Raw genomic sequence first — 140,597 nt, forward strand, 5'->3', positions numbered from 1 at the left:
GACTTTAATAGACAAGAGCTGGGTGCACAAAATTGAATTTATTTTGAATTTGCTCTAATCCACAGTGTCAGAAGTATCCATGCACAGTAAATTTCACTGAGTACATCTGACTCAAATTGAATAAAATTTTACTCTAAAAAAGACAGCATTTGATCCCAGTCTAAATGGAGTAAAATTTACTCTTCCTTAAAATTTACTCCTTGATAATTTACTTGGTTTAGTTTAAAATAAAATAAAAACTAATTTTATTCTAAATAGAACAGAATTGTACTCTGAATGGTATTATAAATAGAAGAAAAAATCACTTTATTTCACTATGTAACTGCATTATAATCATTCACTGCAAGGTTTTAAAGGTGCAATAAATAAATCAGAAAAAATATTTTTATTTTAACAGCCACCTTTATTATTCGGAGGAAACAGTATGGTACAATACAAAAACTGTAACTGCTTGTTGTAAATCAAATGCTTTACAGCAGAAAAGCTCTTTGACATAAATTACATGAGGTCCGTCTCTTGTGCACAGAATTTGAAAACCATTCGAATGCTCATTGAGACACACAGCTTCTTGTATGGAAACAAACGTTTGAATAACCTGTGCTGTTCGGCGATCAGGTGTTTCAAGAAAATACTGATGCCTTTTGATAACACTGGTGAAAATACAATATTCACTATTTGAAGCAACAGCAGTAGCAAATACCAGTGCTGACCATTTGGACAAACTATGTCTCTAAAGATTAGTGGTAGATTCCGAAGTAAACACCAGGACTGGATGGCGTTTAACCCCAAGTCGATTGAGTCCTCTCCCAACTTCACTGTAGGTGGTTTGTTGTTTTGTTCCATGTAGCCATAGTTAAAGCTCTTAATTCTCCTGCCCACTTCCTTTGATGTTGTATACTGATCATGTAACGTAATCAGTTTCATTTCATATTGTGCCACTCCCTCCAAGACATCATGCATAATATCAACAGAGAAATTTTCACATGTATTGAAGTACTGCAATGAGCTTAGAATGCAAGACTGTTTAACATCCATCACATAAGGAAGTCTCTACAAAACCAAACAGGCAGTGAAGACCAAGTTCCATGTACTGGGTCATACGGGGGAACCTTAACTCCATCCCTCTCCGGGATTTTCATATCCTTCACAGTTGGATCAAGTATCTTAGAGAAGCCATATGTTTGGGATGTTGAACTCCTTGGCAACTGTGAACATAATACAATTGCATTACACATTTGAAATAAACACCAGAACAAGCAAAAAAAAAGTGAAATTAAATAAACTGAACAAAATAAACCTAAACATTTGGTATAGCAGCTATTATAACATCATCATCAAAGCTTGACTGATTCACACTACGAAACACGCTGAAAACCTTAATGTTTTTTTACTCACCGCAATCCAAAAACGATCAGTAGGTCAGTTGGCCTTCAAAACATATGTACTTCTGTTGTTCTCTGCACTTCATATGCACAGCTGGCATCCTTAATGATATGAAAAGGATATTTTTCAGTACAAATTCTTACAAAATTGAACAAAAAACACAAATATATTCCATGTGTGTCTTACAATCTCGTGTTATATTCTGATAATGTGAATGAATATAAAAAATAAATAATAATAGTAAGGGCAAACTCAACGTTGCAGCAGTCGGAAGTTTGTATAATACCAATCTAATACACTAGGGGCTTAAGAAACGTCTAAAACTGCAACCATGTATACTTTACAATTCAGAGTAAAGCAGGCATGCTTTCTAGCTCAACAGGTGAAACATCCACAAACGTCAATCCACGATAAAACACACATTTATAACAGAACACATTAGGTTAAAAAAAAAGTGGATTTGCATGCCTCAATTTGGTGTAAAACACATGTGTTCACAGACCTTTTTGGATAAAAAACTGGTGCACCGGATTTGTTAAAAACACACTAGCCTGGTCAATTATACTACCTAAAAGCAGCTATTGAGCAATGCTAAATTTAGTTTAGTGACATATATACCTTAATGCTGTCTGCTAATTACTCATAATGTTGACCTTTGCTTAACCTATGGAACTCCAAAGTGTTCAAAATTAAATAAATAAATAGGTCAAGATGAAATAAATAACTATGTGAATAAATAAGACACAGATATGTAATGTGAGAATGATATTGTGAAATAATGGAACACATTTTGAAAAAAATGCTCATTATTGTGAAATATATTGCATTCTGCTATATAAATTTACTTATTATTGTGAAATATTATTTCATGGTCATTATTTTTCACAATAACAGAGATTATTCCTGAGGCATTTTATTTATTTCCAGCCGTTTTTAGTCCAAAATGACCTTTTTTCAAAGTCAGTCTTTATTTCAAAATCCCGTTTTTCCCGATGGTCTATTTATTTCATAATGCGACTTTTCAGCAGAATGACTTTGTCTGTCAATCAATGTAAGTGGGCTGGACCTTTGCACCTATTGGCTTATCGTTTACCATCGACTAGTTTTCCTGGATACCGGCTCCGCGGACGGCTACTGCAGCTAGCAACAGCGTGCTAGGTCAAAAGTCACGGAGGATGGCGGACTGGTGTGAACTTCAGCCAGTTCTGCTCATTTAAGCAAATCAGATAGAGAGGGATCATTTACCTGTAGATACTGTTTTGAGTCGTTTAGATGTTTCTGAAATGCTTGGGATGATAATTGCTCTTCAAGATGTTCGCATCGATGACAGCATTGTCAAAGGTTTAAGATCAATTCAGCACCGTGTTCGTTTGGAATACGCCGAGGAAGAACAGTCTTCAAATGTTGGCCGTCCACGTCTAGAAATCCCGGTGCAGCACTCAGGACTTTAGTGCTGTCCGGGATAACCGTCGGGGTAATTGCCGATACATTTTCTGTGTCTCCGAGCACAATTAGGAGGAAAATGACGGAGGAAGGTCTAAGGTAAGTTTATGCTGTAATTGAGCACCTGTGTGATTCTGTACACAGCATTGTTTAGGTGTTGACCTTAATTATGACGTTTGACAATGAATTATTATCGCTTACTTTTTTTTTGTTACTGTCTAAACTAAGTGGGGCAGCTACGGCTAAAGCTGTGTGTTAACTCGGAGACTGGGGTCAGTGGAGCCTGTAGGAACCTTTTACACAGAGAGTAGACCCACCAGCTTTCCACAGTCTACTTACTTATCACATCTTGTTAGACAACAGGGTCATTAGTGCTTTAAATAGTACATAGTTGAATGTTTCATTGCTGTTTGCAGTTGATTGTTCTCTGATAACGCATAACAAGGTTGATGTTAAATAGCGAGTTTATTGAAATGGTTTTGTCTATTTCAGCAGCATTATAGATATCATACTTTCTCTGGTGTCTTCGGCAAAGCTAAAACAAGAATACATTTACATCCTTGGTTCTTTCAGCATTAATTGGAAAACTTTGAGATTTGCTGTGCGCCTCCCAAGCCATTCTCTTTTATCCCACCTGTCAGGTATAGATGGCAATACTTTAAACAAAGTTAAATTTGTTATACCTGAAGAGAACCAATCCTGACCTAGAATGGGTGAATGAATAATTAGTTGGTAGCCAATGCCTAAGCAACTCACATAGGCCCTGGCAGACTCAATAAGTCCATCTAGGAACAGCTGCAGGAAACACCTCTTCAGTTTAGATTTAAAACATGTGCATGCTCTTTCAGGTTGATGAGGATTATGGTGTGGACTGGACAGGACAACATAATCGCTGCCCATCAAATGAGATCACCATTCCTGAGATTCAGCTCCCAGATGCACTGAATGAACAAGACCCTGCTGTGCTACCAATACTTCAAAATCACTTGTAGAAAGACATTATTACATTTAATCAGTTTCTATGTCAGGAGGATTTTTTTTTTTTTTTTAAATTTCTACAGCTTTGTAGCTAATACTGACTCAAAACAGCATAACCAATTTCATTTTCAACAAAACAGTGAGTGGCTATAAAACAGGATTTGTTTTATACAGCTGTCACTTTAATGATATTCATTTCTTGGTTGGATATACAGTACATGTCAACTCTGAGCAGATTTAATACAATGAACACAGTAGAGTAGTGTAACATCTTAATTCAAATAATTTTTTCTAGAAATTTTTTTTGTATCAGTAGCGAGTATAAACAAAACATATTGTGTAATTTATAATGTACAGTGAACAACTGATTTTGATATCTGAACTCTTCATCAGTTTATATTAAAAAAGCCATAAATGCACACCTGTACTCTGTATTTTTCACTGTCAAGTGTATTAAAAAGAACTAGAACTCACTAGATTGTCTGTTTCTTTGAACACCGAGTACAGTAATGTGATGCAAGAAAGAAGAAATGGTCTAATTTTACCATGTGGTTATGGAATCAATCGTAAACCAGACCAAAACCTGAGTCAGTAGAGTTGAGACACACCTGAATGTCCATTAGAAATGACTCATAGGTACAGTAGTGTGCAGGAAGACGTAGTACTTCAAAACCGGTGGAAGACTTTGGAAGATTGCTGTTGACCACTTCCACAGTCATTTCTCGGCAAGACTTCCCATCCTGTCCAAAACTTGATGAGGGCTTTTTGTTGTGCACAAGATGCTGCAACAGAAGATTGTTTTAAACTATAATGACATCCTATATTCATTATTTTGAATCTTTTATGGAGAAATACCATAAAAGATGACCACTTACATACAGGGCACCAGACATTTTTGCCCCACTCAAATTGCTGTTGTAGCTTTTATAGATATTTTTATGTTAACAAAGCTAAAAGTAGTCTACATACAATTCTAGTGCAACTGATAATGCCACCACTCTTATGTATTGCATGGAGCAAATAACAAAACAAAATTATACTATAGCGTAGAGCTGGGCGATATAACGATAACGATATGTATTGCGAAATAACTTTTTCTCAATAGAAAAATTAAACTATTGCGATAGACCTCACCGCTCTTGTCCTTTTTATAAAAAAATAAATAAAAATAAATATCGTGATATGAAAAAATCTCATATCGCCCAGCTCTACTATAGTGTACTTTGTTAATGACCCAAGATCACTGGACTGTATGTAATTTACCAAAGTATAATCAGAGAAAACCAATGGCAAAATACCTATCGCAGCAGACTTACCATTTTCAATGAAGGACCGAAGGTAACCTGCCACTCTGCATTTATCCTCGAGAGCATTCCTCTTCTTCCTCATCTTCATCTTCTGTGGCAGGCCACAGTCATTTTATAGCTTTACTTATCTTGTAGTCTTAAGAGCATCAGCAACATTAGGTGTATTTTTATTAAATGTAACCCAGCTGTTCAACTAACCCACGCATACAAAACAGTATATTGGTGTTTTGTGTCAACAATTAATGTTCATCCTTCATAAATTAACCAAATAGCTTTACTATTCAGATGTTAAAAGATGTGACCTGACCTTACCTCACAACAGGGAGCAGTCTCTGATTCCCTTGGTAAGAAAAGAGGAATGATGTCTGATCTTTCTGTCAGAAGCGGCCATACCATGGTTTCCTTAAGCCCTTTCCTCAGCTGCTTGACTTGACGACTTGTTTGTGTTATGACCTACAACGGTGAGACCAAACCAAAACTGAAGTTGGAGTCTGTAAAGTGACACACACTTTAAATGTTAAATATTTAAAGAACATCCACTGTACTAGTAAAAGCATTTTCAAATTATACCCACTTACAAAATCACTACGTTGAACTAAAATTGCTTTCTTTTCTTTCACATAGATTACTTGTCTTCCATATTAGCACAGAAGATAAGCCACTTTAAAACAGTCATGAATAACTATTACCTACAACAATGTAAATAGTAATACAGACATTAACCCAGAAGACAATTATTTTCTCTTACCTAATTTATAGAATTCTTTGCTATGATAAAAAACAGTATTAAAAAAAAATCTGTGACTAAACTGATTAAAAAGCTCATTTTTGCCAGACAGACAGACTAACCAAGCAATAATAACATATCGTTACTTACCCTGAACAGCGTTTCGTGGAGTGGAGCTAGCTGTGATAGCGTTAGCATTTGCTAACGTTAACACTGTGCGGTTGTGATGAGAACTTGGACCAGGGACCACTTCATCTCCAGTACACTGCTGCAATACGCAGACTGAGGTGAAGACGTTCAATCTAAGCGGTTAGCAAGTTCTCTGAGTAACTCAGAAACGGACTTGTTTCCTGCAGCCATGCCCTTCACAAGAATTGATACACCTGTAACGTTATTCGCGCCCAGTGTTTTGCATTTGTCGGTGCCTTAAGTTTATTTTGAGCTGCATACTGCCGCCAGCTGCATAGGAGATGCATTGCACCATTAAACCTAAATCGACAATTCATGTGCTATTACTTACGTCTGAGTAAAGGAGCAACCAATCACACAACTGGCTCCGCCCTGTCTTTCTTGATTGACAGACAAAGTCATTCTGCTGAAAAGTCGCATTATGAAATAAATAGACCATCGGGAAAAACGGGATTTTGAAATAAAGACTGACTTTGAAAAAAGGTCATTTTGGAATAAAAACGGCTGGAAATAAATAAAATGCCTCAGGAATAATCTCTGTTATTGTGAAAAATAATGACCATGAAATAATATTTCACAATAATAAGAAAATATATATAGCAGAATGTAATATGTTTCACAATAATGAGCATTGTTTTCAAAATGTGTTCCATTATTTCACAATATCATTCTCACATTACATATCTGTGTCTTATTTATTCACATAGTTATTTATTTCATCTTGACCTATTTATTTATTTAATTTTGAACACTTTGGAGTTCCATACTTAACAGGCGAAAGGACACTTTCTCAGGCTGAACTCAGGACACACACCCCGACACGCACGCACACATGCACACTGATACCACACTCCCTTCCCCGGATCCAGCGCCTTCTCCCATGCTTGCTCCCCCCTAACCAACCTTGTCACAAACTCGCAAGCTTTAATGTTACTTACAGGCGTTACCTTTCAGATAAACAAAAAAATCCCCATTTTATCCTAAATGAAATCATTATTAAGCACTTTACTCACTTACCTGGCTCACCGCTGACAGTTGTCTCTGTTCCACTGCGGGACAGCAGCAGAAAGGAAACTTAGGAAACTTAGGAATCTCCTCCGTTTTTTTTTTTCTCTGTTCAACTCCAGTGGCCAATCGAAATGATTACAATCCAAAATGAGTAAAAATTATTCTTAGATGAAAATGTTAACTCTGGAAAAATCATTCTCGCCATTTTCCTGTGTACATAATCCCCACTAATGCTTAGTTAAGTGAGCCTTTTCAAATTGCACAGTGCTTTTGGTAGCAATCAGCAAACTTCTGGCATAATTCTAGCTCGATATTTGCTCATGCTTCTTGGCAGAATTGGTAGTTCATTTAAACTGGTAAGTTTCCTGGTACCGACCCAGCTTTAAATTGTAGCCCACAGATTTTCAGCAGGCTTGAGGTTGGGCTTTCCAGAAGGTTAGCCTGCTTTATCCATTCAAATCCAGTTTTGATGTGCGTGGAATCATTGTCCTGTTGGAACACGCAACTGTGTACAAGTTAAAAACATCTAGGACTTGGTTTGAAGTAATACGCCTTCTTCATTTTTCTATACACTTTGTGCAGTGTACCAGTACCACTGCTAGCAAAACAGCCACACAGCATGATGCTACCACCACCATGCTTGACAGCTGGTGCTGTTGTTAGGTGTGAAATCCTCACCTTTACTCAATTTTTGTCTCCTCTGATCATAAAACCTTCATCCAGGAGGAGTTTGGTTTATCCATGTGGGCAGCTGTAAATTTCATTCAAGCTTAAAGGACCCTCTCAGTGTATGTCTTCACTAGGCACAGTGACACTGTCATTCCAGCAGTTTCCAGTTCCTCCAGCTGTCCTGGGTACACCCCCCGGACCTCCTCCCATGCCCCCACAACAGCTCACCTAGGAGCAATAGTTTCAACAATTCTTCTATAAGATTTCTGAGCACACAGATGCTCCGGGAGGAATAAAACTATACTTTGAAAGCAACATCTGATCTGTGTCCCTTTTAGAGCCACAAGTCTGTTATTTGATGCTGTGTTTTGTTGTCAGAGTAAATAAAAACAGTAAAGAATTGTACTAAAATTTTTATTTGTTGTTCATCTGTACAATGACCAAAAAAAACCCAAAATACAAACAGGTGGTTAAATTACTCTCACGCTTACAAACTAAGCCTAAGGATGCGTTTTTTTAAAAAAGCAAAATGACAGACAGTTATCTAACAGGAATTACGATGGCATCGGTGCTCTCAGAGGAGCCCGTGGGGGGACACCTGGGGGCCTCGGTGGCATCGGAGGTCCTCTCTGGAAGCCAAAGGGAGGTGGTCGAGGAGGACCGGCACCATAGCCAGGTGGAGGCATGGGAGGAGGAGGCCCTCTCATGCCTGGAGGGACAGGAGGGCCTGAGAGAGAGAGAACAAGTGGTCACAGTCTGATAAAACCGCTGTAAAACGCTACCAGGAGCCGGGGTTCACACCAGAAACCTTCTTGCCATGACACAACAGTGCTAACTGCTGTCTTGCCATGCCGCCCAACATGATGTTACATCTTATTCAGCTTCCTTCCCATATCCTTTCTTCTGGGTATCAGAGCCCAGATTTTGTGCCACAGCTGGCTGGTGTAACAGCAATAATACATTTTTTAAGGCTTGGCTCACAAATTTTAGTAGGGTACCTTCACAGGCATCAGCATGAGTCAATGAACATTTGACTGCTTTCCAAATCATCTCACAGCTCAAATGTTTATTTTATATGCTAAATTATCAATGTGTTTCATCAACAACAGCGCAACCTGAGCGCAAGACAGCAAAACCATTTTCAATGCATAATATCAGTTGTGTTACGGAGAGAACCCTTCAGTGATTCTTTTTACAGGGAAATGTTTCTTTGAAGGACTTTTCCTCTTATTTTGGTGCTCAGAGAAACTTTTATTAGACAACAAAGACTGAAGGAGATGCCACAGCGCTTACCTGTGGGAGGCCCATATGGCGCTCTGGGAGGCATGCCCATAGGTGGGGGTGGAGGCATGCTGGGGGGCGGCGGTGCCCGGGGGTTTGATCCTGGTGGAGCAGGAGGCGGAGGCACCATGCCAGGAGGAGCAGGAGGAGGCATGGGCATCTGAGGCATACCTGCATGGCAGCAACAAAGCAAGCTCAAGCTTAACATTTGTCCACATGGACCAAACTGGTAAGAGTGAAACTCCAGGTATATTTAAATACGCCAAACACAGGTAATCTATAACTGATAACGTCATGCAGGCTCATATGTACAAGAACTACATAAAAAGCATGTAAATATACATATCTAAACTTTTATAACGTACTACTGCATTACTTTCCACAAGGAATGAATATGGAAACACATTGAAAGCATAAATGTAGCTTTACCTGGATGCATGCTGCCAGGAGGGAACGGTGGTGGTCCGGGTGGAGGTCCGCCACCACCCTGCGGGCCTGGTGTCACAGCTACTGGTGGTATAGCCATAGCAGGGGGCATTGATGGAGGTATCGATCCAGGTGGAGGAACAGGAGGGAAAGCACCAGGAGGTGGCATGCCTGCACGCAAACAGGTTGCATTTGCAAAGTGAGTCTCATATTTCACATTTGAGCAGAGCAATGTGATTTATAATGATCTACCCATGGTAGCTAATGTAATATCTATGAAGAACTTCATTAAAGGACCAATCTGTCAGCTGTCATGTTCACTTTACTCCACACACTGATCAAGATTAGTTAGATTAAAAATAATCTCTTTATCACCTACTGATAAAAGAGGCATCATCCAGAGCAGCACAGACACACTTCCTACATCATCTTAATGCTCATGATGGAAACTCATCTACTCCCATGACAGCCTGTAATCTATAACAATTAATCACATACTGCTGCTGTTTAGAGATTATCCCGAGAAGAACAAAAGGAAGCACAACAACATGACCGCATATCACCGGCATATCACCTGCTAATTACTCAGAATTTATTACTTCTTAGAATAAAATGATCACAATAACTGAGCGTACAGGAAGCATGAGCAGCAGGTATAACGTCCTGTCTATTTCCAAACAGGATCTGGTCAACAATTGGATTGTGTGTGTGCAAAAGAAGGCAAACTCACGCTTTCGTAAATTAAGTTTAACTGACGCCGTTTGTACTTTAATCGATAGTTTAACAGAGTAATATAATTAACTGCCATGAATAACGAGCCCAAGATGGGGCTGGCTGTTGAACAGCAATTCTAAGATAATCATTCAAGTACTGCATCGTTCTCTTAGACAGACAAAACTATTTAAAATATATCATCACAGCCCACTGGACAAACTCTGTGTAATAGATACTGCTCTTTTTATTTAATGTCCAACCATTCAGATGTAAAGTAAACTACAGGAAGTTCCATGTGAGCATAATGTAAAAAGAGATTAAAACGTATGAGGAACAACTTTTATTCTTAGACCACTCCAGTTTGATTACTTCTTTTTCCTGGAAGTAGGTCAAGTTGTACCAGAAACCCAAATTCATCTTGTAAGCTAATCACTTAAAATCGACACCTATTAACTTCTTATTAACGGAAACAAGATTTTTCCACATTACCTGATGAACGGTGCCTGAAATGTTGTGTAACACCCCACAGCAATGTTCAAATGCCCAAAATGCAATAAAACAACTTCCATTTGCTTACCTGGAATGGCCATCGCAGCTCCCAGCGTGGTCAGGACTGGCGTTGGAGCCGTTGGCGGTGGAGGAGCATCTGCAAACAGCTGGTGAGGCCTGTCTGCCTGGGAGAGAGGATTCTGAGCGGCCAGGAGTCGCTCTGCGGCCGAGCCGTGACGCTCTCCTTTGGAATCTTTCTTGAAGGCATACGACACTGTGATGGGCCTGTTGCAGAGGTACTGGCCGTTCATGGCCTCAATGGCGGCATCGGATGCATCGAAGCTGGCAAAATTGATGAAAGCATAACCCTTAGAGTTGCCGGTGTCTGGGTCTCTCATGATCTTTGGCGTCTGGAGGATCACACCAAAGGCACTGAACGTGTCGTAGAGCAGTTTCTCATCAATCTCTGGGTCCAGGTTACCGATGAAGATGTTAGCACCGACATCCAGGTTTTTGTTGTGTGCAGAAGCTTTATTAACCCTGATCGGTTTGCCATAGAGCTTTATCATATTCATGATTTTGATGGCATAGTCGGCATCCTCTTCACTGAGGAACTCCACAAAGCCATAGCCTGAGAAAGTAGCAAAAACTGTTAGATGAGCTTGTTTTTAGTGATCCTTCAAAACACGTACCAAAAAGGTGATCTGATTACTTACCTTGATGTTGGCCTGTGACTCTGTCTTTGGGCATGTGTGTGTTGACCACAGGACCAGCCTGCAGGAAAAGCTCCCATAGTAACGGCTCAGACACTTTCTCATCCAAACCACCAACATATACAGTAGCGTCTAAAACATGAAGAGAAAATAAACCTCATAATGATCAGTGCGTCATCACAGGTCGTCAATCTCTTTTTCAGTGGACACACGTGACATTAAAGTAAAAGTCGATGGAGAAACTTCAAGAATAGAAAAATAGCTAATATTTGGAAATAAATTAGTTAATCAGTGAGATCCAGTCGCTTGTGTCCTTTGGAAGGCCTGTTAATATAATTCAGCCAGAAGATGTGTACAGATAACTATGCGTTGTGACCGGATAAAAGATTTATAAATTATTTACTTGCTTCTTCTTAAAGTTCCTTTATTGCCTCTCACACTCTCCTCACATTTATTATACGTGTACAATATTTAATCAGGAAACTCACGTTTAGTGTTTACATCTAAAATACCTATATCTGTATACCCACATCAAGAAATAAAATAGCCCCGTATAAAATCAGCACGATACGAAACAAAGACGTTTAATATGTTTAACATGACCGCCGAGTCAAGCTATAAGCTATGTTGTTAGCTTCTTCGGCTACTTGTAGTTGTTGGACAACTAGACGTTAAGTCTGCTGCTAATTTGTTTGGAAGAGTCGCACTTTAAAACAACCAAAAACCATCGCTGAACTGGCTTCTATATAAGTAACAAGTAAAAGGATTAAAAAGTCTGTTTGCAAAGGAAAATCAGCGACATGCTAAGCTAGCGACAACTCAATGTTTCCATGTGATCTGCCATTTGTTTATCACAAACTGCTGTCTAAAGGAGGCAGTCGGTACGTAAAAATGAGCCGGTTCCGGTGAAATGTACCAGCACTTTTATGAATGAGAAGTGCAAAGAAACAAAACAGAGTTTAATGATGAGTTTACCTTGGTTTCTTTCTGAAATTGGTCCCGCTGCCATGTTGAATGACCAACGCAGGGGGAGCGCAGCACAATAAAACCCCGCCTCTTCCGATGTTGTGTACCGGAAGTATAAAACAAAAAAAATAATTTAATTTAATTTAATTTAATTTAATTTAATTTTTTCTGGTATGATATTAAATGTCGGATTTTAAAGAACATTATGTGAAAAACGAGTTCATTTCAGCTAGAATTGAATTTAATTATTTTTTAATACTTCTGGACACAATTTTCCAAAAAAAAAAAAAAAAGAAAAATTCCAAACAACTTATTATTAATTTATTTTAATTTAATAATAACAAACATAATTAATTAGTTTCACAAACACAGTCCAGGTACTGAGTAGCTTAGTTGTGGTTAGGTAGTCAGTGGGGTTGTAGTCTCATTTAGGATTCTAAAGGATTCAGGTTAAAAGCTCTCCCTCTTTCTTTCTGTCCTGCACACGGTAGGGTAGCATTTCGTTGATGGCAGTATGGACAACAGTCTGGATCCCATGCGATCATCTTGGCTGCATCATTTGACTTATATGTCACCCAGATTTAGGAGATTGAACTTAATGGTCCTAAAACGACCCCCATGAGAACCAAGTGATCCCAGTCAGGCGCAGCTCCCTATCCAGTTGGTGATGCTGCCATTCAAGATCCTGAGCGACCTGGACAGGGGTATCAAGTCCTTTGATCATCTGAGGTAATAGAGGCAATTAGTCTATTAAAGTTGTTTTTACTTTGATAACTCTTGTGGGCTCTGAAAGAGGAAAGATAAATGCACCAGTATTGCTCTGTAATGTTAATCGTGTTTGGTTTTGATGCCTACGATGCCTAACTAAGATTGTGGGTGGAAGGCTGTTATGCCTTCTGGTGGCATTTGCAAGTTATTGCATAATTTAAAAAAAATAAAGTGAATGAAATCAGTGCTTTTATACTCTAAAAATCTGGAATATGCATTTTTATTAATTTGGAATATTAAATTATTACCACTGTGTGTGTGTGTGTGGCCTTGATTTTCAGTCACTGAAAACAAGTGGCTCGACACAGTGCCATTTGTAACAGCAAATTTATTACATATACATATAAATCTACTAAAAGTATAAACATGGAATACAAAATGTTCATAGAAAATACAAACAGTAAGGACCTCGAGAAACACTCTTATAAAACAATACTGTATAGAATATGAAACATATAAAACCAGAACTTAATCAACACATCATGCATCAAAGCAAAAAAAACAAAAAAACAAAAACATGTAGAGCCAAAACTGTTTTTTAGCAAACAAATGGCAAAAAACAAACATACGGTTCAAAAAAACTTCAATTATATTGATAACAAAGAAAGATCAAAGGCATTTTTACAGAAGGAGCCTTGAGATTAATGGCTTGTGGCTATAAAAACAAACAAACTAAAAACCCAAACAAACCAGAAGTTGAGCATCTAAATTGAAACAAACAGCCTCAGCCTCCTTCCCGTTAAGCAGTTCATTAAAACACTGCTTGAGATTTCCTCATTAATCACATTTACTTTTCTTAATTGAGTCAAAGAAGGATAAAATCCCTGAAAGTGTTTCTGCATATGAAATCCTGGCAATCTGTTTAGTACCAAGTTTAAAATTTACTGATTTGAAATTTACACATTTGAAAAAGTTGAAGATATTAACCAGGATATATAAAGATGACTTTTTCTGTCAATTATAAATTTGCATTATTAATTAAAGAGAACTGCAAAGTCAACATTTTTATATTTGCACCACACACATATGCTGCAAAGTGGGCACAAAAAAAGAAAACAGAAACAGAATCAGTATATAATGTTTATAAATTTATACCAAAGGTAATAATATTAAATACATCCTTCACAATCGCCATGTAGCATATTAAGGAAATTATTTGAATAAAACACTCTGCAGGTACTGGAAGTATTACCCAGCACAGATGCCACTTCAGACTGTAATTAAAAGACGGACGTAGCCACCATGTCATCACCCACTGGTTTGGAAGCCCTGCATTTGGCATTTTGGACTGTTTTGATGCCAGACATAACAAACAAGTGGTGAGAAACTGGGACTGTTGTGGACGGCTGGATCAATAAGCTTATGAAGAGATAAAAATGAATACTGAGCAGAAAGTAGTTCAGCTTATTGATCCGGCCCTCCACAACAGTCCTGGTCTAGCACACACCGTATTTTATCATAGTCAACACCAGCTCATAATTTACCAACAGACATCATGCTGTGTGTTAAAAGGGACCACAATGACATAAGGAAAGTAGTGACTGGGGTCAGTCATTCCAGAGGAGTTGACAATTATAAAGAATGCAGGTTGAAGGCACTTCTGCACTGGCTTCACTTTTCAGACTACAGGGGCTTGTTTGCTGGAAAAAAAATTTTAAAAATCGCCATTCCTAACTTGAAATTTCAAGTTAAGTTGAAATTTAGCTAGCTCTGCCAATCAGAAAGCTCTGTGAAGGCAGATCATTTCCTTGTCATCAGCTGTCTAACACTTTGACATGAACACACCTTTATCCATTTCTGCAAAGAGCCATTCAACGTTTGCTATACATTGGTAGCTCACAAGCTTCTATATTAGCAGAGAAGCTATGTCCATCTTTTTTATACAGTCTGTGATTCAGACCAATGAAGTAACATTGGTCAGATTTTGTTACCTTTGGGGCCGAGTGTGGGAACTTGTTTACATCCGTTTTCAGTCTTTATGCTAATCTATGGCGAAGCGGCTTTATTTAGCTTCATATTAACCAGACCGCCCTTCGTGTAACGTCAATCAAATTCTTAGAGTAAATTTCCCCCAAATGTTTGAACTATTCTTTTAAAATTCTGTAACAGTAAGAAATTAACCGCATGTGTAAAGAGGACTGTTCAAACATTGCTAGCTACCATTTTCATAAAGGCACAAAGACTCCAGAGATGAGTTATAGAAACTTCCTGCACTTTTTCTTTGTTTGTTCTTTCTTTATATTTCGTATAATCGGGTTCTGCTCCTGCTAATAATCCAGCATTCAGCAGCAAGAACGAGCCCTCCTGTTGTCTGACTTTCATTACATCCAAAAGAACCATATCACATCAATTAAAACTTGTGTGGGGTCTTTTTAATGCTGCTTGTTAAAACGCCTTTATCCCTACAACATATAAAAATGCATTTTATAAAGACGAACAAATATAAAGTTATGACATTTACGGGGAAAAAATGGTAATAAATGCCTGTTATATTACATTTTTTTGGCATGCAGACATTATAACACTGCCAAAACCCAATTCCTTCTTCCAGTATCTCAAAAAAAACTTAGACCACAGAAGCTGGCACTGTTCTGACTACAATGACTCAAAACTGATGGTTCAGCTTTTAAAAAAAAAAAAAGAGAAAAAAAGCCCAACTCATTCTCTGGCCTCCATTTTTTAACTGCTGAGACCCTGACCTACATTTAAGTCCTAACAAACACTCACTTTGTTTGAACTCCACTAGCTGACCAACACAATCTGCATCACAAGAGCAGATTTTGCAGTTTTTGTAAGTCGTGTTGCTTTGCAGGTCCTTTTTGCTGATAACGCATTAAAAATGATACATTCGGCTAGTGTCATCGTCGCCAAGCAAGAGACAAAGCTTTAAAAAATGCCTTTGCAAGAAAAGCTGAAGTACAACGGCATAGTGGTGGTTTAATATTTGATCTTTTTTTTTAACCTGAGCTGCTGTCAGAGCATCAATTACCTGCTGACATGTTTCTTCTTTTGCAAATTACCCACAAATTATTATTACATGAGTCAATAAGCGTATTTCTGTGCTTACTGGAAGTCTAGTATTATTAGAGGCTGCTTCCCATAAAAAACCTGTAGGAGCAGGTTGCACATCCATTACAGAAAACCGGTGATATTAGCTGGGATCTTTTATCCCCTTCATTCATATCTTGCTGAGTGGGTGACCTCTGTTCCTGTGCTTTATTCATGAACAAACACAGGCTTCTTGCATCATCAATCTTGGCATCTTCCCATCCCAAATACTACAACCAACCAAAACAAACCAAAGCCGAGAAGAAACACAGGAGCTATACCTCATTAGGTTTTGGTCTGATGGGTCATTTTATGCCCCGTACATTCACTGATCCATAAAGGTTTTGTCTCCATAGGTCTACTTTGAGTAAGTACAGTATGAAATAATGAAAACAAAACATGTAAATCCCAGTCACATTGAATGCCGAGCACTTTTACAGGCATCTAGAAAAAAAGCACTGTCATCCTGTAATTACTAGGCACAAAGAGGTAACGGGCTATAGCGGCTAGTATTTGTTTTATGGACAAGATGTGCATACTGTAAGTCAAGGCTTGATTACCTGGTACACGAAACAAAACAAAACCTAAAACGTTCTGAGAAGTCACCTATGAAGTGATCAGTACTGTTACCAGGAATCCTACGGAGTGTGAAGGCATGTTTCCATACGGTTGGTTTAGTGTGATGGCAGAGTGGCGGTGTTGGCTGCACTGAGCTGACCCACAGCTAACATGAGGATGTCCTTCTTCTCTTTGTAAAAACGCAGTTCTCTGCCCGCCAGCCTGGCGTCCTCTAGTTCCCGCTCTGTCGTGGCCAGCTCCTGCGCGATGGTGCCCGCTACGCTCTGCTCTCGGTTCACCCAGTCGGCGGCCATCTGAGTGCGCATGTCATCATCCAGAGCCCGATGGGAGTAGTGAGCCAGCACCTCCTGCAAGTTCAGCCAGAAAGTCATTTAGAGTCAGAAGATGTGATAGTGGGAAACAGCATTCCCAATTAGATATTCCTCGAGTTATTCAGATTCTGATGCTGAACCTAATAAAACTTCATTTTAAATTTCATAAGACATGAAATTTCTTTATAATTTTTGGTGAAAATGTGAAATAAGCACAGTAAACATGCACAGAAATACAGTATATATAAGACAGAAACAGAGTTGTACAATCCTAACAAGGTTGAAAGTCAACATTTGGACCACCTTTATTCTTATTTGTCCTCTAGACTTCTTGAAAAACATGAAAAGCTCTATTTTGGATGTTCGCTATCTTTAGATGATCCCACACTGCTGCAGTAATGCTGAAATCCAGCCTGTGGGGAGGCCAATCCATGGCCCTGATAGTGCTCCGCTGTGTGTTTTTCTATGCAGGTATGCTTTCACTGCACTGGCAGTGTGTTTGTGATCACTGTCACACTGTCATGCATTCATAATTCCATCATTTTTGACAAGACCTCCATCACCACTGGCTGAAATGCTGCCCCAAACCATGACAGAGCCTCCACCATATTTCACAGATGGCTGTAGGCACTCTCTGTTGTCTCTCAAGAGAGGTCAACGTATGTGCAGACAGTTTTTTCTACTCTTGGCTCTGTATGATGCCAAAAAAGAGTTTTAAATTAGAAGAAAAATGCAAAGAATTCATGCACAAAGCTTCGACTACACCGCACCTCCTTTTAAAGCGGTTTCATGTGGCTGCCTTAAAAGGAGGGAGATCCTAACTGGCGCTACAACAACTTTCAGAGGATGGGCTAAGGGGCTGTACAAAAGCCCAATTTGAGATAAATGGGGATTATTTTGAAACACACATATTTTAGGAGGCACATGCTTTGTTTTTGCTCTTTTTTCACTCACTGCTCATGGTGAGAAAGATAACTACAAATTTATCTAGAACAGTCCTGTCACAGAGAAAAAGCCCTGCTAAACGCTGATCGGCCACAACATTAAAACCACCAGTCAGATTTTGTGTTGGTCACCAAAACAGCTGTGGCCCATCTGGGCGTGGACACAGGACCTCTTTGGGAGTGTTTTGGTGTCTGCCACTGGGACGCTGGATGCGGATCGTTTTGGATATGTGGGTTGCTGGGTGGGGCCTCGATTGATTGAATCTGTCCCGACTCTTACAAAGGGAAAAGAATAGGAATTTGGGCTTTTCATTGTGGTCCTTGAGCTGTTCCTGAGCAAGTTTTGCATTTTGGTGAGGAGCTAAGAAACAGCAGGACATTGCACTGTGGAGATAATCTCTTTTTTTTTCACTTCACCTCTCAGTAGGTTTAATTTTGTGACTGATTACTGGGAAATTTGTTCATTAAAAAAATAAAATAAAAGTAGCTGAAAACTGTTACTATTTTTGTATAATAGAAGGCATTTGTTGGCTTTACCTGTCGGGAACATTGTCGTTCTCTCATGGCTTTGAGGCTTCCGTTCCAGTGCAGCAGCTGGAACACAGTCATCAGCTCCTGGAAGACAAACACAGCCGAGACCAAGAATAAGAGACCAGTAATTCAACACTGTGGGGCCAAACTAACTACATATTATCACTTTTGGGCGAACATTTACACATAAAACTGCTACTTTTATGCATACGTGTTCTGTATGTAGCTACTCTCATACAGGCTCTGGGCCTACATTTATCATAAGTTTTCTTTTTGTTTGTTTTTTTAAAAAGCTACTTAAAACACGCACCTGAAACTCCAGCATGGACTTTCCTTTATTGGACTCGAGCATGAAGCGAAACGCCCCGATCCCTGTGTTGGGGTTGTCGGCCTCTTCTCTGTTTCCCTGTGAGCATAGACAAGCACTTAAAGTCAAGTCAGCCACAGGTTGAGCTCACATAGTAAATGCTACTTACTCATATCTCCCTACAGATATTTGGCACATATTTGTGTTGAGTTTGGGAGTCAGTCCAATGCAGTGTAATTTTCCTTCATTTAATTTTGAGAAGCATCAGCTATTTGTATCCATAGTATACACTTTCATAATATTTACTATGTGTAAAAAAACAAAACAATCCATGCGTATGATGCCAGCAACTGAGCAAAATTAACCTAATACATCATGTTTTTGGAAGCGCGTTCAAATCGACCATCCTACTTGACTGACAGTCGTACAAAGACAACTTTGAGTTCTCTGCAGTTCTTTTTTTAAACTTACATTAAAGGAGGCCAACGCCTCATTCACGCTCTTCTCAATGAAGTCGTCTGTAATCCGACGCGAGGGATGTTCGTTAAAAACGGAGTTCATCAGGGCGATTTTGGCGGCGCTGCGTCTCGCCTCTGCCTTTGTGGGACAGAACTGTCAAACAGCAAAGAGAGCATGTATCAGTGGACAGATAAACAGTCAAAAGGCCAACGACAACCCGGCCGGTCTTTAAATGACTCTTTGTGGCTTTGAGCTTGCATCCATATTTGGTCTTGTGGTTTTAGGAATGCTTGCAACAGAATAACCAAACCACAACACATTCACTGACGTTCAACCAAAGACAATGGCGTGTTTTTACAGTAACGTGCAAAAAAAGTCTTGAGCCACTCCTCGTTTTTTTATATGTTGATGGGAAAGCGGGAAGGAAAATTAGAGTTAATGACCTCGAAAGTCAGTACTTGGTATGACTACCTTTATTCTTCAACACAGCCTGAGCTCGCTTTGGCAGCTTTCTTGTCATTTCTTTAAGTAGTTTCTTTGGATGTTGGCTGCCTTTTTGTTCGGTTTTATGTCAAGATGATCCCAATGATGTTGACGGCACCTGGGAGCCCAATCCATGACTGATAGTGGTCCATTGTGCGTGCTGAAAACTGAAGTTGTTGCGAATTGGATCCTTTTCAGAAGGTGTTGCATGTTGAATCAAAATCTAAGGGCACTTTTCTGCGTTCACAAGTCCGTCAGACTGAAATGGAACCTCAAACCATGACAGAGCCTCCACCTTGTTTTACACGTGACTGTAGACACTCATGTAATTTGGCATAACTCAGCCTTCCTTAAGAATGACTCCTTGACAGCCAGCCTTCCACAGGGACATTTATGATGAGGCTTCAATGAACATTAGATGGATCAGCTGAAGGTCCAGATGCATCTCTCAGGTCCTGTCAGGTCTTTTTTGGATTCCTTTCTATTTCTTACGTAAATAACTTTCCAATACCGTTCGTCTGATGTAGATAGTTTTTAGGCCACTTCTTTTGTCAAGGCATTATGCCAAGTTTTCAGCCAACAGATGTTTGGGAATCACCTCGTTAATATGAAAATATAACTTTATGCCTGTCAAACTATGTTATTGTTGGCATTTTTACAGACTCGGCTAAAGAAAATTGAACAAATGATGTGTTTTTGTGGCAGGATGAAAGCAACAAAGTAGTTAAAGATACACTTGGTTGGTTGGTTAACTGCCGAGTTGTCTGTTACGTGTAGGCACAGCACTGGTTCATCCCTCCTGTCAGGTCTTTGAGAGTTTTTTTTAAGGACGTGACCTTCAGATACTGTTCATATGCTCTAGATAGTTTTTTAGGCTTCCTGCTTCTTTTTTGTCCTCCACTGCGCACCATCGAGACGTATACCAAGTTTTCCAGTAATAGCTCTTTGGAAATCACAAATATATACAATTTTATGCCTAAGCTTTCACATTTTTCATGCTCGACTAAAGAAATGTGTTCTTGTGACAGGCAGCAGTTTAAAATTGTAAGATGTCTGTTATGTGCAGACATGCATAAAAAAACGTTCCTTTGAAACGGAGTAAAAAAGCAGCCAATGTCCAAACCCGCTTTAAAAATTCCAAGGAAGTCCGGCTCCTTTGGAAGCAAAGTATAAAGACTTTCATACAGTACTGCATATTTCATAATATTCACGCTAACAGAAAGCAGACACTGCACCTGGAAACTTCCAAAGCAGCTGCCGCCTGGAAGGCTAACATAGCAAACATAAGGAGGGCTGTTGGACGGGACCATTTCATAAACAACGAGGGCTCCGTTCCTCAGGTCGGCTCCTCTGGTCAGCTTCATCTGCCAAAATTCCTGCAAAGCCTCCACCACGTTCACTGCAGGACACACAGATAAAAGAAGAAGCCCTGTTACATCACACTAATACAAATCATTAGTGCAGTTTACATGTTTTGGTCTGTAGCCGTTAGGCGAGCTCTGCGACATCCTCTCTAAACAAAGATGGAAAGGTGCAGGGGAAGGTCGTCTCCAGGATGCCACAGGGTTTTCCGGAAAGATTTTAGGTGGCTGCCCAGAGGAAATTCTGCATCACCTCAGAGGAGAGGCTTGGAGAAAAACACTCGACTCTGGCCCTCACACGAGAGAACGGAGTTCATGTCATCCACAAGGAAACAAAAACAACAATGGAAAGCTGCAAACTCTGCAACTGAGTCATAAATGATTACTTGGGTTTGGGGTCTGTTGGGAAATATGTGTGCAGCCAACACGATTTGAACGAAGTTACCGCCTGAATCTTGCTCTGGAGGCCAGGCCACTTTGTCGAACATTAAAAACAAAAAATTAAAGCTTCTGTCAACAAACTACAAGCCATATTTTCCATACTATAGAGCCCTGAAGGACAATCCAAATCATTTTTTAAACACACACGGCTCTCTTGCTTTTACTCTGTGACACAGTTTTTATCAAAAGTTTTAAAATGTTTTAGATACTTTAAATATTTTGGTTGCTTTCCATCAGGGAGGCGCCTGATCTCTCCTAAGCTCGCTCTGCAGGATGACAGATAATGCGTCCAAAGACACAGCCAGAGTTGTAAAGAACCATCTTCAGTGTCAACACGAACAAGGAGAGGCGCAACAGATGGTCAGGCCCCCACGGAGCCCTGATCTCAAAGTCAAGTCAGTCTGGGATTACATAAAGAGAGAGCCTAAAGAAACGGAAACAGCCTAAATCTGCTCATTAATGTGGGCAAGAGTTGGTGCTACTTTAAAGACAGTTTTTTTGTGTGTTTAATGCTTTTTACATAAAGTTTAAAAAAACTTATTTTACAAATACTGTTTTTTGTACTTCCACTGCAGCTTTTGTCCAGAATCTACTCTATTTTAAAGTCTGGAGGTATGACGAGATATTGGATTTGCATTGCGGGTCTGCAGCCTGTAGTGCAGCAACTGGGGCTAACAAACCAATTCAGGCTTGTGACAGTGGTTTATTAAGGCCTCTTGGTCTGTTTTTATCCAATTCTGAGGATTTCCTCCATAACAAAAGTGCAAAGAGACAGGAAACTCTCGGAGATATCGAAGGATGTAATGTGAAGCTGATCCAAACTACAGTCAAAGAACATCCTGCAACTCCACTTGAAAGTCCAACGAAATCTTTTCCAAAGGTGTATTTGCACACATGCCCCCCCCCCCCTTTTTTTCTTATAGTACTCCTTTAAATACACTTAATAGGCCTTTTTGAAATTGCAACTTAATCGCTTGAAAGCAAAAGTATAGGAAAGCCTAATTACATCACCTCGTGTGTGTGTTTTACTGCCAAAAGTCTTCAAAAAAATGCTGCCAATAATTGTGTTAAGAAGCCTAACTGGCATGCAGGGGGAGAGGCTGTTAGTTAGGGACACATGGGGACCATCTTTTGGAAATAAATCCTATTAGCCTGGGACAGGCACACATGTTAACATTACTTAAGCTTTTGGTCTAATGATAGTTTTAGGAAAACTCTGATAGAAATCAGTCAAGTACTTTAAATTAAACTGGATTTTTCAAGTAATTATTACTAATGATGTGCATTTTGCACATCATGAAGTAATAATATAAAGTTTAATATAAAGTACATAAAGCCTTATAGGGGCACTGCTCTTTCATTTTTCAAGGTTATTATCGATTTCCACAGTGTCTATTCTTGTTATTTACCGTGTAACATGAGTGTAACGGCTAATTTACGAACAATAGTGTATTGTTCGTAAATGCAAACCCCTGCAGCCCCTGGATGTTAATCCTGTGATGGAGTGACTGGAGCGAATATCAAAGGAAACTTCACGGTAACATTGCATCAGGTGCAAATGACCACTGGTGTGTTTACACACCGGAGATAAAGGTGGAAATTACAGGAGTTTGTTCTAAGTGTGGTGGAGGTTTTTTGTGCCTTCCTTCCAAACAAATGGCGCAGCTGAAAGTGGTTTCCAGCTCTCCAAAAGTCCCCTCCCCAGCTACAGCCTGAAGCAGTATGACACGCGTTAACGCCGCTATTTCCAGGACAGTGTCAGCAGCGGACATTACCTCTGCCGTAACCCTGCGTGTGTTTGGCGAAGCTGCGAACCACAGCCTCCACCGCCTCCTTCAGCACGGCCGGGTTCCCCGGGTTACAGTGACCGCTAGCCCCCGGCCCCAGCCCCGCTCCCATTCCGCCGTACAGGCTGTGGAGCTGCAGCGGAGGCGGCGGGGGAGGAGGCCCGGAGGACGCCGCCAGAGAGGCCGGAGAGGACAGCAACGGTGCGATGGGGACCGTAACCCCGGGCCGGAGAGAGGAGCGGAGGGTCCCGGTCGCTCCCGAACTGAATCCGATGCCCGGCTGTAGCCGCTGATGGCGGACACTGTCCGGGATAACGTTGGATTCCATTGTCCCGACGTAACGTCTGCGGAGTCCCGGCTCTGGAGCAAATCTGTAGCGAGGAGCCCGACGGCTTGAGCTGAAAAAGTGAGCTTTAAGAGCTGAATGAGCGAAGTACGGCAGGGTTTTTCTCAGTCACAGCCTGTAAGCGCCGAGCCGACGTTGATTCGACACATAACGGAGCTGCTGAGTCCTCACTCCCTGGATTAGACTGCGGGACTGTCAGTCAAGTGCTGCCTTCAAGGACCCCTCGTATCCTGTTTCTTCTACACTGTGAAATGCATTTACAGTCAGGCTGTACACGTTTTCTAATGTGTGTTTGTAAGCTGGTATTCTTTTAATTTTATTGCACCTGTTCATTGTTACACGGACTGTGTTTTTAATGGGCTAATTTCCTCCCCCCCACCTGTGTTTGCTTGTTTTTGTGGAGTATTTCCTCATCCTAGCTGAGGATCCAAGGATGCAGGAAGCTTTACTTCCTGGGATAGTAATAACACACTGACCTTAAGTTGTTATAATATTATCTTTGCATTCAGATTGTAATACAAGCGCACAAAATATTCTACAGCTAGGAAACACCTTTTTTTTTAATTTTTGTTTAGCTCTGATTTAGCTTTATGATGAAATCCTACCAGAAATAATAAACCAGCTTCTAGGTTATTATAGCTAGTATGGTAAGCTAAACTAAAAAGTGAAGCTACATGTAAAAAAAAAAAAAAAAAAAAAAAAAGTTAAATAAAAGGAAAAAAACTGGACATTTAAAGAAAAAAAATTAAAGCTAACTAAAGCGGTTTTGTAAACTTGAAAAGCCAACTAAAGTTGAATAAAAATAGAGAAAATGTTAGTAGTTCTTCTTTTTGTTAATTTGATCAAATTAAATTAAAGTAAAACAAAAAACGTAATAGATGTGGCTCAGGTGATCGAGCAGGTCGTCTACGGGTTTGTGGATCGACAGTATCCTTGGGCAACTGTCATAAGAATTCCAATGTTTTCTGGAGGACGTGAAGGCAACAGTGGAAAATCAGAAAATATCAAGCCAAGAAATCTGAGCCTCCTCTGTTCTCCTCTGGCTCCAACAGAGAACAACTACAGTGCGGGTTTACAGCTCCAACTCTGCTGAAGCATGTGATTAAAACTTGGATCAGACTAACTCAGTTTACTCGATAAGAGGTGGAAAAAAATGATGATCTTACTTTGAAATACTGAAACATAATGCAACTTTGTACTACCTTAACTCTGAGCTGGAGTGAGGGTGAGACCACCAACCTAGAGCAGAACAAAGACTTGAAGAGGAAATGGGACCTCCTCTTGTGCCTCCTAAATATTTTTTAGGACTTTGTGGGTCTTGTGTCATTTTTCATTCTTTCTGCGGTCTGCGATGAAGCCAGAGAAGTCCAAAGGAGGAACTAGTCCTCCCTCACTTTTTTTGTTAAACTGAATCTGCATTAAGTCAAAGATTGAACCTCATCTGTTTCCACTAAAAAGCCCATTTTAAACAAATTAGAGCCCAGTGAGAAACTGGAAATCGCACAAAGGACAAGAAAAACCGTCAGAAATAGTGTTTACTGCAGAGTCTGCAAACAGCTGAAGGATTTCTGCAGATGCGCACTTTATAACTGTGAATGAGTGTGTGCCTGACTAGTGCATGCTTTTATTTCCCGACCCCAGTTCATAACTTCAAGGTCCATGGCTTATGTTCACTTCCTCTGACATTTGTCTGTTGATCCTGTTCTCCAGTTTTCTAATGGGATCTTGTGTCAGCATGGACTGAACTCCACGATGGATACAACTTTGATGATGGAGGTTTCAAGATTAGGTCCAAGCAAAGCTGCTACGGGTGATCCTCTGACCTAAATACTGAGCATTCTCACTCTTTTTTTTCCTTCTTAAATATTCAGTTTGTCTCATTGTTTGCTATATTACAATTATTATCATTTACAGACATCCTGAACATGTGCTGTTCCCTCTAAAGAGACCTGTGAAATTTCTGGTTTTAGAAACACCGCAGACATGCAGGAAATTTAAGTAACTTCTGAAACAAGCTGTTTTAGCATCTCTCGCTTTCTTCTGATTGGCTGCCACTCATAAACAAAGGGTTTGAGCAGCAGGTTGGTGGGGCTTCTGTGCTTACAACTGTGCATCTGATGATTATAGACATCACACAGAGACAAGAATAAAAAAAGAAACTGGCAGAAAATGAGTGTTTACAGCTGTCAGAGCCAATCCCTGTAATGGACTGGCAACTTGTCTATTTCAGTATCTATCTGCACTTACATTTCAAGCCATTACACATTTAAATTTTTGTGATTACAGCTTGTAGTAGCTCATGAAAATACAAAATCTGGTAGCGCAAACTAGTAGAATAATTATTAGAATGTATTTAATTTTGTTTTGGGGGATGCAGTGCATCTAGAAAGTATTCACAGCACTTTTCTTGTTCCACATTTTGTCATGTTACAACTTTATTCCAATGTGCATTAAATTCATTTGTACCTCAAAATTCCATGAAAAACTTTGTTTAAAATTCTTGAAACTTTATTGAATATAAAGAACAAAAGTTTAACATGTACCTAAGTATTCACAGCCTTTGTCATGACACTCAGACTTGAAGTGAGGTGTATCCTGTTTCAACTTACAATCCGTCATTGTTCCTATAGCTTAACTGGAGTCCTGTGATGATTTCAGTTAATTGGATGTGATTTGGAAAGGCACACACTTGTATATACGAGGTCCCATAGTTGACAGTACAGGTCAGCGCACAAACCAAGCCATGAAGTCCAACAAATTGTTTTTAGATCTCGGAGACAGGATTGTACAAAAAAGGGTACAAAAAAATTCTGCAGGATTGAAAGTCCCAATGAACACAGTGGCCTCCTCCATCACCCATAAATGGAAGAAATTTGGAGCCAACAGGTCTCTTCTTAGAGCTAGCCTTTAGTCAGGTGACCAAGAACTTGACGGTTACACTGACAGAGCTCCAGCTGCTCTCTGGTGAGATGCGAAGCATAGGGTCATCATTTCTCCAGCACTTCATTAATCAGGCCTGTATGGTAGAACAGCCAGGTGGAAGCCACTCCTCAGTAACAGGCCCATTACAGCCTCTCTGGAGTTTGTCATAAGACACCTGAAGGAATCTCAGACCACGAGAAATAAAACCCTCTGGTCTAATGAAACAAAGATTGAACTCTTTGGCCTGAATACCAAGGAAACCAGGCATCGCTCATCACCTGGCCAATACCATCCCTACAGTAAAGCATGGTGGTGGCACCATCATGCTGTGGGGACAGTTTTCAACAGGAGGGACTGGGAGACTAGTTAGGGTCAAGGGAAAGATGAATGCAGCTATGTAAATAGACATCCTTTATGATAAACTGCTGCACAGCACTCTGGACTTCAGACTGAGACGAAGGTTCATCTTCCAGCAGGACAATGACCCTAAGCACATAGCCAAGATAACAAAGGAGCGCCTTCAGGACCACTCTGCGAATGTCCTTGAGTATGCAAGCCAGATCCCACACTTGAACCCAATTGAACAGCTCAGTGCACAGATGTCTTCAGAAAAGGAGCTACAGCTGTTGTATTCCTAATATCAAGCTGCTCTTGAGCTAGAGACATAGTCAGAAGTGGGCAAAGAAGAAAAAGGAACTGGATTGTTGCTCATTGGTCCAAAGTTCTCTTCAGGTGAAAGTAAATTTTGCATTTCGTTTGGAAGTCAAAGTCCTGGAGTCTGGAAGGAGAGTGGAAAGCCACAGAATCCAATGTGTTTGAAGTCCAGGGTGAAGTTTCTGCAGGCTGTGATGAGTTGGCATGCCATGTCATCTGCTGCTGTTGGAGGTGGTTAGCCACTGTGTTTTATCAAGTCCAGAGTCAATGCAGCGTCCACTGAGAGATTTTAGAGCACTTCATGCTTCCATCTGTGGACAGGCTTTATGGAGGTGCAGGTTTCCTGTTCCAGGAGGAATAAGTACCAGGCATAACTTAACAGCATTAAGATGCTCTTGTATATAGCTCTTCCACAATCGGGTACAACATTTAAAAAGTTGATAGCTAGCAGCACATCAGTTTTGTCTATTTTAATATAAGAGGGCAGCTTAGTACATGATTCACTTTAGCAGCAGCTGCTTTACTGAATGTTATTACAGCTCTGAGTACGTTAGTGCTTCTTTCCCGTTGAGTTGAGCGCGTAATGCAATCAATCATTTTTATGGATGAGCGAGAGCCTCAGGGGGTCAAAGCTTAAAGGAAAGACAGAATCAGGACACTTTTTCTTTTTTCATGCTGACATCTTTTCGAGTAAATGCCCCCATTGTTCACGTCGTAGCTCTGCTGAACTACTTTATTCCTGCTGCACACACTTTAATGTCAAGTGATGCATCCTCACGTCGATTGCATACCACAAAGCAGATGGTTCTGTGTCTGGAGCACTTTTTAGAGACGCAAACAGCTTAAGCCAATAGGACAGTGCAGGCCTGGACACAGAGAATAAATGCTGGGTTGCAAACATGGTGCATGTTTCCACATCTGGTTTTGATCAAAGCTTTACGGTCATAATCTCATTTTTAAAACTCCACTGCAGACTTTTCCCACCAGATGAATAGAGGCTCACGATACATTTGTACAAGGTTTATTAAACAGCTCGTGTTGTTTATGCTCCCTGCTCACATATTTCTATCCAAACACATGTATGAGATTGTTTATTACTGGCTGGGGTGGGAAGCAGTCGGGAATTAATCATTTTACAGCAGCTATAAAGATAGATTGGAGGCAATAACACCCTGCTGGATGTAAGCCAAAGGTAGAAGGTTTACATTCACATGAATGAGTGTAATCCATGACAGTGCTTCCTAAAGAACAGCTGAATGAGGCAGCTTGAAATATTTTTTTTCCCACTTAATAAAAAAAATGTTCTGCTTAGTAATTAATTAGAGTAATTAAAGATGAACAAATTCAAAAAAGGTGATATTTTGTGTTATACAGCATGAAGTTAGCATGCTAACATTTGGTGTTATTTTATTTTGCAGGTACCGTTATGGTCAAAAGTTCTTACATCCACTCATCATGGTCATTTCAAATTTCATGGTAATTTTAGCTTTTAGTCATTTATTGAACTGTTCTTTATCCGGGGTGGAATGATTGTACAGCATAAATCTTTGATGACTTTAAAAGACAATGGCTGAGTGTTACTTAATTCACTTTGGATCTTCTCCAATCCACATGGGGTCGAAAGTATAAATACAGACTTATAAGTGTTTATAATCGGTTAGATGTCCCTCAGCACGATGCACGGCAGCCAGATAGTTTTGGTAGGCATGAGCAAGCCTCTGGTATAGTTCTGGCTGAATATTTGACCACTCTTCTTGGCAGAAAGTTAATTTCCTGGTATGAAACCAGCTCTGACGTGTAGTACACAAAGTTTCAATAGGGTTGAGGTTTATGCTTTGGGAAGACCATTCCTAAAGCTTAATGTTAGCCAGCTTTATCCATTCCCAAACCAATTTTGATGTGTTTGGGATCATTGCTCTGTTGTAAAAGCCAACCGTGTCCAGGTTTCAGGTGTTGATTTGAGGGGAAGTTGAAGAGTAGTCCTCCTCCATCGTTATTCTTTGCGCAATGTAACAGTACTGGTAACAAAACAACCCCAAAGCATGATGCTACCACCAAGCTGCTTGACAGCTTGTATAGTTTAGTGTTCTTAGGTTTCAAAGCTTTACATTTACTCTTCCAAACATACCTCTTGTCATTGTGGACAAATAGCACAATCTTTGTCTCATCTAACTATAAAGCTATCCTCCAGAAAGCATTTGGCTCGTCCATGTGGGCAGCAGCAAATTTTAGTTGAGGTTAAAGGTGTTGATTTTATGGCAACACTTCTTATTCGGTCAGCAATCTCTCAGTCCATGGAGACTTAAAACTGGCAGCAGTTCATGACAGGCTTGAGCCTTAGTAGTTCCTGGGTTGTTCCAGAACATCTTAACCAATTTCCTCTCATTTGAGGGTGACAGTATGAGTCTTCTCCAAACCTTGTAAGAGTGGTGCCACGTTCAAATAACTTGTATTTATGTTTAGAAATGGCTTGAAGAGACCTTCCCAACTAGTGTAAATCTACAATTCCCTTTCTTAGATCTTCACTGAGTTCCTGAAAACAGGAGCACAACACTGCCATCAAGCCTATGATAATCCATTGCCATATATGTTGATGTTAATGTCACCAAAAGTCTTCTCAGAGATGGCCTTGCTGTCGTAATGCTGACGCTGTTAGTTATGATCAAGTGTTTTCTTCAATCAGCGTGATAAGATGCACAGTCATGTGTTTACTGAGTTCCTTGGACTTTCCCATTGTTCTGAGTATAGGTTTATCTAAAGACCTTGCAATAATTAAACGTTTTTATGATGTCAAAAAGAAACTACCAGTTGTTCTCTAATGAAAGGTTAAATGTAAAGTTAAAAGCCCCAAATTACAATAACGTCCATGCCTCTGATCAGTGGATCAGTGGATGTGAAGCCAAAAAGTAACTCAGACCTCCATTCTTCGTACTGGCCACCAGGGGGCGATAGCTGTGATGGCAAAAAAACAAACAAAAAAAGCCAAAAACAAATTCCAGTCCTGAAGACGTCTGAGAGAAACTAGCTCTCAAACATGATCTCCGTTAACATGTTGCTGTTGACTTTGTGGTTTCTGGGACTCATTTTATTATTATAAAATATTAGGACATTTAAAAAACAGAAACGAAGCTTTTTTCAGAGAGCAGAATTATTCAGACACAGTGACCTGCCCCTTGATCATTACATCCAGTTTTGAAACACCAATGACAAAAAGACTCATCATAAGGCTTCAAACCGGGACTAAATTAACTAATGGATGACATCACGACAGCTGCGTCCATCTTTTATACCACCTATGCTTCTTAAAAGGCAAAGCTATATTATTTCACCCATTGTTCGCTGGTTTCATGTCACCAGGTCGTCTCTAGTTGCTTCCTGTAACTGTTTTACTTTTCAAAGATGAACATAAAATAACAAAACCCGGGACGGTAGAAACTTGTGCTTCAGTATGTGGCTTACATATTACTACACCATGGATTTTCAATAGTTCTTCATCTGCTTTAGTTTGGTGCCACCCCAGTCCAAAAATCATAGAAAGGCTCCTGGCTTAGGGAACTATAGAAACAGAATATACAAATGGCAAGATTTTTGATTTAACCTCTGTGAACCACACATGGATTTATTGAATTTATCCAATAAGATGATTTGATCTGGACCAAAGTGGTCTTTCTTTAGAGAACTCCATAGTTTACCAAAGAGTCCAGTGCTTTGTACACACACTGAAGAACACATCAATAAACTAATCAGTCATAAGAACTCAGTTTACTCAATATACTCCTGAGCTTTCACAATGTGTGCACATCTTACTGAGAAATGAACACAGAAGCACAACACTGACATCAACCCTGATTTTATAATCACACGTATCACATCTGTTAAAGATGATGTCACCAAAAGTTCCCCCAACCTCACTGGCCTCACTGTGGTAACCTTGATACTGTTCTTGATGATTAAATATTTTTGCCTAATCATCATGATAAGAGCCACACTCATGTTGGCTGTTGGACTTTGCTTGGGTTTGCCCAGCTGGCAGACAGAGCAGCAAGGTTCAGCATCCAGTAATGTTTTTTTTCTTTCTTTCTTTGTCTCATCCAATCAGATCTCCGTCTGACAGGAATGCATCATCACCCTGGGCTATAAGAAGTGTAAGAGTCCTGAGTAAAGCCACCATCTGGTCCACATTCTCCTGCAGCACAGGTGAGTCTGATTTATTTTCTAATAGGTTTGAATTAAAACCTTTTCTCTCCTTTCCCCCAAAAAGCCTTAAATTGTTTATATTTTCTGAGACTTGCTGTAAAAGTGCACCTCGTAGTATGTGAAATGTCAGCATTTAACAGTGACGTGAGGCAGAGCTCAGAGGCAGCAAAAGTTTATTTAAAGACAGGCATTAAATAAGCCAACTCCTACAAACATTTACTATGCTACTTAAATGCAATAATAGAGCAGAACGTAATATAAATGCTGGAAATGTAAAGAAAATGACTTTTAAAAGTACTCTCATGTGTAGGATTGATCCTTAAAGTTATATTTTTACATAAAAATTCTGGAAGAGGCACTTTTTATGTGCTTTAAGTAAATTATAGCATTTCTTTTGCTAGTTAACAACCAAAGAAGCAAGAAGCTCATTAAAAATAAACAAAAAAAACCTCATTCCAGTTTCTACCCAGGTTGAGCTTCAAGGCTTAATTTTCTCTGTGATAAATTATTTCAAAGGTTTAGAGTATATAAGCTATAATCACTGACTGCTGAAGTTTGAAAAAATACACAAAACATTGATTCTGTTTCCATGTGACAACAAGTCAAACCAGGATTCCTAGACAATAACTTTGTCATTGACTCACCTGATTAAACATGGTGTGGATTTTGTGGGTGACTTCAGGCAAATACTGCTTTTTAACATCTAACGCCTCAAGCGCACTGCTCACCAAACGTTATGTGTTGTGCAGGTGTAATCCAGTCAGCAGTCATGAAATTCTCCCTCATTGTCGCCGTTGTCGTGCTCGCCCTGGCACAAGGTATGACCAGATTTTGACATTTTTGTTAAATATCTATCGGGGAAGGTGGGAAGTTTAAAAACAAACAAAACACTTTATTTCATTTCTGTTTTTTTCCAACAGGAAGCTTTGCACAGGAAGCCTTAAATCTTGACAACCTCAGTCAGTACTTTGAGGACCTGAAGAACAAAATGCCTCAAGACCTGAGTGAGATCATCCGCAACCCAGATCTGGTCAACCAGGCTCGGTGAGTAACCAACTATCTGCAAAACGTCTTCACACGCATGTAGACGTGTTCAGAATGATTAAAACTGGACTTTGTCCACTGTTAAATAACCAGCCAACAGCTCCTCTGTGCCTCTCAGTGATAACGTAATCATGCAAGGCAGACCAGACCCACACAGTAACCCTGAGCACTGCGTGTGTGATAGAGATGTTCTTATCTCTGTGTTTTTACTAGCTGCGATAAGTGCAGGGAAGCTTATTGTAATAATAGACTAGTTACTGTATTTATTTACAATTACTTGGCATTTTTTTTGCATATATATAAATGAAATAGTCATTAATATGTGATCATATAAACCAAGCAGTTTGTAATTATGATTATCAAGCACTTTTTAAATAAAATAAGATTTATTTATATATCGCCAAGATGCTTTATACTATAAGGTAAGGACCCTACAATAATAAAGAGAAAACCTCAACAATCAGATGATCCCTCTATGAGCAAGCACTTGGCAACAGTGGGAAGGAAAAACTCCCTTTTAATAGGAAGTAATCCCCAACAGAACCAGGCTCAGAGGGTCAGCCATCCTCCGTGACTACTGTGATTAATATGCAGTACATGTAGCTGAAATATGAGTATTTCTACCACTCATACTTTACATGTATTTATACCTAGATTGTCAATAAATGAGAGGTGTGAGCATGTAAAGAAGCCTGCCAGTAAACATGGCCAGTGGTGCGTTTCTGATTTCTAAATGTAACAGTGAGTCATTTTCTACCCTAACAGGACTTTCTTGGAGGAGAGGAAAGCCCAGCTGGAGCCTCTGGCCATTCAGATCCAGGAACAACTGAGGGCCGCTTCCACCAACGTGGAGGAGCAGCTCAAACCTCTGGCCACCCAGTTGCAGCCCATGTTTGAGAACCTCCAGAAGCAGGTGGAGGCTATGGTCCAGACAATGAGAGATCAGGCCGCTGCCATCGGCAACTAAATGAAAACGATCAGCTTCTCTAGCAGACGTGCCACCACATCACCATCTTTTGTCGTGGACTGAATTCATACAGCTGCTCGTGTTGGATGGCTGACTTGACATCAGGGAGCCTAAAAATGTGTTTCAGTGCTTGTTAATGTTTGACTGTTCCTCCTGTCACAAAAGCACAAATAAAGAAAAAGACTTGAAACACAACTTCTGTGGTGGTTTCATAATGTGAACTAGTGATGCCTCAGATCGAGCATGTAACAGATGTGTTTTATTATTCGTTTTATTCAAGCAAGCAAAGGTCAGGGGAAAATTGACAACAACAGGTCCAAACATTCAAAAAAGAAATTGATAAAATGGCAGAAAGGAATGCTTTCAATCTTTTGTTCCACAGAATTCTCCTTTAAAACCCCTCAAAACTGAGCATTTTTTATTTGAACTTTTTCCCTTTTTCCCCCCCCCCCATCTTTCATTCAACAAACCAGACCTGATGTTTCTGTTCATTGTAGGCCGGGCTGGAGATTTGTTTTCATTGTTATTTTTTTTAATATATTATTTATTTTCTTTTTACTTTGTTTTGTGTGTTTTTCAACTTTTTCCACTGTGAAATTCTTTTGTCCATCGGTGAAGCTGGTCTCAAGGTTCCACACTCCTGCGGGAAAAAAAAAAAAAAAAAAAAAAAAAAAAAAAAAAAAAAAAAAAAAAAAAAAAAAAAGATGTGACGTTTTCTATTTACAAGAGGCTCTAAATGAAATGAAAGCACTAGCCTCTCCTTGTTACAGCAGCTCTGAAAAGTCATACCTAAACACTTGGGACACCAGCTGAATTGGTCACTGTCTTCTGGGCGGCTTCCTTGGCCTGATGAGCCTGCAGTACAGCCACAGCCTCATCCACCTAAACACAGCAGGTCACCTAATGTTAGCAACAGCGAGCACTCTGCTCTCCTTTTTAAGAGGAAGACTCTTAAAATAATTAACGGCCTGACATTGTTGATAATAACTTGCGTAAGTACTGACCTTTGAGCGGAGAGACTCTGGGGACTCCAGCATGTGGAGCAGCTCTGAGTTGTCGATCTCCAGCAGCATGCCTGTGATCTTGCCTGCCAGGCTGGGGTGCATGTTCTGGATCAGTGGAAACAGACGCTCACCTATTGGAGGGACACATAAGAGATTTAAAGACAGGATGAACAAAGAAAGGCCGTGCCTGTACTCAGTACTACTGCTATAGATAGGCTAAGGCTACATTTAGTCATGGAGAGCTGCTACTAAACCTTACCCAGCATCTGCTTCTGCTCCTGAGGAGGAGCAGCAGCCAGCATGGAGGCAGTCAGAGGCTCCTGTCCCTGGACGTGGACTGCAGGCTTTGGGAAGATTGGAAATTTAAAAAAAAAAAAAAAATTTATGTACATCCCAGTTTTTCCTCAGTTGTAGGGCAGAAAAAAAGCCATTAGTTCTAGATAATGAGCATTCCTACCTGCTGCATGTTAACTTGTGGCTGAGTGTTCATGTGCTGTTGGGTATTGCGAACTCCTGCTGCATACTTGTACTGAGGTACTCCACGCACGGGGGTAGCTGCTGCGGCAGCTGCAGTGGCTGGTCGGGGGCCCATGGTCTGAGTGGCTGAAGGGGGGAAAAAAGAAAAAGAAAAAAGAAAAAGGATGAGCATGAAATATAATAACTAACAAGCAGAAGAGTTACAGGACACAACTGTGTGTGGACAGTGTCAGTGGACTGACCGACTCGCTGGGTGGTCATCATGCGGGGCACCTGGGAGGAAGGCCGCACTGTGCTGAAGGTTTGAGGGCGAGGGCCTGAGGGACGTATTCCACCCGACATGTTCTGGAAGTCTATGGACAAATAAAATCAAACTGCTATTAATATCCCATTTATAGTTCATTAGTTAAATTCATTCAAGCCCAACACACACTCCAGAAGGTGCATTTGAATATTTTAGCAGTACAAACATCTCATTCTCATTTCAGCTCCTTTTCATACTTGTTCTGCTTTCTGACCAGATAAAGTGAAAAGTATGTAAATGAAAACAGCTTTATTGGGAATTTGACTATATTAAGAAACAGTGCTGTCTCTGAACATCTCTAAATGAGCCGTTCAACTGAAGTAGACTATGGACACAAAACGCAGGTGGTCTGCTGATTTTTGCATAATTGGTGAAAATAATAGACAATCTTTCAAGTCTCTTTTAAAACAAGAATAAATATCAACACAAATATTACAAAAGGACAACCTCTGAATACTCACGCTGTGGTCGAACATTTTGGGTGGTCCAGCGTGGGCTCGGGCGGAGCTGGGCCATCTGGCCAGCAGCTGGGTAGTAAGCGGCACGGTTCTGGGCCTGGGGGATGGCTGCCATGAAGTAGCCGGACGGCGGGGCGGCCTGGTACGGGTTAATGACTGGATTTGGCACTGCGCGCACACTGGCCATGCGCTGCATGTACTGGTTGGTCAGGTGGGCTTGACGCTCCTCTTTCCTCTGGGCCAGGGCCACGTACAGCGGCTTGGTGGCTACGATACGTCCGTTCATTTCTGTCACAGCTTTGGTGGCCTCCTCTGGGGACGAGAAGCAGACAAAGCCAAAGCCTTTACTGCGCCCTCCTTCCATCATCACCTGAGAGAGAAGAGAAAAGGCATTTATAAATACTACATAGTCACCAACTGCCAGTATCATAATAGAGAGCATTAAAAGATCATTAGTGCCAGCTCATAAAATTCTATTATCGGTCATACCTTGGCACTGGTTATGGTGCCGAATGGCGAAAACTCCTTCCTCAGACGTTCGTCGTCTATTCCATCGTCAAGGTTCTTCACATACAAATTAACACCCTGCAAATAACCAAAAGTAATCTTGTAACTTCTTATAAACACTACATATACAAAGTGATCTCCAGCAGATGTTTTTGTCTGCAGCACATTTTTATCCCCAGGATCCACGGTGAAGGAAAGTGGGGCCCATGAACTACAGTGTCACTGTTGCAGCCATTTTGGCCAGTGCAGCCCACCAAAGAGGGAGCACTGAATTTGACAAAGCTGCGGTCTCTGGGCAGACTTGTCAAGAAGAAACGAACCTGGTAGCGAGTCATGCGGTCTTGCTTCATCTGCTCAAATTTGCGCTTCAGCTCAGTCTGTCGCTCCACCTTCTTCTGGGCGCGGCCGACATACATAAGCTTGCCGTTCATCTCCTTCCCGTTCATCTCATCCACCGCCTGAAGAAAGCATGAAATCGGGTCAAGTTTGTGAACATTTTCTGGCGGATACGATGTTTACTTTTTTTGTTGAAAGAAATTAAACGTGGCTCACCTTTTGGGCATCCTCGTGTCTTTCAAAGCTAACGAACCCAAACCCTCGAGACTTTCCATTTTCGTCCGTCATGACCCGGATACTCATGGCATTACCTAAGAAACAAAAAAACCTTATTGCCTTCCTTTTTTTTTTTTTTTTTTTTTTAAATACCTCTTTATGCCAACACTGGAGCAGCTGAAACCATTTTAAAGTTGGGACACGCCGACTTACCATATTTACTGAAGAGCTCCCTCAGCTTCTCATCGTCCATCTCATCGCCAAAGTTTTTAATGTAGACATTTGTAAACTCCTTGGCTCGGGCACCCAACTCAGCCTCGCGCTCTTTGCGAGATTTGAAGCGGCCCACAAACCTGCATTAAAAGGATATTTTAAAACTTACAAGCGCATTCATTATGGGGGACAGTAAAAATTAGTACAGCTTAATTACTGCATAACTGTTATGACTTATTTGTATATTACAGCTATACACTTTTATCACAAACAAACTTCATCAACATTGCACTGAAACATCCAACACTGTTGGTTAACATGACTCAGCAGCTTTCAGAAATTATACATCCAAACACCTGGAAGCCAGTGAATACATTCACTTACACTTTCCGGTCATTGAGCAGCATGCCATTCATTTTCTCAATGGCTCGTTCAGCCGCCTCCTGAGTCTCAAAATGCACAAACCCGTAGCCTTTAGAGCCATTCTCGTCACAAACCACCTTACAGGAAGAGAACACATGCAGCTTTTAAAAACACACACAGACACAAACATGCAGCAACAAGTATACTTAACCTGAACAGTCTGTAGGATCACACTCACATTAAAACATTGTTATTATTATATGGTCATGTTACTGTATATGAATGTTTATATTGTTTATATTGTTATTGGTTGTGTATATTTGTGTGGAAATATTCTATGTACATATATTGTTTAAAATTCAGATCAGATGCCTAACTGCATTTTATTATTTTGAGTTGTGCATTTTTCCAGCGATGATACGTTGAATCTAACCTGTCTCACTGTTACCTTTTCTAATATTTCTGGCTTTGCAGCCAGTTTTATCACGAAAAGTATACCCTGAAAAATAACCTGGATATTATGATTTGTAATAAACCAATTAGAAAATCTAAACACGGTCTAATGAATGAATGTAAATCTTTCTCTGGATCCAGTGTGTCACTATACATCCAAACTGACTGGTTCAGGGATGCAAACCCTCTCCTCCTTATAATCTGTTTTTCTCTACATCTCCACATTACTATGTTGCAGCTACAGATCCAAATTGACGCGTTTTTCCATCTTTCGTGACGTGAGGAGTGAGTATTCCGGTGTCAGCAGAAAAGGTGAAAAAATGTGTTAATGGGAGAATGCTTTTCACAACTCTGTAGCACATAGTCTCTAGTAGAGCTCTTGCATGCGAATACAATCATACGACCTGCTGAGCCACCTCCACCTCTGCTTTCAGGTTACCTGTAACAAAAGGGAGAGAAAGGGGCAGAAAAGCTTTACCTTGCAGGACAGGATGTTGCCAAAAGCGGAGAAGGTGTCATAAAGAGCCTTGTTGTCAATGGACTTGTCAAGATTCTTGATGAAGATGTTTCCCACGCCGCTTTTTCTCAGTGATGGATCACGCTGCGACCACATGATGCGTACAGGCTGCCCCTTTATCACGTCAAAGTTCATGGTGTCCAGTGCACGCTCAGCTGAAGAGAGACGGAGAAGGGGGGGGGGGGGGGGTTAAAAGAAATGATTAGGTCTGAGTCATCCATTGTGTTTGGGTGTGATAGCAACCAGCTGATATGCAGGTTAGTCTTGAGAGGGGGGGGGGGGGTTGTGAAAAGCTGTTTAGCAAACCAATGTGAGAAATCTTGATTTACAAGATTTTTTTCCCCTGAGCCATTTCAAAGAAATGAAAGCAGCATTAATTCTGTAAAGGTGTTAAGGCACATTAGCATGTGTTAGTCCTCCTTTCAGGTATCATCCCCCAGGGCAACTTCACAGTAGGTGCTTTAATTGACTTCCTTCAGTTCAAACTGGTCCTTCTGGTCACAAGTACATCAGCATATGTACATTAGTAACCTCTTGCGTTCTCCCCACTGAGAGCAGCACAGCAAATATTACATCCTGTGCATTAATTGGGGCTAACCTTAGTTCATCTGCACCTTAATCTCAATATTAAACCCCTCTGGTGAATCTAGATGCTGTCAAGCATCCCCACTAGTTTCCCCAAACTTAGACAAATAAACCTGAAGGCATTGCTGTACATATGCATTTCAACTGGCAACAACTTTAAAATCAGAAAACATCCTACAAATAAAGTGTGTGTGTGTGTGTGTGGGGGGGGGGGGGGGGGGGGGGGAGAACACAAGTGGAGTCAAACCATTAGGTAAATATGAGATGATGGAACAACATCTGAACAAACTGAAACATGGTCAAAATTCTGGCCATCGCTGTTGAAGATTAGAAACATACTCAAGAGTCCCTTTTCTCTTTGCTCAAACAGTGTTAGGCAGAAAACGTTTATAGAGGTGGATGGAGGCAGATTTGTGGCCTCTAGACAGAAAAGCATTTTGCAAAAAAAAAAAAAAAAAAAAAAAACTTGTTTGAAAGTCAGCACTCTTATTTTTCCCTTCCTTTAAGCCTGAGATCTGTGGACTCATTGGTTTAATTTAGCACTTTGTGATTTTTGTCTTGAAAGGTTCTATACAAATAAAATTTTACTTACTTATTTTTCCCTGATGCTGATAAATGTTTACACCACCACTTCTAAACTGTTGTCTAATCGTTTTAAGGGTAAGAGTTGGGGTGTTGTCCGCACAGAAGGGAGATAAAAGTGGACCAAGTATTCGCTCGGCAGCCTGCAGCAATGCTACATTACTGGGGAGGGCTGGGCGGATTCGGTGCTGCTACGCCACTGCTGGGAGGTTCACATGAGGAGACCCTACCTACAACATGTCGGCCGCAGTCACGTGTAGTAGGAATAGGCTAGCTCTCACTTGTCACTGATTTCTTATAAAGCACATTTTCTCAAATGTTATATTTAAATAAATTACTTACCGTCCGCCGGTTGCTGGAAGTTTACATAGGCGTATCCCAAGGAACGCCGGGTGATCATGTCCCTACAGACCCGGATAGAGAGGATTGCTCCGGCTGGGCTGAATTTCTCGTACAGCATGGCCTCGGTCACATCTTGATGCAGATCTCCGACGTACAGGGAGGCCATGGGGTAACTGGGAGCACTGGGGTTCATTTTCCCGTGGCTGTGGAGGCTAGTAGAATAATCGTACGAAGCTATATGTTCTTAAAGAAAAAGTTTGCGACGATGAGCCAATACCTCGGTTGTCCAACGGTCGCTAGCGTCACGTCGGTTCGGGGCAGAACGTGATACAACCGTTGACTAGTCAAGTCAGTTGCAGTGTTTTCGGGTAAAATAATTTATAAGACGGAGATGCTAAAATGGCAAAACGTCGACTTCTTATTGGCTTAAAACTGTCATTCAAACCTGACATGCAGAAATAAAAGCAAATATAGCGGTACTTGGCCTCGCTACGGAATCAGTAACACGTCGACTAAAAAAATTCGATACGTTAGGCAGCCCCTGCTTGTACGTTACCGTCCAGTCCTCGAATGTCTCCTCCAGCTTCACCGACTTGTTACAAAAAGAAAAGTAAACGGAAAAAAAAAAAAGATTTTTTGGCGTTTTTTATGTTTTAAATTTTTTTTGTATTTTTATTTTTTTATAGAATGTGTGCCGAGCGAGCTCAGGAGCACACACGCACTCACACAGCACTGACAGCCGGGGTTGAGGGGGAGGAAGTCCTCGGGAAGTTGTCTGATATATACTACTGGGCGCGTCACCGAAATGGACCAATCATTGTTTGGCGAGAGAGAAAGAAAAAAAAAAGATAACAAAGGGGCGTTGACCACTACTCTAGGCGTGATGATGAAATCATGAAAAACGTTTTGTTAAATCCTCAAAATGCCTGATTGTGCCCACCAGAAAGCTCTCTTGTTAAGTGATGATGCAGAAGAACGAGCTAAATTCGCGCTCTTTAGTATCAACTGGCGGGAAAGGCAATGCCCATATTCATATACATACATGCAACATTCCCAACTGCTAATCAGTTTTAACACTGAAACTGCGATAGGCATGGCTGAGACACCCCTCCCTCATTTGGCAAGAGTCTGAGGTTATTTAGGACTATATGTAAGGGTTTTAAGGAAGGATGCACACCCCTTTAACTCTACATTATTAAGCTTTCATACATATTTAGTGACTTAAGTCATTAAATGATACCTTTACAGAAATGAAAGAGAGCTTCAGTGACTGTCACTGATCAAAGGTGAACAGACCCACTGATCTGAAGTGGCCCACTGATCAAAAAAAAAATACCCACAGATATAAAGTGAATAAGTGAGAATATTTTCTCCCACATTCCACCTAAATGCATCACATGTGCCCTTTAATACATCACTATCTGCAGAGGGCAGTGTTTTCAGTCCAGGAAGCATCCATCTCTCGTCAGACCAGAATGCAACTGTCTGATCTTTAGTGTTAATTTTGCACCTCAAACTGCTTTATAATTCTTCTACAGGCAGTGATATGATGAGAGTACAAGGTTTTATCCCATATAAAGGGTGAAATTTGACATGCCATTCAAATTTTATTCACTTCAGCCACCTAAAATCGCTTAAATCTTCCATAGGAATTAATTGGTCAAGTAGCAGCTATGGTGCAGATGATCAAATACACTCGAGTACGTGTGAGCGCTTCTATAAAAGCAGACATTTTGACATTCATGTGTGTGAACACAATGCCACAACCTTCCCAGTAGTGGACATCCCAGCCGGAACAAGGAACAAGTATGGCTTGTTTTAAAGTTTACTTAGGAGAAACCCTCTTCTCTCTCTCAAAAGAACACGAGTACAGTAGGTCTTTGTTTAATTGAGTCGAAACAAGGATGGATGAGTTCTTGGACAATGTTCTTTGGACAGATGATTAAGATTACGCATGGCAGTGGAGGAGTCCTAAAATGGGCAAATTGCACTCACTCATCCTACTATGAACTCCTCTATATGCCAAAATGATTTGTCTGATAACTAAAGTTTGACCAAAACTGCAGTCATTGTCTTGCTGCAGACGCAAGCACAGCAGGAAATCTATAACAGAATGGTTGAAAAACAAAGGAATCAAGGTGTTACAATGGCTCAGTTATGTCCACACCTCAACCTCATTCAAATGCTGTGGTGGGACTTTCAACAGAGGTGTGAATTCCTGCAAATCTCCATGAACTGAAGCAACACCCTAACATTGTAAATAAAAGTGGGCCAAAATTCCTCCATAACAATGTGAGAGAGTGATAAAGTTCAAATTAACGTAGCCGAGGTCTGTTCTACAAGCTATTGAGTCATAGGATGTGCTTGACTTTTCCCCACATGACTGCTTGAAGCCCTGTGGAAACTTTTCACATGACTGTATGGAACAGCCCTCATTTCTTTGCTTTAAACATTATTTCATGCTTGGGCCATTTGTGGGTTTGTCTCAGTGAAATCTGTGAACCAACAATTCACATCACACATAAAGAACAGAGAAACCGAGCACACCATCTTAATTTGAATGTTTTAATTCCACTTACATGAAAGCACATAACCAAATAACATACCCAAGAGCATTACTCGCCAAATCCTGCATCCCAACTTTTTTTAAAACCAAGATACTGTACTTAGAAGAAACTGGCACTACTTTGTGATCACTAAATGACCTTAATGCAATTTCCTATCAACTTACCTAAAATTCTCATTTTTATATTTGCCATGGTTTGAAATTTTGCCTTTTCAAAATGTACTTTCAAGGAAGATAAATGTAACTGTATTCCACCTAATCCTAAGCAGAGATTGCCAGTTTTAAAAGCGATGCCTAACCCTCACACCAGACTACTGAGAACCACATACATTCCAGGAGTCAAATCAATACTCAATAAGGGAATAAAATAAACAAAAGAAAATACAAAACACCTGAATAGAAAAAGAGTAGAAAGCCACATAAAAGCACATGGCAAAAAGTATCCTCTGCACTGCTGAAGAGATAAAATATCAAAAGTTACAGTATCGAGCCATTTTATCAAGTTGTTAACTTTATCTTAGGCTGTCTATATAGCTTGTCACGTGGTATGCAAAACTGCAGGACATTACAGTCTACTCGTTTCACTGATGAGTGAAAAGATGTCAGTAAAATGGAATGTAACCCTCTCAACAAACCAAAAGTAAATTACAGCTTTTGTAAGTGGTCATTCATATAGAAAACCTTTCCTATGCCTGAAAGCACTGTAAAAACCCATTGAGCCATGACACATGTACCATCCATTTAAAAAAAAAAAAAAAAAAAATCTCTACCTGCTACACTGGACACTGACAGGGCCGTATGGATACAAGCAATACCGTAATAGGTGAAACCTGCCAACAGTATGTGTGTACTGCTATTGTCAGATGAAGGAAAAAAAGTAATGAATTCAGACTACTGTGACCATTTTTTTCCCTTTTAACACGTGCCTCAAAGGAGTTTTGTGGACTAAAGTGTCACAAAGGTTGTAAATGTTCAGTTCAAGTAAAAACATACAAATTATTATCAAAGTTACACTTCGAGGTTGGTTGGTTTGCTTTCCTGCAACAGCAGCGGTTTGCTACAGTGAATAAGGTTCGAGAGAATGGGGCAGATTTGGATCCAAACGAGGGATTTCATTTGGACTAAAAGAGACAAAATTATTTAAAGGAAAAGAATTCTAAAGGAAATGAACATCCACTGGGTCACACAATGAGTTATGTTAAAAAAAAATAAAAACAACCAATCTATTCCATTCTTTTCCCTGTGGAGGTGTTGATACACTTAACACATACACTTCAATGCTTCAATGTATCTGCACACACATACTGTACTTTACACACAGAGTGGAGTGTAAACATACATATTTGTGCATGTATGTGGACACACAACCACACACACACAACTTAGGCTGGTGAGAGGTTTAAAAAAAAAAAAAAAAAAAAAAAAAAAAAAAAAAAGGGAAAGAAAACTGCGGGGTTTCTTTTCTCGTCTGAAGTTCAGTTCTTGTCTTCAGCTGGCTGCTCCCCCTCTTCTACCTCAATCCCGCCCTCACCGCTTGGGTCCGACATCCACAGCTGCATTTAAAAAGTGCAAGATAATAAATTTAGCGCTCATGTATAAGCATAAGGGAAAACCAAATTTTAATATAGTTTCATCAAGAGGAGACACTCACAGTCAGGTTGTCACGGAGCAGCTGCATGATCAAGGTGCTGTCTTTGTAAGATTCAGTGTTGAGTGAGTCCAGCTTGGCGATGGCATCATCAAAGGCCTGGAAGACACACAGTGAAACAATCAGGACTTCCAAAACCCAGAGTACAGTCTTGAAAGTGCCTACAGTGAGCTTGTATTAGCAGGGCCAAAAACAATAAGCTAAACAGAAAGCAACAACAAGCAGCCATTTATAGATCTCTAGGATAAAAGGGTACATCTGTGTTGTGCCTGATACTGTAAACTACTTTGATTATATGGGGTGGTCTTTTAGAAACAAGTACAAGTGTTTGCACAAAACTGTGCTCTGGCAGACCATTTATTCACAAATCCATAAACACACTCAATTATTTTAGCCTTTTCCTAACTGTATCGAATGACAAAAAAAAAAAAAAAAAAAAAAAAAAAGTGTCCCAAAGACGTCAACACAAGAAGTTATATAAAAATCTAGCGGCGAGCTGTTATGTGATGCCAGGAATGTCCAGACTACTGCGGTGTCCATCAAATTATTTATTTTTTCTTTCAATAGTATGTTCTCTCATAGTGTGATGAAAGGTATTGCAGTGAGGTTCAGCTTTACCTGTGGTTGCTAGGATATTTAAAAGTAGAACAGGAGGCAGAACCTTAAGCTTTCAGGCTCCTCTTCTGTGGAACCAGCTCCCAGTTTGGATTCGGGAGATAAACACCCTCTTTACTTTTATGATTAGGCTTAAAACTTCCCTTTTTGATAAAGCTTATAGTTAGGGCTGGATCAGGTGGTCACAAACGCTTCCATAGTTATGCTGCTGGGGAATTCCAATGGTGCACTGACTGTTGGTTGTTGGCTGCCCCTGCCAGAATTATCCATCTGTCCATTCGCTTCCGCTTATCATTTTCAGGGTCACGGGGGGAGCTGGAACCTATCCCAGCTGTCTTAGGGCGAGAGGCAGGGTACTCCCTGGACAGGTCGCCAGTCTGTCGCAGGGCTAACACTTAGACTGGAGACAAGCAATCGCATTCGCGCCCCCATTCACACCTATGGGCAATTTAGTGTTTCCAATTAACCTGTCCCCACTAACTGCATGTCTTTGGACTATATTCGCGTAGTTTCTCCCCGGGTACTCCCGCTGCCAGAATTATCTTCCTCTTGAATTCGTTTTTTTCCTTAAAGTGACCTTTGTTGTATTTATAAATAAATCTGAACTGAGCTGAAAATTGAATTCAAAATACGAGTCCGTTGCTTTATTGGAGGGTTTTAGTCTTCTTGCCTGGGCACAGTAAATTTGTGGGATCCTGACATGTGGTTGCCATAGGTTAACATGGAAATTACAAGAAATTTCTAAATGATAATCATTAGCAGCTTTATTTTACTTTATAGCAGTGACTTTGGTTTAATAGTGTGTGGCGATACTAACAGATTCCATCTAAACCTAAATCTCACTTTGATTTGATTGGTCACCGTGAAATAAAAGTCTGAATGAATTATATCACTATTTAAAAAAAAATTCAAAGCTTTATCCCACACCCGACAGTTACACTGTTACCCCTATCTTTAGTCTTTGAGTGACACGGACAACAGAAGACCCAACGGCCAACCAGTCACTCCTGTTATACCCGTTTTACTTCTCTGAAGTGTGCTGGCTGTAACACATTCATAGTTCGTACATTACAGTGCACTAACTAAGCATGGTCACAAAAAAAACAAGAATACAGGCAGGCACAAAGACACCCATTCGAGCACTTACTGTCCGATCATTTGGACACAAGTGGACCCTAACAGAGTCGTGGAAGTGGAAAGGCTTAATGTTGTCTTTGGTATCAATTACATTAATCAAGGGTCTGTACTATTATCAGCAATTCCTCAGAATGTTGTGAAAAAGAAACGCTGCCTTTACTCCCCCATTTTTCAAGGTCTCCTTTAACAAAATCCTAAAGTATAAAGAGTACTGTAAGCAGAAAATTTTAAAAGACTCATCATCCTTTCCGCTGACAAACTAACAGTGTAGTTTCAAGCATAACCTTATTTCCACCAAAGGGTTAGGGTCATACCAATCAGAGTCAAGTCAGAGACATGGAGATTAGCAGCAGTGCGAGGACCGGAGATAGCAGAATATCAATTTAATCTTCAGACTCATGGCAATGATAGGCACAGAAACCACTGAGTGACACTCAGCTACGAGAGAGTGCACGCGTGCTACTAAGTGTATTTATTATTTTTATGTATCCATAAGGTGATATGCATGACATTAATAATGGCCTCAAAATCAGTACCTGTACACCTCTGGTGGAAAAGTGGTACTAACATCATTTTCATGATGCTTCAGTGCTTTTTAAAGAGAGGGACAACAAACAGAGGACCCTTCTTACCGTCTTGGCCAGTTTGCAAGCCTCCTCAGGCAGGTTTGCAATCTCGTAGTAGAAGACGGAGAAGTTCAGCGCAAGGCCCAGGCGGATGGGATGTGTAGCCTCCATTTCCTTTAGGCTGATGTCATAGGCATCCTGGTAGCCACCTTGTGAGTTCTTAACAATTTCTGCACAAGCAAAAAAGCAGATATGGTTTCAAATGAGAAAAATTATTTCTTGGAAACCACACACTGAATTTTTAGAAGTTATACAACAACAAAAATACATTAAACAAAAAGTAAAATCATCTGATTAATATTTCTATTCAGCTCCACTGTCAAGTACAGGTCCTCAGAACCAAAAAGATGAAGTATCCAATCATTTGAAAGCGGATTTGATGGATATTTTATGGAATATGTAACAAAAGAACACAATCTTTTACAAAACCACCCAAAATTAACAAAAGAAAAGTAATCTAAAATGCCTTCTGGCAACTAGAAGCAGCCAACACCCTGCTGCTGCTGCAGTTGCCATGACAACCTCGCAGCAGCACTTGCCAGCATTTTGGCGGACAGTTGTAGGTCAAGGACGAGAAGCGCGTTAGCATTCTGGCTAAAAACAACACCTGAACCAGTCCTAGGGTCTCCTACCCTAAAAAGGATGTTCAGGACGCCCAGTCAGCACACGTTCATCCCACCGACCGGCAGCTGCGTGACACACCACCGCATGGTTTTCATAAACCCTGAACATAAGCACTCACTATCACTACCTTGAGTGACTGCACGACAGGATAAGAAGAAGGGGCGGTGTATGATGTCTGTTTTATTTACCGTTCCTCTCGTCTCCGGTAGCCACCTCAGCCAGGTAGCGGAAGTAGTCTCCCTTCATCTTCAGGTAGAAGACTTTGCCCTCTGCGCCTGATGCTTGGGGGATCAGATATTTGTCGAGCAGGTCCTGCGAAAAGAAATGTGGAAGTTTAACTCTAAAGAACACGTGCAACACACACAAACCCCAGCAGTTATAAGTGAGCCAGTGACATTTTTAACTCCTTTTCCCTAATGGCTGCCTCACTGGGCCAGGGTGCTGTTATGGAGGTGCTCAGTATCATTCAGTTACTTCATCCAGAGGGGATTTGCTCACATGGTTGAATGTATTCCAAATCCACCACCATACACTGGAAGTCGCAACAGCAGTTCTCATGCTTTTGAGATCAACAGCGATCACGTATCTGCAGCAGGTGGAGAAGTGCTCCACATGCTGCTATGTAGATCTCACCCAGGCTGCACTGCAGAACAAGACCTACTGTTTGCTGCAGTCCAACCGAGCTTTGCTATTTTTTCTTTACAAAGTATACTTGGTAAATAATTTAAATATCTTTTTATAAGTTTGTAAGAGTGAATGTGTCTCCCTTTATATGTGTATTTCCCCATTTCCACCACAATTAACATGAAATATGTAGAAATCACTCGACAGGTATGTTAAGAGTACACACCTGTCCAGTGAAACTATGAGCAGGGAATATTCCTCTTCCTTTAACGTAGCTGCCAATCATATTCTAGGCCTTAAAATTCTAGGCTACACCCATCTGATTCATCATGTGGACTTTGGCAGGAAGTGCTGAACTTTTTAGTCCTATTTCATGCGCTGCAATTTTAATGCGTACTGGACGCTTCCTGTGTATAAGTTAATATAAAACATCAAAGACAGTTTCATTTGAGTAAAATATACTAATCTACTATATCTACTTATAGTAGAGCTAGATATGCTTTACAACATGCAAACTTTCGTCTATGGAGTTGAATCAGTGTAGTGGGCCTATATGTTTAAGTTTCCTTTTAAAGGTCACAAGGTCACAGGGCTGTGAATCCGCAAATACAGGATGTATCCAAACTACCCAAATACTGAAGTTTATCTGTGTGATATTCAAACAACTGCTAGGAAGAGTGCCTTCATTTGCCTACTTGGTGCTTTGTGTTCATAGTTCCAACTGTGTAAGATGGGCCTAAATACTACAGCTAAGATATTCAGAGGTGAACAGCGACGTAAGTAAAGCCATATTAACCTAGACAAGTGCTTGTATGCTGAGAACTATGACTAATATTTAAATCCTGTTAGCTGCAGGTTTATATTGTCCCTCTTTAGATCCCTACCACATAAACACAAGCACCACAACATACCTGTAGGTGTCACTAATGTGTAAAAAGCATGGTTCTACTACTACTTTTTGTAAGGGATGTGTGTTTGCTTCCATTCATAAGGAAGCTGTTCTTTTTCTTTTTAAACTGCTGTCGATGTTGGCTTTTGCAGCTTGATTATTTAAATTAAATAAATAAATATATACACACACACACACACACACACACACACACACTAGACAGAGGTGACCAAGACCGGCCACTATCTGAATACAGGTTGGACTAATACAAAGAGGAGCAGCTGCTGTGCATTTATATTTTCTTGCAACAAGCATTTAGCTTCAACACCTCTGCTCCTCCTTACCCGAACTTCCTGGCAGATCTGTTTGAGCTCCCCCTCGATCTTCTCTCTGTACTCCTTGACCAGCGTGGCCTTCTTTTCGCTTTCAGGCGTCTTTTCGGCTTCAGCCTTCTTTTCGGCTTCAGCCTTCTGCTCGATGCTGGAGATCACCCTCCAGGAGGACCTTCGAGCTCCGACCACATTCTTGTAGGCAACAGAGAGCAGATTGCGCTCCTCGTTGTTGAGCTCCTGGTTCAGCTCTGTGACAGCCTTCATGGCTGCAGCCATGTCCTCGTAGCGCTCAGCCTGCTCGGCCAGTTTGGCCTTCTGTACCAGCTCCTCTCTGTCTGCCATGACTGTCATGTGGGGGTGGAGGAAGGAGAGAGGAAAGGGAGTCAGGAAGGACAAAACAAACAGGACAGGAGTTAAGGACGGTGTGTTAAGGGAGGCCAAGCAAAGAAATTGTAGAGAGAGAAAAAGTAGATTTCATTACTATATGTGAATAATGGAGGACTACTGTGCAAGTAAATGTGCTGTTATTCCAGCATAACCTCATTTCTCAGGTATGTGTTAAACATTTTGACTGTGAAGACATCCCCATTTTTAACAAAAAAAAAAAAATTATATATTACAGTTAGTTAACTGTGAGAAAATAGAACATTTATAACCTTGAAGCATATTACATAATCAAAAACTCTGACAGGACTGTAGCTAAAACAACAGTGTGTCGGCTGTTAAGAATTCATGGGAACACTGGGTGTGTCCACACCAGCAAAGCACCTTTTTTTTTTCTTAAATACAAATCAATCTGCTTGTCTCGTCTTCACTCGATCGGGCACAGACTTGATTTAAAGTGGTGACTAAATCATTTGGACTCTAAGTCTTTAGAAATACAAAGGGGGAAAGTGCCTATAATCACGACTTGTACAGCAGATACAGTTTTAGGCTTCTTCTGACTCACTATCCTGAAGACAAGAATAGGCAAAATGTCATAATAGATCACAGGAAAAGTGTAGTCGGCATGTAAAAAAAATTATAAGTGGTTATGAAATTCCAGAAAATTTACATTAGATGATGGACATTTCCCCAGAAATCAGTGTGGTTATTTTTTTATTAGTCTACAGACTATTTTATATCATTTAGTTCTTCCATCAAAATGTCCCACAGCATAAGTTGTCAACATTGTCCGTTTTCCTCTACAGCCAGTTAACACGCATGCCACAGTGCTGAGCTAATCTCAGACTAGTTGCATATTAACTTCTGTCAGTCAACGATCGGTTTTAGTTTTAACTTAAATGATTGTAAATCGGCTCATAGCACAGGACAGGAAGTCTAATTTACTGTAGTAGAATACAGACAGTAACCTATGCTGAGGAACTCGTTTCCTTTTTAAAAAAAATATGTAGACCCCTTCACAGGTAAAAGATGCTGCAGTATAAAAGGACTACGTGTGCGAATAAATGTGCAGCCTGTTTACAAAGCAAAATATATAAAAGAAAAAAAATCCCAAACCTATGAATTCATTTCAAAAGCCACAAAATGGGTGAGAAAATTTTCCCTGCACGCTGCCACCTGCACCCCTTAGAGGAATGTCGGCCACCCAGTTTCACGTCACACTCATTCACACACCTGCCCACCCAACGCGTACCATGTAAGGCACGAATGCAGACCGAACAAAAAAAATCATTTTCAAGAGCTTAATAAACGATATGGATTACACAGTCTCTGCGTTTAATTTGGGGAAAGCTTCCTAACGCTGCAGGCGGCTATAGGATAATAAGTGTGTCACTGAGTCGGTTAGAGGAATGAAAGGAGCCTCGCTTCGTTCAGTCCTCAGTGAACGCCCTTTTTCGCTTCCCGGAAAGCAAACCAGACCGCTTCTTCTAGCCACAGTTATTCTCACATTTTAGACTGCTTCATTCACAAAAAAATGCCGCTTAGCAGGGCCGAGAGGCGTCCTCTAAAAACAGCGAGCGAACAAAAATAGATGGGTTAACGTTGCCGTAAGTAACGCTTCCCTGTCAGGCGAGCACCGAACAATGACTGAGCAGCGCGGAGCATCAACGATTTCCACTTACAGCCGCTAGATGCGGCGATTAATGCAGGGTTTAAAAAGATACCTTACCAGAAGCACAAGCAGGGACTCTTTGGATAAAAACACCACCGAGCAAGAGCAGTAAATAGATGTAACTAACCTGCGAGTGTCGTTAGACGGTGTTGTTCCTGATTCCCGGCCGCACAGCTGATGATCTCTCCCGCTCATCCACGGGGTTTCCCTCCAATCAAAGACACGGCAGCAGGGTCGAGCCCGGATGGGTGACGTAAGAAGGGAGTTGCTATGGTAGCCAAATCTAAGGGCAATTTTTTTTAAGACTGCGCCGAATGAGCAAAAAACAAATAAACGAATCTCACAGAAAATTAACAAAAATATGATTATGATAATGTAAAACATTATGTAAAAAATCTTCTAAATATAGATTTAATTTTTTTTTTTATATTTACGTACAAACGGCATAAACGCTTGGTTTGTCCGGTACGCCCGCAAGGATGCTTGGGAGATGTAGTTTATAGTTATTATAAATCAAATGAAACTTTTCAGGAGAATTTATACTTATATCTACCATACTTATATCTATCAAGACACTGGAAGGAAAAACGTTTGTGTTTTAAAAAAAATAAATCCTTTGTGAGTGTGTGTGTGTTTGTGTGTGTGAAAGGTCATTATGCAAGAAGATAGAAGCCAGGAGGAGGAACCCGGAAGTGGGGCAGGATTGACATAAAGTGGTTTTGTCTACCTTATTATATTTTCAAACGAGCATATTATTGGCCCGTGGCTTAGATATTAATGTAATTTCAGTTTCACTCTCATAATTTGCCGTTTAATAGAATAGAATGCCTTTATTGTCACTATACAGTTGTACAATGAGATACAGAGCATCTCCTACTCAGTGTAAACATGCTGGGGGGGGGGTACAGTTCTGCAGCGCTATGTACTCTGCCTTTACGGCCGTTTGTGTTAGCTGTGCACACCTGCCCACAAAGAATACGCATTTTTACTGAGACTGAAAACGTGATAAAAACGATTATGATAACGTGTGCTCTCTATATATGTCATTACTTTTAGAAACAAACACTAAAATCGCAAAATGGCATTAAATTTTTTTTTAATCCAGAAAAAGCTGCAAATAGCGGTGTCTTTGTACACCTTTATCATGTAAAACTATACCCATCAGAGCTTTCTACAAGGAGTGGTCTAACATGTATAGAGAGGAACTGATAAAATGAGGAAATTATGCAAAATTATGTTGGTGTCAGGCTAATATTATGTATACTGAAACTGTTTTATCTAATGCCTATATAAATACTGAGGTACTGTGGCTCTTCTCAGTAGAAAGGCTTCTTCATTCAAATGCCTTGACCCATTGAGTAGTCCAGACATCAGTCATGTTTTTCTAGTTATTCTAGTTTTACAAATTTCAGGTTTAGGTCTATTGTGATGGATCACTTCCCCTGACCTTGTAAAACTGGTTGAAAGTAGCAGCGATCCAAGCAAGTCTGTTATCAGGGTTGGGGATGGACGAAGACACCAATCAGACCCTGCAGTACTTTCTTAGAGACATAAATCATGCACAGAAGTTTTAGAATTAGAGGTGTGCTAATCAGTGGCCAAGCAGAACTAGAGTAAGGTAGATAAGCAGTGTTTGACAAATACAAATAAATATTCCCAACCTCCTGCTGGACATGTTGATCACTAGCTATTATTACACCACACATAAACTAAATGAATGAAAATATTGTTCCACAGAAACACCGAAACAACACAGCAGGTGCCACAATGCCCAGACACTGGAGTTGAGCTGGTGCTTCAGTGTTTCTTTCTCACTAGTGCGATGAGAGCTGAAAATAGATGATCTATAGCCACAGGGAAATTCTTAACCTAATTAAGTTGTAACGAGTTTGTACGAGTGCTCTCATTTTTTTCCTGTGACTCTTGCATATTGAGATCAAAGACAGGCTGTAGAAAAAAAAATCTTACATATGTGTATGTGTTTATATGAATGAACATGTGTTGTGTTTTTGATTCACAAGTTTACAGATGGGAAGGCAGGATGTGGATTATGTGTGAGGAGGCTGGGGAACAATGTGGGTTGTGAGTCATTTGGCCGAGCTGCTCAAACAACTAAAACAACAGGCAGCGTCTCACTGACCGTGGTGTGTGTGTGTGTGTGTGTGTGTGTGTGTGTGTGTTTGTTACTTCTGAGTAGTCAGAATTAAAGGAAGTCAAGCCACATTTCCCCCTAAATGATTTAATTATGACAAAGAAGACAGATGGTGTGGTCTTTATGGTTTGAGTGACTTCACACATGAAGTGCAATGGTGTGGTTGTAGCCATGTCTGCATGGTTGGCTTACACACTATATTCTTGCAGTTATTGTGTTTCAGCTGAAGTGAAGCGTTTGTCATTACTGGACATGTTAAAGACCTCTTTATGCAGACCGAGTTGCATAATGGTTTAGAGGTTTTTGATTGTTAACTGCTGCACATTGAGCCATTTCAGCTGATCCAAGGTAACAGATGCACAATTTGAACTTGTTTTTGATATTTGGTACCGATTCTGTCACTTCCTGTACATGTTTGTGTTTAAGCCGGTGAGTAAAGCTCTGTGTAGCTGGGAGAGGAGATTAATTTATTCAGTTAAAAATGTCAGAACCTCCTGGGATGATGTTCATGTCAGCTGCCAGTTACTCTCTGTGAGTCATCCTGCCATCCCTACAGTTAAAGCTCTGTATCCAGATACATTCAGTTCTTGGTGGGTGAGAGCTGATGACACATAAATGACATTCATTTACATAAAAGTTTTATGATTTTCCTCATTTTCTGTCGCACAGTAAATACTATTAAAGTGGTGGATGCTTATAATAAACCGGGCCAGCCTACATGTGAGTAAGCCGTAAGCCAAAAACTCAGGCTTCACACATTTTATTCTACTCCCGGGGTGTGTCCGGTATTACTCACTCAGCCTATGCAGCACACCCAAAGCGTCCCACACTGCCTCACAAAAAGGAGTGTAAAACCAGTGGTCATTATCCAAGTACGGTATGCTGTCATGCAATGAACTGAAGTAAAAAAGACAGCCTTACAGTCACGAGACTAAAAATGTAATAACTGTGTAACTACCAGTATTTATTTATCCAGCCTGTTTTCATCTGTTTTGCTCGACAGTTACTATGTAACTAACAGCACAGAGAAAATGACGTGATCAGTGATCACTGTACACTCACTGGCTATTTTATTAGGTACACCTGATGGTTAAAGAGGTATCACAGAATTAAAAAAGGTGCTGGAAATATTCCTCAGAGATTAATGTCAATGCTGACATGATAGCATCACAGTTACTGCAGATTTGTCAATAGCGCATCCCAACAATGCTCTATTGGTTTGAAATCTGGTGACTATGGAAGCCATTTGAGTACACTGATCTTATTGTGATGTTCAACAAAAGTTTGACATTATTTGAGCTTTGTGATATGATATAATCACGTATCAGATGGGTACACTGGTTATAAAGGGAGCCATAATACTCAGGTAGGCTGTGGGGTTTAAACCATATGCAGCCTGAACTATTGATACAAGGCATGATAGGTCTATACCTTCACATTATTGACACCAAGTTCTGATTCTACCATCCTAATGTCACAAAGGAATTTGAGACCGAACGATTGCCCAGTCTTCTTCCAGTTTTGGTGAGCTTGTGTGAATTGTAGCCTCAGTTTCCTATTCCTACCTGACAGGAGCGGCGCCCTGTGTGGTCTTCTGCTGCTGTAGCTCATCTGCTTTTAGGCTCAATGTTTGCATTCAGAGATGCTCTTTTGCATGTCTTTATTATAGTGAATGGTTACTTGAGTTGCTGTTGCCTTCCTATTAGCTTGAAGCAGTCTGGCCATTCTCCTCTGAACTGTGACATCAAAAAGCAGATTTCACACAGAGACATTTCACTGGACATAGCCATCTGTCAAAAAGAGGAAATGTGGGAAAATCCCAGTAGATCAGCAGTTTCTGAAATACTCAAGAGTAGCCCGTCTAATACCAATCACCATAAACCGGTTAAATCACATTTTCTCCCCATTCTGATGCTCAGTTTGAACTTCAGCAAGTTATCTTAACCATGTCTAAATGACTAAGACATGAGAAGCAGCAAATCAGAGAAAGTCAGATTAAAGTTGAAGGAGCGCACAGAGCTTGTTTTACACAGGATGCACTGAGCTGTACAGAGGCTCAATATAAGATGCATAAGAAAGAATTTGAACTGAATCTAGCAGAGTGCAAAAAATAAAAACATGGCACTGGAAATGATCTCCAGAGATCCACTTTAAAGCCGTTTTCAGGAATGGAATCGAGGCTCAGGCCTGGACTTGTTCAAGGTTGTCCTTTCCTCACTTATAGCCCAAAACAGTAGATAATCCCATCTCACTATTGGGAATACTCAGTTTGGTTTAAGAAAAGGCGGTGCCTGGAAAGAGTGGAGCTGGACGCCCACTCGCTCGCTGTAAATCCACGGTAATTGCCCAAGCTAGTCTCACAATCGGACATCGCACAGACTTTGTTCTGCTCTGCCCAGATTCTGAGTCAAAGACCATTAATCCCGAAGGGCAAACAGGTTCTCACATGCAGCCTCGCTGAGTAATAAGAAAAGAAACAGTCAGGTTTAGAAGGCAGGAGAAAGTAAAAAAGAGACTTTGGAAGGAAGACAATAAATTACTCGGCACAAAATTAAACAACCGACACACAAGCAGAGTGAAGGAACACAGGGACTGTTTGTGATAACATTACCTGCTTAAACACATAATGTATCAGTGAAATTCATCCTTGCCAGAAAACATTATCACACAAAGCAGAGCTACAACAAAGTGAACCTTTAATAAAATGACTTAACAATTCATCATTGGAGCATACATTCATTGGTTTACAATTCATCCAGCAGCTTGGAAATGGCTATCAAAATGTCACTTTTTTTTTACTGAAACAATTACGAAATTATGATGAATTAAAATGAGAATATGCAGTAATAACCAGGCAGACACGACCGAGGACGATTTACGCTCTGAGCACTTATGGATAAAGATTCACAGTCCCAGTTTCCATTCAGCGCTCAAAGCACTAATTAAGAAGACGAGGTCAGTTTTGTCACCACTGTAACTTCAGCAAACACTGTGCATTTATCTCGAGCGATCAATCCACCAAAGCTAAAGCGTAAAGAGACAAGAGCGGGCAGCAAGAAATACTCCAATACGCCAGTTTGTTCAGGGAAGCTGAATAAGAAGCCATCTCCTTTTACAACTTTTCATCGTTCACAGGTCGTACAGGTCTGCTGTGACATGTATTCGAAGACGAGCACACCGGACTCGACCCGGCCTGTTAAAGAATTAATAGACAAGTGCTTCATGTTGGTCACGTGAAATCATCCGTTGCTGTCAGACTGAGACGAGAGCAGAGCCGGCACAGGGTTGAAGAGTTTAGTATCCATGTCGACGACCACCTACGCCTCCACTCCCTCTAACTCAGGGGGCAGAGGGGATTTTGGGTGTTTGCTCTCAAAGTGCTGCTTGAAGGTTTTGGGGTCCGGCATCTGAGACTGTGAGAAGAAATGAAACATCCAACAGTTGTTAAAGGAAAGGAGGATTTGGAGGAAAAGGCACTGCATTTGGTTTCAAATATGACTCCCACCCTCATTTGGGAGTTCTGAGGGGTCATACTTACTCTGCACACAGCGCAGGTGAATACGAGCGCTGCCTTGGCCGCCGTCTTTTGATCGTGACCTTTGGCCTTCTTCATCTCCGCCTGCTTCTTGGCGTTTTTCTGCTGGGACTGAATCTTCTGATGCCCTCGTGCCATGCTGGGAATGCAGAGAGAGGAAGATGTAAGGACAGAATACTTATGCATGAGCAATCAGTAAGTAAACAACTAATTACGGTTATTTTTGTGTGTAAGGAGCAGCTTAATAATACCATGTTTGCTCATAAACAATTAGAAAACAGTGATCAATCAAGGACAGTGCAAGGACTTCCTTAAATGCAGTTTAGGGTTTAATGCAGCAGTGTCAAACATAAGGCCTGGGGGTCAAAAGAGGCCTGGCACAGACTCAAACGAGCCCACTGAATGGCTTTGGAAAATGTGAAGTATGGCATAAATTTTGGACTTTTAACTGTATTTTAAGTTTCAGTTTTACAGCATTACCTTCACTGATAAACATCACCCTAATGGTCATATTACACCAAATTAAGTTATAGATAAACAATCACATGACATTTTTACGGTCTACTATAGATAGTAAGTAGTGACAGAAACACTGATTTCACTGCTTCGGCCCACTTAAGATCAACACGAGCTTTATGTGGCCCACAATGTAAAATAAGTTTGACAGTATTAGTGCACTAAACATTACAAACACTTACCATTGTGATTTTCTCATTTCAAAGAGAAAGTAACTTTCCCCCTTTTTGGGGGACCAGCACCAGGTTTGTCAGCTTTATGCTACAAGGTAATTACATTTTGGCATTTTTACAAGCTTTACAACCAAAGGAACAAGTTTTCTCATGCTCTTACAGGCTTTTAAATGTTGATCTTAGCTTTAATTGACTAGTTTAGCCTGTTCTCTGCAGATCAGATTGTCAGTGAGTGAGAACCTTGCTTGATAACGGTTTGGGTGGATACCAGTAAAGGTTTGGTTATGTAACCAAGATGTCTGTCGAGGCTCATAACTACAGGACAAACAGTCACTGAGTGTGTGTCACCTTTAACCCATAGACCAAAAATAAGGTTCTGCTGAACAACAACACAATGCTGGGCCACAAAAAAAAGCAACAGATTTTATCATTTAGATTGCTTTTAGGGGGCAGAAATACCCCCCCCACACACACACTGTGACTGACAGACTGCACCGTGGGGGTCCAGGGACTTGGTAATGTGGCCTTGCTCACTAGACGCTTCCATAAATAGCCCTCTGTTGGTCAGCAATGTTGTGAAGTGTTGTAAAACCACGTTAACGCCATTTTTTTTTAAACAAGCTGCTCTTTAAAAACTAAGTAGCTCCACTGGTTCCTGTTAGTTAGTCATTAAAAATGGCTAATGTCGGTGATATATTTACTCAGCTCTTACTGCTTTTTGAGGTTTCGTCGTTTGTCTGCTGCTCTCCTCTGTTTTACAACACAATTTGCAAGTTAACGTCACTTTGTCTTCACTAATCCAGCTGCTAGCTGACAGTTGGTAGCGTTTACACTGTACGTGCTATTCGTGTTAGCTTCGCCGACCGGTTTAACCATATGAAGATTTCACTGCTCGCCGGGAGTAGCATTCTTACAGACAAGCTATATACTCTTATATTATAGCGAATAAATGTTTACAGAGATAAGAGCCCTTACCTTTTAAAAATGGGAGTACGTGTCGTTTGCTAGGTGCCTGCACACTCAAATGTGACAGCTGCACAGTTCACACTAACAGGTGAACGTCACGCTCTGTTCATTGACCATGACAAGAGTCGGTAATTATATACTTTCACTGATTTTAGCGACTAAAAATGTTTACTTAAGAGACTGTATTTGGACAAAAATTATAAAAACAAAATACAAGATAAAACATTTTCTCATCGTATATAAAACTGCATTGCGAATTACAGGATAAGGTAATAATCAGTCATTAAAGATATCAGAAGTGCACCTGTGCTCGTTTGTTCATTAAGTATCATTGTAACATAATATACCATAAAAGTCCTCTTCGTGGTCAGCCAAAATTCTTTTTCTGAAATGCAGAAAGTAAAGGAACAGCATACGAGGTTAACCAAATCTAAATAAAAGGTGAGCTGATATGTACAAATATTGAAGGGATCCCTGAATGCACCGTTGTTCAAATCGACGTGCTGAAGACACAGAATGTTGCCACTGTCGCCCCCTAGTGTCTGAATTACAGAGGTACAAGTGTTTAGATCAGTCACTGTAGTTTCATGTACAGGATTCCACACCAACACTGACTGAGAAATCAAGTCAAGCTTTTTGATTTAAACATAATATGATGGGCCTTGAGTTAAAATTCATTGTGTACCCAGTTTTGTATCATTAATACTGATCTTTAGAGCACAAAAGTGCAAATATTACGCTTGGGTTTTCATCTTCATTCATTTATTTTGTGAAAATAAATTTTGTGAAAATGTAAAAGTAATCGTTTCACATAATTGGACTTATTTTATTACCATTAATTAAAATTGGACATTAGTCAAAATTGGACATTATTCCTCTGTACTGACACATGGTAATCTTACTATTGTATACACTGCTCAAAAAGAATAAAATCTTGATGAATGAAATATTCAAATAGAAAATCTTTATTTACAATATTTAATTTGTTGTGAGCAAATGAAGAATAATTATCAACGTCTGCATTTTCAACTCTAAATCATCAACCTTGAAAAGTTTTCCCTGTAAAGTTTTCCCTTAAGCTGTGAAAATTATGAAAATGGGAAGCAGGCGCAGCAATTTATTGAAACATCTGTAAACACATATGGAAATACAAGATAAAAGGCAGAAACAGTGTTTGTACAACTCCATCGAATTGAATGTCAGTAAGTTGAAGAACAAAGATGTTCATACCAAAGTATGAACATCTTTGTTCTTCAACACAGCCTGAACTCTCTTAGCCAAAATTTCTTGCAATTTCTTGAGGAGTAGTTCTCCAGCTTCTTGAAGGACTCTCATCCAGACCTCATCTATGTACAGTCACAATGATTTCAATCAAACATTTCAGCAGTCTGTAACTCTGTTACCACTGATTTTCAGCCATACTTCCTTCCCCTGAGACCATTTCTGATGAGCCTTCAGTAAACAGATGGATCAACTGAAGGTCCAGATCTATCTGCTGGATTTTCTTCCTGTTTTTTAAGAACACGACTTTCAGATACTGCTCATCTCCTGTAGATTTTTTAGGTCTGCCACTTCTCCACTTATCCGGGTTCCTCTAATTTGTTGAGGCCACACTCCACACCATACAGAGATATGCCAGGTTTTCAGCTGGTGGTGCTGATGGTGCTATTTTATATATGTCAGGTCAGGTAACACTTCATAATAAGGTCCATCACTAAGGGCGTAATTCACCTGTAATTAAATGGAATTTCAACGCACTTTATTTGAAATAACAATGTAATTATATTTACCTTAAATACTCAAAAAATAAAAACTCAAATACTTACACTAGAATAAAGGGGTAAGCTGTGATATTTTCATTTTGCTGTAATTATTATGAAGTGTTTCATCACTGGTGTTGTCTCTTCTCTGTGTCTTTCACTGGGATTACAGGTGGACGTTTGCTTGCTACACAAGCAAACAGTTGGTACAGAAAGAGTCCCAAAATCTCCACAGTAAAAGAAATGAGCTCCCTCAGAAAAACACTAGGGGGCCTCTTTGGAGGAGGAACCGGCCGTGCTCCACAGTGAACACTGGTATGATGTGTGGAGGAATTTGTTAGTGTGCCACCAGCGTCCACTAACACTGGAACGCACATGATACCAGGAGTAAAATTTAACATCCTGACGTGTCATCGTAACAATCTCACCTCAAAGGTTTGCTGCACTTTTACATTTATCATACATATTTTAACCACGCAGTGCTATGCAAACACTGCAGCAGCACGGCCTGTACGCACCATCATGTGGTTCACTGTGCTGCATTAGATGTTTATCTCTTCTGTCGTTGACACTGGTCACAGTGAAGCTGTTCACCGCCACTCGTTATTTGACTAAATTCAGCTAATATGTAAATGTTCTGCAACTGCAGTCATCACACGATGGATATGCAGACAAGTTGTCTCGATAACACCAAATTATTAATAAGAGTGTGAATAAAAAAACAGGAAAAAACCTGCTGTTTGTGTGTTTTTGTTCATTTCATCACATTAGAGTAATCCAGCCACTGTGTTTGGGTAGGAGAGAGAGAGGAGGATCTATTTTTATCCACTATCAGGCACTATGGTCCATATTCCTGTTGGAGATCATCTCAACAGGTGTCATGAATTTCTTGAGAGAAATATTATCATTGTGAGAAAAGCCTCCAGCAGGCCTGTTGCGCACCCCCTCCACCTCCCCATACCAAGAAAAGAGAGATAATCTTTTCAGTCTTTTGTGAAAAGAGGGAAATATCTCTCAAGAGAGAAGGATGTGATTATGCTCTGAGAAGGGGGGCAGACAGTAAAAGAAAGAAAAGCGTGTGTAGGGGGTGGGTTGACAAAAGCCACACATTGCTCAGATTCCCCCACCCTGGAGGATGTTGTGCAGGGACTTGCTAGCTTAGGTTTGGGGTGGGGTTCTCCAGCCTTAGGGGCTGTGTGAAAGCAAATCTTCCAGGTGTCAGCTTCAACAGTGGAGGAGAATATTATCTGGCTGTCCATTGTGAGTATGAATAAGCAGGGTTTGCCACAGACAGCAAGAGATGTGTTTTTTTTCTCCTCCATTTGGGTCTTCTCCTCCCACCATGAGGGCTTTCCTTCCTCACACCCAGATCATGGTGTAAATTACTTTTTTGCTATGTTGCTGTCAAATGTTTACTTTTTTTGGTTGTTTATACACTTTATACGAGGTTAAGCAGAATTAAGAAGAAAAATAAAAGAGGCTGGCAGCAAAACCGCACACAGAGGGAGAAACGTCCCCTGTCAGAGGTGAACAAGGCCTCCTTTTCTCCTCTGGAGGCTGTTTAGTGTAGAGGAAGTTGGATTTCATCTTCCCCATTAGCCACTTCCTCTCACTGCTCCCCCTTTCGCGCTTTCCCTTTTTTTCCGAACCAACAGGTTTAGCCGCAGTCCACACCACGGCTCGCATCACTGTGACATGCCACAATGTTGCCAGACCAGTCAGGCTGTACACAAGCGGTGACACAGTCACAACAAATCCACTAGCCGACAACTTTCACTGCTGCTTCAGCAACCCGGCTTTATTGATGTAAACAACACGGGAAGCGCTCGGAAGGTTATTTCACGGCAAGAAAAGAAAGAAGAAAAGAAGAAAGAGACATCAACCCGATTAAAGATTAAACCGCCGATATCAACCCAGTCTGAGGAAACGAGTGTTTCTGTTCATTGTTTCATTAAAACTGATTCCGAGAAATCACATCACAAGGGCATATCATGCCTTCGGGGAGAGGGAAGTTAATTTCTTACCTCCGCGCAGTCACACACGCCTACATCCTCGCAGAGTGCAGCTGAAGGAGAGGTGAGGTCTTGGGTCAGGCAGACATAAGCTGGTCAAACAGAGGCTGATTGTGAAGGTGGTGACAGCTCACCAGCAGCAGCTCTCTGATATTTCAACTGTGACCGTTGGTGAACGGAGTCAGCAGCACTGGAAGGCAGCTTTAGCACAAATTTAAAGGAATTTGTAGTTTATCAGACAAAGCAGATCTTTTTTACGGTCCTGGAAGTTACCAAAATCTGACAATGTGAAACTGAGGTTTGTACATTGCACACGGTTAGTTTAAAGTGCTCTGACAGACTAATTAAAGGGTAGAAAGAGGGTAAGTAAATAGGTTGGAGACTATGGCACACACACACACACGGACACACACAAAGAAATACTGAAGGATTAAAAAATGAAATATGTGAAGAGCAGTTTATAAGGACAACAAAATGTTTTTATGAAAGTTTTGGACAGTTTTATTAACTATAATCCTTTAGAGACCAGATACCAGTAGAGCGCTGGTTATTTACAGAGTTATCAGAAATTCAGCGAATCGATCCGTGGCTCACACACTGAAGTATCTTTTGGGCAGAAGTCCCAAATTTCCCCTAAAGCATCCATCAAGGAGTGAATGTTACCAGAAGTGCTCACACAAAGAGAAAAGTGGTGTATGAATGTTTGGGTGATTGGGTGAATGTGACTTGTAGCAGGAAGCACTTTGCGTGCTCGAATTGAGTAAAAAGGCACTGTGTCAGTACCACTGCAACGCTTTGTTTCATTACTGAGAAAAATTGGGCTTAAGGGTGGTTGGACTGCCTGCATGTGCTGCAGACCATCAGAGCTGCAATGCTGGAGAAATTGTGGTTTCTAAGTTACCTCAAGGATCTTTTCTGTTGTGGTTTTGCAGTGTAGTGGTTTGCACAGTCACACATTCACCTAATGAGTGAAAATGCCCCGATTTGGTCCTGCGAGGTGTCTGGTGCAAAAACCTGCCAAATCAAAAATGCAGACTTAACTGCTCTGGTGACTCTTGGTGAATATGGGAGCAACTTAAAGTAGTAGTTTGAATGTCATTAGGCAAGCTGCAGAGGTTGGGAGTCTATCACACAAAGACAAAGAAACACTTCAAATTAGAATCACCAGTTAACCAGAGAAGTCTCTCAGTGGATTGTATGAGGGAAACCCACGCGTCCAGAGCCTGCATCAATGACACCCACTGCATCAGCAGCACAGAGACACCTGGGACAGCTCGTTACACTGACAAAGTCAATCCATCCATTTTCTTAACTGCTTGTTCAATTGTGGGTGGCACCGTGTCCAGTGTGTACCCTTTAGGCCTATGATCCCCTCCAAACCTTGAACTGGATAACCAGAAGAAGCTTAATGGATGTCATCAGTATTAATTCTGACACCAAAGCTAATATTATTCGAGCACCCATGCTGCAGTCAACCTTATCCTCTATGTTTGGCTTCATTCATGTTCAAGCATGTGTTTGCAACCCCTCATGTCATTCATCCACCCCCTCCCTCCACCTCTTCTTGATCTAACCTCCATCTGAATGTCAACATCCCCCCTCCTACATGCACACATACCCACACCCCTGTCTCCTTCTCAGCTGTGGGCTTCTCAACTCAAACAGGTAGACTCAGACACAAAATCCCAGCCAAGTCCAGACAAGCTGCTGCTCCTGCGAAAAAACGCCTGGAATGCAGGATACACCTTTCACCTCACAGTTGGACACACACACACACACACACACACACACACACACACACACACACACACACACACACACACACACACACACACACAAACACAAACACACACGAAAAGTATGTGGTGGCTCGTGGCCCCTGACTTTCCAGTCTTGCTTTGGCCTGCTTGTGGCAGCTTGTACGTTAGCCCTTGCACGATTTCAGCTGTCATCTCGCCCCATGGCTGAGATTCCAGCAGGCGGGAGTCATGTAGGGGAAGGTAAAGATAAGAGAAAAGCTCATGTACAACCATTATTTTGATCTCACTCTGTTTTCTGTGCAGCGTTAATGAGTCGTGCATGGATTATGAGTCAACACAGACTTGGGTGCATTTAGGTAAAAGCCGCTCTTGTGTAATGTAACAGCCCTCGCTGTAATTTTGCACCTCTCTGGTGTTGTTGAATCTATTTCTTCTGTAATCACATGCATCTTAAAATGCAGCAATAAAGCTGGAAGGAGGTAGGCAACAGAGCTGAATAGAACATTTTTATTTCCTTCTTTTGTCTCTCTGTTGCTCTTTCACTCAGTCTGTGTGTTGTCAGAAGAAAGGGACCCCACCTGTATTTATCTAGCAGTCCCATTTACACACACACGTACACAGAGAGAGCTCAGCCAAGGCCCAGGTGCTCTGTAAAACAAATTGGACAAGGGAGGATAGTAATCACCAACAGGGCACGCAAACACACGCATCCTCAGACACACAAACAGGAACACACATGCACACACACACTGCTGACGGTTTAACTGAATCTGAAACGTAATTTTTGGATTTCCATATAAAGGCGCCCAAAAGCATTCATAAGCAAAAGGCTGGCATGTTGTCATGCAAACACTTCCATCAAACCAGTTTGGAAACGTCTCCCCAGCCGTTTCTCAAGCTTCAACAAAACTCAGGTGCAGACTTAGACAACTGCTCGGGTTCGGAGGAGATGAAACGTGGTTTGTTTCCCCCTGAAATGCAAAGGAGAAAACAAAGGCAGCAGAAGAATTTCACTTTTTATACGCTTACTTAAATATTTATACCACTAATACTCTATAATAACATATAGATATACAGGTCCTTCCTTTAAACTTCTCTTTGAGTAAAATAAAGGAGTTTTATACTTTAAGCTGTATCAGTAATGCAGATTAAACAGAATCACAGGTCTACTGGGATTTTCCTTATATATGAGCAACACTCAGCACAGAGTCATTGTCTCCCAGTTTATTGCTAATTTTTATGGAAATTTCCCAAAATGGTAAATGATATAACTCAATGAGAGGTTAAAAAAACACAGGAAAATTAACAGTAAAAAAGTAGCATGGATAAAAATGCTTCAAACTGGTGCACTGAACTGTATTTTTACAGATTTTGACTGTGCACAGCACTGCATTTTTTGTGGGTAAATATGCACATTTTAAATAAAACACTTCTCAATCCTGCGACTAAAAACATACAAAAAGATGTAACAATGTAAATTAAATTATACTCATTTTTGTTGATGTAAAAGCAAATTATGGCGAGGCTACTGTGAACATGTGTTACAGTCTTTGTAACTCAGTAACTCTGTAAGAGCTAAGAAAAGCTAAGAAAAAGGGGGGAGGGGGGTGCAAATAAAAGGAAATCATTTTCAGCTGGATTCATATGTTTGACTCTCTGACACTCAGGACTTGGGAGAAAGATAGAAATGAGATATTCTTATAGTATGGGGTTAGATTACCTGTCATCATTCTCTTTTACTTAGACTTCATGGTATTAAATTCATTAATGCATTACACATTAAAACTCATGTCCAGGGGGTCAAAACCTAAAAATAGAAGAAGCTGTAAATCTGTTTACAGTGTTATCTGTTTAAAATCTTAAACTATTTTACCATTTATTCAGCTTTCAAAAATAACATATATCACAATTGTGCTCAAATAATTAATTTCCTACCACTTATCCTGTTTCTCTTTGACCAAACAAGTCGACATATTGTTTATATACTGAGTATATATAGTATAGTTTTATTTGCTGTGTCTCTGCTCTGTGAATGGACACTTGTGTCCATCAACCGTCTTCATTAAAAAAAGAAAAATGAAGTTTTATATTCAGCAATTATAGATTGTTTGCACCCCACCTGACCACTTCCACAGTCATTGTATGACACACACACACACACACAGAGACACACACACACTGTTTGCTCTGGCAGGGTATTCCTAAACACTGGGATCTCCTTATACAATAGCTTCATTAAGGGGACAATGGCATTGTGTCAGCTAATGACAGGGCTCCTCCCTGCCTTCGCTCTGCTCTGAGATTACCTGGAACACACACACACACACACACACACACACACACACACACACACACACACACACACACACGAGTCACTATTGAAATCTGAGGGGTCAGAAGTAAAATCAGCCGATGGGGGAATGAAAGACAGCCTGAGGCAGTGAGTGGCCAGTTCGAGGCTGTGCAGTCACGCCTCGAGTCCTCCTGTTTCAAACATAATCAATCATAACAGAATCAAATCATATCTGAAGCCGTAAAAATCCGTAAATCTAATCTGTTTCCTGTGTGTCTTCGTTTTCTGTCTTTGCTTCGCTCGCAGGTAAGGTGGGCCTCTACCTGCCCCCAGCAGCCAATCGGATCTCCTCTCCCCTCGACAGCAGCCAATCAGCGGGCAGACTCGCCCTCAGCCTCAATTGTTCCACTGTGAAAGAATTCAGAGCCACAAAGTTGACCGGCTGCCATTAAAAGAGAGTCATGGCAAATATCGCAATGCGCTAAGTATGACACGCTGATGTTTGTCACCGTAATCTACGTTTAAGGTGAGCGAGAGAGACGCAGAGGGATTGGCTGCTGCCTTACCTGCCCAGGTGGAAGGAGCGGAGGAGAGGCAAGCCAAACACAAACACAGGGAGAGAGAGAGAGGAGAGAGAGGGAGAGAGGGGCAGGGAGAAAAGAAGCGGGGCGAGAAAAAGTCGACTTACCTGTAGCCCAACTTCTGGCAACTCACTCTCACTCTATTACCTGCTCCGACTTGAAAGTCCAGTTTCACAAGGAAGAATCGTAGAGGAAGCTAAATATGTCACAGGAGACAGACAAGTAAGTGATCGAGCCAGAGGAGAGGATCTTTGCTGATTTCTACATGCGGGGGGGAGAAAGTTGTTCAAGTGTTTTCTTTTGAGTCTGTTATTAAAACGAAGCTGCTTTAAACCCGGGATTACCTTTGTTTAGGACACACACACTTTAAAAAATAATAATAATAAGGGGGGTGTAAAATGGGGCTCGCGTACCGGTTTCGCTCCGTTTGGACTGTTTATGACAGATATGAAGCTGTTCTAGGGCCTGGAGGAGAAGCTGACAAGCTTGGCGCCGTGGATTTCATTAGAGGTGAATTCGCCATTTTTGACTGATGGGAAAACCTTCAGGGTGCAAGGACTGTTATTTTTAAACACTTTAACTAAAAAAATATACTTTTTTGTGCTGCTTTTGGATATCATTGCATCGTTTCATTCCCTCCTCCTATTTAAGGCCTAGAGAGCGTGTTGGATCTGCTTGTGAATGGGAACAGTTTGTAAAGCCTGCTGGTCTCTTCTGTTGTTTTCTAACGGGATATACAAACTCCTTTATTTATTAACAGTTATTTTAAAGAAATCAACCTTTGGACTGCAGCGCTAAAATTTTAGAGTCAGAAGGATTTTGCTCTTGAAAATTAAAAATTAAAAATGTTATTTTTTCCTTAACAATCATAATAATATTAATAATACAGACCAGATGTTACAGGTGTCCTGCTTTCTCCAAATTCTGTGTAATTTAAATTGTAATTGTGTCTAATATTGTTATAACAGGGATTAACTGCATTAAAAATAATCTTATGCCTTATTTCATTTAGTTAGATCATTCCCAACACGATAATCAATTATTATTTCATCCATTATCATCACTATTAGAAGTATATGTTGCAACAAATATGGTTGTCAAAGTGTGGCTGCCCATAGTTGATTTTCCAGTTTTTCTGCAGAGCTGCTGTCTCCCGCATAAGGGGAAGCAGCAGGTGTCTGCCTCTATTTTGACACACAGCGTTAACATTTACTCAAACCCAGCAGATTAAAGCTCCAAAACTCCTAAACATCGCTCAGACGTCTGCTTTCCGGCGACCCTCTTTCACAATACAAGCTCGATCCAAAGGCAGGAGCATTATTTATTTGCAGCCGGGTAAAGAAAGCATGCCATCGTGCCTTTTTGTGTGACTCAGTATAAGGAAGACACAGCGGAGCTTCTCTTTTGCCCTTTATTTTCTGTATAAAGCTTTTGCATCACTGGTCGCAGTGCACAAATAGAGAAAGCGGATCTTTCATACACTTACACAGAGATCTATGAAAGAAAAAAATTCTCATTAATATTTCCTGTGTAAATGTCTAGAAGTGTGTTGAAGCCACAAACATGAAAGCCAAATGAAAAATGGCCACTGTCAGACATGACAGGAGCATTTCGTTGTGCAAGTTGCCACATTCGGAGCCTTTCCTGTGATTGGCTGAGCTCAGAGAGATGTTGTGGCAACACTGTGTGTATTTAACTGGTCTCTGATCTGATCTTAAGTGAGCCTAAAGAGCAAAGAGGAAAACACACAGAGAAAAACAGACAGGCGTGAACGCTGCTCTAGCTAATTAGTTCATCCATCACAGTTCAGCCTGGAAAATAACAGTTGTCATGTTTTTTTGATCGCCTACCAAAAAAAACTGTACATGTGTAAAACAGTGTTTAAATCCCTGTGCTTCTCAAGCAAACGTCTGGTAGTGGTGGTCCCCAACGAGAGGAGGGCGTACACCAGCGAGGATGAGGCGTGGCGGTCGTACCTGGAGAACCCGCTGACAGCCGCCACCAAGGCGATGATGAGCATCAATGGAGACGAGGACAGTGCCAACGCCCTGGGTCTGCTCTACGACTACTACAAGGTGCCCAAAACCCTCATAAAGAGCACCTGTTGTCCTTCGCCTTTGATTCTTTCATGCATCTGTACCATTAATGAAACATTCAACATAGCAAAAGTGATAATGAACTCGGTGTGTGTGCAAGTAAGCCCTGTCTAAAAGCTCTGAACACAGTTTTTCTACTGATTGACGTTTATGATGTCACTGAGATCAGATATCCCCAATATGGTCATCTCAGGCACTCACCTGCTGATCAGAGCTTTTTGTTTGTGAGGGGCAGCCAATCAGAGGAAAGCTGGCTGAAAGGAGATGAAATAATAATTAAAATGTAGCAGCATATTAATTAACATATTTTGAACATTTCCTTTCTATTTAGATTTGTCAAATAAGTTAAATCAGACCACAATGACAATTGTTTTAACTGAATCGACTGAAACATTACACAGCACAGAGGTCTGACGTAAACAGGTGACATGTTGCATGTGGGACACTAAACTGGGAGCTACAGCTCCCTTATAGGCTTGACCGAGAGTGACTTGACTGTCCTCCTTTTCTCTGTAGGTGCCCAAAGAAAAGAGACTTCTGCAACTTTCCAAAGCCACTGAAATTACAGAGGAACAGGAGAAGAGGTCAGTGAACACTCGCCTCGTTCGAAACACCACGAAAATACGCCCAACATGGTGGTCGACGTTTCCAGCAGCAGGTGGAAACAAACAAGGGCGCTCAGTGCAATGAAAGTAGACAGTTAAAAAGATGTTCTATGAAAACTGTTTAATACAAAAAGCCATTTCTTCAAAAATTGCTTTCAGTTACAATAGTAGCGAGTCATCTAATCTAAGGTCGCAGTGATATGAGACAAACACCAGGAGCATGAACGTGTGAAAATATCACAGATCAGTGAGTCTTGTTTCACTCCAAGCACTGATACTGAAAGAAAGAAGCCCAGACTGGACTGAAGCCAATGAAAGGCTCCCGCTCCCTGAGGAAAAAAGAAGAATACAAAAGATTTGATGATATAATACGCTCCGGCTCTGGGAGCAAACTGCTGTTATCTACTTACTGATCTGTAAAAAGGGAAACATCGCCTCATTTCCATTTAGACAACATGCTGCGTGAGTGTTTAGAGAAACTGTGCCTGGGAGCATCATTACGTTTATTTTATTATTATTTTTCAGCTCTTCAACGCTGACTTGCAAATTAGTGCTAACCTTTAAATGAAAGCAGCTTCTCATTGGAGTTTTCTTCTTCTACATAAACCGGCATGTGTTGTATTTTAGTGGCGAACGCATTTTTACATCTTAAAATATGAAAAGGGGACTTTTTTAAAGACCTGCATTGACCCTCTGTAACCATGTTTATTAGAGTTAAGCCAAAAAAAGACCCCCTGAAGTTAAAAAACAGCAAAGAAGCACAAAATACAGTCGCAATGTGATTTTTCTGGGAATCGGCTAAGTCACTGCTGTATTCATATAAATTACAAAAACCTGCATTAAACATCATCAGATTATAATCAGTGGTCTTGAGATCGCAGTTCATCAAATGCTTAGCCTTTTATGCCCTCCATGCAGGCTTTTTACCTGCATGCAACCAAAACCTGATTGTTCATAAACCAAAAAGCTTCCTGAAGTGCCAAAGCTTTTGCCTCCTGCAGACAGATTTTGCATATTCATATACAGATATCTATTTATAGTGAATGCATGTTTTACCTGTTTTATTCCATTTGTTGCTTTAGCGTACATCAAACCCACACAAAAGACACCACAGGGAACCTTTCTTTTACTAAAACGAACATCAGTTTTAGGGCTACTTATGATTATTTTTTTTATTTTATTTTTTTTTGTTGAGGCCGTAAAGAGAGCAGCAGACATTTACCTCAAGATGTAGCTCACCCAATAATTTTACTATCTAATAGTTTGTGCGTTTCACAAGGAAACACATGTAATCCTATTAATTTCATGTTTTTATTCAGGCCGATGTTGCAGAACAACCCCAGCAGCCAAAGCGAGGTGGAGATGGTGGACAACCGCGTTCAGGTCCTCAAGTCCGTCCCCGTCAACCTGTCCTTGAACACCGAGCACCAGGAGACCAAGCGGGAGCAGTTCAGCGGCTCGACGGGGTCGGGGGACGGAGGCTCTCCGGCTGTTGCCGTGGTGAAGGCCGAGGTATATGCGCCCGTCTTCATGCCAGGAGGGGGGGCTCACTACAGGGTGGAAGGAGAAGACTCGGCGCGGGTGATCTACGAACAGAGTCCGTATGAGGTGACCACGGTCAGTCACAACTCGTACGCCAAAGACGACGAGCAGAGCCCGCCTGACAGTCCGTACGAAGAGGAACGAGACGCGGTGAGAATGGAAAGAGTGTGACATGAACAGACACTGATGAAGATAAACATAGAATCGGCTTCTTTTTAAGGGAACACTGAACAAAAAAAGCACACTGTTGGTGCTAAACTTGTTGGGCATTGTAGTTTATGTGCTGTTGATGCCAGTAAATCTACAAGATAATCAGCGAATATAGCAACTGTCCAAAGCTGCTCAGTAGACCACAATGCATTGCAATGACAGGATCAGGTCTGCTTCTTTTCTTCTTTTTGCTGTGTTGTTATTATAATCCTATAAACCACCGCTGCATGAATGATGAGGTGCTAGAAGGCATGCCGGGAAGAGAAATAAAGCAGGCACTAAAACAGGAAATGTAACACAAGAGGACTGCTGATGATTTGAACTGTATATGCTGGACAGAGACTGATAAATGTACAAATATGAATCACTCAGAGGTTAAAGGCTCACTACATTCGTCCATCCGATGTGCTCCCTGTAGCTCGGAGGTCTCCAGCTGACCAGGACCTTCACGTCTTTCCACCTGCAGCATTGTTTGAGCAGTTCCTCTAAAATGTGCCTTTATATTGAATAATTTCCTCTTTTTCTGTGTTTTTGTGCCTTTTCAACAGAAGTACCACTCGCCTTCCTCTCTAGCCACAGGTGACTTCTTATTTCATCAGGAGGGAATGTAAGTGACTCAAGCCCACCTGCTATCACAGTGGCTGTGGCGTAAATGTTCACATGCAGACCATTTTGTAACCAGAAGAGCCTTTCGGTGCGATTGTCATTTCCAGTCACGGGGCTCTCGGTGTGTTTGTGTGTACAGCGACAGCTTCCAGTACACGCTGGACGCCACGCGCTCGCTGCGTCAGAAGCAGGGCGAAGGGCCGATGACCTACCTGAACAAAGGCCAGTTCTACGCTGTGACGCTCAACGAGCTCAGCGCCAACAAGCGCCTCCGACACCCCATCAGTAAAGTCCGGGTGAGCATGTCCACATCCGTCTTTAATCTCTCTTTCGGCATTATGACCTGTAGCAAGTAAAATTGCTAAAATTGCTAAAATATAAACTCAGATGTTATGAATCGGATACTGCCCAGAAGAATATGTGGAGATGAAAAACAGAGCTAAAACAAAGGTAAGAAATTAAGGAGAATCTGTTGTTCTTTTCCTTATTTTATGTGATTGGCTGCTGATCGTATTACACATTTCCAAACTCCCAAATGAGGTCACCATATGCAGGAGTAATCCCCTTGAGCTAAAAGGCTTCAAGCTCCTCCAAATGTTCACTTTTAAAGCGGATTTTCTGCTATTTTCTCTTTGTGGTGTCAATAAGAGTATTATCGCTAATGTAGTCATCTCAAGGCCCGGCTCTGGCTGCAGATGGAAAGTGCAGATAAACTCTCAGATTAAGATAGAGTCCAGTATGAAGCTGTGAAGTAGCAAAATATGTGCCTTTAACTTCATAAAATGTGATTTTTTTTTCATAGCTTGGCCATTATGATGTGAGCAGTTTGGCTAGGATAAGCAGGAAACAGTTAACCCTAATCACTCAGACAGAGTTTATTAAAACTTGGGTAAATTTTAAGGTGATCATCCCCTTTTTGTTGTTATATTGATGCAACTCTCTGGAGATAATCTGAGTCCAAAGTTACAAATAAAAGCCAAGCTGTAATATAAAAATGAATGTCAGATAGGACTGGTGTTGTCTGACTCATAAGTCGTGTTAACGTTTTGTTTTCTGTCTCGTCTCCCTCCTCAGAGTGTGATCATGGTGGTGTTCAGTGAGGATAAGAACCGAGACGAGCAGCTTAAATACTGGAAGTACTGGCACTCCCGGCAGCACACGGCCAAACAGCGAGTCCTGGACATCGGTGAGACTTTCACTGCCTCCCTCCATCTTTTTGTCTTCATGTTCCTTCCCATGTTGAACAGATGAGTGAATGAAAACGCACAAAGCAAAGGACAAGATGACACATTTATGCTGGAATGTGCTTAACCAATAAACACAGCATTGCTAAACTGAGAGCAAACAAGCCTCCACCCAGATGTCTGTCTGTGGCCGTACAGCTGCCCACCATCAGACAAAAGGCTGGGCCGTCGCACACGCACACACACCTGAGTCTCCTAATGTCTACGTATGGCTGAGACCCACCACTTAAATCCTCTAATCTCTTTCACATTACCTGGGAGACTGAGCAGAAATAATTGTGAAAAGAGAGAAAAACAATAATCCAAAGCAGGGTTCAACTTGAAGTTGTGAAACTCCGTCTCACAGCGTTTCCCACGGGTAAACGCGTTCTCATCTGAAGACTCGTAATCGTCACACTTTTGACCTTTTGTCTGCCGTCGATTTTCAGTTGATGCATTTGAATTTGAACCGTCTTTTTCTACGCCTTGTTGAATGAGTGTGTGTGAGAAGCGAGTAGGCGGTTTGCCTTTTGACAAGCTAGGGCCTGCTCGGAGAGCGGAGATGTAGAGGTATGTGGGAGAATTCGATGGGAGAAGCACACACAGACATAGGCAGCTTGTCAGGACAGGGAGAGGAATGCTAGCCACACTGTTACCTTAGCTGGTCGTGGTCTGTTGGAAGTAATTCTTCCCCAGTTTAGATCTTCATCTTAATTCTTATATTTATACAACCCGAGACAAGTCCCAATCAGCCTACAATTCACACACATCTTTACATCTGCCGGGAGAGACGATCCAGAGGATGCCAAACCCGTTAACATTTTGGACTTCTTTCATTTTTAGTCAAGAAAATATTGGTCAGTTTGCTCTCGGATGGGTAGATCCACTGGAAGAACTGAACATTTTCAAAGACAGTTGTGTCAGGACCACTTTAGTGAAAGTAGGCTCTAATCAGAGACAAAAGATATATGATTAATGCTGCTGTTGTAGTCATAGAGAATTCAGGCCAATATTTAGCTTGAATATATTAAGTCACATTTAAATAATATGTTATGAGCTTTAACTTGTTGCGTTTTTAATGTTTGTTCTTGATTTTTTTAAGCTGATTTTGTAAATGTTGTGCTCCATTTTTTCTCCCTGGTTTTGTGAGTCTGTTCTGTTTGTCTGTCTGTTGGTCTGTGTGGTTGGGCCGGCCCGGCATGCGTGGATTAAGTTAGGCAAGTAAGCACGATGTGGAGCAACAGTTTTCTGACAGTTGTTTAAGGTATATTAGTAAGATAAACATATAATCAAGAGTTCAACTGGAGGCTTGTTTTGTAGTTGTAGTTATGTGTGGAATAAATAACCTTTTCCCCTTTTTTCCTTTACATCCACCTTGCTTTTTATTACGTAATGACGTGCACGCTTCCTCCTGAAAAGCTTGGGTTAAAAACTTTACTTTACAAAGAAGATTTGAAGGTTGCAGCTATAGTAGAATTCAATTTGAAGTGGTAAATCCCAACTTCCAAATCAGAATTTTCAAGTGGAACACCCATCAAGTCAAATTTCCAACTCAGGAAGTTGGAGAAACCCCAGCAACTCCAACTTCACAATCCAAATGCATGTTGACATTAGTAAAACTGTAAAACAGCAACCACTGCTATGTATTTGTGGCTTGCTTATTTAGTGTGTCACAAATACACATGGAGCTCAAGAGCAAAATAAAGTCTGGACCCACAAAGGTCAGGAGTGACATCTGATTTCCGAGATAAAAGTATGCACAGCAACTTGGTTATAGCATGAGGACAAGGAGCTAGGATGGAGGATGGGTTGCAAAGCAGCTTGCAGAGGCAGCAACTGAGTTGAGCACTCAAAGCACTTTCTAGGATTCACATGGGCCAACTCAGGATTCAGTATCTTGGCATTAAATGTTTTCCTAAAGCCCTGTGGAAGATCCATTATTGACTTTTAGTCGTGTTTGTTTGGTTTACTGTGTATTCAGGACAGACAGAAAGTATAGTAGTCTTGATGATAAACAGAGCCTCCTGTTTCCTGACTGTGACCACGGATTTGAAAGTGATATGAGGCATCTAATAACAACATTTCTCAAAATGCCGAACTGTACTTTTAAAGGGATCTAGAGCCACTGTGCTGTTGCTGTGACAGGGCACCCAGGCAATCCTAGAAGATAAAACCTCAGTTTGCAAAAGGGCTCAGTGTTCAGATCCTGGATAGGAGCCCACTTTTTCTAGACGGGTTCCCAGACTACGATAAGTGCAGAAATGATCACACAGCGGACGACAATAAAATAAGAGATTGTTATAACTAAATGAAACGAGAGATGAGTCGCAAAACTTAAATAAAAAAGAGGTTAACTAAAGGGAAAGCATGCTAATTTAGGTGTTAATGAGCCAACATAAGAGTTTCTGTCATCCAGGACTGCTTTGCCCAGGTGCACCAAATGTAGCTGTCTGCTTTCCTGGTCCCTTCATAGACACATAGGAAAACACAGTTAAGAGAAAGAGTAAGATTATATGGCACATTTTATTATCAAATTACATAAATAGTCTTCAAATAACTGCAAAGCAAGAACTTGAATTCATCTCAGCATTAACATGATTACTTGGAAATTAAAGGTATTTTACTGCTGTTTTCATGTAATCGCATGTGTGCGTCTGTTTGGAGGAAGTGTGGTAGCTTTTTCAGCCTGCAATTCTTTGACACCCTGTTTGGCATTTGCTAGTGTAATGAGTTTCTGTTTATAGGTGTGCATATATGATACAAAGATCGTTATCATGTATCAACAGAGAGATATTATCTGCACACGGACACGCTCATCTTTCAAAAAGTATACATTCGTTAAAGATCATGCTGACAAACCAGGCCAGCGATCGAGGACGGGCCGTCGTCCCCGCAGCTTCAGCTAGCTCAGACTGCGCGGCGGTAACTCGAAGATATTCGGTGATCTGAGGTGAATAGCGAGTCGTGGGGGTTAGTGGGGATGAGGCGGGATCCGTCGTGCCCCTGGGCAGCGTCACAGAATGGATCATTTGAATGAGCCTACTTAAAGTGGGCTGTTAGCAGACAGGCATGTTGTTGCTGCTCGCCTTGCAGCTTTGTGCACCTGTTCAGAAAGCAGGAAGTATTGCTGTAACGGTGGTTAGGTTGAGGGAGGAGATGAGCAGTCACTGACAGAGGGGGCGGGGGGCATTGAACTGATCACAATTGGATCTCATCCTCCCACACGAAGATTTTTATTCCAAGGCTATTTCTTGGAGATGATGGATGGATGATGGATTCTATACTTTACTTAGTGGCAAAAAATTGTGTGGCAGGCAATGCTTTCTTCATTATCTGCATATTTGTGGCGTTCCTTCCAAATAACGATATAAACCTTTGGAAATGGGCCACATGAGCACAAATCTCTCCGCAGTTTTACAGTCTAAATCCTCAAAATGAAGGGACGCGTGAAATCTCTTTGCTAAAATAGACAGACGTAAATTCATTCTTACAGTAATGATAGTCATGATTCACTCTTTACATTGAAATAAAATCCCGGGCCACATGTGAGTCATTATGCCAGCATACCACAGCCCTGCAAGTCCATCCTGTTTGTAAGTCTGAGGTCAACAATATGAATCTGATGCACTCATCTGACTGGCTTTTAATGTGGTCCTCTGCGGCCAATAGTCTTCTGTGTTTCCTCCTGCTGCCTTTGAAGCCCGAGTCTCTGTTTGCGCTTGCCGATAAGGCTTTATCTCACAAAAGTGAAGCGTGTCATTTCATTGCTTATCTTAAATAACAATAGCTACCTGCTTTTATTGACCGGTTTGAGGGGCGGTATGACTGTTTGCTGAAGAACTCATACTTGAAATGAACCGTGTCCCCGTGTGTCCCCACAGCTGATTACAAGGAGAGCTTCAACACGATCAGCAACATTGAAGAAATCGCCTACAACGCCGTCTCCTTCACCTGGGATGTGAACGAAGAGGCCAAGGTACAAATTTATTACGGCTGGGTGTGTGTGTGTGTGTGTGTGTGTGTGTGTGTGTGTGTGTGTGTGTGTGTGTGTGTGTGTGTGTGCGTGTGTGTGTAGGAAATAAATGTCATTGTAATTTTCCCAGAAACTCCATAGTATTTACTCTTGCTGGAGGCGTGTTGGAAATAAGAAAAAGCAGTGGGACAGGTTTTTTGAGCTGATTCAGTTGTTGGCAAACAAAAGCACTTTCGAATGTGATGCAAGCACCTGCCTGACCCGTAGGCATCACTAACGCTCTTGCGCTCATTTTGAAATCAACAATTGATTCCTAAAACGTTGGCAAATGGTTTCTGCCGCTGTGATCGGAGTGGTTTTGACTGCGTGTCATAAAACTGCCGGGCAGTGTTGCGTAGCTTTGCTCTGTTTGTCCTCCTTTGTGGCCACTCCTTAAACGGAGCCCCGCCGGTGTTTGAACTCCAGAGTGCCCCCAAGGGCCAACACACACACTAGTCTCCGTCCCCACCCTCTGTTGTTTGTTTTGCCCTCATTTCTGTGTGAGCACCAGCGACTGTGTGAATCACTCCGTGTTGTGTGCCTCTTTCATTGTAATAGCAGCCTGGGGACAAAGACAGTGCTGGAGAAAATGCAAGCTCACTTCTCTAGATAAATATTTGCTCTGTCTGTTCATCTTTTTCTGTCTTTCTTTCCTTCTGTCACTCTTTTTGCCTCTCTGAATCTGCACAACTATTGAGCCTGAACGTATGCATGTTGAACCACGGAAACAGGTGTACTGCCCTGCTAGTTTAGTCTATTTGCTCTTCTCTGTCAGAACTAAAAGAAAACCAGGAGGACTTTAAAGAGACAGAGTCTTTTTCACTTCCATGATATGTTTTTACACGCCTGATATGCCTGATAGCAAGTTGAAAAACACTGCTTGTCAAATGAATAAGATGTAAGGCAATAAAGAAGAACACAACACCCAGAGGCTGAGCCTCAATTAAACACAATAGAACTATTTTCAGAGTAAAGCGCAAATGATATGGTGTGCACGCCTGAAACAGAGGTTCCTGCTTTAAGTGCTTTTTATTTGAAGAAAAACTTATGTCAGGGGCCGCTTTAGTCAAAGGAAGATTACAACTGTTATACTGTTCTATTGTGTGAAGCCTAAAGAGATCAAAACAGCTGCAAAACCCAGAACAACAGTTGCGACATCAGACACAGCAGAAAAAAGAGGGGCTTAGGTGATGGTGGGTTGCAAAGTGGCTTGCAGATGCAACGTTTAAATACTGTGCCCATGTCAGCATGTCCTTTGACATTGTTGATTTGACTCATCAGCAGTGGAAAATATCGAATATTAAGAGTTATTGGCCTTCTTTTGTTGAGCTGCATTCAGAAGTCACAGTTCTGTCACCAAGAAATCACAGTTTTTGTCCCAGTTTTGGGAGATTAATTTTTATTTGTTTCCATTCAGTTTAACCTTTGCTTTTAGTGACAGGTTAGGTGCAGATACCAAAAACTCCTTGGTTAGGTTTAAGAAGAGGTTGTGGTTTGGGTTACAATATGGTTGTTTACACCATTATCCCTGCAGACTGAAAAGTGATGCCTGCCCAGTGACAGCCAGGGACGTTTGCAAGCACCACCTTGTAATGAGTTGAGAGTAACATACCTGTTTCACTATTTTCTAATGCCCGTGGGTCACGGCACTGAAGCCTAAAAACACCTTGTGTCTATCAGAGAGACACAGCTTTGTTAAAACAGCAGGATTTGACCCGCCCGAGCATAAAAATGGACCAATGCTACATAATATTTAGACACAAGAGCCCATCTGTCTAGAGAGAAAAGTTATTATTGTACGGGAAGACAAACAAACTACTCTGAGAGAAATGGGAGATTTTTTTGTTAGCCCTTTGCACAAGTACTTGATTATTTTTATTATATTTATTTATTATTTTAAACTTTTAATGGAGTTTATTGCTTCATAAATAGAAACCAGAGAGAGTGCACAGCATAAGTTCCCATGTAATATTTTATTTTCATTTTATGAGGCCGAGTAATCTTCCTACATGTCACTAAAGTACATCTCAAGGATTTAAGCTGGTAGTCTTCCAACAGGGTGCTGTTGAGAAACAGTTACTCGATCTTTATCAATTTTTTTCTTTTCTTTTTAGCGGCTCACCTTGCTCTGCCATGTATTTATAAACGGGTGGTGCAGTTAACGGTTGTAGCTTTGGTGTTTAAATAGAAAAATCAGAGAAAATAAAAGTGAGAGAAGTACTGCAGAGCAGAGAATAATAAAAGAATGGCGCTTTAGCATTGACCCTGCCTCTTCTCCACAGGCTTTCCTCTTGGCTGCTGTAGATAATGGAGTTTTTATGGTTCAAGTTAATGACCAACCTCCTTGGCTTTTGTTGTACTGCACATTTATAACACAGACCAAAGATTGATGGCGATGTGTGCCGAGGCTTGACGAACAAGAAAAGCAGAAACATAACAGATTTTTTTTTTCTAACTGATGGGAACACCACCACATGAAAAAGAAAACAGTTTCTCACTGATCTGTTATCTCTGTACTTTTGATTTTTATCTGCTGAGAAGAAAACACATCGCAGGGGAAAGGAATTTTGTTTGTTAGACACTTAACAGCCAAGTGTCTGTCAAAAAAAGGGAGGGAAAGGCTCCCGCTGGCTAACTAAAGGTGTTTCAGAGCTGACAAAACTATGTATGCCGAACATTTGAGTTTTAAAATGAAAACATGCTGGCTCGCTTTGGGATTTAAATATGGACAGACTCTAACAAGGTGCTGGAAACATTCCTCAGACATTTAGATTCATATTGAAATGATAGCATCACACAGTTGCTGCACGTTCTGTGATGTGAATCTCTCATTTCACAACATCCCAAAGGTGCTCTGTGGGATTGAGATGTGATGGCTGTGGAGGCCATCAGAGTACATCTGAACTCATTGGGGTGATTTGAGATTTTGCGTGTTATACTTCTGGAAGCAGCAATTAGAAGATGGGTACATTGTGTTTAAATGATACTCAATTGGTACTAAGGGGCCCAAAGTGTGCCAAGAAAATTTCCCCACACCATTACACCTACAAGCAGCCTAAATCATTGATGCAAGACAAGATGGATCCAAGGTTTCATGTTGTTTATGTCAAATTCTGACTCCACCATCTAAATGTTGCAGCAGAAGTTGAGACTCATCAGACCGGGCGACATTCTTCCAATCTTCCAGAGTACAATTTTGGTCAGCCTAAATTTTCTGTTCTGAGCTGACAGAAGTGTCACCCAGTGTGGTCTTCTGCTGCTGTAGCCCATTCAGAGATGCTCTTCTGCATACCTTGGTTGTAAAGATAGTTATTCGAGCTCGTGATGCCATCCTGTGAAGCCTAGAGATGATTGTGTGGGAAAATCCCAGTAAATCCGTTTCTGAAATACTGTCTGACAGCTGTCTGATGCTGGTTGTCTTGACCATGTCTGCATGCATAAATGAACTGAGTTGCTGCAATGTGATTGGCCGATTGGATATCTGCGTTAAAGAGCAGCGTATCTAAAAAAGTGAGGACTGAGTGTACTTTTATTCCTAAATTGCAGAGTTAAAGTATTTTAACATTTCCACCTCTCCTTCCTTGTTCTGTGTCCCTGAAGATCTTCATCACAGTGAACTGCCTGAGCACAGACTTCTCGTCTCAGAAGGGGGTGAAGGGTCTTCCTCTGATGATCCAGATTGACACTTATAGCTATAACAACCGCAGCAACAGGCCGCTGCACAGGGCCTACTCACAGATCAAGGTCTTCTGTGACAAGGTGATAGATCACTTCTTCTGTATTTCTTTATATGTGGAGTCCTTTAGCCAGAACCAAATGCGCCTTATTTGTTTAGTAAGTTTGATTATTCTTATTTTCTTGACTCATTCATTTCTCAGGAGAGATTTTAAAGGGACAGCCCACTCCAATCGCACATGTGCATGTTTACCCTCTGGCCTATAATGCCGTTTTTGTCCATCTAGATTGTTTTGGTGTGAGTTGCCCAGTTATGGAGATATCAGGTGTCTGCCTTTTCTTGAATACAATGGATATAAAAATGCACTTGCCTTGTGTTACTCAGGGTGACAATAAATACCCTCAAAAACTCTTTTCATGAACTGTGACCTGTTTCCTTAAAAAAACCCTCATTAATCTTTGTTGTGAGCTGTTTCTTTAATAATTAAAGGCGCCTAAAATGTGTGACTTAAAGAAGTTGTAGTTTAAAGGACTATAAATGAAGTTCGTGCCTTCATTTTCTGTACAGATTACATAACAGCTCAAACAGTGAACTAAATTCAGAAGCTTGAACAGAAATACGCTACTGTGAGTTTAACTGCTGTCTGGTTTTGTCTCAGTTCATGTGGCATTGACGTGAAGTCATTAAGCTGAAGTTACTTGTGTGTTCTGAGCTGCTGGGAGTTACCAGTAAGAGGCGCACTCACTGTAAAATATTCAGACAGGTAGCTGCAGTGAGGCAGTTATATCATGACATCAGTCCTCCCTCTAGTGGTCAGTTTATGCATCCTCTGCACAAAATGAAGCTTACACACACACACACACACAGATGTGTTTTTTTTCTGAGGCTTGTTCGTATACACAAACTGATGTCTCTTTTCTTTTTGTTTCCAGGGAGCTGAGAGGAAAATAAGGGATGAGGAGAGAAAACTGTTACGCAAGAAGTCGAAAGGTACGAGCCGAGTGAGAAATAATTTAGTTTTGAATGAAAATGAAAAAATAATCAGAGAAAATTATAGCTCCAGGGTTCAGTTTGAGGTTTGCAAATCACTGTGAATATATCTCCCCTTCATAAGTAATAATTGTTGCTATTCATATTCTGCTTTTTTCATTTGGACTTATCTCCAGGGAAAGACGGAGGCGTCGGGGTGATAAGTGCCACCAAGAAGTCCGACACCACCTATTTCAAGACCATGACCGACTTGGATGCCCAGCCCGTGCTCTTCATCCCCGATGTTCACTTTGGAAACCTGCAGAGAGCCGGACAGGTAGGTCACCTCTTCTTTTTCTTCTTCTTCTTTTTTTTTTTAAAAAAAAAGAAGAAAAAAAGCAAACTTTGTATTTTTGCAAAAAGGTAACCCAAAATATCTGAATTTCACACATGTCCTTAGAGTAGATAAAGAGAGCCCCAACTCAGTAGGTGGCAACATGAAAGAGGAAACACAATGGGATAAACAAAGACCTATTAAGAAAACTGGATAAAAGGAACAAATAATGGCGCGCCTGCAGAGCCTACAGGCTGAGAGGAAGCTTACCTCGAGTCTGTCTTTGGCAGAATTAAACAAAAGAGATGAAAATATATGAAAATGTTCAGTCATTAATATTATCTGTGAGTGGTGAAAGTATGTGAACCTTGAGGATTAGCAGGTGAAATGAGAATTGGGTGTGAAGTGATACCATGTTTTTATATAGCGAGCAAGGATCAAGGTCTGATCTTTTTAATATTGTGGAGGAAGTGTATCGTGGCATGAGCAAACAAGACCTATGAAAAAGCGTTTTTGTTGCTTCTACGGCTGGAAAAGGTTACTGAAGCGTCTCTGAGGAGTTTTAACTCCATCAATATACAGTCAGACACAAATAAAGACTCGGTGGGTTCATAAAAATCACTCCAGATGTGTAAAAGCTGTAGCACAAGACTGAAAAACAAAGGTGTGCACAAGAAGGCTACAAGAGAACGCTACTGCTGTCCATCTGCTCTTGGCCAGAGGAGCCCAAAATAAAGTTTAAGGGTATAAATAAGAAGCATTATGTTTGGAGATATGAAAACACTGAATCCAAACACGCAAGAATTCAACATCCCTCCATATTTCAAATTCAAATTCAAATTCAAATTTTATTTGTCACGTACACAGTCATACACAGTACGATATGTAGTGAAATGCTTGGACAACTGCTCGTGACCTAAAGAAAACAAAAAAAGGAAAAGGCTATGAATAAGATAGGAAATAAATATGAAAAATTAAAAAGGGTAAATTTAACTAGGAAGGAATAAAATATAAATTAAGGTTAAAAATGAAATAACTGTACAACACAAATTAGAATGAAGGGTAAATTTAACTGGGAAGAATAAGATAAAATATATAAATTAAAGTTGAAAATAAAATAACTGTACAACAAAATACACAATACACAATATAGAACTATATAAGAATGTATGAAGAAATCTAAATATAAATAAATATATACACAATAACAGCAGCTGTACTGGAAATGAAGAATATAGTGACCAGTGTTGTGCAAAAACAATGTCCAGAAAGTCCAGTGTGTGTGTAAGAACCATATGTGTGGGTCAGTACTGTGTGGTGGTGTGATTGAGAGACCGTATCGCCTGCGGGAAGAAGCTCCTCCTCAGTCTCTCTGTGTTGGTCTTCAGGGAGCGGAATCGCTTTCCTGACCTCAACAGAGAGAACAGTCCATTGTTGGGATGGCTTGGGATATTTTGGGATATTTTGCTGGATCTGTGCCCGGAAGGATGAAACAATGAATATAAGAAGCAAATTATAACTATAAATTATACAATCAAAGAAGAATAAAATTAACCTGCTTCCTGAAAGTCAGTATTCCAGACATCCTTTTCTCCAGCAACACTTCCCAGTATTTCCTGGGGGAACCTGGGGCATTCCCAGGGTTGACAAGATATACAGGGTGTATCAAAAAGAATAATCCGATTTCAAAGTGCTTTCATTCCTCAGCCATTTAACCAGTAACGATCAAAACACGTCCTCTTTGCTGGGGAAGCAGAACAGCAGCCGTGACTCCAGACATACTTGCACGAGACGAGTTTGACTATTGTTTGGACATATGCTGCATGTCTGGAATGGGACACATTACACATTTACATGTAAAACTTTACATTCGGCATGGGTTTTAAAATTTACTGCAAGATACACCACCCTGTATAATAGTGTTACGGCCCCTTCCTCCAAGAAAACCTAGAAAGGGAGGCCCCCAAGGGGCATTCTAACCAAAATCTCAAAGCATATCGACAAACTCTTTTTGACCTGGAGGATCAACAGTTCTACTCCAGGCTCCTTCAAGAGCCTTACCCTATCCCCAAGGCTCAGCCCAGCCTCCCTGCACATGAAAATCATTTGGGGTGGCCGTAGCTCAGGAAGTAGAGCAGGTCATCTGTTAACTGGAAGGCTGGTAGTTTAGATCCCTGGTTGCTTCAATCTAATGCATCCATCGGAATATGAATCTGTGTGAATCCTAGATAGAAGAAGGGCTTGTGTGAATGAGCAGGTTTAGAAAAGCTATATAAGAACCAGATGGTTCACCAGTTGTTGCCTTTAGAATCTCATCCAAACCTGGTGCCTTGCTACTGGGCAGCTTCTTAACTTCCCCAGCAACCTCTGCCATTGTAAAAGTCTTCCTTCTTCACAGAGGACTTTTGGCAGGGTTTAGGAGTTCCTTGGTCAGAGGTTCTCCTCCCAAACTGAACACGGCTTGAGCTAAGCCCTGCTATCCAAGTCCTAAAAGTTCCTAATCCAGTAGAAATCTTGTGTAAGGACCTCAAATGTCCAGTTTATATTCAGAAATCCATCAACATTGTGGAGTTAAATATACTCTGAGCATTACACCTGATCAGTCACCTCGAACACGGGGTGAAGTCATCTTAGAAGGTTCACATACATACCCCAACAGAAATCTGTACTACTCGAGAAGTTTCTCCAAAAACAACCGAGCAAAACATTCTCGTCTCATTTGCTTAACTGTTTTTTAAGGAGCCATGTAAATCGTATATGTGCAGAAATATAGAAAAGACTTTTAGATTTATTTCTGCGTGTTTTTATATTTTCAATAAGATTAATTTCTGCCACTAATACCTAAAGCTTCCTTTTCAGGTGTTTACCTTCAACACAGAGGAGATTGAGAGAGAAGGGTGAGTACGCGTCAACACGAAACTCCTGTTTTCATACAAATATAAGTCATGCAAATGAAAGCAGTTTAAGTGCACATCACCGCAATGGAAAACAGAAGACGTGCTTGCGCTTGACCTGACGCTGTTCTGTGTTTACAGGAGTGTGGTGGTGAAGAGGATGTTCAGGTCGTCAGATGAAGATCTGTGCCCGTCTCCTCACAAGCAGATCAAAGAGGAGGCGCACAAGAGAGGTACGAGCACGGCCGCCTTCTCCTACACCTGGACGTCATCTCTTCTGTCTTCTTTAAGTGACCTTCTAGAAATGACAAAGTCCAGGAAGGAGAGCAGGGAAATACGCAAGAGAGTTTGACATTTCTAATGATTAACGATGCAATTTATAACAAATCAGGCCCGAGAAAGGGAAACACCGTGCCCAGAACCTTTTCCATCCAGATATTTTCCATCATACGTAACACGAGCAGCACTATTTACGCTTAGTAACAATTCGATCATTTTGATTTAACTGATTATTTGGATAAGCAACATGAAACCGTTCTCAGAAGCATCTATGATTTGTCTCACCGGGTAATCTTCTGTATGTTAGCAGATAGAGGTACATTTAGCAGCTGTTCTGGAGCTTCACAGATGCTTACGTTTCCATTTCTTCCAAGCACTTCTTCTTCTTCTTCTGTGAGACTGAAAGTTCATTCCTTGCAAGGTTCACTGAGTCACACCACCTCCTTTTGCAGCCTCCCGGCTGTTATGAAACTGCATTTTTCAGATTTCCGATCGCTTATTTAGTCTGTAAAATGTCACAAAAACAAAATGTGTTTGTGTGGCCCCGAAGGACTGTTGACATCAGATGAAAAGTAGTAAAAGGATTTATAAATGGTTGCTGATTAGTTTGACAAACACAATACCTCTAAGTGCTTCCGTCTGTGCACTCCAATCATAGGCACATTATTATGTATATAAACTAAAAGGTGGCCTGCTCTCCTCCCTCCTGTCTGCAGTGCTGCTGTATGTCAGAAAGGAGACAGACGAGGTGTTCGACGCTCTGATGCTGAAGTCTCCCACGCTCAGAGGCCTGATGGATGCTGTGAGTGATGCCTCTCTGTTTGTACGTGGGAACTAATGTCAAAGGCACAGTTTGTTTGCAGCCCGAGCGCCTGTTCATAAGCTGCTTTTTTATTTTTGCTTCTTTTCTGGTTTTTTTTCTCATCGGTAGATATCAGAGAAATATGGCGTGCCGACGGAGAGGATAGCCAAGGTGTACAAGAAAAGTAAGAAAGGGTGAGTGAGGCAAACAAAAGGAAGAGGAAACTAACTTGGAGCTTGAACTTTTTCCACACGAAATCAAACTTTTGCTGTTTTTGCGGCAGGATCCTGGTGAACATGGACGATAACATCATCGAGCACTACTCCAACGAAGACACCTTCATCCTCAGCATCGAGAGCTACGCAGACGCCTTCAAGATCATGCTGACGGAGATTTGACAGCTTGTTAACTGACTCAAGAGACTGTGGGGGAAAAAAATCAAAAGAGACACTGTGACTGGTTGATAAGCTGACTGGCATTACTGGAGACAGTCCACTGGAGCTGTACAGATGCTTTGAGGTCAACGTGGAAACACGTGATATCTCTCCCACACTGTTACACTATGAAGCAAATTGCATTTCCTGATTGTCTTGTTGAAAGGACGTTCCTATGAACTGGTTTGGGGTTAGATGATGGACCACAGATTCGTATTCTCCAGTTTCACAGCATGTTTGTTTTGTATAAAAGAATATGTATGCTTATCCTCATTCTGTACAGACTTTATGTTGCCAAATAACACATCAGGAGTAGACTTGTGAAATGCCTGATGTACTGTATTTAGCTGCAGCTTGATTTAGTTTACCCCAAGTAATTTAGTAGCTTTGCATGCTGGCCTTTTTTTGTTAGATGTTATTTATTAATGCTTTAATGAGATTTTAAATTTCGCAATTTATCCAAGAATTTCAAGTGCTACATTTTAGTGACTTTTAACTAGTACTCTTTAACAGTACTCGTTAAGTTTTAAAATGTCATATCCCTTCATTTCAGCCGTGTTGTAGTATTTACAGGTCAAAATAAATATGATTTCTAGTCCTAAATGAGAATAACATTTGAAGACTAAAAACAATCTCATTGGAGACACGCGATATGCTGTTGTTGTTGGAAACTCAAGTGTTTGGTTGTGTTGAAAAATTAATAAAGGTATGGCGATATCATTTTTTGGCAAAACTGTGATTAGGAGTCTGTGAGTTAAATGCTAGCATGCTCACTAGTACACAAGGAAAGACTGTTAGACTAAACATAGAAAAGTCTGGTTGCCAAACTAATAAATTACATATACAAGTGTGTTTTCTTTGTGCATTTTAAAGCAGCTCAACATTAAACACAATGAATAGAACTGGAGTCAAAGACAGCAGCTAGAGCTGTACTATGCTATGTATGTATGTATATATATATATACATATATATATATATATATATATATATATATATAAATATATATATATGTTAAAGCTTTTAAAATTTAGGTGAGTTGTCTACATTTGAACTATTATTATTTGTAATCTAGAGGATGTAATGTGGAATGTTAGTATGCTAACATTTTCCAGTTAGCGCGGTACACTAGCTAGCTAAAGCTAATAAGAGTTTATTTTATTAAAATAATATTTAAGCTTTCAGCTGCTAGTTTATTCACAAGGGATCACCAAAGCGACTGTTTCGCGCTTCATTCTTACATCAGATACTCTTTTTAATGTAATCCTAAAGGGATTTTATTTCTCCTCCCAGGATTGATCCAGGCATTTTCTTTTAACTTGTTCAGTGAATGTATAAACTATAATGTGGAGCCACTGATATTTTTTTTTTATAAAATATTTAGTTCAACTTTTGTTCTCAGAGAGGCTCCAAATGTTTGAGTTTCATTGCAGTTTCATAACAGCTAAGAAAGAAGCTGTCCAAGATGTTGCTGTGACTTGGTGAACAGTTTTCATGAATATGCTTTCAGTTTAACAGAAGTCCTTACAGTGAATGGGGTCTTGAACACAGTGTGCCCGGACCAGGCTGTTCTCGGTGAGTATTGTTAATTCCAACCGCCTGGGCAGCCGAATGTTGGCAAGGCAAGGTGGCTGTTAGGCCAGCAAGACTTTGCATCTCCATAAATATCAGAGCACATTTGCAAATAGCTAGCTTGCAAATTCCAAGAGATGTTTAAAGGTCACACCACTACATTGTCACCTAAAAACAAATCTTGAAAGTATATTTGGCAACACAGAAACACAAGAAAATCACATATAGTTTGTAGTACTTTCTGCCACCATTGTGATTTAAATAAGAATGCATTCTGGGACAACTGGTTACCTGATGTCCTCTGCTTTAGTCTTTTATTTGGGATCTGTTTACCTTTACTTGCTGTGCAGGGTACCAGCACGTTAGGGTCTTGATGAATTGCAGTGACAGTTTATTTCATGATGCTTTGTATTTTCTATTAATTATTACATTTTGGCATTCGTATTGGCACCTATCAGGTATGCTAGCATGTCATTTTCTCATAGTTTATCACCATGTTAGCCTTTACCAATTAGAACTAAACACAAACAACACACTAAAACTAATAAGACTTTATATAAATTGGTTGGAGTCACTCTGTTTCCCCATTTTACATCACCAATAAATATTGCACTTAGTGGAAACATGATAAAGGGCCCTCTGTTCAAACCTCCAAAACAGGAGTGATTTTACAGTTGGAGGCCATTTTTGTCATTCCTCATCTTTTCTGTTGTTGATTTTTGTTTTGTTTTTACTAGCTTTGTATTTGGCTAGGATCTGTGTTACTAGTAGTAGCATGAGGCCATACCTGGACCCTACCAAAGGCTGCACCTGCAGTCCTCTAGAAAAAGTTAGTCTCAAGAGCATGGAGGAAATTCCAGGAGACAGGCAGTTACTCTAGGAGAGCTGAAAAGGATCTTAGAAGGTCCTTAACCCATTAGCAGGACTGGTATCATGCCCGGGCTCATGTGGAGAGGGTATCCAGGTAGTTCCAGGAGGACAAGGGAATTGATACACTGATTGGCCCCCAAGGCTGCCTGACCTAAATCCAACTGAACACCTCTGGGACATTATTTTTTTGGTCCATCCGACAACACCAGGTTGCCCCTCAGACTGTCCAGGAGCTCAGTAATGCCCGGATCCAGATGTGGGAGGAGATCTCTCATCATCCATCAACTCATTAGTAGCATGCCCCGACATTGTCAGGCACACGCACAACCACATGGGGGCCCACTGTGGGTTGGTCATTTCCATTTCCATTAAACAATATGGCATTCTTTAGTTCCTAACACATTACCCAGACCATATGAATACAGATATCCAGCATTATTGTTTTCCACTTTTTTTAAGCCTTGTATATAATCTGTTGGGGATTATAAGACTGCTATGGCATGAGGAGTCAAAAGGCCACAAATTATAACTAATTAATCCTGTGGAGAAATATGTATTTGTAGCTGTCATAACATCACAAACATAACCCATGTGGAGGTGCCTGCAGAGAAAATTACAAAGTAATTAATGGACGTAGACATTTTTTCCAGTCAACTTCCTTAACAGTGTGTCTTCAAATTAAATATCATTAAAGACAGTGAAAAAACAATAAGCCTTTTCCCCATTTTATCTTTATTTTAATAACAAAATGGACATCCTACACAGAACACATTTTGCAAGTTAACAATACAAAATCTACAAAATGACAGTTTTTTGGATTTTATTTTTTTTGTTCGACAGGTCACAGCTGTACAGTATAAACAGATACAATACTGTGTTTTTTTCTTTTCCTTTTTTAAAATTCCTCTACATTTGGCACTTGACCACAAGATGCTATTGAAATGACATGTGAGACTGTAGTACCAATCGCCTCATTGAAATGTTAACAGTGTTAATTAAATTATTATCATTTTTCCACCTTAATATCACATTTATCCAGACAAGAAGACTTCCTTTACATCATGTTCAGCTTTAAATCCTAAAAAACCTTTTGCTTGAGAGATGCTGACTTTATTTCACCCTTGTTTCATCTGTATTATTGTATGGCTGTTTTACTTTTAATGTTTTGTGTGTTTTATTAATTTCACTTGTATTTTTAATGTGTATTTTATACCTCATGTGAGCTAGTGTGTTGTAGTTCTTTACTATGTATTATTTATTCCTCCGCACAGCACTTTGGTCCATTGTGGTCATTTTAAAGTGCTTCACAAATAAAGGTGGTTATGTACGGTAACGTCAGTGCATCGACCTGTCAGTTAAGCAACCGTTATCATTTACATCTGTCACAGCATCAATTTGAAATTGATTGATTTTTTATTTTTTTGCACGTGAGACAAAAACTGCACGTTCAGGACACGACGTCACATTTGCGCAAGAATGTAAGATTACATTGGAATTTAAACATCGACGCTGAGAAGTGGAAAAACTTAACTGCCGGCATTTTATTATCTTACGTCAGTGTAGGAGACTTTTAAAAGTTTTAAAATGCAGCAGATGATATTCAAAGCTGAATGCATAGCAATATGTGTGGTCCTCTCCTTTTTTTTTAACATCTCTAGCATAAATATGAGTGAATATACTGTACAACTTTCTTCCACATCATGTTTGTCAAGAAAAAGAAAATGTTCATCATCACATTCCAATAATTTATATGTCAACATTTTAAAATGAATCTCTTCCATTGCAGCGAATTGCTACAATGTTACCACAGAGTAAAAGAATATATAAGTACGTACTATATATATTCATATAACATCTATCTTTGATTTTCAAATTATATACTTGTTGAACTATAGTTGAAGGAGAATCACAGCTCGGTTTCTATGCATATGCCAAGTTCGTGTATTCGTAGTTAAAATTAATGTGTGTACATACTGTATGTGTGGGTGTGGATACAGAACTTGGCATGAAAAGTCACTTTCAAAGAAGCAGATGGTTGTAATCTGTAGTCACGATATTCCCCTTCATTTAGACATCTGAGTCAGTTTTGGTTCCATGTAACATTCCTCCAAAATGTACAAAAAAAATTCAAACAAAAGACAAAAATAAACAAAAAATAATAATCTTTCATCCCCATCTACAATTACTCTTTGGTTAAAAACTACAATTCCCAGATCTTCAGTCTACTGTAAGCTCAGAACGCTTTTAGGCCCACGCTTACTTACTTCATTTTTTCCAGTGTTGACATGGATTTACACTGCAGTACTTAAAGAACCACCCAGTCAGTCAGTCACACAGAACAAAGCCAGCATGACTCCCTTTACATCAGGAATAATGCTTTCAATAACAACAAAGGGGAGGAAAACAAACAGCCAAAACTTGATTTGGCTCAGAGTACCTCACAAATGTGCTGAATTATCCTCACTGGCCGTCCTCTCAGACAGAAAGCACAGCTTTCACTCTGCGTTTCACAAGTCTTTGATGGGATTTCAGTTCTTTTGACTTATATCTGTACCTTATGTGAGATAACCCACATGTGTTTGTCTGGAGTTTTTGACCAGGCGTAGAGGCGCATGAGCCGTGTGTGCATGTAGGAATCTGAAAGATTATATACTATTTGTAGCATGTGCATGTTAATCTGTGTCTGTTTGCGTTCATGTGCCTCTAAAGCTCGAGGTATCCCATGTGGAAGAGAAAAATCTCAGGTGTGTCAGATGGGAGAGATTTTGAAAATGTGTTAAATCTATTAAACTGCAGTGGAAAAAGTCCTTTTTTCGTTTTACTGCCCAGCACTGCTGGGATCACACTGAAGCAGTCGGACAATGGAGGGATCGTTCTTCGCTCCATCGACGAACTCCTCCAGGGACAGTTTACCTGTGAGAGACATAAATGACTTTAACAGGTGCTGCAATATGAATAGTTCAATTTTAAAAAGCAGCTTCAAAAAATATATATTCACTATTTTTTCAGCTCTTTTTTATAATCCATGAACTGCTGCAAAAGCTGGCAGGAGGAGGAAGAGACAACAAGCACAACCACACCAACTGTGAGTGGGAACCAGTTTTTAAGGACAGACACAGAAAAATCAAGAAATGGATTTGTGCTTAAAATGTAGCTGCAATAAAACTAAAAAAAAAAAAAAATTGGAAAAAGCAGTGAGCCATGAAGTAACAGGCCTCCTCTCCTGTAATGGCGCAATTTAAAACAAAGCAGTTAAAAAGACTGATAACTGCTGCTGCTGCCAGTGAAACAGTTTCCTCTAAATCTGAAGAGCACCTTCAAAATTTAGATGTGCGTTGTGTGTGTGGGGTGGTGTCGTAATCTGGCTCTCTTTATTAGACAACCCATGCAAACAGAAGGTTTGAACAGAAGGTGGGTGGGGCTGCTGTAGACACAGTCATAGCTGACTGATCTCATTGTAGGGAGATCCTGTCATGATTCCAGGGTTCTGTGTGGATTTTGAGCTTTTTTGTTTGCTTTTATTATTAACATCACCGTTAATGTTATTATTAAGTTGTGATTTCGCTTTAGTTTCACTGCTGTTTAAGACTTGCTAGTTTTGTTGTTGTTGTTACTGTCAGGTTGAGGGTTTCCATACTTGTAAATGTGATCGTGAGGCTGCGTCCACACAGGAAATCATTTGTAATGCAAAGGGGGCAGATGCTAAGATGAACTTTTCTCAACTACAAGGCGAGCGATACAAGCGTCTACCCATTGGGGCACAGATTATAAGCGACTGCAAGGTAATGCATAGGTTGCAGGGTTACCGTGGCAACTGGAGTCTGGAATCTCTGTTGGCTTCAGAGCGATAGGCGATGAGGGAATCACTTCCTGTCTGGACGAGGCTTTACTTCTTATTGAATTTATGGAGTTTTAGTGGGCTAGTGTCAGTTTTGAATTCTTGGTTTTTTGAATTCCTCTTCCTGGGTTTTTTAGTTCCCTCTGTTCAACCCTGTGGCTCTTCTTCCTCTTTAGATCTTATTTAGCGTTTGCCTCCTTATAGAAGTGCAGTTTCACCCTTTTTTAAATTCCTTGCTTTCGACCTTTTTACTTCCCGCCTTTACAATCGTCTTGATTGCCTTCACATTTGTTTCATTCCCCATCAGCTCTCAGTGTATAAACAGTCCCATTTTCCTTGCAGATCATCTATTGATGTTGTCCACGTTTTCTGTGTTGATTTCTGATTTTCAAATACTTACTTAGTGTAGTATTTGGACTACAAACGGCCAATAAAGTGCTTGCTTTTGATAAAACTTAGTGTCCTCTCTCCACTACCAGAGCTTATACATACTCACGCTGAGTATGTATAAGTATTGTAGACAAACTATTTGAAAACTGCAATGTTGAACATGAGCATCCTTTGCTGACATTAATAAATGGAAATAATAAGAACAGATAATAAGGAAGCCTTACCATCTCTATTTGTGTCCATCTGCCTGAAAATCTTATCTGTGCGTTTCTCAGGTGTGGATTCGTCCTCAGGCATCTTCATCACAGAGGAAACCATCTTGTAAATGGCCTGAAGACAGATGGGGGGAAAAACAGTTTCAGTATGTACATTTTGAGGGAAAAATAGTACCGAAATAGTGTTTCGTGCACTGAACAACAAAATAACCTTAATGTCCTTTTATGCAGGTTCAAACTTTCTAAGAGTGGCTGTAATGCATTACAAACAGATGATATCTCAGTGGAAAACTGGAGTCCATTAAGCACAACTGCAAAGTGCACAAAAAAAGATCATCTTAGTGACCCATTGATCAACTTATCTCTGCAGGGAAGAAGCAAGATAGAGTGGCCCTTTCATTTATTTTTCACTCTTTGCTGCCTGATTTCACCGCAGGGAAATAAACAGAAAGCGTTCATGTAAAAAAAAAAAAAAAAAAAAAAAGAAAAGAAAAGAAATACTCTTTGACATTTTTGTTTTAGGTTTTATTAAATATATGGAGCAGAAGAAAATTTCCGCAATAAAAAAAAAAAACAAAGGTTAAAAAAATATGAAAATCACTTTTGTTAATTCAGATTTTGTTAAATCTGAAGGGTTGTGGGTGGCGGGTTTTTTTCCCCCCCACCTTCCTTTCACTCCTGCATCTCTGCATGGGATGATTTTAATGGGAGAACAAGTGAAACATTTGTTGTTATCGTGAGGAATTTTCTCATCATTGCAACTGAAAATTAGATGGTGATTAATTTCATCATCTCATAAGCTACTTCTTTTCCACTAGTACCCACTCGGCCCGCATTTTAGGGTGTGCCATGAGGTGGCAGAACCTGGTATCCCCCCACTATCTCTGCCAGGATTCCAGGTGAGCTGAGTCAACCCACAAATGTGACGTCAACAGAATGCATGCCGCTGATTGGCCAGAAAGCGTTCCCACTGGATGAGTCATGAAAGCATAGAGGTTCTTGTAATTTATGGATGGACAAATAGGTCCTTCGACTGGATTAGCTAAAAATCTGTAGTTCACCGCTTTTTCCTCATAATATGACTATAACTTTTTTTTTTTTTTTAAACAGTTTTATTACAAAGAAACTTAATTCATCATGGTAAATGACCTGTATTTGTGTAGCGCTTTTCTAGTCCCTAAGGACCCCAAAGCGCTTTACATATCCAGTCATCCACCCATTCACACACCGGTGATGGCAGCTACATTGTAGCCACAGCCACCCTGTGTCTTACAGACTAAATTCAAACTCGGCCTGCGTGGAACAGCTAATGTATCGGATTATGTCCAGATATAGGCTCCATCTCACCTTACGCATGCGCTTTAAATAAACACCGACTTTGGAGAATGGGATTACACCTTCTTTGGTACTCGGCTCAATTTAGCGCCGCAACGTGTGATGTAACAACATGTGTACAGGATTGCTGGGTTGTGTGAGAGCGTGCGTGATGCTCCGACTGACGTCTGAAGCATTCGTCCAATAAGGCGAGGAGCCTGTTTCCTGTAGAGTAACGATGGGGAAGTGCGCAGCTGTCCCAACTAGTGTTGAGCCAATATGACAATCAGAAGGTGGACCACACATCGCAGCCGAGTCTTTTTTAGGGAAGCAGAGAGGAACTTCTGGTTTCTTAAATTACACATCGTTGCTTTCCCCGCTGTGGGCAGTGAAATGGTTCAGAGCACAAAAGCAGATATGATGCAGCAGCTGGTATGGATGGCTGAGCAAAATATTGCTCCACTGCAGGAATAGTTTTATGAGCAGGGGAGCATGATGGCATGCAGCTCCCTCTAAAAAGCCTGAGGGGTACATAAAGCTAGAGAAGCAGAAAGATGGAGGGAAATAAAGTTAGAAAGGAACAAAAAAACAAAGCAAGACCCACCGTTACGATCTCGAGCATCTCGGCCTTGCTTATGTACCCATTCCCGTCCAGGTCGTACATACTGAACGCCCACTTCAGTTTCTGGTCCAGCCGACCACGTGAGGTCACGCTCAGAGCGATGATGAACTCCCTGAAGTCTATAGTCCCATCTCCGTTGGCGTCAAATGTGCGGAAGACGTGCTCAGCAAACTTTGAGGCGTCACCGTAAGGGAAGAAGTTGGCGTAGATCTTCTTGAACTCCTCCATGGACAGAGAGCCGCTGGGGCAGTCCCGCAGGAAGCCCTTGTACCACTCGGTGATCTCGTGCTCGGTGAAGTCCGTGTTCTCCATCAGGTCTTGCATGACGTCGGGACGGAGCTTGCTGTTCTGTTTACCCATGGTCACTGCTTGCGTTGAGGCTGTAGTCGGTGTGAGGGCAGCGATGCTTTAGACTGCTGACAGCGGAAAACAGAAGACATTAAAAGGTTGTTAGAAAATCATCTGCAGTGACCTCGAGGCTTACTGAGACAGGAGGTGGGAAGCAGATATAAATGGGAATAAAAGCGCTTAATGCATTTTCACACTTTAACTTTTCCGCGTAAATATCTCATATTTACATAAAACCATTCATCACAAGCTTTTATTTTTAGGCAAGGCAATAAATCCACATTTTACAGCCGAAAAACGGTTTTGCTCTGTCATATGAGTGAGTGAATAGCTCAATATACATTCATCACCCACGGAACAACAGCTTCATTCGCTGAGTCGAGTTTGCCATCAGCTGATAAACATCCAGTCCAATATTATCTGCTAAATGCTGGTCTCCCTCTGTGTTTATCGGTGCATGCTGCAGCCAGAAATTAGCCTGATGAGAGCAAAAAACAGTAAACTGCAGTAAACCTATCCCTTAAGGTGTTTTGGCATGTCCTAGCATTGTAACGTCACATTTACTTGTGCTGCTCATGTCAAACAAACTTTGGTAAAATGTGCATTTATAATTTTTCCCTTGGATGAAGACTTTACTAATCCCACACCCAGAAAATTCACATGTTAGAGCAGCACAAGGGTCAGAAAGAATGAAAAATAGGAAGGACAAAAACAGTATACAAATAATAATAATAATAATAATTTGTACCATTTATAAATTTTATTTAATGCCTTTGATTAAATTAATGTCACTGATTAAATCTGTTTATATTCTCCACTGTTCTTTCTTATCTTTCTGCAGGGAAATCACTTATGTGGCGCTGAACTAGCACATGCTCTCCTATCTTATGTGATTTTATCTTTTTCATTTATTTGGTGGCTGATTAAATGGAAAAATGCGCGCGCACACACACACTAGATAAAAGGAAAGCATAAGCTTGATCTTGTGCACAAGCAACTGCAACACAAGACCATTGTATGTTCTCATGGTGTAGCACTACGACAGATGCACAACCACACCTATAACATGCCTTTCTGCCTGTGCATGCATCTCTGCAGATGCATCTTTCATTTCCTGCATGAACTCTGAGGCTCATTCGCAGACACAGCTATCAACATCCTCTGTAATCGCAGCCGAGATGGCTTATTGAGCTGGTATCAAAACATCTGACAGCTTTTCTTTCATTTTGATTGAGGAAAGTAAGATAAACACAGTGTGACAAATGTTGCACTCCTCCATAACTAATAATTTGGTGCAGAAAGGAAACTCAGCAGAGGACAAAGTCCATCGTCTTCCCCTGTAGCTAATTTGTTTAGCACCCTCCCTTGTCACACTGCTTGCTGCTGAGTTCTTCAGGCTAAAGAAAGAGGGAAGCTGTAAAAAGCTTAGCCGAGGATAATGACAGATACAATCAGCAATGTCAGGTCGGGTCGAAGCAGTGGAGGTACTTTGCTCCAGGAAGGGTAATAAAGTTCCAGGACCTCTCTGTTTACACTCAGGCTTTTGGCCTTTTTCCTATTCCAAATCTTGACAATGAAACTTGTAAACCTCATAAAATGTAGCAAAAACAAACACATGTGAACTTATTAGCTCACAATAACTACACGTTAGTCTATTGTAAGCTCTTGAGTGAAACATACAGGTACAGTCTTCAGTTTCTTAATCATCATCATCATCATCATGTATGCAGACAGTTTTCTGCTCATTTAGCTGATCCATTAATTCATTGACAGAGCTTCATACACACTGTGGAAACAGCATGAGCTCTTATAGCTAAGAGGATTAAGTCAAACTTCTGCTACAGAAAAAAAATAAAATTAAAAAAAGGCAGGAAACAGATTTAACCCTCATCAGTTCATTTAGCAGTGACAGTAGTTTAAGTAATCCTGCAGCAAGTGTGAAAGTGTGTGCGCGCGCCTTGAATTAAACAGTCTGTGTTTTTATTGGTTTTTCTTAAATCCAATTTCGTCTTCTTTTATTTCACACTCACACATTTTCCATAAACAGGCGGCTATAATCCTCTAATTAACTCAGAGTAAACAATGAGCGCAGACAGTGCGGCAGCCACCTCAGACGAGCTCCCTGCTGTTTTACCAGTAGTTCACTCCCATTCTGCGGCAGCGGGAACAGAGATTAGCACCTGTTTACACACCTATCCTGGAGCAAAACGCCACACGGAGGGGAGGGGGTCTCCGACTGCACGGTGGATGTACGGACAGGGAAGCGAGTCTGTGCCTTTAAATTAGACAGACGCAAACAGTCTGGAGCTGAAGGGTATAGCTGATATATGGACAGAGAGGGGGGCTTTATCCTTTCATAAACCCATTAAAGACACACACTAATCTGAGGACACCGTTCCCTAAACATTACACTCCTCAGGATTCTGCTGGTATCTGCAGGATGTCTTCTAGATCTTTGGCGTTATTTTTAACTCTTTTTAAACCGGATTTTAAGGAATGCTGCTTTTTGCTTAACCTGCAGGCTATAGCCTGCTGTGGACCGCATGTTTTTGTGGAAAATTGGTAGTCTGTGTATGCTACACAGAATTTTACCAGTGTTTGTTGTATAAGTAACAGAGCACATTAGCTGTGTCTGGTTACATGAGGGCAAAAACACCTCGACCAATTGGTAATGTGGGCTGCTCTTGTTTATGTTTGTACTGCTGTTGATCCTTCAGCTCAGCCCCTGGAGATGTGGCAGAAGTCACAATGTCTTTGTGGTGAAGTGAAACTGAGTGTGAAAAAAGCAGGATGAGGATACAGATTGAACCCTTTCCCACTGAAGCCTTAGTAAGTAAGCATTAAGTCTGATTCCCCACAGACTTCTGTGGAATCTGCACCAGCCCCCTGCTGGACATCAAAAAAAGTGCAGGTTTGAGGCACCGTGACCATCTTTTATATACAGCCTATGGGCATTCAGTGATTCCTGTAGTGAGTCTGGTGACCTTTACGGCTCTCCTTTTTCAGGCACATCTGTTCATTATCATACTTCTAATAAGCTTTAATAGTCCTAAAAGTTACTGTATGAAATTAAACCTTCAGGGTGTCAGTTCATAAATTATTGAGCCTGCAAAAAACATATCAGCTTATTTTGTTTATTTTCTTGTTTTACTTGTTCACCGCATTTAGAGCAAAAATAAAAACCTCACATCATGTTACTGATTCACATGTAAGAATCAGAGTGCAATATCTCTAAAATTAGAAACATCCTGCGATACTGAAAGGCTAATTTTGTTAGTTCACTTCTGTACGACCCCAAAGAGTCATGAAGCAGTCACTCTGCCCCTCAGTGAATGGTTGTCCCGCAAGAAGTAGTGATTCCTTACAGACATTTTATCATCCAAGAAAAGATAACACAGTATTTACAGCTTAGGACTAAGAAGCAAGTTCTGCATACCCAGGATTGCTAAGACAACTGCAAACCGAGTGAATAGATGATCCGGGTTTGTTGGAACTTGAAGGCAATCAATGTTAATAACCAGTAGTACCCATTAATGGTCTAAACAGTCCCCCATCAAATCATTTCCCGCTATGAATTCCAGACCCCCAAGTGTCTTTGAACCCCACATTTAAAATCCATCTTTATAAGAAATCTTATCACATCCAAAATACATTTTTACGCCTAACATACAAAAACACAGCTTCTGTTACGTACGTGTGCCCAACCCTCTGGTTTAGTTTAGTTTCAGCTTAAAAAGATAAGATAAAATATTTTATTTTCCATTTGTACACATACACCGAGGACACAGAAATCTTGGGCAGAGATTAGAGTCAAAGCCAAATAAATTCAAATATGTGGGACAATATGAAGTCATTTCAAGTATTAAACAGTAACTTGTGAACTGACTGTGGTATGAAAAAGTATTGCATGATATTGAAATATATATATTGCACTTCTAGTTTAGCTGCTCCTTATTTTGTTTTTTCCTTCAGCTTGACTGTGACAAGAAGCTTATCTTTTATATAAGCTTATATATTTAGCTTATCTGCCTTTCTGAACATTTATTTTTCTCCTACATTTTCTGACATTTCCACTTCATTCATAAACTCATCCCTTATCTGACGCGTTGACTGGTGCCACCGCAGCCTCGAATCTGCATTTTAATTGCTCGATGGATTCGGGTACATTTTTTTGATTATTTGGTCCTGCGTAGTCATGACGACTGACCCTGCAATCACTCCTGTTTATCGCTGTGAGTGGGCCCAAATAAACAAGAAAAGAAAAGCGCATAATTAGTCAGAAAAGAATGAAACGGCACTTCCTACAACGACTGATGGCTTGTTAGTTTGCTTGCTTTTAGCTGCGGTCCTAATCACACAGTCCCTCCAGCTTTGCTGTTTAAACATTAATATGGAGGAACTGAGGCAGCTAATACGTCCTCTCTCCATTACTTTAAACCAGAGGGGGAAGGTTAATTAGTATTGCCCTTAATGGCTTTACAAAAAAAGGAAAGAGCAGAGGTGGATTAAAGCATGTTGACAGTTTAAATATGTCTATGTGTTGCTTTTAAGGTTATTTTCACTCTACATAAAATTTGCTTATTGTTGCTAATTTTCCGTACATACCATTAAAGAGCTGAAATAATCACAGAAGAATAAACTGATATAGCAGAGACAAAACTGGCAACTCAACTCAAACCAGTGTTCCTCCCTGTTCAGGATCTGTACATCCTCATCATTGAAAGACTTTAGGCCGATCTCCAAGTTACCTTAGGGGGAAAAAAGCTATTTACACCCAGCTGAAGGCCTTCCTGAATGAATATCAAATTTTGAAAGTGTTCATTTATATGCTGTTGACTGTCAAATCTATTTTCCTTTAAATTATTGGTTCTTGATTGTCTTGACGACATCAGGGGATGGACAGCGCTGAATTTCCATAATTTTTACAGAAATTTACAGAGGTCCTCCTTTTTAAATCCTGTGGCTCCAGCTGTATCCCTACCTTTGACTTTTCTTCTTTGGCCCCACATAAAAAAAAAAATATCCAGCATCACTAATCTAAGTATAAAACTTGAGTCACATGTCAACACTGTGCAGGGCTTGCAAAATCGCTAGCCCGACGTCCCGGGGCTAGCGATTTTTCCAGTCGGGCTACCAAAATCTATCTCTGCCCTGCCCGTTGGGCTATAGTAGGAAGGAAAAATATATGTCAATGCTTTTGCATTCTTTCAGAAATGTAGCTGGGTAATTATGTCATTGGCATCGGTGAGCCACTGTCAATATGTGACATATTGAAATCACGTTTGAATTTGCGCTTGTTTTTTGCTTTCACTTTGCAATTGCGCGAACTGTGTATAGAGAGCGACAGCACTGATCTGTGAGTGATGATAATTTGCGCACCAATTCCTCTGACATCGTCTTATCAATCGTTAGCTTACTATCCAAACATGACAAGTGAAATCTCCCGCAGCTTAAACATGTGAGAGGTTGATCGCGCAGAGAATCGCTGACCGTTATGTGTGTGTGTAAAAGCAGCAGGATATATATTTTAGTTCTGCTGAGCCAAATAAGACAGGTCAGGGTGAAGAAGTGACAGCCAAAGAAAAGCTTACCACAAAACGGAAAAGTTATGACAAATCAGACTATAAGGCAAAAAGAAAGTGCAGCTTTATGGTTTCTTGGACAAAAGAATTTCTGTGGCTGCAATATGACGAGCTAAATAACCAGGGCTGCACATAACTGGTTCGCAGGTGCGCATTCGCTGTCAAAAAACAAAACAAACAAAAAAACGCGCACAAGATATGAAGTTGCAACGCGTGTTTGCATACATAAGATTTTCAGGAGGAGGACAGACATTTGTTTAGAACTCTTAAAGATGTCGAAGAAGCTCCTTTAAGCAATTACTTTGGTGTTCCTCCACCTCCAAACAAATGTCAGAAGGAGTCCGAACCACAAAAGAAGCACGTATTCTCGGAAAAGTGGTTGCAGGAGGTGAGCTGGCTTCAAACAAATGATGAACGCACAGAGATGTGGTGCGGAATGTGCCGTGAAAATCCCACTCTAGCGGACAAAAACAGTGCTTTTTATATGGACGCAAACGCTCGTTGCAACTTCTTATCTGGTGCGCGTCTTTTATTTTGACAGCGAATGCGCACATGCGGACCACTTATGTGCACCCGTGTAAATAACATAATGTTCTGCCGGGTGTGTTGTTGGTTTTCTCTCGATTTCTGAGTCGACAAGCGCCTTTGTTACTGGGACCAGTCATTTTAAGAAAGGCCCCCATTAGAACCCATGAGAAATGCAAGAAATGCATTATTGCTCAGTCTGCAATATCTTTCCCAGAACAAACACCAATTGCAAATAACATACTAAAAATAAACCTGAAAAATCTGTTTAGAACAGCGTACTATGTTGCAAAGAGTGAACTACCACTGGCAAAATGTAGCAGTCTTTGCAAACTTCAAAAAGCTAGATCTTGGTTCCACTTGTCTCTTACCCGTGACTTCAGTGGAAATTTCAAATTCAGGATCTGACACAGACTGATTCATGTCCTACACAGTTCTTACAAGTTCATAGAAATTTCTGTTCAATTAGAACCAAGTATTTGAGTTGATGATTGTAATTTTTATACAATGTTGTAATTTGTTTTTCAACAATTTTTTGATTAATGTTTTGTTTCCTTTACAATATTATACATTAAAGTATAATATTGTAAAGGAAACAAAACATCAATCAAAAAATTGCTCTCTTTTTTATTCGGGCTACTTAAATTTATTTTGGGCTACCAAAAACTGAAGAGTCCCTGCCCGAAGGGCTACCAGGGATTTTGAAATTTTGAGAGGCCTGCTGTGGTTAAGTCGCCTATCTTTCAGATGAGGTGGCTATCAAAATTCAAGTCCATCCTGTCTAGAAGCCACCTAGAGACACTGATCCATGCCTCTTGCCTGGATTATTTTAACTGTCTTTTGATTGGAATTAGCCAGGCCAGACAGGTTCCATCTCTCGTCGATTTTAAAACTTCATGGCTTTTACCCAGTGTGAGCTGCTATCTGTCTTGTACTCTGGCCCTTTGTATGTACCTGTACCATACGCAGGTACATACAATTATAAGTTAATTCATAAAAGCTAGTTAATTCACTAGCTTTTATGAATTAACTTATAGCTGATTTATTGTTTTATTCTGGTTCTCTCATTTTTATACATCGCTTTGGTCAGCTGTTATGTTGGAGTTTTTTAAGTGCTTTAGAAATAAAGTGATGGTGATGATGACAAAGAGTTATCAGACTCATAAAATCAGTGATTTCACCACATCTTCCAGCGAAAAGCAGACTAAACTTCGAATGGCACAAAGGCTGATGAGGACACAGCAGCCTTGAAAAATTAGACGGTTTGCTTTGAGGCTATGAATTAATGCTCCAATCCCCTTTGTCCCAGTCTAATTTGTATTTGCACATTTCTCTCACAGTGCCATGTTGCACACTTATTACGAGCCAAATAATTAATATAATGAAAACTTAACTTTAGGTTTATCTGTGTCTAGTTTGCATCTCCTCTGCGTTTTTCTTTTCTCTCCACTGTGATCTGTGACTGATGAGATGATTTACAGTTTAACTGGTAAGTAAGCACAGGCCAATTAGAGCAAATGTTTTCCTGTCCTTTTTATTACCACTCATAAAAAACTAACAAACTATTTCATACAAACATATGTATAAAACTACAAGACAGATTTAAGCACATAAAGTTATTCTAAGTATTTAGTAATGCACAGTATTACTCCTATGATGATGTGTGAGGCCGTTTACACACCACCCTGCAATTATGGGTAACCACAGGAGTTACAGCTGCAAACAAACCCAGTTTACTACCATCATTATTTGCTCACAAGCATCTGAAACCATCTCTGTGGCACTACATTTTTAACTGCAGGAGCTACATTAGCCAGAGAAATCTAAACAGTGGTGTTTGTTTAATATCGGACATCAACAACTTCTTCTACTATTTCCGGATGGTTAGAAAATTCTGATGTCAAAACAATTTATTTGGCAAGTAAACGCACGTCATGATGGGTCACGATCATTTTATTTAGGGTCCATGTAAACAGTGAAGATCTGATCTGAGCTTTAATGAGACTGAAGAAATTTTGCACATGTAAACATCGCTAATGTTACATTAACCTTTTGCTCTGACCCCCGTCTCCCTCAGTTAATCAGATGTAATTAAATCCAACTTAAATTAAAGCTTAGCTGCAGCAGGTTTGCCATTAATGATGTGTTTTCGATTCAGGCATGGATGGCTCTCTCTCTTCCACTATCATGCACAGTTCATGCAGCCCTCTGAGACAGTCGAGAGGAACGGCTCTCGGTTGAAGGTCTGTGTGTATTTTAAAAGAAATACTGATGGGAAAAAAGCTGAACATCTCTTCAGCCAGTCATCCTAAGAACTCCGCTATTTCTAGCTCTGTGAGATCACTGCCAACAATTAACCGGTAAGGCTCTTACCTGGTGCTGCAGGCGGACCAGCGATGGCACCGTTACATAACTAATGCTTTGACAAGTAGACGGATCTTGCGGTTTAGCCGGGCTCTCCCTCGACCATCTCATAAGGTCAGCACAAGAGTGTGACTCTAGTCTAACCCGAGGAGGGGAGAACGGGCCTGAGATAGAGCCGCTGACCTCAGCCTGCACAGGTGTTAGTGAAGCTCTCCAGAACAGGCTGTCTCTTTCAGTGCGGCCTTGACGGTGCACACACAGCCACCATGAGCTTTAGTGTTCGAGGTTTGAGGTCTTTAGCAGAAGACGGGATACACCTGCTGGGCCTCCAGGCAGATTTAACTCCAAAAACAGCCCAACAAACAAACTGCACACCTGCAGCACCAGCATCATCAGTGGCACCAACAGGAGGATCAAAGCCAAGAGAAGAGAAAATACACCTTTAAATCCACCAAGAACTACACCGAAATCAACCGCATGTAGAAAGGAAGATTCAGTACTTACACACATATTTAACCTTTTTTTGGCATAAAATAGATCTTAACATGCTTAAAATGCATCAGTCTGACAGCAAGTGGGCTTAGTTTTCAGAGAAAGTCAAAAGCCGCTGCTGTAAAGTTGGATTTGAGCATCACCACAATCCCCGTTTTATCTTTTTCTAGTCTTGAAAACAAAATCCAACGAATTGCACAGCCCTAGTATGCAGACAGCTCTTCGCACTGTACTACACTTGACTCATTCGTGCTGTTTGACTCAAAGGGCCTCCACACGGCATTCGTCCCAGAACATCTCATTGCCCACTTACGCAACAGCCACAAGGCTCCATTTATATCCTGCAGGTAAATCTTAACCCCACAGCCCAACAGATAATCCAAGAACAGATCTGAGGAGGTCAACGGAGAGCGCGAGAGGCCGAAAGAGACACGATCGCAGATAGACAGTTTATGAATGACACATTCATAATGAAATATGATGCATCTGTGCCCGCGCTGCAGAGCTGAGGGCGGCTATCCTTGACCTAACAAGCAAGCAATTATTAGACCTACGGGGGCGGCAATCCGATCTCCACCCGCAATTCAAAAGTTTGTTTCATCTCAGCTGTGATAAGATATTAAAAATGACACTTTTACCATCTCACATTAGACGAGGACACATGTGAACGCCCCCAGAGGCTCGGTTTACGCAACGGCAAACCGACGTCACAACCAGCCTCTTTCGTCTTTGAGTAGCTTATCTGCAGTTCTCTTCCACTTCATCTGCGTTTGAAAGAATTTGTGATCAGATGATTGTGGCTGTATAACTCTTTAAAACTCTTATATATGCTGCCTTCTAGGCTTTAGTACGACCTTCAAACCTGAAAATCACAGATCTTTGTCCCCATGTTATTTTTGGTGGGGGTTTTTAAAGTGCTTCCATATTCAAAAATTCAGGCCAGTCCACGTTAACTAGCACGTAAATCCACCACTTTAATGGATAAATGGTCAAAGATGTTACCAGGTGATTTGATGAAGCATGAGGCAAAAATGATAAACAAGACAAACAAGACAAACAAAACAAACAAATAAACTGTCTTATTTCTGCAGGAGACGTGCCAAGAGGAGGCTGCGACACATATTCCAAATGAAAGGGAAATACTGGACGAGGTTCAAGCAGCTGGCAGCTTTAAAATGTTCTTCATCTCACGTCTTTTCTGTTTCTATTAAATTCGTTTCATCCTCGCTGCCAGTTTGCTTTGTTGAGTTCAACTTGACTGACGTTTGGTGCATGAAAATGAAGTATGAAAGCAAACAACAAGGCCTTGAAAGCCTTATTTACAAGCGCAGTTTTAGTTATAGATGAACTTCGGAGTTATTCCAGCGGAGTGAAGTGCAAAGCCGACAAACTCCTGCATTTTTTTATGGGAGAAACGAAGCGCAAAGACACACTGAAGCATCATAGGTAGTCTCGTGCAGCTGGAAAAGTGAGGTTTCGCTCATGTCAAAGGTTAAAACACATAAATATAAACATCTTCTGGCCACCATCCATCAGCGATCACATGCTTGATGATCCCGAACATCTCAAAGCACCTCAGATATCTGCTGCAGGCCGCATAGCTCTGGGAGCACACACACTCACGTTACAAGTGACGACGGCTGTTCGGTGCAGCATGCCTTAGCAGCTCCTTGAATGTCTCCGAGCAACTCTATCTGCCGTGTTATTTAGCGTAAGGTCAGAGTGGGATTGCTGCTGATTATCCAACACAGTCTGAGGATGTGAGTGAGGTTTCACTGGGTTTCTGCCGGTGAAACAGGATGCACAGACCAACAGTGAAACTCAGTTGTAGTAACTTAGTACGACAGCGACTCAAGGTTTAGGTTTAGGAAAAGTGAAACAACTTAAAAGTCAAAGCAGGTTGGTAAACTTAATCAACTCCAATTACATGTGAAACATCATCCAGAGCTGAATCAATGACTATTCAGCTGAAATGTTCTGACTTTGGATTCTCAGATTTGATCACTTCGTGAATTTCTTGGTGACATGATCCCAAACATATTTATAGACCACTGGTCAAAACACACAGACCCTTAATCATTCGTCTTAATCATCAAATAAAGTAGAAACGATTCAGAGTACATGAAAACAATCGCTCGCTGCATAAAATGTAAAAGTTTGGTATTAAAACCGAGACAAAAACTCAAATTACTCTTAAAACAAAAACTAAAGCTCTTCATCCACACAGGAAGTGATTCTCAGTGACGTGACAACCAGAGAGTGCTGAAAGTCAACAACCTTCAACTCCAAGAAAATAATGAAACGCTTTTCTCGACTCTGAGACGCATAAATGAAGCCACTGCCGATGACAGGATACTGGTGATTGACTTATGATAAGATATATAAATACATCAGAGGGTTTCCAGGGTAACCTGGGCCTAGCGACTAACCTTCAGCGTGAGCAACAGCTTTAAAGTTTTAAAGTTAGCCACTTCTGTCTTCTAACACCCCCTATTGTTTGTGTTTATCTTAACAATGCATTTATTACTACCGGTGTGTCATTTCATCGGGGGGGGGGGGGAAATATCATTATGTCTCTGAAGGAGCTCCAGCTTCTGACTGTGAAAGTCTGGGATGATGCTGGTGTTTTAAATAACCATTTTGTTTTCTCATTTATTCATGTAAACAAAAGAAAGTCCTTCTGCCTTTCACCACATACTCTTTAAAAACTCAGCGAGCACAAATCTGATGTGAAATAACAGAAAAATAACAGCTACTGTTTTTTTTCCAAGGATACATATCAGACAAGGGAGCCAATATTCCAGCAATTTATTGGTAAATCCCCAGAAAATAAATAAGTAAATAAAATAAAACCAAATTTATGTGCCTAGCTGAAACATATCCACAGTTTTATTAATGGACATACAGAACAGACAGTTAATCCATCTGCTCCTCTAGCTTTAACTTCATGCTTGCGCGACGAACCTTTTGGCGTTCGACATATGCTTAACGTGCACTTTGCTCTCCAATGTCAAAAACGACTTCTTCCCTTCCCACGGCAACAACTTCATCATAATTCAGCGCACATGAGCTCCCATTGTGAGACAGCGTTGTGCGTCAAGGCGCTGCAGAAAACCACAATCATGACACCGAAGCCATTATGAGGGAGCGAATGAGAACAAGATAAAAACGAAAAAAAGAAGAAAAAAAGGAGCGTCTCTGACAACGACTCCAAAGGAGGCAGAGCTGCAGAACGGACAAACGCCATCACACACTCACAGCAAAATGCCACTGATTGCATGAGAGGGCCGCTTATTTTTGCACAGAGTCTCTAAATGTGAGTCTCTCCCTGAAACAGCCTGTTGTAAAGACAAAAGGCTACAGAGATGGAAATGTCAATCTATCAGATGACTAAACAACTCCCACCCCTCTCAGTCAGAGATATCTGCATGCCAGAAATGTGGCTTTCTATCCAAAACACAGTCCATGTGACAGGTCGGAATCTGTTTCTTCTCTCTCGTGTTATCTCCAGCTTTCTCCTTCACTTCCTTTTATCCCCCCCCCCCCCCAGTCTACTCTCTCTAAAAAAGTGTAATTCAATTTAAAGAGGCGCAGACTGCTGCTCAGACAAGCCTAACTACAGACCAGGCTACCAGTGCGGTCAGTCTGGCACAAAACAAATTGAGAAGACACCCACGCCGGTGAAAATAGAACATCTGTTCAAATTTAGCACACATCTGTGAGCATCCTGAAAGCGTTTGACACCAAGGGGGCCATTATCTCGACTCCACCCTCCACAGGTCTTTCAATTATCTTGTTATGCTGTATTGGCCGCTCGAGCTGTTGAATTACTAAAATCGAATCAGAAGTCTGGAAGCTAGAGGTTTCGTGTGTGAGTGTGTTTTCTGTTTTCTTTGCATGCGAATGACCCTCCTTTCTCCCATTTCTTCTGGACCACTGAACTCTCGGATTTATTTCTCGGCTTCTGTGTCCGTTAATGTTTTCCCCCTCACACCACCTCCCTGTCTGATCCCCCCGTGGCCACTTCACTGGAACCATCAGAGGAAACTCAACCGTAATGCACCACAGTGTTTACATCAACAAATGAAACCAAAAAGACGCCTTAAAAAAAGAAAGAAATTTGCACGAGTTCAACTGAAGCCTGGAGGAGCTACTTGGAGATGGAGCTTCAGTCAGTTTAATCCTACATTAGCTGCTGGTCCGTCTCATGGAAACCTGAAACCAACAGAGTCAATATTTTATATATTAATTATTTACTCTACATGCTGTTGGGAGGAAATCTTCACATAATGGGCACCAATTGCTACCAATTGATTGCTATTAAACAGCAAAAATATTCAGCTTTTTTGTTATGAGCTAACCAAATTAATCAATCCATACTCATTTAACTCGCATTAAATTTATTAATTACTTTTGCTCAACCTCAGGAAGAGTGAGAGGGATGTTTTATGTGTGTTCTATAGGAAAAACAAAACATGATTTGTGTCAGGTTAAGCCAGTCTCTTGATAAAGCAAAAGATTCAATTCATTTCAGTTTTACTTATATAAAATTGAAGCCTTTACCATCCCTCAAAAGAAATCAAAAGGACAGCTTCTACAAGTGGGATTTATTTTATTCTAAATTAAAATACACGTTATGTTTGTCAAAATGCTCAGACTTCTGTTATTTAAGCTAACAGAGACTCTTTGCCTTAAGTATATGCAGCTCAAGCAGGCTTACATGTGGTCTGCCGTGCATGCAACTACACTAAACAAACAAAAAGCAAAAGACTCAGATAAGAGAAGCAGAAGCCTGCAAATATTTGAAACGCTTTCTGGTGGTTTCTCAGTGGCTTTCCTTTTTGTGCGTTTTCCTTCTGGGTCTTCTTCCAACAGCTTATTAGTGCACTGACCAGACACCCCACACTTTAACCAGAAACTCTGCAGAAAGCAGATTGCCCACTCACCTGACAAAGGTGAAGCAGCACCACCAGTCCAGTAAAGCTACCCTTGCCCTGCTTTAATCCACTGGCTAACTGATGTGCATTTGCTGAAATGAGATACCCTGCTTCACTCAGCCTTGTGTGGTAGCAGGACTCCCTTCTTTTTTCACTTCCTGTTCTCACTCCTGCTTCAATCAAATGGAGAGTGCAAAGACTGAAAACGAACACCTCTCTTCTCTTCAGGGGCTCATTTAGGACAAGAAGAAGCACCTTCATCCGATTAGAAATGTAGGTAAAGCTTTATCCGCTGCTAGCGTCGCGAAATACCTCTGCAACTGCAAAGTTATGTTAGAAAAACATGTGCAAAAAAGGCTGCTTGTTTTGGTCATTTAAGACAAGCGAATAAAAGTGGAGGCAAGCGCTTTGGAAGCGGTACAAGGACGCTTCTTCAACCTGTAAAGTCATCTCACCTGAGTGCGGGGAGGGAAAACTGAGGAGGGGTGGGAAACAAAGTATGAGGAAGCGGGCAAACTGCGAAGGAAGAGACGAACACAACATCAGCGACCGCTTACCTCGCTTTCAAGTTGCTGTGGGGGGCTCGTTAGGAGTCTCTTTAGAAGTCCATTATTAGTACGAGGACGGTGAACGTTTCAGAGGAAGCAGAGCTGTGCGGTAAGTGAGCTGGAGTTTCCCGGGTGCTCGCAGTCCAAACTCTACCAGGCTCTTTTCCCGATCCGCTGCATACACTCTGCTTAGCCCCACAGCCTCTGGGCGTGACGTCAAGGCTCAGCATCACGTGGAGCGGCAGCGGCCAATGGGAAGCCACGGTTTCCTGGCAACAGGAGCCCGGCACCTGAATGGCGATTAGCATTTAAAAACTGTAGCCACAAGTTGTTCGTTTACTAAAGAGTATATCAAATGAAACATAACCCCACTGTATTTAATAGCATCTATGTGCTTATTAATGTTTATTAATGTTTTATAATGGTCTATAAACATATAGAAGTAATTGTTTTATAAGTCATTTTGTGGCTAATGGCCACCTGATGCACATACACAAGAATACAGATCAAGAACCTGTTTAAAATAATTTAAAAAGCATTAAAATAACTTATACTTTTATTTACTTATTAATTGCTTACAAATTATTTACCATTAAAAAAATTAAATAACGCTGCACATACAGCGCCACCTTTTACTAAATATTTACACAGTTTATGGCAGCTCCGGCTCTTATTTAAACATTTTCTCCAGTTTTGCATGCGTTCTGTGTCTTTTACCTGCCGTACTGTTTGTTTCTCCCCTAATGTGGGATGTGTGCAAACTAGACCTTCGGATGGATTCAAATGATAAAGATAAACAGCTGACACTAAGACTACATTTTCAGTCATTTGCATTAAAGTTCAGCTTACTTGCTTTGTTTTGCATTCTCTTGATCAGCATAAATGCGCTTGCTTATTTCTGAGTATTGCATGAGGAACAGGAGGGTGATTAAGATGATAACCACCATCCATTTGCTGTGGCCCAGTACAGGTGTTCCCATGCAGGCACATTGGGAGCCATGCTTTGGCTAAGATGATTAAAGGAAGTCAAAGCCACAGGGATTATTCAGACTGTGTTCCAGGGAGTATATTCTTAATGGTCTTATGAAGTACACCGAGAACCCCCTCCCTCCTGTCGAGTCAGCAAAATGCTCATCACACTGATCACAGCAATCCATTACCTGTACAAAACAATGTTCGATGAACATTAATCACATATCCATGCACAGGAATCATCTCAGCTTCTTTTGATCTCTTTCTAGTGTTGAAATATGTAATAAAGGATTACAATAGAATTCAGAATAATTATTCAGCAGGGTGATGGCCTCCCTTGCTCAGATTCACTTAACTTTGTTTCCTGAATAGATGAGCTTATAAACATAGCGGTGGTGCTTGCAACAACAAAATCTGATCATGAAACACCATCTGTTGAAACAGGGAGATAGCGAGCACACCCAGTAGATCATTCAAAGTTTAACAAATACAGTTTTGTGCAATCAGTATGATCACAACATAAGCAGCTTCAACTGTTGATACAAGGTAGGATGGATCCATGCTTTCATGCTGTTTAGCAAAAACAACAAACATAAAGGCTCATCATCATTTTTGCAGTCTTCTATTGTTTAACTCTGGTGAGTTTTTGTGAATTGTAGCCTCAGTTTCCTGTACCAGTTTACAGGCGTGGCATTCAGTGTGCTCTTCTGCTGCTGTAGCCCGCTGCTTACAGTTCATGATGTTGTGATTCAGAGATGCTCTTCTGCATACTTTGTAACAAGTGGGGTTTTTTTTAAGTCCCTGTTGCCTCTCACTGGTTATTTTCTGTTTTTCAGATCATATTCTGCAAACTCTAGAAATGTTTTTGTGGAAAATCCCAGTAGATCACATTCAAAGTCACATCAGGTCCAGGGGCCCGTTCTTCGTACGTCGCTTACTACATCCAAGATCAAATGACACATCCAAGATCAAATCATCGCGCTAACCGTGAGCTCGCTAATCCGGTTCCCCGAACACACCTGCTGTTGACGATTACTACAGCTGGACGCAGGAATGTGACATCACTGGGTGTCGTAAAAGGGGCTACGCATCGATAGTAGAAACATTGATCGGCAACCCGCTGATTGGTCGGCGAAAATGTCCAAGGGGCGTGCTCGGTATTTTCCGGCAGCAGAGCAAGAACTCATGAGTGAGGGATTTCAGGAGTTTCAGAGTTTAATTAAAACGCAAGAGAACACTGCAAAGGCTGCAAAAGCAAGGAGAGAGGGCTGGCAGAAAGTTGCTGACAAATCAAACTCGTAGGTAATTTAATAATAATAATAATAATGGATTGGGTTTATATAGCGCTTTCCAAGGCACCCAAAGCGCTTTACGATACCACTATTCATTCACTCCCACATTCACACACTGGTGGAGGCAGCTACGGTTGTAGCCAGGCTGCCATATCGCGCCATCGGCCCCTCTGGCCAACACCAGTAGGCGGTAGGGTAGATCTATCATATGACACTATATTGTCCAATATCATATGGCATTATATTATATTATAATATGTTATATTATATCCCCTTTCACATTAGAGCCACAACAGGACCCACAAGAACATGGGAACAAGTAAAAGTGGAATACAGGAGTATTCTACAGAATGGTAATATTTATCTCTTAGATTGCTTTGCGTCTCTTGGCAAGGTAATACTGGCCTGTAATACTCTGTTAGTTTGTTCATAACAGCAACCAAGAAAAGGGCAGAGGAAAAAAAGACAGGTGGTGGTCCTGCACCCCCTCGTCAACAAGTTGGTTAAGTAAATAATACCCTCACGGGAATATCGATATCTCTCTATGAGCACACTGTCGCGCTGAGCTAAAGGATCCTGTCTGTCCCGCAATATACGCTGAATTCTGAGGACTCTCCTTATCAATCTTGCACCTTCCGCAATGGGTTGGTCGCGTATACGGACAGGACATGGCTGCGACAGGCTTCCCAAATCCACCTTCGCTTTTATAGCCGTGGTCTCTCATCTTGATTACACGAAGTAATTTACAATTACTACTCTGAAATATGAATTACATCTGTAATAATCACATACATGTAATAGAATGTTAATAGTACATTTCCCTTTTTTAGGAAATGACCTGTATGTATCTGTGTGACATCAATAAAAGGATCAAGTGCTGCATTATCTTTAGTTACATTGATGTTATTTATTTATGGTACAACAGTGGTAAAATATCGCTGTTGCTTTCGTATAAATGAAGCGGACATACCTGCGTGGCCGCGATCTAATCCTGTTTACATAAAGTAAACCTGCTCCCGAGCAGGTTTACGCTTACGGCTCTGTTGCTATGACAGCAAGTCCCGGATGAGCTTCGGGGAACCGACTGATCCAGGATCACGCGAAATCGTCAACAATCTAATCCGGCTAACCTACTTAGCGAGGTACGAAGAACGGGCCCCAGGTTCAGATTCCTTTATTGTGAATTGTCCAATGCAAACACACAGAAAATCACAATTTTATAAGTGATTATAGTGAAACAGTCACAATGATAAGTGAAATAAAATCATTTAAGATAGTATTGCACTCTATAAGAACATTGCCACCCACTGCACATCTGGATCATTGCATTGCGTTATTAACTATGCGTTACACAGAAATCTTCGATTGAAATCATGTTTCTGGAAATGTGATTGTACAAAAATATAACAAAATTAGACTGCATTTAAAAGTTTGGGTTTTAACCGTATATGCAAACATACAGACAGATGGAAAAGCTGCTAAAATCTCAATGCATCAATTTTCAAGTTTGAAAATGGTACAAATTTAAACACGAATGCTTGTTTAAGGACAAAATGCAGTTAATGCAGTGACATTAATGTCTTTCTAGCACTGTTTGATGATATAAAGCCGCAGTTCTCTGTTGCTGCCTTTAACCGATTGTTACTCTTAACTGAGGTGAGAGCTCATCAGCGTGTTTGACCCGGGGCTAGAGTCCCTGAGTATTGTGTGAAGCCAACACTGCAACCTCTGACTAATAGGTTTGCATAACATTGATCTGACTGGCTGTCCATTGAAGAGCTGCACACACACACACACACACACACACACACACACACACACACACACACACACACACACACACACACACACACACACACACACACTAGTGAAGCCTGGTGTGCCCCAGCTCAAACAGCAAAGAGTCTTTCTAAATCAGTCAGCCCATGGCTCTACACGGGCTCCATCATTAGGTAACAGCGGCTTTACGGATGAGGCTAAGTAGGCGGTTCTGGATGGAGAAGCCACTGAGCAGCACAGCAGAGGCCCAACAACCTCTTCTTAATGATTATCTGTTACCTAATCAGACAGAGCCAGCCTTGAGCTGCTGAACCTGCTGAGGAGTGTGGCCAAAGTTTGGAGGTGAGCTAAGCTGTTTGGCAGTCGTCCCTAGGCTGAGGATTGTTATCTTATTAAGGAAAAGTTGCACATTCAAAAAACTTGCACTCAGATTCTCATGGAGGATTGCATCATGATGTCTTTGCTGCTCAGTGAGTTTATATTCTTATTTTCAAAAATTTCTCCCGGCACTGGTCCGAAAAGTTATTAACAAACTGATGCTGTATAGACATGTCTGATTTCCAAGTATTATTTATGTGTCTTTGTATTTGCAGACAAATGCTAGTTCAGAGAGAAGCAATGAGAACACAAAAGCAGCTTCACTGAGTTGACCTGCGACTTCACTGTGCTGCGCTGTACGTCATGCACGGCAGGCTAATGCTCAGGCTGACTGGATTACCCAGCAGGTGAATTTATTCTCAACCAGAACACGATGCACGTTGCATGCCAGGCTTCTTCACAGCGACTCAGGTGTCAGCTTTGCATGTATGTGTGTGGTTTCTGCTTCTGCACGACATCAGCACCTGCAGGAGGGGATGTCCTCTGAAAGAATAGCCCAGCTTCACAGAGTGGCCTGAGTCATTGAAGACAGGTGTTTTATATATATGAAATAGTCCAACTTTTTACTGAGAGAAATGGATTGCAGATGTCCTCTAGCAACGACAGACTTGTCTGGATCTTGTGTAAAATATACAGTTTATGCAAACAGAATGCTGTGATTTGTAAATTATTTTAGGCACAAAGTCAGCACATCGGTTATTTGTGGATGGATTTCTGAATTTAATGCCAACAACATAATTTTGGGGACAAAAGATAAAGTGCAATATTAGAAGTCTATCAGGAGGGATTTGCCGCTGTGTATGCAAACACTTCACCAACCTAATATTTGTCATCATAAGATTACCAAGATTTAGAGAATACAGAGAAATCTTTGCAAGAAAGAGAAAAGGCCCGAAACCAATACCATTGGTACTAAAAACAAACATGTTCCTGTGATGGAAATCTCAGTAGGGATTCAGGAGCACTTCTTAAGAAAAACTGTCCTGTTGTTTAACCAATAAAAAGTTTCATTTTGATGCACGCACAACTAACTTTTGTCCCCCGTGTAGTTATTCACAGAGCGATGAAGCCAAACCTATCCTTTCTTCTCAGCTGTCAGTCTCTGCCTCCCTCGTTTGTTCATGTCACTATTACCCTAATTAGCCGTGAGATCTTCCATCTGTTTTCATTTATTTATTTACTCAGTTATTGTTCATTTTTTAGAATTGAACAGCAAAATAATCAGATACTTTTGTTTGTTCAAATAATAGTAGTGAAACAATGTGGAGTATCTTTTTGTACCTTTAAAAGTACAGTCGATATGATGTACTTGTTTGCATTGTTGCAGTTTGTACGTTGTAGAGATAAGTCTCCAGGATTTTGATCATTAATGTAAGTGAAGAAAAACTGACCTTTAAATAAAGGTCAGGTATGCGGTACTCATTACACCTGGAAATGGGTTTGCTTTTCTGGCCTCACCAACCACTCAGATTTTTCACTGAAGCTCATGTCTGCACCTACAGCCACCAGGCACATGCAGGGAGTAAAGAAGGTTTGTGCCGTGAGGTAACAGGGCCAATATGCACTCATTGTCCACTTCCTTAGGTACACCTGTTCATTTTCCTTGTTAGCACAATTCACTGCATTCAGGCACGCAGCTGAAATTCTAACTGAGCATCGCTACTTGTTAAAACCAACATATACAGAAGAGCATCTCCGAACTTTGAAGCAGCAGAAGACCACACCAACCTCCGCTCCTGTCAGCTAAGTGCAGGAGACTGAGGCTGCAGTTCACACAGGCTGATTGAAATTTGATAACAGAAGATTAGAAAAAAATGTTGCTTGCATCATCTGATGGCTGCTGCAAAGCTCAGATCATCTCAAACTGGTTTCTTGAACATTACAATGTTCAACAACAATCTAAATCCAGTAGAGCACCTTTGAGATGTGTAACTTTGGGAACATTTATTTGACAGAACTTGAATAAATGGTAAAAGCTTTTAAATCTAAGAGTAAATATGAGTTTTTATTGCATTTCTTTTTATATTTGAATGAACACAAACCTTTGCACCTTACAATCTAGAAGAAACTGTGCAAATGTGAACTTTTTACTGCCGGAGCTTTATGTTTCGCTTTAGTTCTTGACTATGTTTCACATGGTAATATCAAAGTCCACTAATTGCCCTCGTGGGTACATTCATGCAAGGGAAAAAAAATCATCTAAATGAAGCACATTTTTGTGTTTTCCTCCACATTTCAAATATACATGAAAAACAAAAATAAAAAATGTTGAAGTAGATAAGACAGCACTGAATAAACATAAAAGTCCTGTGTCCTCTCCATGGCTTTTTGTTTTATTTTTATCTGCTCATACAGAGAAAAAAAGGCACGACTTCAGAGCTGTGTGCTGCCGATAAGCAGAGTAAGGATGGGCCTCATGTCAGCGATCTATTACAGGCAGTGTAGTTAAGGACTTTTCCTTTCTCTGTTCTCTCTTTGCTGTGTCATGTGAAGTGTGACACCTAAGGCCAGCTGTAACACCTGTCACCTTTCTTTAGACATGAGATTCGAACATGCAACGCCACAAACTCTGTCATAATGAATTGTGACGTGTTTATTTGGAAGAACTGGTATTTCCCCAAAAATCCAAACTCTCCTTTGACCTTCTCATCTGACACGAATCACGTGGTCAGAGACGAAGAGCACTGAAAGTGCTGTGCAATGAGGCGGAGATGTAATCGCTGCGTTTACCATGTGAGTCAGCACTTTGCTAAAAGGCCACCTGCTGTCAGATGTGGCAGCAGATGGAAGTGGAGCTTGGCTGGAGATCTGAACTGGCTTAATGAAAGCCTAAATGACTCTTGGCCACAGAAAGAGAGAAGCTTGCAGCTCCGTACACGCTTAAGGGTGAGGTCGAGCTGGATGGGAGGAGCCGGTGAAGAGGAGAAAGAGAAAAGAAAAAGACAGACACAGGTGTGGAGGAGGAGTGAAAGGACAGAGGGAGAAGAAGAGGAGAGCCTGAGATTATGCAACAGTAAAAAGCAGGAAAGCTGCTGATCTGCAGTCGCCTTGCACACATGACCTTCCCTGATGCTTTGATGCATAACACACACACACACACACACAGAGGCAATTACATCAAAGCAAACACCTCAGGTTCATCAGGTGAAGGTGATATGTAAAGCTCTGCAGCAACACTACAAAATGTGTTTGATCAAACAAGAAAAGTGGCCCTAAAATATCCCTCCTCAATTTTAGCATTTCTACCTTATCTCAAAGAACTACAGCTGCAGAGCAGTATTCCTGGCAAACTTGTGTTTGCTTACAATGCATGTATGACAGGTGGTTAGACAAGCTTTGTATGCAAGCTTTGCAAATATTTTACCGTCCAAACTAGGGGTGTTATCACTGTGTATTTATGACAAGCGTGATACTTGACTGATTGACTGATTAAATGTTTTATTTCTGACATGTAAATATGAAAACAGAAAATAAACAAAGCAAAAGAAATACAACGTTGAGTTTTTTTATACAACACAATTTACATGCCTGAAAAAGAGTAGGGTGATGTTTACACTTATGTGATCCTACACTGCTCAATACTATTTAATAATTTACAAATCATTGTTCACTGATTCATAACCAGACCATATGCAAGTGTACACACACACACACACACACACACACACACGCACACATATACACATAAAAAAATATCAAACCAAAACAAGACACTACATTCTTACATTTTGCTACAAACCCTGCATTAATTTGAAAATGATCATTTTATATTATTTAAAAAGTATCAATAGTTTTAAATGATGTAATGTGAAATCATGTGATGACACAACATTTCACAACACTTCAAACCAAAATACATGCATTACTTTCTTACTTTCTTTAGTAAGAAAGTAAGTATTTCACACTGTCTGTGTACCTTTCTCTAACTATACTTACTGACATGCAGACTTAGAACAAGAGTCTTTCTCCGCTCATGTACTTTGTCATTATTTTAAATTTAAGAGGCTAAACTGCTAAGTGAGCATATCTTCTATCTCCCTAAAAAACAGTTGTTTACAAGAGATTTTAAAAATGTAATAAAATCTTTAAAAATGTATATATATATATAATGTTACATATATATTTAGCAAACTGCGTGATAGAGCATGGCTGCTGCCTGAAGATTCATAGCTTTAATTTGTTGCAGAGTCTCAAGCAGGTCTCCACTCCACGCCAGAGTCACAGATTAATGTCTGATTGCCACCTAGTGGTTGCATGCTCAAAGTAATCTGTGTCCTTGTGGAAATCCAAGTATTTGAGGCTCAGAGAGGAGTTCAGTGCTGTAAGAAGCTTTTGGTCGTTAAGAGCTCTTAGTCAGCACAAAGAGGACAGTTTCTCTTCCTCTGCTGGCAGCTTCATAGTTTGTTTCAAAGTTCAGCTTTCAATCAGTAAATCTTTTAAGATATTTATTAGACTCAAAAAATTCTGCCTTCCGTCCCTTAAAGTACGTGACTTCTTGTGTATGAGTGCATTTTCTGAAAGCAGTGACCATTGTGTCAGACTGTTTAATTGAAGTTTGGGCTCATCTCACCGTTCAACAAAATCATCGAGAACTGCGACTGGTCCCAGTCTTGCATGTTTAAAAATGCTCCTATTTCCATCCGGCTCTGACACATATGTGTTTTCAGGGTAAATGATGTAAGGATGGGAGCACAAGCTGCTGTGGGGCCAGTCGAGGAGCCAGTCGAGGAGCAGTTGTGTTAGCCCCGAGGCAGACTGGTGACCTGTTATAAGTGTAACCTGCCTCCCCTCCTACAGCTGGGGTAGATTCCAGCCTTTTCTGTGACCCTGAAATGGATAAGCAGAAAAAAATGTCTGAGTTACTGTAACATCTTCTTCATCTCCCACAGCCTCAGTTTTCCTTAAATTTTCTGACTTCACCAGTTTTTCAGGACTTTCATCATGACTGATGTGAACGTGACCCATCTGAACTCTTTTAGAAATTTGGGATAACTGGATGCACTGGCTTATATTCTTATGGTTGAGCATATGTGGGTTGTTTGGTGAAAAAAATAAAGCTTTTATAGCCTCCAGTTATGCTAATTAGGATGAATTGCATGTGTACAATGCATAATATTTAGGGGGTTAAACACTGTTCATAATGTAAAAATTTGTTATTTGATTTTGTGTTAATGACGCTTTTTCTTTTTACTCTGCCCTTGTCATTAAATGGTTTCCAGATTACTTATAAACCAAATGTACTCTAAACTTCCTTTGAGTTTCATGGACTGTCTCTTTATGGACAGTGGCGACTGACCTTTGATCGTTCTCTAAGGCTGGTGCACCAATCAGCATCCAGGAAACAGCCACCTGCCCAGTCGCTGGGAACAGTGGTTTCTTCCCGTTCTCTCTTCTCCGTGCTGGAGGGAGTACATGTCACAATGTGCTGTCAAAGAAATAATCTTCGTAAGGTCTTATGTGTTTAATATTTCTCTAGAACAAGCTCTTTTCCCACCAGCTCGCTCTTCATGCCAGTTTGAGGACGCAGCAGAGACAAACCACCCAGGTTTCAGCTGAAAGGTAGCTCTCTTACTTATTTTAAAAACACTTGCTCTCCAAGCACACAGGAATGTTTGGAATAATTTTGTCAGCCTACGGGCTCTTTGTTACTGAGCTCGTAATTAATATGCATAATATCACTAACTTTTCAGCCAGAATGAGCAGTCTGTGCTATACCCGGCGTGTAAGGAACCTGTGGGCTCCAGCACTTGCCTCTTGGGTTCTTAAGGCGACGATCCCGCACAAACCTGTGTGCCAGCTAAAGAAAGTAATGGTATTGTCCAGCTTCTCATTTACAGTGAAGACATTCAGGAGATCCTGTGACCTGTATCATTTAGTATCAGATTGTGTGTGTGCAGCGTGGAAAATGATGGAAACGAATGATGTTGGGTCAGAAATTTTGAAGACAACAAGGTAACCAAGTTTTTAGATCCAATTAAAATCAAAGATCCTCTGGAAAAGAGCAGAATTCTTGAAACAGGGTTTATTAAACCGAGTCATATGAACAGCAAGACAACACAAAGCTAAGTGATAACTAAACCTCACTGTACATTTGACATGCAATCTCTGAGCCATTATTATTATCCTCTACACTCCTGCATTTCACTTAGATCTATTTGTTGATGGCATCTTGATTCTCGTATCTTCTTTCTAACCAAAATATGCTCTTATTTATTTATTTTTCTGTCACACCCTCCACACCAGATGTTCTTAGATCATCACCACTACCTTCTATATTTGCCAAACACCACACAAACCTCCCTATTTCATTTATTATGTGTTTGTGTGATTTATTTATCTGGTTTTCATCCCAGCTCTGTTATTATTAATAGTATTAATATTAGTTTAAATTATTATTGCTATTATTAATTTGTATATATTATAATTATGATCTAGTTTATTTTATGCTCCAGATCCAATTCATCCTTTTTGCACTTGTATTCAATTCAATCAGCTCCATTTTCAACTTATTTAGCTTTTAATCTTTTATTAGGCTGATAATCCAGTAAGGGATCTACTATCCCCATTTATTCCTATTTTATTATTCTCTTCTAGTCAGTTTTGCCCCAGACTCTTTCAGTCTCTCTGTATTTTTGCTTAACAAATATGATCTTTCAAATTAACTTCCTTAAACAGTGATAATACTATTTTTCAGCAGGAGTATCTATTTTCCTCTGTTCAACAATTCTTAATTTTTATGCAAACCTATTTCTTTTCACTACTTTGTTGCTCCTCTCCACACACCTTAAGGATGATTTCTTAATTTCTTTCTTTATTTTTATGTGGAATGCTCCTGACACAACCCCAAAGGGATTTGCGTCTCTGGGCGTCTTTCACTTGTTAGGCAAGTGTGTAAAACCACCACAGTTTGGAGCCACTCAAGTGGGGCAGTGACCTTAACTAAAAGCTTCTTATGAAATGATGAATAAAAAAAATAAGATAATAATATTGAATGCTAGCTGCTTTTATTGCTGTTGTTGTTGTTGTTAAAGCTCCTTTTGTCAAGTATATCTGTCTATAACTGTCATATATGTCCGCACGCGTTGTTTAATAAGTCTACACCTGTTGAATTTGGTTACACATAAGGGTTAAGATATAAAGGATTGCCTCGTTACTAATTTTTAATTGTTACTTGATTATTATCGTTGTTACGGTAATAAGTAAACAATCACATTATGAACAAACGTGATCGAAATAACTCTCTCTGACTCTGTTTGCATGAAGAGCCTGAGGTATTAATAATGCTTAAAGCTTTGAAATGTATATGTATGTATATATATATATATATATATATAGATAGATAGATAGATAGATAGATACATACATACATACATACATACATACATACAGTGGGGCAAAAAAGTATTTGGTCAGCCACCGATTGTGCAAGTTCCCCCACTTAAAATGATGACAGAGGTCAGTAATTTGCACCAGAGGTACACTTCAACTGTGAGAGACAGAATGTGAAAAAAAAAAAAACCATGAATCCACATGGTAGGATTTGTACAGAATTTATTCGTAAATCAGGGTGGAAAATAAGTATTTGGTCAATAACAAAATACAACTCAATACTTTGTAACATAACCTTTGTTGGCAATAACAGAGGTCAAACGTTTACTATAGGTCTTTACCAGGTTTGCACACACAGTAGCTGGTATTTTGGCCCATTCCTCCATGCAGATCTTCTCGAGAGCAGTGATGTTTTGGGGCTGTCGCCGAGCAACACGGACTTTCAACTCCCGCCACAGATTTTCTATGGGGTTGAGGTCTGGAGACTGGCTAGGCCACTCCAGGACTTTCAAATGCTTCTTACGGAGCCACTCCTTTGTTGCCCGGGCGGTGTGTTTTGGATCATTGTCATGTTGGAAGACCCAGCCTCGTTTCATCTTCAAAGTTCTCACTGATGGAAGGAGGTTTTGGCTCAAAATCTCACGATACATGGCCCCATGCATTCTGTCCTTAACACGGATCAGTCGTCCTGTCCCCTTGGCAGAAAAACAGCCCCATAGCATGATGTTTCCACCCCCATGCTTCACAGTAGGTATGGTGTTCTTGGGATGCAACTCAGTATTCTTCGTCCTCCAAACACGACGAGTTGAGTTTATACCAAAAAGTTCTACTTTGGTTTCATCTGACCACATGACATTCTCCCAATCCTCTGCTGTATCATCCATGTGCTCTCTAGCAAACTTCAGACGGGCCTGGACATGCACTGGCTTCAGCAGCGGAACACGTCTGGCACTGCGGGATTTGATTCCCTGCCGTTGTAGTGTGTTACTGATGGTGACCTTTGTTACTTTGGTCCCAGCTCTCTGCAGGTCATTCACCAGGTCCCCCCGTGTGGTTCTGGGATCTTTGCTCACCGTTCTCATGATCATTTTGACCCCACAGGATGAGATCTTGCGTGGAGCCCCAGATCGAGGGAGATTATCAGTGGTCTTGTATGTCTTCCATTTTCTGATGATTGCTCCCACAGTTGATTTCTTCACACCAAGCTGCTTGCCTATTGTAGATTCACTCTTCCCAGTCTGGTGCAGGTCTACAATACTTTTCCTGGTGTCCTTTGAGAGCTCTTTGGTCTTGGCCATGGCGGAGTTTGGAGTCTGACTGTTTGAGGCTGTGGACAGATGTCTTTTATACAGATGATGAGTTCAAACAGGTGCCATTCATACAGGTAACGAGTGGGGGACAGAAAAGCGTCTTACAGAAGACATTACAGGTCTGTGAGAGCCAGAGATTTTCCATGTTTGAGGTGACCAAATACTTATTTTCCACCCTGATTTACGAATAAATTCTTTACAAATCCTACCATGTGGATTCATGGATTTTTTTTTCACATTCTGTCTCTCACAGTTGACGTGTACCTCTGGTGCAAATTACTGACCTCTGTCATCATTTTAAGTGGGGGAACTTGCACAATCAGTGGCTGACTAAATACTTTTTTGCCCCACTGTATGTATGTGTATATATATATATATATATATATATATATATATATATATATATATATATATATATATATATATATAAGATTAAAAACAATAAGTGAGCTGTCATTTTTAGTAAATAAAGACGTCCAGTTATGTAATAATATGATCTAAGTTTAAATGTTTGAATAAGAAATCCATGTTAAGGAGACATCTGTCGTTTCAAGTCATACTGCTTTTAAGAGCCCTTATTTTGAAATCCTGCGCGTTCCTTAAAGAGTTCTTCCTCTCTGAGGAGCACCCGGGAAAGAGCTCAACAACTGTGAGTGAATTTACAACATAAACAGGTTTTGTGGGTCGTGCTGCTGAGCCTGGTCCAGGGGTGGGCTGTGACCGACAGTCTCACAGAGCATTTAACCTAAAACACTGAGCTAATGAAAAACGTGGTGATTTTAAGAAAACATTAGGGCTATACCTTCCAAAAGTACACCTTGTCGCCTTTTCTTAACAACTTTTCTTTGACTTCGAAATGTCATCGAGGTCAAGGAAAGAGAGTAGGATGGTACATAAGGGAGTAGGGAAAAGAGAGCTGAGAATCCTAACGACCTTAAAATGATCTCCGTGAAGCTAACACCTATGGAACTCCAAAGTGTTCAAAATTAAATAAATAAATAGGTCAAGATGAAATAAATAACTATGTGAATAAATAAGACACAGATATGTAATGTGAGAATGATATTGTGAAATAATGGAACACATTTTTGAAAACAATGCTCATTATTGTGAAATATATTACATTCTGCTATATATATTTTCTTATTATTGTGAAATATTATTTCATGGTCATTATTTTTCACAATAACAGAGATTATTCCTGAGGCATTTTATTTATTTCCAGCTGTTTATATTCCAAAATGACCTTTTTTCAAAGTCAGTCTTTATTTCAAAATCCCGTTTTTCCCGATGGTCTATTTATTTCATAATGCGACTTTTCAGCAGAATGACTTTGTCTGTCAATCAAGAAAGACAGGGCGGAGCCAGTTGTGTGATTGGTTGCTCCTTTACTCAGACATAAGTAATAGCACATGAATTGTCGATTTAGGTTTAATGGTGCAATGCATCTCCTATGCAGCTGGCGGCAGTATGCAGCTCAAAATAAACTTAAGGCACCGACAAATGCAAAACACTGGGCGCGAATAACGTTACAGGTGTATCAATTCTTGTGAAGGGCATGGCTGCAGGAAACAAGTCCGTTTCTGAGTTACTCAGAGAACTTGCTAACCGCTTAGATTGAACGTCTTCACCTCAGTCTGCGTATTGCAGCAGTGTACTGGAGATGAAGTGGTCCCTGGTCCAAGTTCTCATCACAACCGCACAGTGTTAACGTTAGCAAATGCTAACGCTATCACAGCTAGCTCCACTCCACGAAACGCTGTTCAGGGTAAGTAACGATATGTTATTATTGCTTGGTTAGTCTGTCTGTCTGGCAAAAATGAGCTTTTTAATCAGTTTAGTCACAGATTTTTTTTTTTAATACTGTTTTTTATCATAGCAAAGAATTCTATAAATTAGGTAAGAGAAAATAATTGTCTTCTGGGTTAATGTCTGTATTACTATTTACATTGTTGTAGGTAATAGTTATTCATGACTGTTTTAAAGTGGCTTATCTTCTGTGCTAATATGGAAGACAAGTAATCTATGTGAAAGAAAAGAAAGCAATTTTAGTTCAACGTAGTGATTTTGTAAGTGGGTATAATTTGAAAATGCTTTTACTAGTACAGTGGATGTTCTTTAAATATTTAACATTTAAAGTGTGTGTCACTTTACAGACTCCAACTTCAGTTTTGGTTTGGTCTCACCGTTGTAGGTCATAACACAAACAAGTCGTCAAGTCAAGCAGCTGAGGAAAGGGCTTAAGGAAACCATGGTATGGCCGCTTCTGACAGAAAGATCAGACATCATTCCTCCTTTCTTACCAAGGGAATCAGAGACTGCTCCCTGTTGTGAGGTAAGGTCAGGTCACATCTTTTAACATCTGAATAGTAAAGCTATTTGGTTAATTTATGAAGGATGAACATTAATTGTTGACACAAAACACCAATATACTGTTTTGTATGCGTGGGTTAGTTGAACAGCTGGGTTACATTTAATAAAAATACACCTAATGTTGCTGATGCTCTTAAGACTACAAGATAAGTAAAGCTATAAAATGACTGTGGCCTGCCACAGAAGATGAAGATGAATGCTCTCGAGGATAAATGCAGAGTGGCAGGTTACCTTCGGTCCTTCATTGAAAATGGTAAGTCTGCTGCGATAGGTATTTTGCCATTGGTTTTCTCTGATTATACTTTGGTAAATTACATACAGTCCAGTGATCTTGGGTCATTAACAAAGTACACTATAGTAGAGCTGGGCGATATGAGATTTTTTCATATCACGATATTTATTTTTATTTATTTTTTTATAAAAAGGACAAGAGCGGTGAGGTCTATCGCAATAGTTTAATTTTTCTATTGAGAAAAAGTTATTTCGCAATACATATCGTTATCGTTCTATCGCCCAGCTCTACGCTATAGTATAATTTTGTTTTGTTATTTGCTCCATGCAATACATAAGAGTGGTGGCATTATCAGTTGCACTAGAATTGTATGTAGACTACTTTTAGCTTTGTTAACATAAAAATATCTATAAAAGCTACAACAGCAATTTGAGTGGGGCAAAAATGTCTGGTGCCCTGTATGTAAGTGGTCATCTTTTATGGTATTTCTCCATAAAAGATTCAAAATAATGAATATAGGATGTCATTATAGTTTAAAACAATCTTCTGTTGCAGCATCTTGTGCACAACAAAAAGCCCTCATCAAGTTTTGGACAGGATGGGAAGTCTTGCCGAGAAATGACTGTGGAAGTGGTCAACAGCAATCTTCCAAAGTCTTCCACCGGTTTTGAAGTACTACGTCTTCCTGCACACTACTGTACCTATGAGTCATTTCTAATGGACATTCAGGTGTGTCTCAACTCTACTGACTCAGGTTTTGGTCTGGTTTACGATTGATTCCATAACCACATGGTAAAATTAGACCATTTCTTCTTTCTTGCATCACATTACTGTACTCGGTGTTCAAAGAAACGGACAATCTAGTGAGTTCTAGTTCTTTTTAATACACTTGACAGTGAAAAATACAGAGTACAGGTGTGCATTTATGGCTTTTTTAATATAAACTGATGAAGAGTTCAGATATCAAAATCAGTTGTTCACTGTACATTATAAATTACACAATATGTTTTGTTTATACTCGCTACTGATACAAAAAAAATTTCTAGAAAAAATTATTTGAATTAAGATGTTACACTACTCTACTGTGTTCATTGTATTAAATCTGCTCAGAGTTGACATGTACTGTATATCCAACCAAGAAATGAATATCATTAAAGTGACAGCTGTATAAAACAAATCCTGTTTTATAGCCACTCACTGTTTTGTTGAAAATGAAATTGGTTATGCTGTTTTGAGTCAGTATTAGCTACAAAGCTGTAGAAATAAAAAAAAATAAAAAAATCCTCCTGACATAGAAACTGATTAAATGTAATAATGTCTTTCTACAAGTGATTTTGAAGTATTGGTAGCACAGCAGGGTCTTGTTCATTCAGTGCATCTGGGAGCTGAATCTCAGGAATGGTGATCTCATTTGATGGGCAGCGATTATGTTGTCCTGTCCAGTCCACACCATAATCCTCATCAACCTGAAAGAGCATGCACATGTTTTAAATCTAAACTGAAGAGGTGTTTCCTGCAGCTGTTCCTAGATGGACTTATTGAGTCTGCCAGGGCCTATGTGAGTTGCTTAGGCATTGGCTACCAACTAATTATTCATTCACCCATTCTAGGTCAGGATTGGTTCTCTTCAGGTATAACAAATTTAACTTTGTTTAAAGTATTGCCATCTATACCTGACAGGTGGGATAAAAGAGAATGGCTTGGGAGGCGCACAGCAAATCTCAAAGTTTTCCAATTAATGCTGAAAGAACCAAGGATGTAAATGTATTCTTGTTTTAGCTTTGCCGAAGACACCAGAGAAAGTATATCTATAATGCTGCTGAAATAGACAAAACCATTTCAATAAACTCGCTATTTAACATCAACCTTGTTATGCGTTATCAGAGAACAATCAACTGCAAACAGCAATGAAACATTCAACTATGTACTATTTAAAGCACTAATGACCCTGCTGTCTAACAAGATGTGATAAGTAAGTAGACTGTGGAAAGCTGGTGGGTCTACTCTCTGTGTAAAAGGTTCCTACAGGCTCCACTGACCCCAGTCTCCGAGTTAACACACAGCTTTAGCCGTAGCTGCCCCACTTAGTTTAGACAGTAACAAAAAAAAGTAAGCGATAATAATTCATTGTCAAACGTCATAATTAAGGTCAACACCTAAACAATGCTGTGTACAGAATCACACAGGTGCTCAATTACAGCATAAACTTACCTTAGACCTTCCTCCGTCATTTTCCTCCTAATTGTGCTCGGAGACAGAAAATGTATCGGCAATTACCCCGATGGTTATCCCGGACAGCACTAAAGTCCTGAGTGCTGCATCGGGATTTCTAGACGTGGACGGCCAACATTTGAAGACTGTTCTTCCTCGGCGTATTCCAAACGAACACGGTGCTGAATTGATCTTAAACCTTTGACAATGCTGTCATCGATGCGAACATCTTGAAGAGCAATTATCATCCCAAGCATTTCAGAAACATCTAAACGACTCAAAACAGTATCTACAGGTAAATGATCCCTCTCTATCTGATTTGCTTAAATGAGCAGAACTGGCTGAAGTTCACACCAGTCCGCCATCCTCCGTGACTTTTGACCTAGCACGCTGTTGCTAGCTGCAGTAGCCGTCCGCGGAGCCGGTATCCAGGAAAACTAGTCGATGGTAAACGATAAACCAATAGGTGCAAAGGTCCAGCCCACTTACATTGATTGACAGACAAAGTCATTCTGCTGAAAAGTCGCATTATGAAATAAATAGACCATCGGGAAAAACGGGATTTTGAAATAAAGACTGACTTTGAAAAAAGGTCATTTTGGACTAAAAACGGCTGGAAATAAATAAAATGCCTCAGGAATAATCTCTGTTATTGTGAAAAATAATGACCATGAAATAATATTTCACAATAATAAGTAAATTTATATAGCAGAATGCAATATATTTCACAATAATGAGCATTTTTTTCAAAATGTGTTCCATTATTTCACAATATCATTCTCACATTACATATCTGTGTCTTATTTATTCACATAGTTATTTATTTCATCTTGACCTATTTATTTATTTAATTTGGCTGTGACCGACAGTCTCACAGAGCATTTAACCTAAAACACTGAGCTAATGAAAAACGTGGTGATTTTAAGAAAACATTAGGGCTATACCTTCCAAAAGTACACCTTGTCGCCTTTTCTTAACAACTTTTCTTTGACTTCGAAATGTCATCGAGGTCAAGGAAAGAGAGTAGGATGGTACATAAGGGAGTAGGGAAAAGAGAGCTGAGAATCCTAACGACCTTAAAATGGTCTCCGTGAAGCTAACCGCCGCTTATCTGCGGCTTAAATTTTCTTGCGCTCCTGCACTAAGTTTTATGGTAGCGCTTCTCCTTCGTTGCTTATTTTTGTTCAACAGACTAAAAAAAAAGGATTGACACATCAGAATTACGTTTATTATAGTGTGCCTTTGAAGACACAGTAAAGGTGTGTGTGTGTGTGTGTGTGTGTGTGTGTGTGTGTGTGTGTGTGTGTGTGTGTGTGTGTGTAAATGAAGAAATGAAAATGAGGATATGAAGAGAATATGTTTTTTAATTTTTCATTTGATTTACTTCTATTGGAAATTCAGTCAAATCTTCTTGCAGTTGAGAAGAAATTTCCTTTAATTTCTCTGGAATCTTGCGGCATCTTTGTGAATGTTGGCACACAGGTAGAGTAATCAACTGAGAATTTCATGTCAACTATTATGTCCTTTAATCTCTCCAGAGTCATTGAGTGCATGGAGCTGAAGCTCTGCACACATACAGTGTGGGTGTCCCACAAGAGGAATTAGTTGAAACTTTTTTGTTAATTGGTAATTGTTCTTCATAATTCTGGGTCACTCAGTAAGATTAACTTAAAATGATTAAGTAATGAGAATAATTTAAGGGCTGATCCATTTTTAAATACCTTCGGAAACTTACTAAACAGATTTAGATCATTCTTCCAGTCAAGTCAGGGTTAGCCTTGAAAATTCTGCATTTGTGAATACAAATATTTCAGTTAAAAGCAAATTGGTAGTATTCATTGAACAGATTCCAGTCTTGATTATTTTCACAGTTGTTTCACATCCTGGGGCAGGATGAGTCCCCTGGCCTGCAACCATAAGTACTGCATTGTAATACACTAAAATAAAAGATTTGCCAACTCACTATCACAGAAAATACAACCATGTACATCCATTTTTTTAAACTCCATTTGAAAAGGTTTTTTTTCTGTTTGGTCACCTGACTCCATTCAAAATCTTTAAGAATGCAGCGATTCATTAGAAACCTTCCCAAGCTACATGCACTACGAGCTTGGCTACGTAATGGTGTCACGGCAGCTGTCAATGACGTGGGTCTGCTGTAGTGAAACTACAATGTTCAGGAAATGGACTAGAAAAAGCAATTCTTATGTACTTAATACTAAATACACGTCAACGTTTGACAGGTACCACCGTAGCATTGGTTACCAATGTCATTCACTTTACCTGTCAGTGGTTCTAGTCATCTGGATGATACATTTGGGGATAATAAAAAAGATAAAACTGGATTTTAACTAATGTCAATGCTAGGCAATAATCCAGATCGTAGTGTAAAGTTTGGAAACAGGTGGGAACTGGTCCCAGTGCCTTTCTTTTCTGTTTACCCTCTCCTTTACGAATCCTGTGCTTTATCCAATCAGACGATGGCAGAGGACAAACCGTGGGCTCTGATCTCAGAGGTGGGCGAGCAGGGTTTCATCGAAGAGGTCACTGACATAATAAAACAACACTTCAACATAATCTGCCTCAGAGACTTTCTACAAAACCCCCAGCAGCACGGCCCAAAGATCCAGGCCATACTGATGTGGAACACCTTCCCTGCAGCCGAGCCGTCGCTGCTCAGCTCGCTTCCATCACTAAAAGTGGTCGCCAATGGAGGAGTGGGCATCGACCACCTGGATGTGCCGTACATTACCAGTCTCGGGGTGAAGGTGGCCAACACGCCCGGCGTGGTGAGTGTCGCCACTGCAGATATGGCTATGGGTCTGCTGCTGGCATCCGCAAGAAAGATAGTTGAAGGTGAGGTCAAAGGTTGAAATCTGATCCCAGGGTGGAGCAGTTTGAGTAAAACCCAAAGATATTTAAACTGGAAATATGGCAATGTTTCTCATAGGTCACCACATAGCTGTTGACCCCAAGACTACCAGTATACCACAAAGCCTGGTGGGAGTCGAAGTCACCGGGTCGACTCTGGGGATCATCGGAATGGGACACATCGGATACAAAATTGCTCAGAGAAGCAAAGGGTTTGATATGAAGATCCTGTATCACAACAGACACAGAAGGTAAGCACCAATTCATCGAACAGATCAAAAAAATCCTGCTAAAGTGACCTGAATAGATACACAGTACTTCACTACTGCCAGAAGTATTCACTCACCCAATGCAAAACTCAGATGTAGCGTTGTAAATAGGGATGGGTATTGATAAGATTTTCACGATTCCGATTCCGTTTTCGATTCTGTTTAATGATTCGATTCTTTATCAATTCTCTTATCAATTCTTTTTAAAAAAGGAGAACACTGAGGTCGATTAGCTTAGAACTTTGTTTTATATCTTCTCTTTGAACAAGATAGAAATTTAGGAGTAACATGGCCTTACAAACCCAACAGTGAGATCTTAAGAGATCCAGCCTATGGCTCTTCAATGGGGTGTCACAGGGTCCCCAGGAAAAAAAAATTGTAAACGTAAAATAATAAAATAAATATTCTTCTGTAGCAATAACAAAGTATAAAATAAATTATTCTGTAGCAATTACACAAGAATATCCAGTAATGTCCCTGCCTACAATTAAACACATTCACTTACTGAACTTTCGTCTATCCTGGCCCGAAAGGAGATGCTACCGGTAGACTGCAGCGAGAACTGCCAGCATCTGAGCCAGCCAGACTCTGTCTGTCTCTCTCATCATGGTCACCTAAATGCACAGTAATGGCAGGCTTTGTAAAAAGGCAGATCGCGCTAACATAATATGCACTGTTAGTTGATTATTCACCTGCCGCATTAACGGGAGAGGACGTGCAAACGTTACCGCTGCTGCTGGGTTGAGATTCACGAGTCCGGAGCGGAATTAAAAACACGACATTCATTTGAGGTCATCGTGTGTTTTGTGAGCAAATGCTTTTGGCACTATAGTGTTTTTGAATCCCAGCTTTTAAAGAAATCTGACATTAATAAATGTGGCAGCATTAACTGTACATTTGTGATTGCTTTTTTTTTTTGTGCTGTTCAGGAGCGTTGAAGATGAGCAGTCAGTGGGGGCGAGTTACTGTGAGAACATGGATGACCTGCTGAGGGAGGCCGACTTTGTTGTGCTCGTTGTCAACCTTTCCCCTGAAACCAAAGGCCTGATCAGCCACAGGGAGCTGTCCCTCATGAAACCCACTGCAACCCTGGTCAACGTCAGCAGAGGTGAGGATACTGTGACTGCGAGTCTTCACCAGTCTCTGAGTTTCAGCCTGATTTTGTGACTTTTCATGTTTCAGGTCTGGTTGTTGATCAGGATGCTTTAGTCAAAGCTCTGCAGTCTGGAGAAATTCGAGCAGCAGCTTTAGATGTGACTCATCCTGAACCTTTACCCAGGTAATATGTCTCTGAAGACACCCACGCTCTGCAGCCAGAGCGGTACATCACATAATAATAATGATGAACTCTTACATGTGAGGCACTCAAGGTTAATGGCTTCTTGCATACAGTGTAAACAGACTCTTATTAGAACAAAACAGGGCCTTTAAGTTGTGTTTTAAGCCATGCAGTGCTGGTTTCAGTGTGACGCTTGAAGAATCTTACATTTAATATTTTTTCAAGATGTACAGTTAAGTCCATTATTTGTCAGACAAAGACAAAAATCTTTGTAATTTTCCCTCTGTTCACCACCCAGTGGATTTTAAATCAAACAGTCTGATTAAGACGCAGACTTTCAGCTTTAATTCAAGGGGTTCAACAGAAGTAATAGATTAACTCTTTAGGAATTACAGACATGTTTATATATACATTTACACATTTTTTTTAGACACTCAAAATTAATTGGAAAAACTAAAAACAAAAGCTAAATATAAGGACGGGTTTCAACAGTTGTTTAAAAATCCTCTGCTGTCAATGACTTACTGAAGTCTAGAACCAATGAGTGTCACCAGATGCTGTGTTTTCTACTCTGCCAGAGCTTTACTGCATCCGCCTTCTTTTTCAGCTGGTTTGTGGGTCTCTCTTCTTTCAGTTTTGTCTTCACTATCTGAAAAGGATCTTTTATTGGGTTGAGATTATGTGACTGACTTGGCCATTGAATAGTATTCCATTTTTTTGCCTTGAGAAATTCATGAGAGTATTTTTTCATTGTAGATTGTGACAATATTACACCTACCTCCCTGAGAGTGTTTGTGATTTGGTTAGGTATTAACAATGGAAATGATTCTGTCATCATGCACTTTTGTTGTCTTCTGTGGTGTTTCAGTCTGAGCCGTTTTTCCTCGCTCTCTCTGATGTGTTCATTTTGTTTGGAGAGGAAAATATCCCCCCTTTACCAGCCTGTGCATGCAGTCACACAAAATGGGATGAAAATTAAAGGAAGCATGAATGAACATCAGCTGTCTCCTGATGCTTTTCTTGCTGTGTTCTGTGCAGGGATCACCCTCTCCTCAGCCTGCCTAATGTACTCATCACACCCCACGTTGGCACCTACACCTATGCTACATTAAAACGGACGGTTCAGTGCATGGTGGATAATGCCGTAGCAGCTGTGAATGGCCTACCTGTTCCCAATGAAGTCAAGTTGAAATGATTTTAATTAATATTGCCAAGAATTTTTTCTATTTTTTTCTGTCCCTCCTATAAAAGAAGGTGAGCTGGTGTTAGTTAGAGATTTATTTTTGGCTCTTTGGTTTTATTGTGGACACTTGTTGGGCAACAAACTGTAAAAACGTAGGTTTTTGTGAAGAATAGGACAATATTCCTGCTATAGGATAAACTGTGTTGAATCTCTGACTGACTGTTGAAACTTTAATTCGTTTGAGGAAAAACAGTTTCATGTTCACGTTAGCAAAAAACTTGCAATAAAAGTCAAAGAACGAAAGAAAAGTTGCAGCTTGAATGCAACCACTCTTAGTTTATTAATCGAGTTTAAAAAAAAAAACTTCTTATTTTTACATGTCACATGTTTTTAAAGTATGTTGATGTCATTTCAGTGGAAAATATGTGTAATTATTATTATAATTCTTACTCATTATTATTACTCACTTCCTACTAACACAAGGCCTTTTAGGTGGGTGGAAAGTCTTTTTGGGGAAGTTGCAAGGCTGATATGTGACTGCTTGTCCTTATGAGTGACCATCTTTTCCTGTTTGGAACCAGGCTGATAACTCTGACCATGGTGCACTTATGCCCTGGACTGCTGGCCAGAATTACATCTCCAGCTTTGAAAGAAAAATAAATCTTGTGTACCCTATTTTCCGTGTGAATGTGGTGGTTTTCTACTGGTCACTATTGGAACTCATTTCTTTCTTTTACTGAGGCCATTGTGTTGCCTACTTTTTAATTCAATTCAATTTTTATAACTTAATGTTAAAATTATATAGCGCCAAATCACAACAACCGTTGCCTCAAGGTGCTTTATATTGTAAGGTAAAGACCCTACAATGAAAAAAAGAAAGAAAACAGAGAAAACCCCAACAAGCATATGGCCCCCATATGTGCAAGTGCTTTGGTGACAGTGGGAAGGAAGAACTCCTTTTCAACAAGAAGAATAACCAGGCTCGGGGAGGGGCGGCACCCTTAATCCGCAACTGGTTGGGATTAAGGGAGGAAGACCGAATAAAGACACGCTGTGGACGAGAGCCAGAGATTAATAATAATTAAATAATTTAATGTAGAGAGGTGTATAAACAGAATACGAGTGAAAAAGTTGACTGAAGAAGAAAAACTCAGTGCATAATGGGAATCCCCCAGCAGTTTAGACCTACTGCAGCATAACTGCAACCCTAAAATTTGCTGGGCCGCTAGTGGTAATAATGTAATAAGGTTGCAGAAAAGCAACTTTATTACAAGCAGAAAAATGTTTCTCATAGGTCACCAAATAGCTGTTGACCCCAATACTACCAGTATACCACAAAACCCGATGGGAGTCGAAGTCACCGGGTCGACTCTGGGGATCATAGGAATGGGACACATCGGATACAGAATTGCTCGGAGAAGCAAAGGGTTTGATATGAAGATCCTGTATCACAACAGAAACAGAAGGTAAGCACAGTTTGGACAGTTTATGAGTTTATGCGACAGAAAATTCTGTAATAACTGATCGAAAATATCCTGCTATAGTGAAATGAATACACACTATTCAAAAGAATTAAAGGAACACTTTAACACAAAATTAAATCAGATCTCAGTGTGAAGCACAGGGCGCCCACCCTGGACCTGCCAATTCTGGTATTCTATTGAATATGTTAACCAGGCTCCAGTGAGCACAGGGCCAGGATGTCGGGCCCTCAGAACCCCCTAATGAAGTCTGTTTCTGATTGTTTAGTCAGAGACATTCTCTCCAGTGGCCTGCTGGAGGTTATTTTATAGCTCAGGCAATGCTTATCAGGCTCCTCCTTGCACTAAGAGGCCAATACCAGTCCTGCTGATGAGTTAAGGACTTTCCAGCTCTCCTACAGTAACTGCCTGTCTCCTGGAAGCTCCTTCATGCTCTTGAGACTGTGCTGGAAGCAAATCTTCTGGCAAGTATTGGCGTGCCATGCTGGAGGACTTGGACTACTAGTGCAGCCTTTGTAGGGTCCAGGCATCATGATACCAGTAGTGACACTGAGCCTAGCCAAATGCAAAACTAGGGACAAAACAGTTTGAAAAGAAGAAGAGAGAAAAATGTCACTAGCCTCCGCCTGTAAAACCAATTCCTGCTTTAAGGTTTGTCTCATTGTTGCCACTTTAGTGCACCTGGTGTTAATTTTTATCATCACCAAAGCATTTGATACTGATTAAACTCCCTCTGCTACTCAACTGATCAATATACCAGAAATTTAACTGACTTGATGCTGTTTAAATATATATTAAATATCCCAATTTTAAATCTGACGTTAATACAGTGTTTATTGTACATTTGTGATTATTTTGTGTGTGTGTATTGTTCAGGAGAGTTGAAGATGAGCAGTCAGTGGGGGCGAGTTACTGTGAGAACATGGATGACCTGCTGAGGGAGGCCGACTTTGTTGTGCTCGTTGTCAACCTTTCCCCTGAAACCAAAGGCCTGATCAGCCACAGGGAGCTGTCCCTCATGAAACCCACTGCAACCCTGGTCAACGTCAGCAGAGATGCGAGTCCTCACCAGTCTCTGTGCTTTCAGCCTGATTTTGTGACTTTTCATGTTTCAGGTCTGGTTGTTGATCAGGATGCTTTAGTCAAAGCTCTGCAGTCTGGAGAAATTCGAGCTGCAGCTTTAGATGTGACTCATCCTGAACCTTTACCCAGGTAATATGTCTCTGAAGACACCCACGCTCTGCAGCCAGAGCAGTACATAACATAATAATAATGATGAACTCTTACATGTGGGGTACTCAGGGTTAATGGCTTCTTGCATACAGTGTAAACAGAATCATCAAGTTGTGTTTTAAATGATGCTCTGCTTGTTTCAGACACATTAAAAAAGTTTAAAAAGCTGCTTGAAGACCCTTACATTGAAATCTTCTTCAGTTGGTTTCATAATTTGTTTACCACATCTGACTTTAAAGATTTCAAATCTTGTCTCGTCTGACCATAGAACAGTTTTTCACTTTGCCTCAGTTCAGTTTAAATTAGATTTAGCCCAGCGAAGACATTATTTTAATTGGGGAGATGTGGGCTGGAAGTAGTTCACTTTCAAAATAAAAGCATGCAGACACCGTGAAACTCACAGAATAAAAGATTAAAATTACTTCCACCCTGTGACAGATGTAGGGATATCCATGATAGAATCAGGCCTGCTTTTAACGCCTTGCCCACAGATGACGGACATCCTGTATCGATTTTTCAGCCTTGTCTGTTGCGCCCAGAGATTCCTACAGATTCTCAGAATCTTCATAAAGTTTACATTCAGGAACATTATTCTAAAATTGTTCCAGAATTTGTAAACTTGATTGTTGACCCTCTGGCTATCTTTACTTCTGAGACACTCGGCCACTCTAAGGTGCTCTTTTTATGCCCAACCATGTTACTGACCTGTTGCAAACTGACTAATTAAAGCTGTTTCTCTTTAGTAACTTACATGTCTGATTGTTATGCAATTTTCATCTTCTACACCACCTTTAATCTTACTTTAAGCACAACAAGCTGGAGAGGAATATATTATCCCTTTACCACATCCTTGAAGGCATCCTTCATTTAAAGAGAAATAAAAATAGAATAAAAATGAAAGGAAGCGTGAATGAACATCAGCTGACTCCTGATGCTTCTGTGAAGCATGTATATATATTTATATGTGCAATTCTGCCGAGTGTAAATAAATTATGTATGTTTTTACCACACATACAATAGTACATATAAGGACAGAAGGAGGGACGGACGGATGGGTGGATGGATGGATCTATGGATGTATGTATCGATAGATAAATGAACACAGCACAGTTGAGGCAACAGAGTTGAGGATCTCTAACGCGCAGTAAATCTTTGCAGAGCTACAGTCTGACCGTTAACATGCCTGATCGTAATAGAAACACATAAAACACCACTTTAAATGACAGTAAGTAAAAAAAACACTTGGAGCTTTAAACAAATCTGTGGATGCTTGTTAAAGAAGTCTACTTAAAACTATTAGAAAACAAACAAAGCTTCACTGTAACATTTAACTTGGGCATCCCCGCGTGGTACTGAAACCGTCATCAACAGTCGACACAGAGCCGAGCAGGTCCACAACGCGAGGAATGAAAATAGAAGCGAAAGTTGCCTTGGGATTGCAATTTAGACGTCTAACTTTTAATTTAGTTTGTTTATCTGAAGGCTTGTAGGGTCGTGTGTGCCTGCTGGCTGAACAGCACCATGTTTATCTCCTCGCAGAGCTCAGGACCCTCCTTCAGAGATTTTACCCTCGTCATGGTGAGTGACGGACGAAAATAATCCTCCCATCAGTTCCTGCTTCATGCTTTCATATGAGACTCGTGTAATCACCAGGGAAAAACAAAAGCTTCACTTCTGTGATTTTCATCCAAGAAACTGGCTGTGTATAAAAATACCTTTAATTCCTACACGTGTAATGCAAAAGTCCTGTTAAACCCCTTGGATTCAAGCTGGGTGTTTGCGCCACGGTTACAGCCTTATTGTCCACTGTGGAGGGACGCAGAGGCACAGTCTTGAGCCAGCCCTTATTTCTTTGTATTTTCAGAGCAGTCTTTTTGTGTGTCAAGCCACTAAATATTTACCTGTGAATCATTCAAGCTCATAAAAGACACCTAACTCAAGGGATGAATGAATGACACATGACACTACGCGCACCCTGTCACGATAATGCATGGCAACGTTTATTCCCATTGTTTTAGTTACATCTATGGAAAATGTTAAAGAATAATAGTACAAATTTGTTTTTGCCTGCTGTATTTCCATGTATGTTTGAACAATTTGTTGCACCTGTTTTCCATTGTTATTGCAAAATATAAAGAAATAAGGGGTGACTTTAAACTTGCACAGTGCAATAAAACTACAAAAAAAATGCAACTGTCCTAAAACTTGAAAAAAACTTAGAGGCCTAGTAAAAACTGGACCTCTCTAACGCATGTTTTTCTTTATCAGATGTTTTGCACAACTAAAATGTGCTCAGGAAAAGGAAAAAGTGATTAAAACGATTCTCGCCTTCTCTTTACTTTTGTTACTTCTCTCCCTCTTTCCTCCTCCAGCCTGCGGTGGCTGTAGGTAACGTGGGTCAGCTGGCCGTGGATCTCATCGTGTCCACTCTGAACATGAGTAGGGTGGGCCACATACACACTGACTGTCTCATCCCGATGGCCGGGAACAACCCGTATGCCAGCAGCAAAGAAGATGGCGAGGAGCTGCACACTCCTGCTGAAGGTACAGTTGGGTCACTGCTGGTGCCTGTCTAACACAGAGATGTCGACATTTCTGATCAGAAATTAAAAACAAAAACAAAACAACTCAGAAATGTTCCCTTCAAGTCTACTGTCTCTTTACTGCTGTGCGCTGGGATGTCCGCTATCCCAACTGTGATCTTCTGGTTGTTTTTAATCAGCACTGTCTTATTAGTTGACATTAGTCCTGTTGTTGTCAACCATCAGTCAGGTGATCAGCAGTTTTGTCTGCAGCTGCTGTGAAGTCAAAAGAAAAGTAACCCTCTGTAATCCACAGTTTACGCAGCAGCAGAACTGAAGCTGGCGGTCCTTCAGATCAGAGCACCAATTCTTCAGGTAACAATCAGTCATCAGTATGACGTCAGTTCATTCTCTGAGTTCCTTTCATACTGTATGCCTATTGTTGTTTTCTTTTGTTCTACCTTTGTTTAAACTGCAGTCAAAGACCAAAAAGTTTCGTCAGCTGCTCGTGTCCTGGATCAAATCCAGCGGCTTCTCCAGGACTGTCGTCCTCTCCAGCAGCCACGCCTACCAGAGAGATGACCAGCAGCTGCAGGGGTAAGTACGACGCCATCGCCTTATTTCTTCACTTTTGCATTTTTCAATCATGTCTGCTCAACAAACACGTGTCTCTGCTAGCACTCCTTTGAGGTACCTGGTCACGCCGTCCCTGCTGAAAGGGAGCGCGGACGCTTTGAAGGAGCTGGGCTGGAGGGAAATGGAGCGAGTCCCGGCCTTCCCCGGACTCACAGACGGAAACACGGAACCACGACTCTGCATCCCCGGAGGAGGCATCACCAAAGGACTTTACACAGACAGGTAGAGACAGGAGACCTGCAGGTAGACAAAAGATCATCAAAAACACAGGGAGCTGGTTTTAAAATGATTTTTATTTTTGTGTGTAAGAGCATGGGTCACTGTTACAGTTTAATAATTATTCCAATATAAATCACAATAAAGGTGTGTTCAGACACTTTTTCAGTATGTTGAAACGCCTCAGTAAGACTTCCTTGTTAATATTATTTGTGTTTGTGTGATCACGTGTGCTGCACAGTTGCAAAGAGGACCTCCCGCTGGCTGTGCTGCTGCTCTTCTGTTCAGAAGGTGACAACATCCCCGATGCCTTCGCTCTGGCGAACCACCTCAACGACTGGCTCCATCTGCTGGACGATAATGTAAGTGACACCACAGCGCAGCATTAAAGCAACCTAAAGTTTCAGAGGAGTGGTAATGTCACTGTGAGGAGAATCATTGCTCTCCAATTCTCCTTTCAGAGCAAACAGCCCAACAAATGGAAGATCCCGACTTCCTGGAGTCTCCTGTTTGGAAACGGCATCCCGCCTGCACTGTTCTGATATGTATAGTGTTTTAGTTTTTTACCCTCTATAATTTGTGTTTAATGCAAGACGTTTGCTCCACATATTGTCGTTTTCAGACCTCAGCAAACTCTCGACTGGGGTCAAACCCGGTGACTGATGGCAGCGCTGACATATAGAAAGATGGAAATTGCCCACATAAATCTCCTCCGTCTTGGAAATGTATCTTAAATAACTCAAACATAACAAAATAAAATGTACAAATACAGGATGTGACCCAAACATTCACTTCTGGACTGCTATTTCCTGGTTTAAAAAAATGTTTTTCTAATAAAAAGTTGCTACAGGAATGTGGTGTGAATTCATCTTGATTGTGGATCACTGGATTAAGCCTCCACCCACTTAACTGAAAGTGGTTGGCCAGGCTCCATGCTGTATTCCTGGCAGTCCCACCTCTCTGTAATTTGATTCTTTTCTACAACCTATAATGGTAACAACAGCACAACGCTCCGATTCAAGCCATTTTGTGGTTTTCCTTTCAGTCTGAATCATTTTCTGTGTGTAGAC

At 40.5% G+C, this 140,597-nt stretch overlaps 10 protein-coding genes, 3 long non-coding RNA genes and 1 other non-coding gene across 27 annotated transcripts in view; 5 read left to right on the forward strand and 9 right to left on the reverse strand.

Annotated features, from left to right (window-relative positions):
- Positions 1–2,862: 2,862 nt before the first annotated feature.
- On the forward strand, positions 2,863–4,223 carry LOC146683077 (uncharacterized). The gene is made up of 2 exons (XR_014917599.1): positions 2,863–2,925; positions 3,675–4,223. It is a non-coding gene; the product is annotated as an uncharacterized LOC146683077 (long non-coding RNA).
- Positions 4,224–4,266: 43 nt separating this feature from the next.
- LOC146683078 (uncharacterized) lies at positions 4,267–6,605 on the reverse strand. 3 transcript variants are annotated; one of them, XR_014917597.1, is made up of 4 exons: positions 5,989–6,605; positions 5,424–5,564; positions 5,121–5,247; positions 4,267–4,586 (listed from the first exon to the last, which is right to left on the reverse strand). It is a non-coding gene; the product is annotated as an uncharacterized LOC146683078 (long non-coding RNA). The 3 variants fall into 3 exon arrangements; XR_014917598.1 differs by having other exon boundaries at positions 5,121–5,202; positions 5,424–5,602; XR_014917595.1 differs by having other exon boundaries at positions 5,424–5,602.
- A 1,497-nt stretch (positions 6,606–8,102) lies between these two features.
- On the reverse strand, positions 8,103–12,390 carry sf3b4 (splicing factor 3b, subunit 4). The gene is made up of 6 exons (XM_085446651.1): positions 12,303–12,390; positions 11,331–11,459; positions 10,703–11,245; positions 9,415–9,582; positions 8,998–9,156; positions 8,103–8,431 (listed from the first exon to the last, which is right to left on the reverse strand). Exons 1-6 carry the CDS (start codon positions 12,334–12,336, stop codon positions 8,259–8,261), a joined length of 1,206 nt encoding a protein of 401 aa, XP_085302777.1. The 5' UTR covers positions 12,337–12,390; the 3' UTR covers positions 8,103–8,258.
- Positions 12,391–13,369: 979 nt separating this feature from the next.
- lix1l (limb and CNS expressed 1 like) lies at positions 13,370–23,875 on the reverse strand. The gene is made up of 6 exons (XM_085447102.1): positions 23,301–23,875; positions 20,959–21,122; positions 19,253–19,393; positions 18,785–18,880; positions 18,481–18,558; positions 13,370–17,035 (listed from the first exon to the last, which is right to left on the reverse strand). Exons 1-6 carry the CDS (start codon positions 23,638–23,640, stop codon positions 16,784–16,786), a joined length of 1,071 nt encoding a protein of 356 aa, XP_085303228.1. The 5' UTR covers positions 23,641–23,875; the 3' UTR covers positions 13,370–16,783.
- A 7,476-nt stretch (positions 23,876–31,351) lies between these two features.
- On the forward strand, positions 31,352–33,637 carry LOC146683081 (type-4 ice-structuring protein-like). The gene is made up of 4 exons (XM_085447108.1): positions 31,352–31,431; positions 32,181–32,249; positions 32,352–32,475; positions 33,241–33,637. Exons 2-4 carry the CDS (start codon positions 32,201–32,203, stop codon positions 33,440–33,442), a joined length of 375 nt encoding a protein of 124 aa, XP_085303234.1. The 5' UTR covers positions 31,352–31,431; positions 32,181–32,200; the 3' UTR covers positions 33,443–33,637.
- Positions 33,638–33,887: 250 nt separating this feature from the next.
- pabpc1b (poly A binding protein, cytoplasmic 1 b) lies at positions 33,888–40,580 on the reverse strand. Its single transcript, XM_085447099.1, has 14 exons — positions 39,800–40,580; positions 38,252–38,445; positions 37,342–37,457; positions 36,958–37,097; positions 36,745–36,839; positions 36,513–36,650; positions 36,175–36,270; positions 35,689–36,055; positions 35,166–35,276; positions 34,904–35,049; positions 34,706–34,790; positions 34,447–34,577; positions 34,232–34,324; positions 33,888–34,082 (listed from the first exon to the last, which is right to left on the reverse strand). The coding sequence occupies exons 1-13, from the start codon at positions 39,990–39,992 to the stop codon at positions 34,232–34,234; spliced, it is 1,905 nt and encodes a 634-aa protein (XP_085303225.1). The 5' UTR covers positions 39,993–40,580; the 3' UTR covers positions 33,888–34,082.
- LOC146683083 (small nucleolar RNA SNORA5) lies at positions 36,343–36,479 on the reverse strand. The gene has a single exon (XR_014917783.1). It is a non-coding gene; the product is annotated as a small nucleolar RNA SNORA5 (small nucleolar RNA).
- A 1,770-nt stretch (positions 40,581–42,350) lies between the features above and the next one.
- On the reverse strand, positions 42,351–51,145 carry ywhaz (tyrosine 3-monooxygenase/tryptophan 5-monooxygenase activation protein, zeta polypeptide). 2 transcript variants are annotated; one of them, XM_085445297.1, is made up of 6 exons: positions 51,044–51,145; positions 48,873–49,204; positions 47,204–47,327; positions 46,398–46,561; positions 44,017–44,112; positions 42,351–43,918 (listed from the first exon to the last, which is right to left on the reverse strand). In XM_085445297.1, exons 2-6 carry the CDS (start codon positions 49,200–49,202, stop codon positions 43,841–43,843), a joined length of 792 nt encoding a protein of 263 aa, XP_085301423.1. In that variant the 5' UTR covers positions 49,203–49,204; positions 51,044–51,145; the 3' UTR covers positions 42,351–43,840. The 2 variants fall into 2 exon arrangements, with proteins under 2 accessions (XP_085301423.1, XP_085301424.1); XM_085445298.1 differs by lacking the exon at positions 51,044–51,145 and adding an exon at positions 50,974–51,020.
- Positions 51,146–55,747: 4,602 nt separating this feature from the next.
- Positions 55,748–58,360, reverse strand: znf706 (zinc finger protein 706). 2 transcript variants are annotated; one of them, XM_085446652.1, is made up of 3 exons: positions 58,268–58,360; positions 56,607–56,742; positions 55,748–56,481 (listed from the first exon to the last, which is right to left on the reverse strand). In XM_085446652.1, exons 2-3 carry the CDS (start codon positions 56,739–56,741, stop codon positions 56,386–56,388), a joined length of 231 nt encoding a protein of 76 aa, XP_085302778.1. In that variant the 5' UTR covers position 56,742; positions 58,268–58,360; the 3' UTR covers positions 55,748–56,385. The 2 variants fall into 2 exon arrangements, with proteins under 2 accessions (XP_085302778.1, XP_085302779.1); XM_085446653.1 differs by lacking the exon at positions 58,268–58,360 and adding an exon at positions 58,005–58,076.
- Positions 58,361–66,521: 8,161 nt separating this feature from the next.
- On the forward strand, positions 66,522–87,193 carry grhl2b (grainyhead-like transcription factor 2b). Of its 2 annotated transcripts, none has more exons than XM_085445814.1 (16): positions 66,522–66,886; positions 68,568–68,739; positions 69,277–69,344; positions 70,685–71,057; positions 71,666–71,724; positions 71,863–72,019; positions 72,798–72,909; positions 76,828–76,922; positions 80,559–80,717; positions 81,567–81,624; positions 81,801–81,940; positions 84,797–84,834; positions 84,973–85,064; positions 85,827–85,912; positions 86,042–86,106; positions 86,196–87,193. In XM_085445814.1, the coding sequence occupies exons 1-16, from the start codon at positions 66,867–66,869 to the stop codon at positions 86,308–86,310; spliced, it is 1,809 nt and encodes a 602-aa protein (XP_085301940.1). In that variant the 5' UTR covers positions 66,522–66,866; the 3' UTR covers positions 86,311–87,193. The 2 variants fall into 2 exon arrangements, with proteins under 2 accessions (XP_085301940.1, XP_085301941.1); XM_085445815.1 differs by lacking the exon at positions 66,522–66,886 and adding an exon at positions 66,899–67,174.
- Positions 87,194–90,307: 3,114 nt separating this feature from the next.
- Positions 90,308–110,186, reverse strand: LOC146683087 (neurocalcin-delta B). 3 transcript variants are annotated; one of them, XM_085445697.1, is made up of 4 exons: positions 109,971–110,186; positions 95,148–95,578; positions 93,239–93,344; positions 90,308–91,699 (listed from the first exon to the last, which is right to left on the reverse strand). In XM_085445697.1, exons 2-4 carry the CDS (start codon positions 95,523–95,525, stop codon positions 91,605–91,607), a joined length of 579 nt encoding a protein of 192 aa, XP_085301823.1. In that variant the 5' UTR covers positions 95,526–95,578; positions 109,971–110,186; the 3' UTR covers positions 90,308–91,604. The 3 variants fall into 3 exon arrangements, with proteins under 3 accessions (XP_085301823.1, XP_085301822.1, XP_085301824.1); XM_085445696.1 differs by having other exon boundaries at positions 95,148–95,581; XM_085445698.1 differs by lacking the exon at positions 109,971–110,186 and adding an exon at positions 109,423–109,661 and having other exon boundaries at positions 95,148–95,581.
- Positions 110,187–113,078: 2,892 nt separating this feature from the next.
- LOC146683088 (uncharacterized) lies at positions 113,079–136,260 on the forward strand. Of its 7 annotated transcripts, none has more exons than XM_085446166.1 (7): positions 119,760–119,941; positions 120,073–120,194; positions 130,315–130,693; positions 130,788–130,959; positions 131,907–132,085; positions 132,160–132,256; positions 133,295–134,114. In XM_085446166.1, exons 2-7 carry the CDS (start codon positions 120,078–120,080, stop codon positions 133,449–133,451), a joined length of 1,101 nt encoding a protein of 366 aa, XP_085302292.1. In that variant the 5' UTR covers positions 119,760–119,941; positions 120,073–120,077; the 3' UTR covers positions 133,452–134,114. The 7 variants fall into 7 exon arrangements, with proteins under 7 accessions (XP_085302297.1, XP_085302292.1, XP_085302293.1 ...); XM_085446167.1 differs by having other exon boundaries at positions 120,073–120,188; XM_085446171.1 differs by lacking the exons at positions 119,760–119,941; positions 120,073–120,194 and adding an exon at positions 113,079–113,367.
- Positions 126,545–128,265, reverse strand: LOC146683089 (uncharacterized). Its single transcript, XR_014917626.1, has 2 exons — positions 127,838–128,265; positions 126,545–127,092 (listed from the first exon to the last, which is right to left on the reverse strand). It is a non-coding gene; the product is annotated as an uncharacterized LOC146683089 (long non-coding RNA).
- A 1,243-nt stretch (positions 136,261–137,503) lies between the features above and the next one.
- Positions 137,504–140,597, forward strand: part of psmg2 (proteasome (prosome, macropain) assembly chaperone 2) — a 3,234-nt gene continuing 140 nt past the window's right edge. The window contains exons 1-7 of the mRNA XM_085446672.1: positions 137,504–137,731; positions 138,526–138,697; positions 138,992–139,050; positions 139,154–139,272; positions 139,354–139,533; positions 139,769–139,889; positions 139,989–140,597. The exon at positions 139,989–140,597 is cut by the window's right edge and continues 140 nt beyond it. Of these exons, the coding sequence (XP_085302798.1) occupies positions 137,675–137,731; positions 138,526–138,697; positions 138,992–139,050; positions 139,154–139,272; positions 139,354–139,533; positions 139,769–139,889; positions 139,989–140,069 (789 nt within the window). The 5' untranslated portion in view covers positions 137,504–137,674 and the 3' untranslated portion in view covers positions 140,070–140,597. The remainder of the gene's footprint in view (positions 137,732–138,525; positions 138,698–138,991; positions 139,051–139,153; positions 139,273–139,353; positions 139,534–139,768; positions 139,890–139,988) is intronic.

This window comes from Copadichromis virginalis, linkage group LG22, assembly GCF_057382275.1.
Source record: "Copadichromis virginalis isolate Kocher_CV1m ecotype Utaka linkage group LG22, C_Virginalis_male_GT1.1, whole genome shotgun sequence".
Taxonomy (NCBI): Eukaryota; Metazoa; Chordata; class Actinopteri; order Cichliformes; family Cichlidae; genus Copadichromis; species Copadichromis virginalis.

Coding starts and splice junctions, on each gene's coding strand:
- grhl2b (XM_085445814.1), top strand. CDS start 66,867: ATGTCACAGGAGACAGACAA. Junction 66,887..68,567: donor ATGTCACAGGAGACAGACAA/GTAAGTGATCGA, acceptor GTGCTTCTCAAG/CAAACGTCTGGTAGTGGTGG. Junction 72,910..76,827: donor ACAGCGAGTCCTGGACATCG/GTGAGACTTTCA, acceptor GTGTCCCCACAG/CTGATTACAAGGAGAGCTTC.
- LOC146683081 (XM_085447108.1), top strand. CDS start 32,201: ATGAAATTCTCCCTCATTGTCGCCGTTGTCGTGCTCGCCCTGGCACAA. Junction 32,250..32,351: donor CGTGCTCGCCCTGGCACAAG/GTATGACCAGAT, acceptor TTTTTCCAACAG/GAAGCTTTGCACAGGAAGCC. Junction 32,476..33,240: donor GATCTGGTCAACCAGGCTCG/GTGAGTAACCAA, acceptor CTACCCTAACAG/GACTTTCTTGGAGGAGAGGA.
- ywhaz (XM_085445297.1), bottom strand. CDS start 49,202: ATGGCAGACAGAGAGGAGCTGGTACAGAAGGCCAAACTGGCCGAGCAG. Junction 47,328..48,872: donor AGATCTGCCAGGAAGTTCGG/GTAAGGAGGAGC, acceptor TTCTTTTCGCAG/GACCTGCTCGACAAATATCT. Junction 46,562..47,203: donor TACCGGAGACGAGAGGAACG/GTAAATAAAACA, acceptor TTGCTTGTGCAG/AAATTGTTAAGAACTCACAA.
- LOC146683087 (XM_085445697.1), bottom strand. CDS start 95,525: ATGGGTAAACAGAACAGCAAGCTCCGTCCCGACGTCATGCAAGACCTG. Junction 93,345..95,147: donor AGATGCTCGAGATCGTAACG/GTGGGTCTTGCT, acceptor ATCTGTCTTCAG/GCCATTTACAAGATGGTTTC. Junction 91,700..93,238: donor GATGGACACAAATAGAGATG/GTAAGGCTTCCT, acceptor TGTCTCTCACAG/GTAAACTGTCCCTGGAGGAG.
- znf706 (XM_085446652.1), bottom strand. CDS start 56,741: ATGGCACGAGGGCATCAGAAGATTCAGTCCCAGCAGAAAAACGCCAAG. Junction 56,482..56,606: donor TCACCTGCGCTGTGTGCAGA/GTAAGTATGACC, acceptor TTCTTCTCACAG/TCTCAGATGCCGGACCCCAA.
- lix1l (XM_085447102.1), bottom strand. CDS start 23,640: ATGGAATCCAACGTTATCCCGGACAGTGTCCGCCATCAGCGGCTACAG. Junction 18,881..19,252: donor AGGCGTTGGCCTCCTTTAAT/GTAAGTTTAAAA, acceptor CTATGCTCACAG/GGAAACAGAGAAGAGGCCGA. Junction 18,559..18,784: donor AGTCCATGCTGGAGTTTCAG/GTGCGTGTTTTA, acceptor TTTGTCTTCCAG/GAGCTGATGACTGTGTTCCA.
- pabpc1b (XM_085447099.1), bottom strand. CDS start 39,992: ATGAACCCCAGTGCTCCCAGTTACCCCATGGCCTCCCTGTACGTCGGA. Junction 36,840..36,957: donor GGAGCTCTTCAGTAAATATG/GTAAGTCGGCGT, acceptor TTTGTTTCTTAG/GTAATGCCATGAGTATCCGG. Junction 35,050..35,165: donor GATGACCACCCAGCGAGTCG/GTCAGTCCACTG, acceptor TCCCCCCTTCAG/CCACTCAGACCATGGGCCCC.
- LOC146683088 (XM_085446165.1), top strand. CDS start 130,192: ATGTCAATGCTAGGCAATAATCCAGATCGTAGTGTAAAGTTTGGAAAC. Junction 130,694..130,787: donor CGCAAGAAAGATAGTTGAAG/GTGAGGTCAAAG, acceptor TGTTTCTCATAG/GTCACCACATAGCTGTTGAC. Junction 132,257..133,294: donor CATCCTGAACCTTTACCCAG/GTAATATGTCTC, acceptor TGTTCTGTGCAG/GGATCACCCTCTCCTCAGCC.
- sf3b4 (XM_085446651.1), bottom strand. CDS start 12,336: ATGGCAGCGGGACCAATTTCAGAAAGAAACCAAG. Junction 11,246..11,330: donor AGTCACAGGCCAACATCAAG/GTAAGTAATCAG, acceptor CTACTTTCTCAG/GCTATGGCTTTGTGGAGTTC. Junction 9,157..9,414: donor TCCTGGCAGCATGCATCCAG/GTAAAGCTACAT, acceptor GCTGCCATGCAG/GTATGCCTCAGATGCCCATG.